Here is a 144,179-nt window from a genome sequence, read left to right on the forward strand (position 1 = left end):
GAAATGTATTAATGGGCAAATCTTTTCTGAAAGAAAACGAGTGACCCAGACAATATGTTTTTTGCACATTTTGGCTTGGCCATCTTGAGCAATACTTGCTGTCTTAACCAGCTGAGGGATTTTGCTTCGTGCGGCCAGAATTAAACCCTGTAAAAACGCTGATAGCAATTGGAAAGGAAACAAAGGTTCAAAAGTAGCTTTCATTTGGATATTTGGGGGAGGGTGGTGCAGTGTGTGGGTTTTTTTTACCTTTTTTCAAGCCCTGTTCGTATTTCTATTTTATTTTATTTTTACATTTTTTTTTTTGGGGGGGTGCAGTTAAATATTATCAGCTTACACCATTATATCATCAACCATTTGCGACAGTCTAGTTTTCAGCCTCTGTTGTTATAGCCTGAATTCTGTTTAGATATGACTAACTGGTACAAAAAGGTATGGTTATTACTTATTGCAATGCTGCAATGCAGTTTATATTGAGAACCAAAGTGACAGAGAGCTTAATTAACTGTGATTTGTATTGATCTATATGATCATAAAAGCACCAGAGTTTGGAATAACTTAATTTGTTTTTAATAAATGTTGCCTGCAAGATTAGCAATTACAGCCATAAACCAATTGCTGACTTGAAGCATAGTAAATTTAAACACAAAAGCAGTCAGATCACATTTCATAACAAAGTCTACTAAGCCAAAACAAAGGTTAATTTGTTTTTATAAAACACCGAAAGTGCAGTAGCACCTATAACAGGTGAGGTTTCTAATCTTTTCCAGCTCTAAACTCACATCTGCATTCCTAAGGTTTCCAAAAACATTTACGTTTGACTTAACAGATGTAAGCCAGAAAGCCATCTTGTTGACTTACATGGGCAAGGTTGATATTACCCTTGTACTTTGTTGGGGCGAGAAATCCTGAGCAGACCCAAAGTTTGAGAGCTTGTGATGAGTGTGCAGGTAAAGAAGAAGAACTCCAGAGAACTTGGAGGAGTTGTTTGTCAAAGCCAGCAGCTGTCAATAGACCTATGCTATGTGCTAGGTGGGTAAGTGACAAAATAAAACAACACTACCGACAAAAACAATAATAAAATGTCATTCTTTCCAGTTAATTCTCTCTATATTTCATGTGATGGCAAAAGGATGGTGAAGACACTGTATTAACAGCTGTGGTATGATAACACATGACACGTGTCTTTCTAAGAGTTCTTTATAACTTCTCCTAAAAGTTTGTGCTCTGAGCCATGACATTAGGGCTCCAGTTCTGAAGAAACTGAAAAGAAAAAGGAGAAAGTAACCATCCCACTTGCTGAAAGGAGACTGATGAGCACCATATCTTGATTTAAATGACCTCTGAATGCAGCACAGTCACCAAGGTTGGAAAAGACCTCTAAGGTCACCCAGTCCAAACATCCAGCTATCACCAATAGTTCCTACTAACCCATGTCCCTCAGTACAACATTTACAAGTTCCTTGAACACCTCCAGGGATGGTGACTCCACCACCTCCCTGGGCTGCCCATTCCAGTACCTGACCACTCTCTCAGAGAAGTATTTCCTAACGTCCATCCTGAATATCCCCTGGTACAACTTACACCTATTTTAAAGCCCTCAGTGAGCCCTGACAGCTCCTGGACTGGCAGCATCAAGGGTTACAGATCATGACACTTCCCACAGATGGAACACTGGGAACATCCAGAAGAACTTGACAAAGATTTATAAAAAAATTCCTTGAAGAAGAAAATTGTAAAAGACTATTAAAAATAGATGGTCAATCTTAAAAATGGTGATTGCCTAAAAACATCAAAGAATCATGCGGTGGTGGGCCCTTTGGTAGGTTTTTTGTTTTGTGTGATGCCTGGTGAAGTTTGTTGTCAACAAATCCAAAGGATACATCAGATATAAATACTGAGAGGAAAAATGGTGGCTAATGAGGCTTGTTGAGGGGAAACGTGTGCTTAATGCACAAGATTGTGAGGAGAAGCTTTGGCTGAGCTCAAACACTGACTGCAGCTGACCCAGTAAAACTGCTCACATCATCACTCCCTATCCCCGTTCTGTCACCATCATCTAGTTTAGCATTTAACACTCTGTACAACGTGTTGTTGTGGTGTTGGTTTTTTGATTGTTGCTTTGTGGGTTGGTTTTTTGACCTAGATTGTTGTGACTGACATAGGTTAGGGAGAGGATGTGGTGGTGTCAGACATGGTGACACTGCCCCATAAAAGGCAAGAAGGAGCAAGAAGCTGTGATTGGGATGCAAGGAGTAAGGTACTTCACATGGCCTGTAAAGCTTGACCACTGCTTAAGTACGAACAATAGCTGCATAAAGACAAAACCATTAGGACTGCGGCAGTGGCGTGTACATGGATTATAGACTTTCTCTTGAACAGTGCTACTCAGTTCTGCTAGAGCTCCCTGGAGCAGGCGAAATGAAAACCTGTTCATATGAGGTCTGTTCAGTCTGCCCAGGAAAAGGGCAGGCATTATCCTGGTCTGCACCTACATAGGGAACAAAACCCAGGTAATGGGCTCTTCAACCTAGAAAAACAAAGGTATAGCAGCGTCCTGGGGAGGCTTGTTGAATTCTGGACACAAAGGAGATAATAATTTTTCTAAGCAGGGTTTATTAACTACTGAAATGATTTAGTAAATGTCATCCTCCATCACTGCCTTTGTTTGAATCAAAATAGGCTCTCTCAGCTGAAATATAGCCTGTAATTCAAAGAGGAATTAATTCATGCCTGGTTATAATTGGTGTTACAGAGGAAGTCAGAAAAAAACAATTACGGTGATCTCACGTGGCCTGAAAATCAATGTGTCTATTTACACATAGAGAACAAAAAAGCATAACCAAACTCACTCAGTTGAAGCGAATTTCTGGAGTTCACATCTGACAACAGAGCATATAACTTTCCACCAATTGAAATTCATGCCTGGGATGATAATGTTGCATTTATCACAAACACTGTTTAAAGAGTCAAATTGCTTTTTAAAGCATGTTTTTATTATAATTCTTGGAAGAAAGCAGAGGCTCTGTGCCAGAAGGGGCAGGAGTCCCATTTCTGCAGTGGGTTGGAAGTTTATCTTCTTTCCCCTCCTTTCACAGCCGTAAGTGTGTCTCAATCTGTGGTACTTTACAGAAAGATACAAGGGATTTTCTGCTCTGCAAGTTGCGGTATTTCCTTTGGAAATGAAAATACCCAGTACGACGTGGCTGAGTGGTTGGCTTTGATCTGATGATATCTTGGAGTCAGGGATTAGATGAATGGAGAATTGTCGCTGATGATTTTCAGCTGCAGAGGGTTTTTCAGAAATAATTATTTGGCGGGTTTTTTTTTATAGCCTGTCACTGAGAAGGACTCGATATCAAAATGAACATAAAATGCACGTGGCAGAAATCACTGCCACAAGGCCAGAGGGTACTGATGTAAGGGAATAGGAGGAGATTTTAATACAATGAGAGAAAATAGATCAAGTGAAAGAGATGACAGATAAGCTTTCCAAAGCAAAGGAATGACATCATTTTTTTTTTGTAGCAAGGGTACAGCCTGTTCACTGTGCAGAAGTAGTCAGAAAAATACTGGGACCTCAGCAACCCAAAACCACACTGCTGCAGTTTGGCACTCTGAAAACACAATCTCAGTGCACGTACTGAATTGACAGAGACATTTCACCTGGTGTCTTGGTATCCCAAAAAGAGTCCCCGTTCAAATGCTGGCCAGGCTGACCACCACGTCGTAATGCAGCATTTTGATGCTCTCTGTCACGTTTCAAGGTGGCCTTTTGTTTGAGAAGGTAATGAAGCAATCCCAAACCTCAGGGCTGCTGACGTGCAGCTTCAGAAGTCACCTACCTTGCCATCCAAAAACTGATCTGTAGAAAAAAATTCACCAGCCTGCCGTTATTTAGAGCTTCAGTGGTTTTAATGTGACAAAAATGTACATATTTTACAATATCTGGTATGAACAGATACATATTCAGTAGTGTAAGCATTCCTGGAGAGTCAAAGAGGAGGAGAGGGCAAATAGCTACCTTTGCTCATTATTTTCCTACATTTTGCTACAGATAACATGTTTGTAGATTTTTCTTGGACAAAACTATATATATATATATGTATAAAAGAGGGGCTACAACTGCTGTAAATGTCTGTAAATGTCTGCTTAGGTTTACAGATGAGCCTGAAACAACAGCTGGTGTCTGTGCTGAATAAAGCAACCCTGTGCTCAGGGAGGTCCTCCTCAGAAAGACTGAGGTCTCAAAAGTTGGTTTTCAGGGTTTTGAAAGGTCTCTTGGAGTCAAAGATGCCTATATTGGGATGGGGGAGCTCTCTTGAGAGCTGCCACAGAGCTGTGGGCCTCAGGGGCCCAAATTGGAGTAGGCCTATGAACCCATGAGTGGCAGCTGAAGAGCACGGCCTTGTAGCATAGTCTACAAGGCAATCTGGTCATGGGGCAGGTTTGCTTTGAACCATGAATTTCCAGGCTCCAAAGATCCACCCAGTTTAGGCAAAATCCACTTCCTCCAAGATGGATGCAGGCTGGTCCCTCAAGGACTACCAGCTGTTTCATTGTCCACCATGTTGTGAGAAAACATGGCCTCTCTTTGCAAAGGGCCTGCTCCTACAGACCATGTTAGTGGTGGAACAGGAGCTGCTGAGACAGACTGAAAAGCATCCCTGAGGAGAATGGGACATAACCACACATGGATGCAGTTGTTGTGTATTGTTTTTAAAGGAGACCTGTCTTTGAGAAGTGGGGCAATTGTGAAGTGCATTTTCTCAATGTTCTTGTCAGTAAATTTCCTTGTTAGAAATAAAGCAGAAATATTGCAACCGAATCATTTGGTTTGTGTTGTTCTAACTTGAGGGTGGCTTTCTTCCCCCACTTCACTGAAATTTTTTCTCAATATTATGCATTTTCTAGAAAATAAACAGGGCTCAAAATGAGGTGTTTCTCATGGGAAAATGGTCTGTTAGGAGCACATTACACATTCCATTTGCTAATCAGAGTCTTCTGATAATTTTTACTGTGCATTGCAAATGTGGGCAGCCCGCGTCACATCTGCAGTGCTCAGATAGCATGGAACTGCTCCAAACTGCTTTTCAAACACTTAGTTCTAAATTTTCTCATATTCCTTCATTCTGGTCACTAATGAATATTTATCCAGCACACATACTATGTGCATGCAGTTTAGTAGTTGCATGTGCCATAACGCTAACAAATAATGGACTGTCCTTCAAAGTACGTAGAAACAGATGCCTAAAGAAATGAGTGATAAGGAAACTCAAAGACTTAATGTTTCAAGGAAGAAACACAAATGGCCTCAGCTTAAAGTAGCAGAAGCTACAAGAAAACTCAAATTTTAGTGATATGGTTCATGAAAGAGTTTCATGTAGCTGGTCATAAAGAAATTGGAGACCCAGGCTGCTGTAAGAAGGATTAGAAGTACAAGCCAAAACACCAAAAAGCTGCAGCTATAATTTCTGTTTTCAGCACTCATCATCACAATGACGAGGTCTGGGAGAGGGGATCTTTGACTCCTGCAGAGTGCACATGAAAACATGGATCTGGGAAAGATGTATTAAGGATGAAGCACAGAGCAAATATGGAGCAAGAAGCACTGCTCTGAGAAGCAGGAAGGGACACAGGAGGACACAGCTCCCAAGTGCGCCATTCCCCCACAAACTCCCCACACTGCCATAGAAATGCTGTTCACAGTTGGTGTTTGAGGTGCCACGTAGAGTAGACCTAAAAAAGAGTAGTGATTTGTTTTCACCAGGAGCTCTGCAGGAGCCTGGGATCAGTGCCTCTCTAACAGAGGCCAGTAAGTCCTGCCCAGAATGTTAAAGGATGCAGCCCCACCTCCACCTCTATAATGCAGAGCATAAATATGCAGTCTCAGTGTCTGCCACATGTCCCTCTTGAGCTATTTCACTGACTTAGAATAACATCAAAATACATCTTCAGGAAAACTGTTTCCATAGGCTTTCAACACACTCCACAATTTCATGGCATTACACATCAGTCCACACAGCATCCCCCTGCAAACCCAGCATCTCCCTGAGCATCAGATCTCTGTGGTACTTGTGTGGCAATGAGCCTGTCAGGAAATATCTAGTTCCTCACCACAAATGCTTATGTACATTAATTCCTACACACCCCCAAGACCCGTCAGCACAGAATTTTGTGTGAATGAGAGAATCTTGGAATTGTTTGAGTTGGAAGGGACCCTTAAAGGCCATCTGGTCCAACTACCCTGCAATGAACAGGGACACCTATAGATACACCAGGTTGCTCAGAGCCCTGTCTGGCCTGGCCATGAGTGTCTCTAGGGGCAGAGCATCTACTGCCCCTCTGGGCAACCTGTACCAGTGCTTCACATTCATAGATGAGCCTCAATAACCTCCCAGAAAGGCTTTTGATATCATAACTGACTCTTTGCAAATTATACTTAAATGTGTTTCCTAGTAAGTTGAGTTTGTTTGAAAATAGTACCGAGTCACGCACTGCACCTGAAATGCCACATTGGTGTTCAGAGATCCATGTCCCAGGGGTCTGCAGTGGCCTCTTTTGGTGACCAGTTCCACTGCACAACATTCCGGTAAGATCCACGCACTTGAATGGGTGAAGAAGCAGAAGGAAAACATTGCACAAGATTTGCAGTAAGGAAAAATAAAACATTCCCAAATGGGGTAAAATATTAAGCTCTGACAGCGGGTGAAAACCCGCCTGCATCACTTACCATCAGCAATAAAATCCCCATCGACATAAGTGAGACCAGAATTCTGTTTTCTCATGGTTTTCCCAGCACACAGCCACATTTTAATGTTTCCTCATGCTGCTGCAGGGAAAACCTGCAAGGGTTTTTAACTTCTTCACCTCTTTTTCACTCTAGAGCATTTGGGGAAAAGAAGTCAATCCTGCAGTATCATTAGGAAACAATAACAGCATTTTATATATACATATATATATATATATCGGTTTATGGTTCTTGCCTGCTCTCTGCCTCCAGAATTCAGTACTGAAGCATATACTGACATTATGTTTAAGCTGATATCCTCCAAGATATGCAAGACATGGCTTTTGCCAAAACTTAACACCATCATTTCCATGCATTCATACACCTCAGCTAAATCCAAGCCTTGTTTGCATGTCAACGCTAATAAATAAGATGATGTTAATTTTCTCTCCCCCCACCCTCCCAAAAAAACCCCAACAAGATCTATAAGGAACAAAAGCCACATCCTCCCAAACTTCTTCATAAAGTTAAGCCAAAGCACTCCTTTATCCCACTGCTAAAGCCACTCTGCCAGTGTATTTCGAAATGCTGAGCGCTGAGAGTAGCAAAGCTTTTACAGTTCAGAATGGCAAGGCTAATTTCATAAAAGCTTAATATAATTGAAAAGCAGGTCATTTATTAAAAGACCTTTTAAAAGCTTCACTTATTACAAAGCAAAATCATCCGCCCACCCCCGCATCTCTTCTTCAAGTATTTCATGTATTTTAACTCCGCTATTTCACAGTTTTCCCCTTCCTCCACATTTTGAAGATATCAGTAAGGAGCGTTTCTTGACACCACGTCACCAGCTGCCTCTGCTTCCATGCACTGACGTGACTGTGCCCACGAGGACGTGCCAATCCCCTTGTCCTGGATGTGGGGTTGAGGCAACCGAGCATCAGCCCAGCACTGCATTACACTGCATTACGCTGCAGCCCAAGGATTTTAGCTTGTAAGCCCTCTCTTACCATTGCAGGAATTGTCCTGGGTGAGGACAGTCTTCTCTTCTGCATCCTCCACCCTCTTCTCTCTTTACAGCAGTCTTTTGAGGCAGCACTCTTCAGATGCAGCCTAGGAAAAGAGTACAAGCGGTGTAGATGCCTCTGGTGTAACACAAAGATTCCATGTTACTAGATGGCAGGAGTAATGGCTTAAAACTTGAACACTGGAAGTTCTGTACTAACATGCAGTACACCTTCACAGTGAGGGTGATGGAACACTGGAGCAGGCTGCCCAGAGAGGTTGTGGAGTCTCCTTCTGTGGCGATATTCAAGACCCATGTGGACGCCGACCTGTGCAACCTGGTGTAGGGTATTTGCTGTAGTAGGGGGGTGGACTCCATGATCTCTGTAGGTCCCTTCCAGTCCCTGTGATCCTGTGGCTCAGCAAAAAGCCAGGCAAGGCAATGAAGGAAGGTGCAGAAAGGGAGAATGGGAGCTGGGAATTCTGAAAAGGCGAAATGCCATGAAGGTGGAGAAGACTTGCAGTGTCAAAAGCAGGAAACAATAATAGCACAGACACCAGCTCCCTCTTACTCTTCTCTTAAGACCATCATGAAAATTACTTTAAATTTAGAAGAATGACATTTTAGAGATTACGGTTTTTGTTATATAAATGATTGTTTTTCATGGAAAAGAGAAAAAATACCAGCTCCCCACAGAACATGACTAAATTTCGACGGGCAGCCATATGCAAATTCTTAAACGATGAATACAAAGCGTGCTTGGAGGCTGCTTGTATGCATCAGGGCAAGGCAGATGGGCCCAGTGTAGGTGGCTCCACTTTGGGGTGTGCTGCCCTACAGATGGACCAAACACTTCAACAGCCATCTACGACCATAACAAACACTGTGATGGAGCTATTGATTGCCACTTGGGCTCCCAGGGAATAAATAAAAGGTGCTCGAGGGTTAATACCAAAATTTGCTTCTTTAGAACTTCACTGAACAGATGCCATCATTGGGGGAGAAAAGTCCATGACAGGTTAGTTGCCTTTCCCCATTAAGCTATGGTATATATGGGTGATATATTTCCAAGGGGAGATTATTGGAGTCATTCTGCTGACAGCAATAAGTGTCAGATGAACACAGAATATCGCTGAACGTCTACGCCTTGGTAAAAACAAAATAGATTTTATCTTGGAGTAATATTACAATTCAGGGCAAGACGCCTTGTCCAGTTTATTCTCACAAAGGGTCCCTGCAATATATCTGCATTTATATTCATTGCCAAAATAGGCAATGGACCCTTACTATACAGGGGAACAAAGCTCCCAGGCGCTCTTGCATTCTCAGCCTGATGTGCTCAGCTACTGCTGTGGCACCATTAATCGTGGAAAATACGATCTATATAGCCTTGGAAAACTGTCACCTTCCACATTTATTCACATACTCTGTCTAAGAAAAAGTTCTGCATGAACAAGTGAGCTGCGAATATAACGTATTAAACGTTACCCCTCCCTGTCAGCAGGTATCGGATGGGGTGTGTTTGGGTTTAGCTCTTCTCCTGCAGAAGGAAACCATCCAGCTCTTTGCTGCAGAGCTCCATTAAGCACTTTGTTTTCACTGAATGACTCAAATCAAACGCGTATGGCCTCCACGGATGGATAAACTGCTGCAGAAAGAGAGAAGTCAGCAGCACTGATTGGCCCTGTTGTCTGAGCGTGTCTTTTGATTTTAGTCTTTCTGCCAAAGCATCATCCTCCTGTGTTTACCCTTCAGAAGCCCTCCCTCATGCAGATGCTGCATGTGTTTCCAGCTCGGCCTTCTCTCCCGCAGAAACCAAACTCATCAGAAGGAAGAACTCACAACTCAAGATTTATGGAAGGTAATTTTGCAGCACAGATCCTGCATCTCGGATCTTTCACAGCCTTGTTACAACACAAAGTAATTAAAAGAGCAATTTTACGATGCCGCCTTTCTCTCAGATAAAAGGTTTATCTCCATGCGAAACCATAAAGATTCCAAAGTATACATTGTCACATCGCTCTCCTCTTTCCCTCATTGTGAATCGAGATCACAGAACCACTCTAAGCCTTTGTGCTGTTGTGCTGTGCACACACATACGCATGGATTTACACTAAGCGCTGGAAACACACAGTGCTTTTTCCCCACTTATGGGGCCAGGGCTGCCAGCCCAGTACCTACTTTCACAGGACACCATGTACCTGCACCTCCTTATGAGCTGCTCTTGCTGCAGGAGCTGCTGCGTAACCACTTCTGCTCGCTGTGCATTTTGCACCTGAGTGAATACCCACTGAAGGCAATGGGAACATGACCAGAATGGGTCCCAGGTGAGGTGTCTGAGCTGGTTACAACCATCTGTAAACTCACTGTTTGGCACTCGGGAATCTCCCAAAGCGGACACAAAACAAGGGGCACTCTAGCAACATCTGAATTAGCAGCCTACGAAGTGGTTGTTCCCCTTTGAAACCAAGAACAGCTCAGACAGCACTGAGGAGGCTTTTATACAAGCAAGCAATATCGTAAGTAAACCCTCTCTGCATAAACTCTAACAAAGCGTCAAATGAAGGGAATTCTTATCAACTTCTTCAAAGCCTTGTGGACTTTTCACAGATGTCCTCTCGTGATTTCTAGCACTGCAGCCTCACCAGTTATAAGAACAGCTGACTCTGAAAGCCTTGGTCCCGTATAATCTTGCTCGTATTCTTAAGAGCAGGAACACTGGAGTTGGATCCCCACTGCGCTGTGTCAAAGGTTCTTCTTAAGCACCTGGGTGAGGAAATGCTCTTACTGACAGCTCGCAAGCCTAAACCCCTCATGGTATTGAAAGGAAATGAATTTGGTTTCTCAGAGCCTGTGGCTTCAGAACAAACCCTGGGAAACAAGTTTAGAATATCAGCACATGCTTCAATCCATTTTCTAGTTACAAAGGCTTCTTTATTAATGCTTTTGGCTGACAACAGTTGAGATAAGTGTTTTAGGAATGATGATAAACACGCTAAGAGAGAACAATGCGAGTGCACTTCTATTTCAGTTTTAACTTCTTTCATTGCTGTACAGCTGCATTACATTTGGCTTTAATCCCTTAAGCATTATTTTCCCTGGCAAAGTAGCCACTGATCTGAGTAGAACTTACTACTGGAAAAATACGCTTGAAAAACCAGCGTGATACCAACGCCAACCAAAATCCATGGAGCTTAAACTGTCACAAATGTGCCCGCAGCTGGAATATGCCATCTCCTCACTAGGAATGCTGCAGTCTTAGGTTGTGAAGCGAACTGCAGAAAGCACGGAGTAGCTTCCTGCAACTGAACGTGTGCCTTGTCCTCTCAGTGAACAATCAATAGGAAAACAACTGTATAAAATGATGCAGAGTAATTCCTAGAATGGCTTATGTTGGAAGGGACCATACAGCTCACCTAGTTCCAACTCCTTCCTGTGGGCAGGGCTGCCCCCCACCAGCTCAGGCTGCTCAGGGCCCCATCCAACCTGGCCCTGAGCATCTCCAGGGATGGGTCACCCACAGCTTCTCTGGGCAGCCGTGCCAGGGCCTCACCACTGTACCATAGGCATCAAATGACCACACTGCTCTACTTTCAGTTTTGCCTGCATTAACTACCTATGGCTATGGGTCAAGAAGCTGAGCTACAGGCTTCTTAAGGGAAATATAGATCCCAATTGCGTAAAACAACTTTAATACTGAAATATATAAATAATCACTACTGAAGAATAACACAGCAGACCGTGGTGATTCATTACGAATAGATGCTATAAATGGGACCAGGCACACTGCTAGGTAAGGAGGAAGGAAGCTATTTTAGGAGTCCTGAAAATTTCTTCCAGTTCTGCGTAGGGATCATGCTGCTACAGTTTACTTTCCAGGAAACTCTGCTCTGAAAAGCACTTTTGGGAAGAAACCTTTCATTGGAACCATCATTTAATGCAGACCTCCAATGGATCTAAAACACAGTTCCTGATAGCTTAAGAATGGGAGGAGTTTAAAAATGAACAAAACCCACCGTACCTGCACCAGGAGCTATTTATTAGCATAACACTCTTCCTTTTAAAGATTTCGTAACAACTGAAGTATATACAAAGTCTTACAGCATTTACACAATAAAAAAGGTTTCCTATTAGCTGATGAAGTATAAGGTAGTGCTGCGGCTTATTTCAAAGCATGTATACAGGAATAATGAAGCAGACCACTGTACTTTCAACTCCTCTGCTACCTCACCACAGCTGTCAGTTGAAATGACAGTTCATTACGCCACTGGGAGGATACAGATTGTTGTAGGATTTGTAACGGGTTCACCTGCAGCACTAACCATCAGAAGGAGGAAAGAAAATAAAGCTACATACTGTCATGTTTCTACGCTTTCTAGAGCTGTAACAAACTTTCACAGCCTTAGATATAACATATGCAAGACAACATAATCACAATTTTTCAGATATAGTTCAGCTACTGAGTGTATTTACTTCTGAATAGGAGGCGTTATATTGATATGGCTGTGTGTTTCCATTTTTGTTCATTAACTGTTCAAATAGGTCTACAAAAAAATAAAATAAAATTAAAAGACAGCACGGACTTTGTAGTCATGATGTGTTTGACTAATAAAGGCATTCAATATCAGCTATAGGATCTAATCATTCCTGTCAAAAGTTTAAGACCAGGAATCTTAAGAGTAAAAAAACGAATCCCACAAAATCCCGCACCTGCGATGCTTTTGTGTGTCGACTCCAACCTTCTTTAACGTTTTTCCAACGGGGTAATACAAAATTATTAGAATGCTTACACCAAACCAAATGCAGTACTCATTTAGTTTAGAAGCGGTCAAGCAGACTCATTAGACCGCCTCAGTTGTGAGACTGAGGGTGCTTATCTAGAAACAGAAACCTAAACAGTCCCTTACTGCAGGTAGGGATACATTATTTTAGCAAAGAACAGCGTATTCCTTGCCTTTCAGAAACAGCTTTAAAGGTGCCAATAATCCACCTTCTACAAGAGTTAAGGTTGCTTTGACTACTGTTGTATGTCTAAACCTCTTATAGTGGCCAATTTTCCTCCACACCCCTCCCCTCCCGCTCTCCCCCCCAAACGGGATTCCATTTCAACTTGGAACCTAGAAACGTCAATTGACGATATCCGTATTAAGACAAAAAGTGACATATAAAACCCACAAGGAACCACATAAATACCAAAGAAGTCATATAACCTTTCCATGTAAACACTTTGATTATACTAAAGCCCTAATTAGATTCTTGTCTTAAACTTTTGGCAGATAATGTGTATGCTCAGCCAGGCTTTGCAGTTGGTTATTGTTCAAGTGGAAGCCAGGTCAGTTCACATGTTGACAGGCATGCAACTTGGAAACATTGCACAACAAGCAACACAAAGAGATTTGAGAAGTGTACAAGACTTCAAGTAGACTTCACAACCCTTCACAACTGAATATTCACAGACAAAGATACAGTCCTTGCTTTTTCTACTGTGGATTTTCTCACACGTGGGACACTTTCTGTGACTCTCTAGCTTGCTTGATGCTATATAACCACTTGATGATTCTGGCATTCCTTTCAATAGCAGAAATGCCGTATGGCACACGGTCATTGGCACTGTCATCATTTCTAAGGTCACTGTTGCTGTCCTGAGACTGTTCACAGTCTGAGCTAATCATGCTTGCACTGCGAAAGTTGAGGGATATAATATCAGAGTTAGCCCTTGCAAAATTTTCCATCCCAAGGTTTTCAAGCTCTTCAGGATCCAGTCCACAGTAGTTAAAGAATCGTTCAACATCTGCGTCGACACGAAAGTATCTGTCGCTTAAGTCTGATTTCGATCGCTGTAGGGAGGGTCTTCTACTAACTCCGCATCCAGACTCAACTGCCTCAATCTCTGGGGACTTCAGGGTGGCAATGGCAGCAATTTTGGGTTTTGGAGGCAGAGGTGGGGCTGAACTACTGCAAGGTATTGCTTTTAAGGGCTTTGCGCTAGTTACTTTCCTAATGTCTGAGGAGCTGTGAGAGACATGTAAGAAAGTCTCTGCCGACTGGTCTAGGAGCCTTCTACTGACATTGGAGCTGCTCTCCTGGGGGCTGCTACGGCCCTGTGTGGGGTAAACCTTCAAGGACTCAGCAAACGAATGGCGGTTCAGTTCCGTCGAATCAGCTCTATGGGGTGGCCAGTTTCGGGGACCGTGCTTGTGCCCCGAACCCGAGCTGGAGCCTTCAGAGCTATTGATGATGTTCTTCAGAATCTCTAGCTTCAGATTTTCTCTCTGGACACCGCTCTCGGTCTTTGCATTGTTGCTGAAGACCTTCAAGGTGGGGCTGCCCAGTGCCCGCTTGGCCGCAGGACAGACCGGCGGCTTCGCCAGCACTGCTGGCTTCACGGGCTCCTGCTTGGCATTGATGACCTCCTGGCTTTTGACATATTTCGCCTTGTCGGCTTCCAGCCTCTCTACCGCGCTCAGTCTTTTTGGATTAGGCTCCGCCTGCCTGCGAAAATAGTCAGGTCCTTTGTTCAGGATGCGGAGAGGGACGGCAGATGTGAAAGTCACGGCAGGGCTGACCGGCTTCACCATGCTACCTGTCGGTAGTGTTTCTGTAGGCATGTTTGGTGGTCTTTCCCCCGCAGCCGTTTTGGATTCTTCTCTGGGATCTCCTAAACGCACGGTGTAGAAACATGTACATTAAGCACAATGAATAGCCAATGAATCCAGGGATCTGAGCGTTAGCAGCAGCGCCTCATCTCACAGCTCATTAAATAACGCTGCGCTTCTCTTTTAAAGGCAGCCTTTGTACTGCAAGGCCACCAGACACAAGTCCGTATTAGTCTGCTCCACTGCCTCCTTTCTTCTCGCTGAAAGATGTGGGAGTCTCGTCGCTTCCTTTGTGCGATCTGAAAGGCAGAAGAGCCAACCACATGTTAGCGGCAGCGCCTGACATCAGAGCGATAGCAACAGCAGCCCAACCCTCCTCTCCTCTCCTGTGGCGGCACTGGGTGCCCCTCAGCAGTGCCCGGCCCCAGCACCACCCAGCAGGATTATGCCAAAAGGAAAGGGGAAGGACACAGGCTCCCCGCTGGGATGCAGCCACACGTGTCTGGGGGCAGGTAGGGGACAGGGATACCGAATGGGATGGGTCATCGGGTTAGACCCACATCCTTCCAGACAATGAATAAAAGCGCACTTTCAAACACTGCCTGTGGCTTTGTCTGGTTGATTTCTCAACATACTTTATCTCTCAACCCCCAAAGTTTTTCTCCTTACTGGCAACGTATAATTCTAACAAACTCAAGAGTATTTTCCTATTTTACCAAATGCTCTGGAAAATGAGCCAGTCTAAAAATCAGGAAGAAAACAGAGATAATGTAGTGTTTTTAACTGCAAGGCATACGCTTCATCATTAAGCTAATAGAAAAACAAGCGACCAAATAGAGATACTGCTGAAACCCCATACTGCAGCTTCAAGGCTGTTTGAACACGAGTCCCCACAGCATGGGTGCTCCAGCAGCAAAAACAAGGATTTCCAAGTTCATAAGGGAGGGCAAATTAACTGTAACAAGAAAAACCTAAACCTAATGAGAATAAACAAACATTCTTTTAATGGTGGATTCTGGAAGCACGTAAAACATTCTGACTTGGCTTGAAATAACAGAACTTGTCTTTGCATTTAGATACAACTCTTCAAGCTTTCTAGGCAGCACAATGTCCAAAACAACATTTACCTTTATCTGAATTGCTTTACGACTCCTTCAGTTTACGCTGCCACAACACTACACACAACCTAAAATGCAACACTGCAGATAACACGGCAAGTGCTGTAGACATTTCTCCCACATGAGGCACTGAAGAGCGCGTACCAAATAATCTAGTTTTAAAGCAGTGATTTTAGCTAATGGGTCTCATTTGTTTTATTACCGCCCCCATTAATCTACACTGTCCTTTTTAATATCCCATTTCTGCTACCACCGTGTTCTTCAGGGAGAGCAGGAATAGCTGCTGCTGCTTCTTCACTCATCCCAATGTGCCCAAAGCAGCATCTTTCCCAGCGATGACCTGTTTTTGCCTGTACTGCCATGTCCGTCTATCCAAACTACTAACCATTGGGTATTTAACCATCAGTATGTTGTTTGGATCCACAAAAAAAAACTCCTCTAAATCCCACAGAAAAACCTGTAATTCCAGCTAAATATACCTTAAGTGACAAAGAAAGCAGCCTCAACACACGATACATACATTGAATATTTTCTCTAAACCACTCAAGGTCAAAGCAAGGAAACCAAATGTATAAATGCTATAATGAGATTATAGGAAAAAGCTGAGCTTTCTCCTGAAGGCTCACTGTCACAAGCATTCTTCAAATACAAACTAACATATTTAGGTGGGTGATAAACCAGACATGCATTCAGTGCAATTGAAAGGGTAGTGAAATGTTAATTAAGCTTTCCTTTCAGTGTTGTTTTATAAATCCTGGCGACTTCCTGAATTTTAACTAAGTCTTCCTGAAAGAGAAAAAGCTCTTTTTCCTCATTTGAATCAACATATTTATTGGGACTATTTTAAAATTAAGCACATTCAGAAAGTCAAGTTTAGCAGGCATCTGCACATACACATTTCTGTTCCATCTACACAAATCAAACCCTTCCACACTGCCAGCACAGAGCTTGTAGGAATACCTGATTGCTGCGTGCATTTAGCGTTTACATGCAGAAACTGAATATAGGCAAGGACAGGGGACTTGTCAGGAGAAAACAAAAATAAAGAAGAAAAAGAAAAAAAAATCACATTCCAAAAACCAACCCTTCAATTCTATGTACTAAACCAACACTGTCACCCAACCAAGTTAATACCACTTGAATAAGCAAGAGTACAGCTCTGCGCTTCTCCTCAGCCATTGTCAATGAAGGCCGTGGTTCTGCCCAGAGGAACTCCTGCCAGCTCTGCTCTGCTCCCAGAGAGCTGCTCTGAGCACACTGCAGATTACTGGGGCTGTGGGAACCAAGGCTTTTGGAAGTCCTTCCCCAGCATTTAGTAACTTCCTTACTCAGGACAGCCCTGCTTGCTGCCAGCAAGCACTGCTTTTAGGTTTGCTTCAAAGGAAGAAAGAAGAAAAAATTCCAACTGTGCATGCGTGTTCACCCAGAGGAACAAAAGCTCTTGTTTGCAAGCACACATGGGGCCAAATGCCCTGAAGTCAATGGAAATACACTGTGACTGGCAATGAGCTCCAGGCATGCCTTCAAAGAAAAGCAAAGGGCTGGGGGGAGCCACAGCAGAGATGCTGTCTGGAGATATGCTGTCATGGGCCAGGTGGTTATGTGGCCAGATAGGGAGCTCTGCCCTTGCATTGCTGTTAAAAACTGAGGTAGACGATAGAACTTTCTACAACAGAAAGTATGCTGTGTTCCTGAGGTACTGTATTAAAATACCATGGGGAATTTTATTCAGTACTCTCACCTCAGAGAGATAGAAACTGTTAATCAGACTGCACTAGAACAGTAAGTGGGGTGGAAGACAGGTGGATGTAGGTACTACTGAAACAACCTCTCCTGCCTGTGCTCTGATGGCTGCAGCCTAATTCTGCTGCTAGCTGGGACACCTAGTGCAATTCCTATCAGTGCCTCTGCTGTCCACAGGCACCTGAAACATGACTGTGATGCTATAGAGTCACTAATTTCAGCACTAATGAAAAAGGCTGAGCAGCAGCAGCAGCACAGCGTAGTCACAGGAAGACAAAACGGTGCCCCTTTGTTTCCAGTTGTGCAAACCATAATTGCAGCAACAAGGGTGGAAATGGCTTCCTGGTGGCCTAAGTGATGAAAAAAGTCATAGCTTAGCCACTGGAAATGCCTGCTGTGGATGGCTCCAGTACTGGCTTTGTACTGTAGAACAACATTTCCACTCCTAGGAAATGAATGGAATATACTCAGAGACCTGGAATATACTCAGGGACCTAAGAAACATTTGACTCTTGTTCACATCCAGATGTGTATTCTGTAAATGTAATTCTTCCCAGGGACTGGATTATGTTTTTCAGACTCCTGTTATTTCACTCTGTTAGAAAAAGATCACTAGGCTTAAGAGATCATTTAAAGAGAAACAAAACTGTAAACTTATGCACACATTCAAGCACAATTCATTTTAATAACACACATACACTGATAAAAGCTTTCTTGAAGTTTGTACCACTGAGCTCTTCTAACATCAGTGACTGTTGCAGAACTGTCTAAACATCTGAACTGCTGCAGAATGCAAAACGTACAAAGGAGTAGAGGGGCTTAAGGTTTTTAAAGCTCTATTTTCAACCAGGGACTTTGATTCAAGATTCCTTTGTGGCAGAGGGAGAGATCCAAAGCACTTACTCATTCTAGGCATCTCTCATCGCCCCGAGACCTGCAATACATTTGTTAAGATATTCACATTTAGGTAACAGGTTCAGCAGCTGTATGATCTGGGACAGCATGGCGCAGCCGACTGCAGCAATAGCTATACAACTAACAGTAACTAGAAACAAATTCTCTATGAAATATTATTGTGTGTTTCCTTGTGGATCCTATACCTTGACCAAGTTTCAATCAGCCTTTGCCTGAATGTCTACTCTGAAACCACTACATATTTTAGCAATAATCAAGTTGCAGCACAGCAGCAAAAGCCAACAATGAAAATATGGCTTAAATGATAACACAGAAATTTTTACTCTTGATTTCAGTGAGGATGCAGCTTTATCCAGCAACACTGTGCTGAAGCTGATGCTCTTACTTCATCCCTCTGGAACAGAGGACGAGTGATGGACAGGAGGTACAGAGGGCTGGAGAAGGAAGCACAGTGGGTACATATAACAAGGGCTGACAGCCTTTCCTCTGCTTTCCTTGTTATTTAAAGGTCTGTGTCAATTTTATTTTCCTGATGGTAAAGTATAACTGCACAGCCTCAAGATGCACCACAAACATCATAAATTTAAGTACAAATGATCTCAACATGGCTCAGAGAAATCTCAAAACAAATTTTGCACAGGACCATAGCACACAGATGAAAAATCATAGGCTCAGCTAATGGCTAGGTGCATGTTAGAGCTGATGGCCCCACTGTGAAGCTGCTGCTTTGTTAAGAGACCCTTTAAAGCCAATGAATGAGGACTTCAGCGAGAATAACTTGCTACAAAGCTATGCGCTAGGATACAGTATCGTGTATGTCTAAGATCCTTACAAGTTCTTAGGACAACCATCAGCATAAACCTTATATGTACTTTATGTTAGTAAGTTTAAAAATACAAACAAAAAACCAAATTAGGATTACACTGGCACTGAATAGTTCACATACAGAACGGGAGCAGGATGACATTTTGGAAATCAACTTTAGATAAACAAATACATGGGTGCAGACTTGGCTTCATGTTATATCAACTGTGGAGATAGAAAGCATGAGGAGATGGAAACACCTTTCAGATCTGCCATGAACCAAAATCAAAGTGCTGCCCTTTGGGGATATGAAACAGTGACCAATAAATGAAGGGCAGCATCTGCTCAGGGAGGAGGCTGAGCCTCCAGAAGGTCACAGAACATGATGTAACATAGTGACCTAAAACCAGGAGTGGCACTGGGATGTCGAGGTGGGAAATTTCCACCAACTGGGAAAGTTGGTGATCAAGGCAGCTGCTTTGAACTGCTTGTGTATTATGTATTTAGGCCGATTCTGATTTGCTCTGGCATTACACTCAACAACATCCACCAATGTTAAAATATCAGTCTGAGGTGCTGTAAGGTGACAAGTTTGTGCAACAAAACCTTCTAAGATAAAACTCTATCAAGTGTCACTGTCACTTGACAGTTCCTGTTTCATTTTGCAGTTAAAACTGAGGTTTAAACCAGGATGCTGATGTAACTAGAAACACTCACACTGTTATGGGGAAATAGCTTTTGGAGAATCCATGGTGGTACAAATGATGCACATCCATGGCTGCACTTGTATGCTGCCTTTACATTGCAAACTCAGTTGCTTATAACACACCACACTGTCTGGGACAACTTCAGCCTCTCATTTAAAAATACTTCAAGAAGGGACCTAAAAACTATAAAGGAATGTGATGGAACTTCTTGTTACATTTGCAGTTCTGGCTTTTTGTGAATACTTCTATTTTAATGTGTATTTTGCCTGAATATTTCTTCAAAACACTTTGCAAAACTTTAGTCAATACCTTTTAGGCAGACCTTGGGTTGCAATCCAGCCACTTGCTCTTCAACAAGTCACAAAGCTCAGCCAGTCCCAAGTTCAAAGCACCTTCGTTCTTCTTATTCTGTCTCTATAGGCACTGCACTTAAATGTATGCTCCACAAGCTCCCCACAACCCTTCATCCTGGTTAACTATTTTCCAAGAGGCCACATTTTCAGTGTGTAGCAAAATTAATTAATTGGCCAGCCTTGCCTGTCATCACTACTTACTGGGAGGAAATAGAGGGAGGCTGAACAATAAAACATTTTTAATTAAGATGCTGAAAAGAAAACATTGTAAATAGAACACTTCAGATTAATTTGCACCTCAGATCCATGGAAATTCCTAATAAGTTCACTTTAAGAGCAAGCTATATTTGAAGCTACCCAAACCATAGTAGTTTCCATACATAACTGGTTCAGTACAAGCACATGTGTTAGTAAAGAAGAAAATCAACATCATATATCTGCAAAAATACTTAAGATACACCCAGAGCGCCCTCAGTCAATGTTCACACAGGGACACGTCTCACAGGCAGGCTCCATGCAACAGTCACACAACCAGCAATCAGGCAGCTCAGAAACAGCTCAGGAACTTCTTAAGTATCCCTTCCTCCAGAACCAATCCTCATTAATGGAGCACTTGCTCCTTTGACAGCAATTTCTGCTTAAACCAAAACTGAGAATCACTTTGGAACTCTCCTGGCTCCAGATACACCCTAAACACAAAACACATTAAGACCTAGACATCGTCCCCTCCTCCCACAGCTAACTCCCATAGAAAGGAGCTGGGAGAAGCAACAAGAAACACGCAGGAGCATAGGGATGCTCAAGGCATGCCCCGCACAGAGCTGCTGCTCAGCATGGGAGCAGCCCTGTTACTGACATTAATGGGCACGCACATGGCTAACTAAGCCTGATGGCTAATTCCCAAGCTCTAGATGAATCATGGATTTTCCTGGCTGTCCTTGCCCATTAACACTACTTAACCCAGCATGTGCCTTCTGAGCATGCTGCAGGCCCTCAAAATGCAGCTGGGGCTAACAAGGATATCACAGAAAACACTTCTGCCTTTGCTTCATTTGGAATGCCAACTGCAAGACGACCTCCACAGCAAATGCTGAAACTCCTATACAGTGCATATAAGGACTGACTCTTCCCCAGCACTTTTAAAAGTCTCCCACAAAAACCAAATATTTGCAAGCTTTCTTTAAGTTACAGGAAGAGTAAGTGATCCCATGTAGAGTTCCTGGAGTGAAAAGTAGCGCATGATTAATTGCTAGGAGGTAGGACGGCTTCCAGATGAAACAGGAAGAGCCACCCCAGAATACCACCCAATATTCTTCCCTGGGAGCTGGGGAACTTGCCCCATTCTGGAGGCTGGGTAATTGGTGCAGCCTCCCATTTCTCAGTAGATGAAGAACCTCTGATCTCATGTACTCAAATGGACAGCAGCCGCCACTGCCAACTCATTTTTGTGGGGCGGAAAAAGTTCACCCGACTGACTCTGTCATATGAGGTCAAACCCTCTGAAATCTCAAGTTGCCGTGTATAGACTTTGTTTATTGAGAATGTTTTCTGAAACTGTTTGCAATGGAAAATATATCGACGGAACATCATATCAGAGCTATAAACGGCTTTTATTTAAAAAGCCATAAACCCACAATGAAAATAGCTGCAGTTAGACATTCCTTGTACTCTGTAAGCCTGCAGAGCTCCAGCACATGAAGATCCAGAGTCAACAAAATACAGCCCGGAAGAGAAACAAAACCCCAACAAATTATGCTGTGAAAAAACAAGATACTATGAAAAGCTACTATAAATGGGGAAGATATTTCAGGTTTAAAACCTCCTTTCCTTTAATAATCAGAGCTTTAATTGGTAAGGAAAACTTTTAAATCACTTACTCAAGAGCTTCAGAACTGACATCTTTCTGATGTTTCTCACACTTTATGAAGATACATTTGAAAGGAATGGTGCATAAGTATGGAGTAGTTCTTGTAATACACATTGTTACAAATAAGGACACAAAGTTACATTGAATATACTGATTTTTAGCCTTTAACAGCTTGTTATTATATCTTATAATACAGAAAATTCTCTTTGTTTCTGAATAAACTACGTTCACAAACAAAAAACTGCTTCACTCTAATATTAAAACACAACAATACTGATGTTGTATGTACCGATGTACATACAACATACGTACCATGTACAATATGTACCGATACTACAAATACATGGAAAGGCAATAAGGCAGGCACAATTACCAACTGGTTATGGCTGAAAGCAATAAGATGAGACAAATGGCAACGTTCACCTTGTGGAATACAACAGAGTGGCCCCATTCTGACAACAGGGGACTTTCAGTCACTCTTCTGATTAGCTGTGGGGTGTTGTTTGTCAAGTCTCTGCACTTAATATCCTTTTCTATAACGTGACATAATGCTGCAGTAAGGTCAGCATGGCTACTTAATTTCTGCACCAGAATTGTTCTGGGCTAACCATTTATAAACTGTACAACTTCAACTACATGAAACAGTGAACATTAGTGTTTTTTTTTTCTAAAATAAGCTAGAGAATTAAAATGTTTTGATGATGTATAAACAAATCAAGTGGTTCCCCTTCCCCCTCTCCTCTCTTTTTAATCATATCTTTTATTTTAGACTGGTACAGCTATGTTTTTCTCTAGATAAGAGAACATTTTCCCATATCACAGAATATTCCATTCCTCTTTCCTCCAGCCTCAGTTCTAAAGATACACACTGCTGGAAGTCAAGAAAGAAAGTCAGAGGAATGCATACCACTGCATCTGTATATTTAAGACTTCTTTAAGTACATAGTCAGAAATACCAGCCTTGTTGCAATCAGAGTACAATAAAGCTGAATAACCCAAATTCTATGTTGTACATTCACGGTGTGATTGCATATTTGTGTGGATGTATTTACTACGGTTGTTGAAATGTTAGCTGTTAGAATACATTAAGTCTGTTTCCTATTAGTGACATTTAACGTAATGACACTTCACTAGAAGTGTCTTTAAAAAGCAGCACTTGCAAAGTCAGAATTGCCCAGGCTCTTCGTACTAAATGGTTTTCTGTGTATCCGAGGACCCTAATGAAGTTATGACAGAAATTCTTCATGGCCACATCTTTTGCAACACCATAAAAGTCTCACTGTCTTAAAGAAAATAAAAGCTGTGTTGAGTCGTGACCACTGCACTGGTGTGTTTAATCAAGTGGAGATGGAAGCAGCAGATGGAGGGCTGAGGAATCAGAGCTTCAACAAAAACCAACCAACAAACAACCCCCAGTAACTGGGACTATGGGGACAGGCACAAGAAGTAGAAAACTGTAAGACATAGAAGGTTAGAGGATCTTCCTCTCATATATAATACACAGCAACGTCAGTAGCTCACCTCTCTCTGGTAAATAAAATAAATTTGATTCCAGCCTAGAAATTGGATACAAGTCTCCTGAACTCAAAGCCATGGCTTGACCCTCATGAATTCCTATGTATTTAGAAACGAGTATCAGAGCAAGCAGGTGGATATGAAGAAATTCATAATCACAAAACCGAGCTCTCTAAGACAAAAAAATCATTAAATGCTACTAACAAGGAAATGAGCCTCAGGCGCGGAGATGTGGTGTCAGTTCTTTCACGTTCCCATTCTTCGCACACAAAGGTAACCTCTTCTGGTCAGCCTACCACCCCCATCACTGTCAGGGAGCCAAGCCTCTATGTTTGACAAGCGACACCCCTTACTTGCTAGTGCCAGCCTGTCACTGATCTGGGGAACCAGAAGGCCTCCAGAGGTCCATTCCACCTCAGTCATTCTGTGATTCTGATCTGCTCTGGTCTCCACGCATCCTCTAAAAAGACAACATTCAGGAGGGCTGGCTGTATCACCACATCTAGGGCCAAATGCTGTCATTATCATAAATCATGGGCTCCATCTTTTATACTTGTGGAACATATGGTATGTCTCCCAGACAACTACAGACCTCCTGGAGCATCCTGATGAACATCAAACATCAAGTTCCTTTTCTAAGATGGAAACATATCCCATACGAAGTGTCACTAGCAAGGTAAAACACATGAAATGTGGTTGTGGTATTAGAGTAGATCAACTTCTGACTACAGAAACTGAACGATTACAAAGCTTTGAATGTTCCTAGCGTAAGTCCTTGCAGCACAGCTTTGATGTCCTTCAATTTTGGACCACAACATACCTGGAACTTTTCATTCTGAATCTCCTCAACTGACAAATTGGTTTTGAGATTATTTCAACATTTCACCCCTAAATTTGCCACACGTACTCTTAAGACTTAAGATTTTTGTTTCAAATAAACACAGCTGTGATAATCATTAAATTAAGACCCCACGCGATGCATATTTACATTCTGGAGCTGAATCTGTTGGTAAGAAGCAGATGAATACAACATGCCTTCCACAGAGTGGAATTAAAACCAGGTATTAGTGAAGTGTGATGTTCATTTGACAGACGATGCATCAGATATTGCTTATTGATTTTTACTTTGCCTCAAATAAATGCTGCAAGTGCTCTAGTAACTTTTTGAGAATTTTATGGTCATTGGTACAAATTGCCATACTCATACAACTCCTGACTCCCTGGGTTTCAAATGATTTCCTTGTACAAACTGAGAACAAAGCTACTGAACATAAGACATGCTCTCCTTTTTTTCCTGGATACTGGATTTCCCCCCTTTTGCTTAGAAGCTTTAAAGACAAGTAAAAGATTCTAAGCTTTAATGTTCACCTCCTCCTCCAACTTTGAAATCAGGCTTAGAGCACTGTGAATGGAATCATAGATGTTTAAACTTTCCTCTGCTTTTCAGCACGTCAGTAACAGTAACCATTAATAGCAGAAAGCTCTTGAGCACAAGGGTTAGAATTGTGCACTTGTGCTGCAAGTCAGAAAATATTGGAATCTACTGAATTGAAAGACTGCAACCAAAGTGTACACTGGGGATAAAGAAGGAAAGAGCACCAGGAACTACTTGAATTATTTTGCCATGTTGACATGACCACTGCAGTGTGACTCAGGGCAGCAAAAGGAAGCTTCGATCTTTCTTAAACTGTACAAATGAATCCCCAAACCCAATCAATTGGTAAAGACCAAGAAAGAAGATTCACTATGAGAACAAACCATGAGGACAGGTGAAGAAAACAAGGAAAAGATCCTCTGGAGATGCCCTCATTCTATTAACCCCTGGATAAGAAAGTGTATTTAAATCAGGATACCTGAAAAAGCGCAGTGCTGAACTCTTGTCTAGGCTCTGAATGGTGGACTGCAAAGCTCCAGTGGAGGCTGAAAGGAAAAAATATATATATGTGAAAAAGCAATTCAAAAAAAGAGGGGGAAAAAAAGGCAGAAATATGACAGCCCTGTATATACTATTTGTGGGATGTGGAAACCAAACACCAAGGCTTGGTCCACAGCACTAGAAGGGAAGACAGCTACACATTACCAGAGCAACCACGAAAGACCAAAGACGTGATGAAATCAACACTGTTACACACTAGAAAAGCTACGAGCTGTGTAATAAAAACTAATTAAAAAGACATTTGGGATGTCTCAGATCATAAGCTCTCATTTGCCACAGTGTTCTGAGGTTCAAGACTGAGACTCAGCCATGCTGTGAATAAAGTACAAAATAGTCCAAATTTCAAAATGACATTTGTAATGCACAGATTAAGGCTAACATAAAATGTTGCATTTTAGGTTCCTATTACAGATAAACAAAGACTTCTGGTTTGCTTCCCTCATTTCCAGATGAAGAAGAGAGAATATAATGTTATAAAGAGCAGAAAACTGAAAATAGCACTTCCGTGCAATAGCTTTAGCAGGGTGTAGAATCAGTGTCAGCTACCCCAGGGATATTTGTTTGAGGGAAAATATCAGTATGTAAATGCTAATGCTACTTCGTGGAATCTGCTTGTTGATTTAGACTTAAAAACGTGAAATTTTGGAAATACGAAATCCACGGTAATGACTTATTTTTAGGTGACCTCCTATATTCACAGTTAAGCTCAAAGGATAAAACTTAGTATGCTTCGGAACACCCACGCGTCTCCCTGCTGGGAAGCAGAGATAGCTGACAGGATATTTTCCAAATCACCAACTCCAATTAAAAACCACTAAGTTTTTACACAGCTATTAGAAACTGGTCATTTCTTTCCAACACCTACATGAAGTGATTATTCATGGGACAACCATGACTTTCAACTGGCAATACAAGATCATGGAAAAGCAGAAATTTCTGCTAATGCAAGAGAGGACTATTTTATTTAATTAAAACAAATTCATATATTACCCTTTTTGTTATTTTGTGAGGATTTGGGGCAGTAGTGTTTTTGCAAAACATTTAAGTTACTGACACGAATATATGAACATAAGCATTCACAAATACATGCCTTACTCTAACAGTACAAACTGACTTGAGAACTATTTGAGAGATAATAGCTACATACAAGAATAAAGCCCTTCGAAATATTGGCAAGGCTAGAACACGCTTTATCATTTCCTCAGAAAATATAACGCTTATTTGAGACTGTTATTTCAAACAGCAACAAGGATCAACACATTTATGATGGGACTGACAGTGTGAGCTATGCAGTGGGATATATTTAGTGAACGCTAGTATATACAGTATATACAATTTCAAAAACGTGTGGCTTATTGAGTTTCCTAAGCGCTAGAAAGAGGTCATGACAATAAAAAGTGTCACTATTAATACTGGAGAAGCTCTTGTACAGAGGATTGTCACAATTCCCCGCTTCCACAATAAACATCCTCCTCCACGTCTCAAGGGTTTTCTTGAAAGGACACACATTAAACTGTGAAATTACCCGGAAGGGACACACCACACAAGCTTCACTGAACTTGGATTTGGACCCAGGATAACAATGAAAGAGATAGATGTACAAACAAAAACAAACATATTCACATTCTGTGGAGTTTTTAGGCACGTCACTGGTATCAATGTGTATCAACTGATATCAGCTGATATGGAGCAAAACGCCAACAAATAACTCAGTTTAGCAGTCACAAAAATAACCTAAAAAACCAACAACCACCAAAAACAGTGGAAAAAAAAATTAATAGGTAGAAAATAACATCAGACTAGCTTACAAAGCAGACAAAAGGCACAAAAATCAAGTAAGTGGTTTATACAAAGCACATTTCTAGTGGCTTATACACACACATTATGTACATTATCAGTATTAAACCATGCAAAAAAATTGCACTGCATTGCCACAAAGGCTCATTTTGCCATTCCCAGTCAGAAAGTGTATTTCCACATACAAACCTAAATATTATGCAAGTTCTTTAAACACCAGGACAGCAAAATATTCCTACATGTGCCACCCACAAATGGGACCAACCACGAAGCTCTATAATGCACAAACATCTGGTGAAGCCTGGGGGCATCTACCTCTGTCTGCTTCCTTACCTGGTAGGAGAACAAATCACAGGCAGGAAAGTGCCAGGGGATTTTGTAGGTGTGAGAATGAACAGCCCACGGCGAAACTATACCTTGAATTTGCTGCTTTAAGCGGATGATAACTGATATCCTCCAGCACTCTCTCAATCCAACACAGTGCAGTGTAATTCTGATGTCTTTAGAAAATCTCATCCCTTCCTGTACGCGCTGTTAGATTCTTCTTGCAAACTTTTTGTCCCCCTGCCTAGTTGCACAGCCCAGCCGCAGTGCAGAACAACTCAGAAAGATCACTGAATAACCAATGCTTGCATTCTCTGCGATGTGGAAGGAAGGCCAAAAAGATGTTCCACACCTGCTGGAAAACCAGCAGTACAATATGCAGCTGGCCTTGGCTCAGAAGAAATCACGTTCTTGTGACTAAAGCATTACCAAATGACTGGCCTCTAAGAAGGAACAGAGCTTATTACTGCTGACAACTAACATCACTGATTCTTTCGTTCCCTTTAGTTCTTGCTTGGATTTATTCTTGGACCTGGAGGTGCAGGATTTCATTTCCCTTACAGATAAACGATTCAGATAAAGATATAGCCAGGCAAGCTGAAATACAGTTTTTACACTGGACAGACAATACAGTGTTAAAATATTTGCTAGCATGTACAAACACTGAGAGTTCAGTGCTTCTTTTTGGTGGTGCACAAGTCTGCTCCTTGCAGACTGGGTGCATCAGGGCACCTGCCTCAGCAAGTCTGCAATAGCACACACTGCCAGTTTTGCAAGTTTACTTCTCCATATATTGCTCATTTTGATTTTTTCCCCCCGTTTAGTAATCTAACACGATCAATGATAGCAGATTCATATAATCTCTGCAGAAATGACTGGTGTCCACAATACTTACTTTCAGAAACAGGCAGTGGCCCTACATCACTCTTCTTCAAAATCAGTAACTAATATGCTGTTACTGCGCTAGATGTGGTAGCTGAGGGCTGTGCAAAGAACCAATTGATCAAGAGCTACTAGATGTGTGCAAGGAATATAGTTTAACTCTGGCTTCAAGGTAAATCACTAAAGCATCAATCCTCATCTTTCCAAATCTCAAGTTTTAAAGAATGAAAAAGAGAAACAATGAAAAAAACAAAAATAAAGACATGTCAGATCAAAATCACACAGGGAAAGTGACATCAAGACTTATGAAAACACAAAAATTAACTGGAAGGTTTGACATCATTTGTAAGGGCAGAAAACACACCTAGGCAGGAAGTACAAAAAACTGGACTGGAATCACACTAGGAAATGTTAATCTCTATTGTTTTTTTCAAGTCAACAACTTATACAGGTTTGAACTATCATTCCCCTCTGAACTTATGTTTATCTATTGCTCTGCATTCTGTAGAATCCCACGGCCTCATTCATATTTCTCTCAAAAAAAAATCCTTCTGGAATGCCTATAAAAACACTCCACAACAGCCAGGCAGCTGGCATAATGCAATTGCTTGTTTTCCTAATTTTAAAAGCTCCTCACATCTACTGGTAAAATCAAGGTCAAATGAAAAACATTAAAAACAACTATCTGGAGATTTTGGAAGTTTATTTATAGCTAAATAAATTCTGGACGTTTCTACTGTTTTCACATTTCTATTTAAGTCGTTTAACAAATGAAATAATACACTAATTGTTAAGGAAGGAACATGAAGAAACAAAAAGAATTCCTTCGATTTCCAGCTTGCATCCCTGATGTCCACACAACCACCCAAAAACCAAACCGCATGTCTAAGAGTATTGTCTAGACATTCCCTGAACTCCAGCTGCTTGGGGCCATGCCCACTTCTTGCCATGGGCAGCCCGTTCCATGCCCACTGTCCTCTGGTTCAGACCCTGTCCCTAACCCCCAGATGCCCTTATGCTGTTCCCTCGGGCCCTGTTACTGTCTCCAGAGAGCAGAGCTCAGTGCAGCCCCTCTGCTCCCTGTGAGGAGCTGCAGCCACCATCAGGCCTCCCCTCAGCTCCTCTGCTCTGGGCTGAGCAAACCCAGGGACCTCAGCTGCCCCTCACGCACTTCTGCCTCTCAACCCATCATCACCTCCATAGCTGTGCTTTGCACAACCTCTTAATAGTTTCATGTCCTTATACTGTGGCACTCAAACAGCATCTGGTACTGGAAGTGAAGCTGCACAGCACAGAGCACAGCAGACCTCCCCTCTCCCAGTGGCAGTGCTGGGGCACCCCAGGGTACGGTTGGCCCTTTGGGCTGCCAGGGCGCACTGCTGGCTCATGTTCAACTTGCCATCCACCAGAAACCCCAGGCTCCTTTCTGTGGGGCTGCTCTGCAGCCTCTCACCCCCAAAACCCCACTTGTGCTCATTAAAACTTCATGTGGATGGTGATTGCCCCACCTTCCAGTTTATCAAGACCTCTCAGGAAGGCTTTAGTATCCTCAAGGGATTCAACAGCTCCCCCTAGTCTAGTATCGTCACAAACTTAGTATACCTTTAAGTACAGAAAAACTCTACACTACATGCAAAAAAATACAGAGGGTCCCAGATTAGTGATCATTGTGATGGATATTGTATACTTGAAATGTCAAGATCTGAAAGAATGGTCAGCTGTCTGCCATAAATGCAAGATCCCAGTGTGGATTTTAAAAAGAGTAAAGAAGTGAGCCTAACATCTGGATTTCCTATTTGACACACAACTGAAGAATGAAAAAACATCTGGCCATGCATATCACAAGCAGAGGGACACAGGTCATAACCAGTTCTCAAAGACACTGGCAAGGATACATTTTCTTCAGTAGTTCTTAACTGAAGAGCACGGTTAGCCCCACACCTGGAGTAAATACACAAATCATCACTAATAAGATTCAGGTAACCTACCAAACTCTTCCTATTTATACTTGCTGAAATCAGAATGTACACTGAATGAGAACCTGGCTTTTTCTTCAGACATCTACACTCTTTTTTGTTTCCCGTTAAGAAAGAAAAGACAAACTTGCTATGAAACAAATTTCAAGTATTTTCTTAGGCAACATAACGACAAGTAAAGTCAACTTACCGTTTATAGTCTCCTATCTTCATGCAATGCTAAAATATTTATACCTAAATATACTTGCCCTAGCTGCTCTGCTCCTTGCCTTCCAGGTTTAGCATCCCTGAACAGTAAAGCCACTGAACTGATACAATAGGAGAAGTTAAAACCATAAATGCATCTTTATTTCAATGACCTGGAGAGCAACAAATCTTAATTGGAACACCAATGAGCAATAGAGAGCACTGAGTGCCCAAGTTGGGCATGACGTAAATGAACACAGAAGATACTCAAATTTGCAGCCCATGCTCTACAAAGGATTGCACCGCACTTTTCATTTGGCAGGTGGTTGGAAAGCGCTGGCACAAGTTAGATAACATGTAACAACTTATAACTTTCCTATGATTGAAAGCAAACATTGGAAATTGTGCAGAAGAATGCTGTAACAGGAAAATAAACAGGCAAACAAACGGAGCCACAAAAGCTAAATGAAAAATGTTAAAAAAATGAACATTAACTTTTTGCCTGCACAAATCATGGCGTAATTTTGGCTGACTTGGCCACTACTGGCAAAAGGAGACTTAAAATACATGATGGTTTATGTGAAATATTCACATCTGGATGCGTCACATTCCTATCTCACTCAAAAGGTATGCTTGCTGTGCTCCCATGATCGAATCCCCCATTTAATCATCATTAAAAAATAAAAGTCTTGCAATAACTACGATCAACAAACAACAGTAGGTAGCCTTTCATTCTGAGTGTTAACAGTGAACAGGTGTTCCAGCATATCTAATTCTAATTGTACTCTGCTTTGCTTAATGCACCACAGAAGAAAATGAATTTTTGAAATGAATAAGCATAGCTGGAACAGTGCATTTGGAGCCCATTTGAAGTATATATTACCTTTCCCAATAGTTACTTCATATAATAGATACAAAATATTTTAGAAACAGACACACTTTTGCATATTTTTTTGGTTTTTGCTTACAAAATGTAAACTCAGTTACTGTAAAGCCGGACCCGTATTTTTCATGTAAATGGTTAATTAAGCCTTAAATCAGAGAATTCTTTCATGAGGTACTTAACACCTGCAAGTTGAGGTGTGATTGCAGAGAATTTGGAGCTTGGTGTCTCAGTCGGGTGCAGCAGTTCAAACTAATTTAAAGGCTACCTTAAGAAAATGAGACCTCATGTACCGCTGCTACACAAAGAAAGTATCTTGCAAAACGTTAAGAAATACCTTCCTTCCAGTCCCTGCTCCAACATCATTCCTGACTGCAGATCATACACATCTGTTACTAACACCTCATAATGAAAAGGTGGAGATTAAAACAACACTCAGCTGCATGTGTGCTGTACTACCAAAAGGGGATTCTTCCTTCCTCTCTGACACACACAAAAAAATGAAAGCCAAGAACAAATCTCTTGATTTTTATGCAGTTACCTACTTAAATTTCCCCATGTGTTTTTAAACTTTCCAATGTCTTGTTTAGTCCAAAATCCTAACAGCACACACCCCTTTCATTAAAGGACACCAGACCAAATATTAAGACAAGGTTTGCCATATGTAAAAACATACATATCTCCCCTTTAGTTATTTCTGCTGCTCAACAAGAGAGAAAAGATCACACACAAAACTCCTGACTAGGTCACAAACACCACCTTTCTAATGGTTTATTCATAATACAGAGCTCTGAGCTCATGATATGAGCCACAACTCTTCAGGAATCGATCAATACTGTATATTATTGTGTTTCAGAGTGGGAGAGACTCATCCACTGATTTCAGTTGTCGCTCTCTTGATGTATTACTTGTTTTAGCCCACAGTAGACAGTTTCTTGATGAGTCTGTGAATTATTCCAGATGAATTCTCAAGAATACCTATAAGAAGAAAACGTATTGTCCACAGTCCAAAATTCTTCCTATAGAATTCACACATGCATTAGGCAACAACACAGTCCGAATACCAAAAAAAAAAAACCAAAACTTGCAAGCTACTGCTTCACATGATGTACTTTGAAAACAATAACACTTCAGAATTACATACACAGAATAACCACATGTGAATTTCTGGCTGGAAGACGATGGATATCTTACAGAATCAAATTTGAATTAATCAGGTATCCCAGCTCTTGGGTCATCTAGCTGGATGTTTACAATATGCCTGATCCTGTTTCTTAGGGTCTTTTCTAACTCATAACTTCAGATCGGTACTCATGTACAGATTTCACTGACATTCAAGAAGACCCTATCTTAAATTTCTTGCTTTTTTCCCCCTCTCTCTCAAATTGAAAATGTTGGCTATTCCCCCACCTACACCACACTCAAAACTGCTGAGAAAGAGAAGGACCTTTGCAGAGGTTAAAAGCAGACTCTGGGCACTAAGCCAGTCTCCAACTGTGCTGTGCCCTGTTAAACCGTGTTTGGATTTGCTGCAAGAGCATACAAAATCTGCATAAAAGCTCTTGAAATGCCAGAGGCAATCTAATCTGAACAAAATCTGGAAGCAGCAGACACTGTTTAAGACCTTTTTTTCCTCTTAAGTCATTAAGGGCATAAGATTTACACCCAAACCGTGGATCTGCAGTAGCATGCACTTGTCTTTTTCTCCTGGCTGTTTGCTTTGGCAGATGTAGTGTTTTTGATTTCATATTAGCCAGCACGTGTTGAGCTCTTCAAGAAAAGAAATCGGGATCAAGGCTCGCTGAATAAGGATAGTTGTAAGAACGGACTCTGTCGGAGAAACAATGAACTGAGCTTAGAAATAATGACTGTTTTTTTCTATTATTGTATGTAATATTTGGTGCCTCAGCATTTTACATGTAATTGTCTGACAAAATCTTTCAGTTCTCTTTATGCCTTTTACTTTAATCGGAGATGCTGCACAAAAAGTTAGAAAAAAGGAAGAGATTAGGACCAAATGAAAAAGGGGACTATTCTCTGGAATACATCGTGCACACAACAAAAGGAAAAGATCCTGTCCTTTGGACATGCTGCTTGGAATGATGCTGGCTGCCCAGTGCCAGCCCAGCACCTGGAGTTAAGGGGTTGGAGCACATACTATCGGAGGGGAGGCATAGAGCATTGTTGTTCTTCAGTCCTGTTAAGAAAGGTCTACTGGGGACCTAACTGTGGTCTGTGAGTACCTAACAAGACAGGGCCAAGATGTGAGGGAAATTCTGGCTTTGAACAAAGAAAAAGATCTCTTTATCCCAAAGGAAGTCAGACACTGGAATGAGAGATCAGAGAGGCTGTGGGACCTCCATCCTTGGAGATCTTTAGAACTGTCCTTGGTACCTCCCTGAGCAACGTGATCCTGAGCAACCTGCCTTGGCCAGCAGGTGCCCCACAGAAGCACCTTCCAACCTGTGCAGTCCCTCTCACCTTATTATCCCTTTCAGTCATGACGATCAGTGACACCATGTCTCATCTGATCCTCAACAGCAAGTGACCCAAACGTGAGTGACATGGTAAGAAATATTACACTGTACACGATGAAATTCATCACCATAAATAATCATTTCAATCCACAGCTCCTCTTTCCTTTTTCAAAAAATTCTGCTTCTCATTATGCATGGAGTGTTTCCTCTGCACTTCTGCTTTTTGCATCTCTCAACGACTCAGTTGTCAACTGCACACAAAACAGGATGACTTGAGGAAATCAAGGAAACACAAAGAGACAAAACAAGGCCTACCTAGACAAAAACATACAATCTCCCCTTTTCAATAGAAGGCATTCATAACACTCACTGAGGCAGTCAGCTAACAGGCACCTTCATTCAGGAGTGAGCTCAGGAGAGGGCTGAGAGGGACATGAAGCTGCTGAGGTTGGTGTTACAGCGGAGTCTGAATAAATGGCTAACGTGTTGTGTCATTCTGCACAAGCTGTGGTCACAGTGTAATATTCAATATGGCACAATTACCCCAAATACTGGTGATACAGACATGCAGGATATGTTGGGAAAAACCTAAGTGGTGGGCATAAAAATCTTGCTATTTAGAAATGGTCTGATCAAAGGAGATTTTTCTGATACCAGGAAACTAGCGCCAGGTAGGGAAATTGCTGAGGATCCCATGAAAAGTTCTACAGTATGTGTCACATCTACTGAACTAGCCAATCTAACGGGAGCAATGTGATCTGCTCCTCTGCTCATGGCAGATCATATTTAGGCAGAAACGTGCAACAATTCTGCCAGAAGAAGACAGCAGATACACAGACAACCTTTATTAATCTGACTGTTCAGTTCTCCCTCAGCGTTTCTGCCCACAGCACAGTTAGGAACATACAAATATTTACAGCAATACAATTCTGAGGCAGTACCCCTAGCAGACTTTGAGCAACAGAAATCACCAAACTCATTTTTTTCTATGTAGTGGAAATAAATAACAGAACTATAAGAAACTGACAGAGAACAAACAAAAGCAACTAAGCAAACCCACACAGAAATCTGCTAATTAAATAAAGTCCATTTTTCACAGCATGGATGTCTGGAATCTCAAGACTGCAAAACATGCAACTCTCTTCCCTCATTCTGTTTGCCTTAAGTCAGCTCTTTTTCTTTAGCATTCCAATCAAAAGCAAGCTACATTTTAAAAACATCCATCTTAAGACACGAGCACTGCTTAATAATGAAGCTGCTGAAATCAAAGCAGGAGCCTCGTTACTCTGTTAGGCAGCTCCTACTGAACGCTGCAGGAAAGAGGCAGTCATTACAGAAACAGGACCCGCTGAACAGCAAGGTGTCTTGACGATGTTCAGTGCAAAATTCCAGAGTCTGGATTCACAGTTATATTCCCTGCTAATTACTAATGGATATGAAACGAAGTTTGCGATGCTCATTAATGACCCTCCAAATAGCTTTATGCTAGGATTACTTTCTGCACTGCGTGCTACTACAGGGACGGTTTAAGGTTGGTGAGGTTTCTAAACGGTGTCTCTGCGCTAACAATTTTTATTCAGTTTTATCTTCCCTATACCAGAATAACCCAACGTGGTTATTAAAACAGCATGTGAGGAATCCACTGGAAAGGAATATTTTTGAGTGTGAAACTGTTCTACATTAGTACTTCCTAAGAAAGAATAAATGTATGCGGTTCATATCACTGCACCTTTGTTGGCAGGTTCCAAGTCTTTTGATAAGGAAGTTATTATTTATGTTTGCAAAACAAGAGCTGATGCTAAGAATTAATAACATCTGTGCAATGTTTATTAATTTTGTACTGACAACTTATTTGCATTTGTAAGTTACACTTCAGCTGCAAAGACAGCACAGCTACCCTCTATTAGTCACTGCTGTAGGCAATCCCCCACCAAATCTTACTGCACAAAGCCATGCAAAACCCTTTGTTTCTGGATCTCTGCTTTGAAAGTCACAGGAACAGTACAGCATCCACAACACGTGAATAGCAAACCACTAACTACTGAGGTCTCTTCCAGCAACTTGCCCCTTTGGTGTGCCCAAACAGCACCACAGCAATGGTAAGGGTTGACCAGAAGCAGTGTGTACGCTCCCAGAGGCTTTGCTCCCCCCCAGACAGGGCAGCAGGCACACAGTGCTGACTCTGGACTCACATGTTAAATGAGAGCAGCTTCAGACAGGATCATACCCAGGACAGCAAATGTGATCACCCCACACTGAAAGCTGGTTGAGCTGCAGGAGCAGAGGCAGGCCAAGGGGCCAGCTCATGTTCCCAGTCCTGACAATGGCACATTTCTTAGTCACTTCCCAGATCTGGGCGCTGAGAATTGCTATGTGAAATTATAATGCTGTTTTAATGCTACCATTATCAGCATTGTCTTCAGACAATAAAATGTTCCGCCGTAGTCACTGCAGGATGACAGCAGTGAATACACACTGAGTCACTCCACATTAATTTAAATAGCACAACTGTGTGAACACATGTTCTTCAGTTAAGTCCACACACACAAGTAAAAGTAATCAAATCTCCAAGGAAGAACTCACTTTCTACACAATGCAACACCAATCCTCCTCGTTGTACTGCTACTCCCTGAATAAATACGAGCCAGAACGCTTACTGAACCACTACTGTTCTCTGATCCAGTAGAAGGCACACAAAGCCACCCTCAGAAAGTTACGTCACTAAAAACGTATGTGCTTAAACCTGCCTTTATTTGGTGACCTCCACAACAGATGCAGAAACAGTGCCTGCAAGGCTGAGCATCGCGACAGTGACACAGTATATTTTCGGGTTGCCCTCCTCCCCCTCAAATGTGAATCTTGTTCCTCAAGGAAAAAACAAAACGGCACTCAAATGTTTTCTCACCCTACATAGCGGCATACCCCAGTCAGTGCATCACATTCAGAGTGGGAGATGATTTGCAGCTGAGGCACAGGGGATGCCTACTGCCCCAATGCTTGTTCTTATCACAGGACTTGCTGTGCAGGCAGCTCATCATGCAGTGCTGACACCAAAGAAGCCAACAACTGCTTTGCATTCAGACTTCTTTGTGTTTGTGCTCCAATAACGAAACCACCACCAGGAACAGAAATCAGCCGAAGCACTCCATATATGAAAATACAGAACAATTGAAGTGAGCACATGCTTCTTATTACTAACGCCCATCAACAGCTGTCGTCACACCAGAGCTTCACAGCTGCCTGAAGGGATGTTATTTCATGCTTCCTAAAACAAAACTTCCTTCACATGCAACTGCATTTACTCAGACCAGGTGCTGTCATTATAGAAGGTTCTTGGCATACTCTCCACACTGGGCATTTGAAGAACTGCCTTGTCTGATAAAGGATGACAGCAGTTCAAAGAGGGCTCATAACATGTAACTGAGGCCAAGAGAGCACTCATACCACCAGATATTCTTCTAGAAGGAGCTCGGATATGTTCACCTTGAGCCCAGGTACCTGTCAGGCTTCCTGTTGAAACTTCTGTTTCTCTTCAGTACCTCTTCAGACTCATAAGCTGGGGAAACAAGTTCCCTAGCTGCTCAGTAGTTTTAAGCTCACATTATACAACACAGGTGAACAACACAGCATGAAAAAGAGGCAGCAGTTATCCACCTTACCAGGTGGCAAGAGGAAATGTCTTTGTTACTGCTTAGGAGCAACCTATGTACCACTGTGCTGCTGCCCAACATGCTGCATGCCCTTCAGGCTTTGGAAGTGCTGGTGCTCCCTGTGGCATAGCATGGGCAGTGGAAAGAGGTAACAGCTTGACTTCCACTCTCCTCTGCCCCACATTAACCCTGCAGTGCACCCTCCCAAGCTGCACATCAAAATACCCAGGATCAGAAAGAGAGATGCTCAGGAATCAAGTCTGGTAACAAAGGCCTGCATGCAACATCATAAAAACCAGTCAATTTCATATTATCCATGACTAGGGAAAGCGACACTATCTACAAAGCCTGCATGGGAAGGAATACTGTGAACAGAAAGTTGTAGGTTCTCAGCTTTGAGGTTCATCCTAACCCTATGTTTACCATTCTTAAGCTTCTTTCTTCCCTCATTCAGGCCCTTACTCCAAGTCACGGGCAGGTTGGCTGGCAGCTTGATGCGGCATCCTGGGACTCTCAGATTAGACAACTGAGCCAGAAAGTGCTCTTCTAACAAGGAACAAAACCAGTGTAAATTACAAAGGAAAGCAATATGGGAACGGAGATGATTGTAATATTGTGTTTTGGAGCTCAAGTTTTTAATTGGTCCTGCATCACTACCACAAATTGCAGGGTACAGAGTTTCAGAGAAACCTAGTTATGACAGCCCTTCATATTCTTGCATCAAAATCAATTAAATGACACAGCACCACACACTAATGGTTATCACACAGAGTTACTCACAGCCATTTACACGTAATCAAAATGTGTCTAATCATACTCTGTAGCTGTTAGCATTTGCAGTTCATGCTCTCAAGAGGATGAACGCCTCAAATGATACCTAAGGAATATAGAAACAATGTAAAAACTTGAAATTTCAGGTCAGACAATGAAGCTTTTCCTGTCCTGCTCCTCAGAAGACTGTTTAAGTGAAGACTGGCAGCCTTCAGGAAAGTTAACTTTTGGTGACTTTACAGTGTATCCTTTGTAGCTTATGGGGAGGCTTGTGCTTCAACTTGGCAACAAGAAAAGTTATTCAGCACCTGAGATTTACATCCTTTTTTCCAGCGCCGTAACTCTTGTTGAAGCATTATATTTTACTGCACAGACACAAGCCTTGCATTTCTGGCTTGTCCCCAGCAAACAACAAGGTAAGCTTTGAGATGTATTCCAAAAGAGAAGAACAATCAAATGTTGGTAAAACAAAACAAAACCCAAGAAACTAAAACCAACCACAATCTAAGATGACAAAATGCCTGGAGCATTACAATATAATAAATATACCACTTCTGTATTTCACACATTCAGTCCTGGAATGATTTGCAGTAGCTTTCAGAACATTCAAGCCTTGTAAAGTCAGATTGACATCAGAAAATGAAACAGCCCCAGCTATAGCCTGTGAAATACTGTTATAACACAAACTTTAAGTGTCAAACTTCAGCGAATTATGAAATTTAGTACGTCCTCTATTTTCTACCTGTAATCCCTTATATGGAAAACAGTTATCACAAGAACTATCTGCCCTTGTGCTGTAAAGACCGACTCAGTTATTTACAGCGATTACTATGAAAGCAGAAGTGAAAACCAACCACTAAATCACTGACTTTGGGAAACTTTCAAGGAGCTGGACTATCATTCCAATACTTGTAGAGTGCGTATAAACAGGAGGGGGAGCAACTGTTTATGAGGGTGGATAGTGATAGGACAAGGGTGAATGGCTTTAAACTGAGACAGGGGAGGTTTAGGTTAGATATTAGGAGGAAGCTTTTCACTCAGAGGGTGGTGATGCACTGGAACAGGTTGCCCAAGGAGGCTGTGGATGCCCCATTCCTGGAGGCATTCAAGGCCAGGCTGGATGTGGCTCTGGGCAGCCTGGTCTAGTGGTTAATGACTCTGCACATAGCAGGGGGTTCAATCCAGATGATCATTGTGGTCCTTTTCAACCCAGGCCATTCTATGATTCTGTATGATTATTACGAATTCTGGACTACAATTTGTAGTTAAAAGCAGGAAGGATGAGATAAAACAAATACATTTAAAAATATATGTTATATATATATGCAGAATATTGTATGAAGAATATGCACAATTCACCAGATGGGCACGGGAAGATGAGAAAAAGTGAGAAATACTGCAAGGGATGGAGACTGAATCCACGTCATTAATGAATACAGTTATTTAGTTCCTTGGTTAAGATACCAAAGAATGAAACTAATAAAGGATTGACATCCCCACTGGTGGCTAAGGCTTGGGGAATTCAGAACCAAACAATTCTAGACTGCCTCAAATTTGAGGATACTGAATTTAACCAAATTTGATAAAACTCTGCAATGTTTTTTTCCAAGAAGTCAATTTTTCCTCTCCAACTACCTTCTCTTCTCTTCTTTTAAGGGCATTTCTGGACACACTCCAGTGGAATGCAGAAGCAGAGACGAGCTAAACCAAGAAACTGAACTTAATAAATCCACTGCAAGACTGGATGCCTATGGAAATGACATCTCCTATTCCTAAGCAGACAGACTGGATTCATCAGAATGTTTTCCACCTCTGCTACAAAAACAAAACCCTGTGTAAGTTCTTGTAAGCCCTTGTGAGAATGTTTTTTATTTCCTCATTGTTCAACCAGCGCAATCACCAAGAAACTTCTGATACCTAAAGACTAAAATAAGTACCCACTTCAAATCCTCATTTCTTTAGTGCTAAACTTAACCAGAATGACCAAAACGTTTTTTCTTATTGGTAAAACAGAACTTGCAAAAAACATTCCTGAACCATCACCACCAACCCCAGGTCTGTCTCTTGTTCAACAGATGATTGCAGCATCCATTTTGTGGGATGTCAGTGATATCAATGGGGCAGAAAAAGAGGAAGTAAGGAGCATTTCATGGCCTGGAAGTAAAGCAAAACAAATCTGCTTTTATCAGCAAAAGTAAAATAACACACTCTTCTATGAGCCGCATCTTACTGTGCCTTAAGAAAACCTGCTTGGCACTTTCTGCTGCGTTTTTCTGCTAGCAGGCAGCACGACCGGCATGCGCGGGGGCTGCTGTCAAGTGCTCCCAAACCTCACCCTCCTACACCTTGCACGTGTTTGCCCGTGTTCATGCATGCATAAAAAATCAGTGGCAAACTGTGGCAGTCGCAACGCAGAGAAGGGCTTAGCACCACCAATCTCGGGCTGAATTGATAGAATGCAGATGGCTGAAGTGCCCTCAGGCAGCAGTGTGCAACAGCAAAATACAACAAAAAAGCAGCTCTTTCTAACAACAGAAAAAATTAGTTTTCCTTTTAGACAGGTTCTTGTTGCTCCTCCCATCTGGAAAAGCTTACGTGTTGTTTCTGTAACCTATCATCCGTATACATAAGTATAGCCAATTTCATGCTTGTTCTAGTAGTGAACAATGTGAACTGCTGAAACAGACTCTGTTGTACGATCAAAATGCAAGCTATTGTGTTTTGTTCAGGCTTCTCAAGTATTACTTTCTTCTACATTTCTTTCCCTGGCTTTCTTCATCTCCCTCCATTTTGTTCCCGATTTACAAACATCAGTTAAATTAATCTGACACAGAACTGCTCCTGCATAGACACATTTCGCACTCTGCAGCTGCAGAGCCAGGCAGCAGCCCAGGGAAGCCAGGTCAACCACAATGTACAGAACGTGGCAAATTTAGGTCACCTCTTTCAGTGTCACTCCAGTCACCGGCAACCACACTCGGCTGTTTTCCTGCCAACCTGCCTATCAAATGAGATCACCGAAGAGCAAAATCAGCACAGAAAATGCTTATTGCTGAAGATTTTGGGAGAGAGCCAAAACAACCATAAAGAATTAACTCCCCCCCAACTTTTCTACTGCTGATGGAACTGAGAGCTGCATTTGCCAGAGGCCAAGCAAACATTAAAATTACAGTAATGTGCATCCTTTGACTAAGGTGTTGCCTGTATGGTTGGGACAAAGACTGATCTGAAGATAAGCAGACATCATCACCACTTGAGGAAGAGAAGAGCTGTGCCAGCAACACACATTAAAGAGACTCCTTGGTGGCCTGAAAGGGACCAGAGTTCAGCCTGACAAATGCACAGGCTGCCAAGCAGATGCCAGGTCCAACTAGAAATATACAGTGGTGCTCAAATGGGCTCAAACAGCAGCCAGCTGCATTTGGAAGCAGGGAGACCAACACTCAGAGCGGGTTGGCACTGCCCAAGGCCTGGTCCAGTCTGAGCAATCCTCAGCACCCAGCCTCACCAGGCTGGTGAAGCCAATCCAGAGCAATACAGCAGCATGAGCTCTGGCAGCAACTCCGTGTAGGTGATGATAATACATCCTCAATATCTTTATCTTCAATAAAAAGTGAAGGAAAACAGCTTTATATAAGTGAAGATAGGTTACATGAGATCAGAATGAAGTTGAGAACGGAAGAAAACTCAGTATCATCTCTGTATCAGGACAACAGAAAACAGATTCATCATAATAGTAACTGAACAGTTTTTGAGAGAAACAAAGTTCATTTATGGGATGGCTTTCTTTTCACTCTGATGAGAGACTTGCAGGATCAGTGAGACAGGGAGTTCACTTCCAGGCATACAAAAGGCTAAGCAATTCGGAATTACAGATGTGAACAGTTGATCCCCTTTCCGGCTCATTACCTCACCAACTGAAGATTATTTTTTACTGTCTCTTAGCTAATGACTTAGACAAGTACTAAAGCCTTTTTCCTATTTCTCTTAGAGGTCATTTCCTGGGTTCATACACCTGCAAGGTGAGTATTAAGGAATATGTGCTTTTCTCTGTTAATGCTTGACTCTTGTTTTATCACCTGTGCTGATAGCTCCTTTTGTCTTTCTACTTTGCCCTCAATTCTGTTTCTTGTATTTGTGCTTCTCTATCCTGACATCCATTCACTGCTGTCAATCTCTTCCCAGGAACAGGGCGTCTGCAACTGACCTCACTTTCAAAGTATCAAGACAAGCTGGCTGCAAAGCCAACTAACAGCAGTACGGATCCATCAACACCTTCAGTGGGGTCAAGACCAAACCTCAAGATCCACTCCCACCCCCTTGTACTACGCTCTGCTGGGCATCTTTATACAGACAATAGCTGCAGTGCTCCCCTACATTATGTATTTCAGACCCTTACTAGTATTATTTCCCCTTTTCCTCCCAGCATTACCCTTTTTATAGTCTCTCTGCTGCACGCAACAGTTTCTAGGGGGACTATCTTTTGTAAAGGTAAGCTGTAAAGTTTAAATGATAGTTAGTTTTGCATTTCCTTTTTATGTGTTTACCTGTTTAGATTCTTTTGAATTTTAAGTATTTGTCTAGATTCGTATTTTCAGTTTTTTCCTTATTTGAAACTGGGTAGTACAGCAATTAAATCCTCTTTATATCACTAGATAAGGATAGAGAGCACAGAGTTAAAATCTTTCAGAGGCGAAGCAGAACAAAACTCTGGAAGGGATGCAAGAATGAAATCTTGTTTTATATCATTCCCCATTAGACTACTTATGTTGAAGCAATTTTGTCTTCAAATGCTAAAATATTGCCACAAATGAAATAAAACATTTTGTAGAACAAAAAGAAAGAAATCATGTAAGTTTAGACTGATCTCTTCACTAAAGCAATGGGAGATGGCAAACTGAGGAGAAACAAGAGAAAACATAAGAAACGTATCCATGGATCATGCACAATTTTCTGTATATTCAAGAAAAACAATCTATTGGTAACACTCAATTACATTGCTACTTTAAAATGTGAGAAGTAGCAAAAAACAATCAATCTTCAGAAAGAAGTGCTTTGAATTAGCTTTGGAACCTGAAGGATTAGGGCTTTTTTTACTTGGCATTTTAAGAACAAGACTGCTCCTGTATATACACAGGAGGAACCTGAAGAAGCAAACAAAAACTACTTGCGCTTAAGATCTGAGTTTGAAAATAAAGGACTGTTTCTGATGATTTTTCCCAAGTAAACAATTCTATGAGACAAAGGTGATGTAGACAGCATATGGTATGTTAATTCTAGCCCTGACAACAGCTCTGCTTTCCGTCTATTCCTTTGCTAGACTGTGAGAAAACAAGCAACTTGTGTCACCACCACGAAAGCAAAACTCACAGGACTCAAGTCTTCTGCTCTGTCTCACCAGCCATAATGGGTATTAACACGTTGGTATATAGAAGCACATGACACAAGGAACAAAATGTCTGACTGAGAATCTCTCCTAATGAGAATGGCTGGTAGATAAGGTATCACAATAGCTTACATGGTGGAGGAGAAATCAGATAGAAAAATACTCCAGCACAGAGGATGCACACTGCCTTTGCTGAACAAAACACAACTAAAAAATTAGCCAAATAACTTGATCTTCAAAGAAGCCTGGGCCATTTTGATTAAAAGCCCAACCACTCTGGCCAGTATCAGTGCTCAGTATTAAACCTTCAACGCTCATCTGGACAGCACCATAGGGCCTTGGGTAAAGGCCTGTCTGCTCTGTGGGAAGGAATGGTCCCAGCACCTCAGTGTTGCTGATGCAGGAAGGGAACTCTGTGCTGCAGCAATAAATGACTTGACTCTTCATTCTGAATTGCTTGCAGTACAGACATGAAATGGCCTGGCTAGGTACCAACAACTAGTAGGGTAAAAATCAGCATCAGCTTGCTGGAAAAAAAGGAAGACTTGCTTGGAGGGAGGGAGGAAGGAAGCTGTTTGAGTTAGAGGGGCTGTTTGTTCAGTCAGATGTGATGCTTCATATACCCCAGTGTACCTTTAATAAAGGGACGGAGAGGGTGGTGGGGAACAATCACAAAAGAAGATTACTAAACTAAGCAGCAAAGTCTTTCTGTAAGGCAATGGGATGGGAATAGGTGAGGGCAGACCTGTTCCTGCCTGCACTACACAGCTTGTCCAGAAGCAGATAGAGGCAGAAGATGGCTGCAATTGGCCACAGCCTGGCTTATGGTTGGAAAGAACAAAACCAGCCTCTGTATTTGTATGTTCCACAACAAATCAGAGGCAGGCTTTGATGTTTTCTTTATGCCTTTATATCACAATGCATTTTATGCTGGTAAAAGCAGATTGTTACATTTTATTTTTTTAAAATCCCCCTGTGGCGCAAGTGGTAGAAGTGCCGCTCTGCTACACAGAGGCTCGAATCCCGGGGGCTGGACTCGATGATCTCTAAGGTCCCTTCCAACCCGCACAAAACTATGAAACTATGAAACTATGAATAACATTAGAACACCTATCTTGCTGTTACTGTGAGGATCACGGTATGTGGAAAGACAGAATTGTCCTTGCTAAATAAGGTAATTAAAGTTCTAAATATTCCTTACTTTTCAGGGGGAAGGAAGTGGTAGGTGGCAGGTGGCTGAACTGAAGCTCAGCTGGGATAACTCAGCAGCGTGTCATGATGAATGCAGTTCCCCTGCACCATTTGTAGCCTGCTCAATCCTGGGTGCGTTTTACTGTGCGAAACTTGGATTTCTTTTCTTGTAGGTTTGGTCAACTTAGCAAAGATTTATTTGTTTGAACTGTTTTATTCAACACAGCTATCTGCCTCCCTGCACATGTTGCTGTAAGTGCTGCTTATACCTAACAACCTTCAGACATGGGCCGCAGCCATCCTGCTTCAACGGGTATCCTCCCTGCAATACCAACATCCTTTAGCTCTGTGGCTGCTCCAGCAGGTTTCACAGTCATTCTTACAAACAGAAGAACCAGAAGTGCCTTTTTTTCCGTCATTAAAAGCTCAGAATCTAGAATCTCAGTTTTGTTCAAGCTGCTGTTGACAAAGTTACACTCTAACCCCAGTTCCACAAGCAGCTTCACAATGTAGGCCCAAAGGTCTGACTCCAAGAAGGAAACAAATTAATAACAAAAACGTGGCAGCCACTATAGTAAACGAATAATAACTTTTCTGGTCACAGATTTATTTATTTTTTTTAAATAATGAAATGTTTCCTTGGCATACTGATAGAAAATGAGAGGGAAAAAATCCACATTTATCTGCGGGGTTCATCTTAAACATTTAGCAGCTACCTCAACAGTAAGTCCTTTCATGTTTTGGTACACAAGTGCAATGTTAGTGTTCTCCAAACTAGCCCGAAGGGTTTCTAAATTAGTAAGTCTACGTTACTATGGTAACATAATGCACTACTAAAATGGACTGCTTTTTACATCCACTATAATCAAGTTAGTGACCAAGAAAGTTATAAAAATTCTTGCCTTTCCTGTTGAGTTTGTTCTTTCTTTCTAAAACAACTCTTACAGCTTTTAAAAAATATATATTTTTAAAACCACAGAGAAATTGCTTTGTTTTTCAGGCAAGAAGAGATCCAGGAAAAAAAAAGAAATCACCACCACCTGCAACAAAATACAAGACTTGCTCTTAAGTTTGCTGAGTTCCACTTAGCAGACACGGAATGCTTAAACACCCCACGTCTGGTTTAATTTTTTTGTCACAAGCAGATGACTCCCTTTCTTCACAAAACACACTGAGGCCTCAGTCGAGGAGCTTCTTACACTCCTTCCTGTCATGCTGCCTCATGTACCCTGAGGCATGTTAAATGGCACTAATGCCCTAAAAGTCAACCTGCCATCCTTGATCAGACGATATTCAAGCTGAGAATATTCAAGTTAAAAACAGTCTCATATAAAGTTCAGTGTTCAAAAGACATCATCTTCACAGCCACACAGACCAGAAAATCTGTCCTACATTCACACAGATTAGATAAAAATGTGAATTTCTTTCTTTCACAGAAAAAAAGAATAATAAAAAAATCATTGCCCTGATGAGAAACATCCTTGCTACACCCAACCCTCCCCAGCCAATCTCACCACACAGCACCTTCACACAAGGGGCTGCTGCAAGATCCTATGAGGACAAGGAGCCTTGTCTAACCCAGGAAGTTTGTTATTTTTTTTCCACAATTGGCTTTATTCAAATAGCATCAAGTATTTGCAGTCAAAATCTTGAAGACTTATATTTGGATGTTTTCTTTTAAGAGATAGCATCTCATTGTATATAAATATTTTTTTGTCATAAGCCTGCTGTAACCTCCTCAGGGTATTGCTGTGGACTCACTGTTCATAAAAATCTCTTAATATTATTGAGACTATAAACATGAACTTTTTCTGACTCATGCTGCATTGAAATTTAAGGGGAAAATGTCACCAGTTTACAGTTGTGTCAACAAGAGGTAGATGTATTGGCTTGTAATATTGCTTGCCAGTTGTGCTAGCAAACTAAGCCCAGTGCTGAATTCAATGGATTGTGAAATTAGAGATATTTATTTAAAAGGAAGTTACTATGATATTTTATTCATTTTTATTACTGGGAGAATATATCAAATAACCCAGCTTCTCCAATTTTGACCTAACTGGATTTTATCATTTTTTGATGACTATTATTTTAGATGACTTACAGTTGGGAGTTAATGCCAAAGCATTTTTGATTAATCTGTTGAAATAATTCACTATAATTTATATTCATTTCAGAAAGCTGGAGGGAAAAGAAGAAACAGAGGCCAAAAACACTATGCAAACCCCTCCCAAATGACTTACATAAGCACAAGATTGTTTGTTGCCTTCCTTTACCACATCAAGTTGTAGCAATTGAGCCAAAACTGGGACTCTTGCTTCCCTCCACCCCCTGCTTTCAGAACAGAACACATCCAGAGAATATAAAGGAATAGTTATGCAACTATAGCTTCCAATCTGAATGCACTTATTCAGATATTAGTGACCTTTTGCTGCACTGTTTTTGTCATCACGTTGAGGGTGAGAGAAAAGTTCTTCATAATCTCAAACAAACATACGCATGAATGGGATACCATAGTGAAATTACACGTAAAACTCAAGTCTAGTGTAGACCATCTACAGAGTGAATGACCTCCTGCCTTTAAGTGGCTGTTTTAGCAATGATTTTCATCTGTGGCTATTACTCCAGCTTCTTGCTGTTTCTAGGTTATAACAAAAGAAAAATTGGTGGCTCAGGGATTTTCACACGCAGCAGTGATCATCTAACTGAGCAGAGTTTAAAACTAGGCAAACTTACCCTTCCAATAACAAGAAAGAAGTCCTGCACTTGTAGACACTCAACAAGTTACAGAGAAACTAAGTTCAAAGGCATTATCCAACATGTATCCTCTTAAGTACATTACAAAATACGCGCTGTGGAGAAGTCCTTTATCAAAACCTTCCCTGAATTGTTAGATTTATGCAATTTACAAAACAAAACCACCAGATTGTTTTATGTATAGTGTGAGAAAAAACACATTCTGATGCAACTCCAACTAAACCTTGAGCTATCAGCCTGCCTGTTTTGAAGGACAGATCCTTATTTCTAGACTATCCTACTCATACCATAAGGTAAAAAAGAGACCCAATCTTCTGGAAATCTGAACATCCATGTATTAACTAGCAGGAAAAACATAAGAGAACCAACAGTTGTTGATGAAAATTAATGGCTCTGGATCACACAGCCCCACATAGCTGCATTTCTGTACACAAGTTGCAAAACAAAAGTGCTGGAGAATAAATCAAATACCAAATTACTGCCAACAAGAGCACTGCAATTCAATGAGAAAAAATCATGTGACACCAACCTATTTTAAGCTGCAACCATTTGAACATAACTCTTACATGTAAATTGTTATTTATGGGAAATAATTTGAAATGCTGACAGTAGAATTTATATCCTAATAGCCAGCATACTGACAGCTAAAATGGTTCACACATCTGGCTGGTTTTATACTATGCAAACTGCTGGGATGGTACAGAAATGGTTATGCCTGTTTGATGATCCTCAGGAGCACAGTCTTCCTCCAACAAGGGAGGGGAATTGGGCAGTGGTAGCAAAGTTCTCATTTTTAGTACCTTTGCTACATGTTGGATTGCTTGTCCTAGAATAGAAAAGTTTTTACTGGAGAAATTCACTATACATCAGAGGAGAGCTTAAAACAGTGTCCTCTCTTTCAAGGATAACACTTATGCCCATTAAAAAAATAAAATAAAAATGGAACTGCTGTGACAGCGTGAGTGAGTTTTGGATTTATGAGGGTAGCTCACTGACAAAGTCAAGGCACCACTCCATCGCCTTGCAAATGATACTTGGAAAAATGGCTGATGCGTGGCTGACAGGCAGCCCCAGCTCCTCCTGCTCCAAGGACGGACCCAGGGTAAGACAGAGAATATAATTTTGAAGTGTTTTTACTGTGAATCTTACACATACATCTCTAAAACCATAGACACAACAGGTGTAATCACCCTTTTCTATGTCTCAGCCTGGATCCCCCAGACACCAATGCCTGTGTACATCTCCTCACCCTCCCAACTTGCCACTTGATCTCCTACCCTGAAACTCCAAGATCCAAAGAGAGGCAGAACAATGCACCTGCTGCTAATGAAATTAATCTTAATTGTAACCTAGCTGGCTCCACCCTTCCCTCGATTACCAAAGCACCACTGCCTGATGTAGTGTTTGAAGAAGCAATCAAGACTGAGAAGCTGCCCCCAGCCCTTCTGTGGTAGATACTGGTTTCTAAAGGCATGCAAAGCTGCCTGCTTTTCTCAGCCACGCAGTGCACAGCAGTGACCACCACATGCAATTCTCATGCCTGTTATCAGTATCAGTGGGAAGCGATGGCAAAATTGCACAATGACCACACACCATCTTGGCTGCTGTTCCCAGACTTTCAAAACCTGGTACCCACATGTACGTGTAAAAAATTTGCATTTAAAAGGAACAAACACTTTTCTACAGATCTTCTGTAAACTTCTGGTATCCGTAATTTATTTAAACTTCAAGAGATGATACAAGGAAGCTATGCTTTAAAATGAGTATTCTCTACTATAGATGTTTCACCCCACAGAAGAGTCCATATAGAAAGCACACCCAGGCTATGATAGCACAACAGGCTCTGAACCACATACTCCTACTGAAGCAGAAGGACACAGCCAGAGTGAATCAGCCCAACCCTTATGGACTTTCTGAGGCTGTTCCATTTGTGTTTCTCCCACATGCTACTTTTACACTACATTTGTTTCCTATGTTTAATTCCACCTTTAAAACAGCAAGCCCCTTAATCTTATTCTTCCTCCCTCACCATGAGTTAGAAATTGCTAACAGCTATGCAATCTAACACGTTTTTGTGTGAACACTGAAAATACAGGTAGAAGTTTCAGTAAGGAAGATGATTATTTTGCTGATTACTTTTAAATGCTGTGACCACACAGTAGCATTGACAACTGCCTTCTCTGGGAGCTCGTGAATGTTAGCACAGTTTTGAATAATCTGGCAAACAAAACCAGGCTTGAGACTTTCAGGCATCTATTAAAACCAACACAAAACACCAAGGACAACAACAAAAAAACCTTGGCTTTCCAGAACAGCACTGAAGAGAGTTAATTAATGCTTGGAGCCACTCTGTGGGTTGGACCACTCATTCCCATTTTGTACATGAAGAAAAGCACTTGGTCAGTAGAACAGAAGTGCCATTATTATTGCAATTTCTGGTCCCTGAAGCAAGGCATCTTCGTCTCTTATTAGGCCACAAAGCAGTGCTTCAAGTCTGCCAAAATGACACTGTTACCTCTGCTCTCACAGTCTAAATATAGGTACCTGCACAAAGTATTTTAGAAAGCACTAGCAAATACATACTGGGTTTCAGACCTTTGTTGCCAAATAGAACCATTAAAAGTTGTATGTTATTTCATCGTTCTTCAAGCTTTCCTCTTATCTATGGACTTTACTCTTCATTATCCCTCACAGGACAATTTGCTTTTCTAACTGATGATAATTCTCATGGCATGCAAATGCACTCATCTAGAAATACCACTAGACCAGACTTGTTCTCTCTAATCAGTGAAGACACTTCAAGTTTCTGTTGTGTTATGAGCTTTTGCCTAACATCTGCACAGTTGCTACAAGTGCAAGAAAACCTTTTTCTACTTCTTAATTGAAAAGTTGATACTCATTTTGTGAGACTGTTTGGTGATATAAGGTAAATTAAAAGACCACCATCCTGGAGCACATTGACTTGATTTAACAACATTAGCTATTCCCAGGTTGAAAGGATGCAAAACAAAGCAAAAACACAACCTGGAAAGCATAATGGCAAGGCAACTAAAGATGGGACTATGGAAACAGAAAACCAGCATTCAGATAACAGATGAGAGATGATAGATAATGCAAGGTATCATATTGAGAGTTTTAGTACTGGCTACAACAAAGAATGAACCAGCAAGAAGATGTAAAGAGAAATGATATGATCAAAGTGCACAGGCTTCAGAAATGCTCCCTTCATGCAATATTCAGAATTGATGTAAATGGGACAAGACTGCTTTCATCCAGGCTAGAAGAGCGATGGTGAGCTACTTCTGTAGTAAGATGAGACATATGGATGGGCAAACAGGGGAAGGCTGCATCTGGGGCATGCAGTACCAGGAGAACTTCAAGATACAGACTGCACCTGGCTGTAAGATCCTCCAGAGAAATAAAGCAGGGGTAAGACACACCAACCAGGTTTTGCTCCACTAATAACAACTGCTTTTTTTAATAGTCATTTTTCATTACTGTGCTAAAAGATTAACAGGTATAAGGCAGAAAGAGAAATATTCTTTCTGATTCATGCGGACTGCAGGACTTTTACCTCAGTGAGAAATTTAGGAAGCCAATTTAAGAGCTCACTTCGTCTGAAAAGTTCATCACGAGGGCTCCTTAAGACATATGGCCCTCAATAGATTAACTTAATAGCAATTGCATTTGCTACCTAAGGAAGTGACCTTTATTGATAAGAAATACTAGGACACTTCAGGGGTTTAAAAGAACCTACAAGGAACTTAGAGATATCAGCTGAGCAGAGGATAACTTAGAAGAGATTATTTTATGTTAACTCTGCTTATATATACTTACAATATGTACAGAAAAAAATTACAACTACACAGTAATAAAGATTGCAATCAAACCATATTAAAAGTAATTCAACCATTCAGAACTAATGCAAATTATTTATGGACTCTGTGCTTTCAAAGAAATGCAAACCACTTCAGATGGCAGCTCATGTGAAATAGGGATGTTAAGGAAATCTCTCTGGACTTGAAAACTATGCTGAAATCATGCTAGATACAACAGGGACTGAAAGAGAATTAAACCTAGCATGGTTTTGCTCTTTGCAAGGAAAAAAAATCAGTTATTTTTTTAAAGGATGTATCAGTTCTGCATTTGTAACCGGGCCATCTGATTTCTCCCACAAGTAAGAAAAACTGAATCAAACAATAGTAAAAATAAACCCCAGCTTGTTTTTCAGCATTAACAGCTGTTTTGAAGCAAAATGCAAATGAGGATTCCCTAAGACTCACTGTCCCTGGATTTCTGCCCTCTGAAAAATACCCTGCACTTCAGAAGTTGTCCACGGCAGAATAAAAGCCATGGTGATATAAAAAAATAAAAGAACAAGGTGAGAAGAAGCTGTGCTTTCACTGGTAATTCTGACCAAAAGAATCCACACACTGCAATAATCTCAAGCTATGGTAATAATCTCTATAAGTCAGTTCTCTATCCAAGATATTCTTTATCTCTGTCCTTCCCAAGAGCATCTGAGGAGGACCTGCTTTTGTACAACTTGTGATTATCTTTACTGTTTTAAACACACTTGTGCTTGGCATTTTGAGGTCTGTAACAGGCAGGTATGAGGAAAAAAACATTCATTAAAAAAAAAAAAAAGTCTGATACAGCATCCTTGTGCTTAATGGTAACTCCTTTCCAGCTGTGAGGAAAAGAAAGCAGTTCTCACCCTGTTGCACATCACTCCCAGACGTAGCAAACTGCTACAATCACAGTGAAGAGCTGAGAGTCAACCCCCAGCTCTAACAAATACTTCTTTGCCTTATTTACACAGAACTCCCCAAGTAACCGAACCGTTTCTGCCATGGCTGTCACCTCTGCCCTGCAGAGCTGGGAAGGGCAGAACCAGGCTCGAATGTAACGTCACAGTGGAAATAACCCTGTTCTTGCTGCCAACACCAGGCGGGCCATTACTGACTTGCACAACAGCCTTATTTAAGGGCAGATCACAATTTATTGAGGGATTTCACATCAAATATTTGTGACTTCTTTAGTTGCATCATATACAGGGAATGAGAAGCAAGTTTTATAGTTTACAAAATCTCATCGTGTGTATAAGGCCTAAAAACTAAACTGAAATGAAACAAATGGAAAAAAAAAAAAAGACAAAAACAAGCAAACTGTACAGTTCATAAAGATTAAGAGGATTCATCTGATTAGGTTTTCAAAATTCAACAAAAAATAAAATTTAAAATTCCCTACTGGCTGTGATTGAAGCTGATGCATTAAGCAAGGAGCTAAGGAAGCTCTCATAAATAGACATTGGTTTCTTTCATCTTCAAAACAGAATGTTGTTTTTTCCAAGTGCTTCCACTGCAAGAAATGTCTAAGTACAACTTCTAAGATGTTATGTCAGAACCTGTAAATAAGCAGGAAATAAATAAATCCCACAACGTATTTTAACACAGAACATCAGAACAGGAAATGTGGCATTGTGATGTACTGAAACAGTAAAAATCCAAATGTGTGTCAGAACAAAGATAATGTTTCTGCTACTTCAAATATAAAACCTCAGATCTGCACTCATTGCCACTTGTCTTGGCCAAGATGTAAACAACCTCTCAACCCCAATGAAATACTAACAATGGTGACCAACTAAACAAGGAGAAAATTGCTGTAGTGGGGGCTGAAAAAGAGATAGGAATATTATTAATATTATAAGGCAAATGTCCTGGCTTTGAAGGATGAAGAGCTTTGCCAGTATCTCTTTTCCTCCTCCAGTTACCCAAACTTACGCTAGAAAGGATGCCCTGAAAGCTTCCTCCAGCACCGCCTCGAGGGTCATCTGCTACTTTACTTATACCCTCCCAAGAAGTGAATACAATTTTAGTAGTCAGTTTTTGTCCAACCTTCTAGTTCTCAGCAGTGATGTCAGGCCCACAGACTGACTACAGAAACCAGGCTGAGTACAAGCAGAGCCCTAATTACCTGCCCTTAGGACTCCAGAAAGCATTTGCATGACAACAAAGTGTCTGTGGTGTGTTCTCAAAGCAGGCCAGTTTCTCCACGTTTGCTGCTTAATTCAGAGCTGTGTTATGCTGGAGGGGTGACCAGCTGAGGGGCCACCTCCTTCTGGCCCACAGCCTTTTATTCTCCTTTCTCTCATGCAGATTTCCTTCTGTGCACTTTCTGCCCACTTAAGTTTAATGTGGTCCTTAACAAAGGCGTAATTCTGTATAAGTGGTGCCCAACAGAAACCATCTAAGAAAGTTAAGGCCTTCTCTGAAGCAATTTTATATAATGTTTTTGAGTACAGCAACAACATATCACTGTGGAAGGGAACTTATTTAAGATTTACAATGCCTGCATAAAGCACAGAAAATAAAGCGTGGCATGTAATTTCCCTAGAACTGACTGGCCTTGCTCAGTCAGTTGTGTGGGGATATCCAAAGCCAGAACTGAGAAACAGATGAGCCTGAAAGCACCTCTGGGTCCACCAGGCCCAACCACTGCCCAAACAGGGAAAACCGGGCCCACATCCAGGCAGTTGCTGAAGGTCTCCAGGACTGGAGATTCCATGACATCTCAGGGAAACTTATGTCAACATTTGGTCATTTTCACAGTTAAAAATAAATAAATATGCTTGCACCAGATGTGTTTCAGCTTGTGCCCACTGCATCTTGTGCTGCCATGAGATATCAAATGAAAAGAGCCTGGCTCCATCTTCCTTCATTCCTCACCAAGACTTATTTATATACATTAATTATTTCCTGCATGAATTTTGGCAAGCAGAATTAAAAAAAGCTCTGTTTACAATCCTACTGCCTCAACAGGTTGTTGCACAAAGCTAGAAGAGCTGCAGATATATCTATTTCTTGGACATGAGGGAAGTATCAATCAAGTTTCAGCAAGTCTGCAGGAAAAAAAGCAATAATAATCAATACTAACTCAACACCAAATGGATTCAGTATTTGTACAACTCTTCTAAGAACGGATTTAAGACTTAGTTGCAGACGTGCTTTTGATGCATGTCTTCAGAGTAATGCTAAATTTAAATAAAAAAGCATAAATTGCTTTGTAGAAGGTGGAAAGAGAAAATACTTGCAGAAACCGCTGTTTATGAGCTGATAGTAACATTCCAGCTTTTCAAAACGTACTGCAGGATGAATTCCTTACGAAGACAAAGAACCAAAACCCTATGTACTTCAGCATGAGTGACTGGTGACCCTGCACATAGAAGGGGGGGTTGAAACCAGATGATGACTATGGTCCTTTTCAGCCCAGGCCATTCTGTGATTCTATGAGATGGTTGCACCATCTGCTTGGCTGTCACTCTGTGAAGATTTAACTAAGGTAACCATGAAAGTGCCAGACCCTTTAGGCAGCCAGTGCAGTAAATTCACCAAGCAGTCAGCACAAAAGAGCAAAATCAACACAACTCTAAGCCAGCAAGCACCCACACAGTTCGCAGTCCTGTAGGCAGCAGCAAAGCTGTCATGATTTGGGTCAGCATCATGCCACTGCTGCCTGACACCTGCAAAGAGCAGAGGGTTTGTAAGGGCAGCCCCTCAGGTTGCCACCCTACAGCACAGCTGATGTGGGGCACTTGTGCGCAGACACAATTGAGAGGGGCCTTGTTTTCAAAATGCAGCTAGCAAAGCTCATGAATCACTTTGGAAAGCCCTGAGGTAGAGATGACAGGAGGATGACAGGAAGATGAAGAGGGACGCTCGCTTTCAGTAAAGAGGTAAGAGAAGAAAAGCAGATATGTCAGACTTGGAAAGGTCAGGGGTAAGATTTGTGTTTATCAAAACGAGCTTTCTGTGCACAAAACCAAGGACACTTTCCGTCAGTAAAAAAAGAAAACATAAGAACAAAAAAAACCCACCTCTTTGGTAAGAGAATTCTTCACCTGCAAGCCCAACCTGGCCACCTCTACTTGCAAGTTATTTTTGGACAATCCTCACTGAAAATGGAGTGGTGGCTGCAAAGATGCCAGAGCATAGAGGGCTGAATGGCAGGTAGAATCTGAAAGGAACAGAAAGCTTGACTGGAGAAAGGGAGTAACTGAAAGGAGATAGGTCTGAATGGGAAAATGGGACAGACAAATTTAGAACTGAGGTGGCAGCAAGAGAAGAACAACTGTGAGGAAAAGAGAAATGATACACCAAAACACTGACAGACAAGGAGGCCATCTATTACTTCAAGGCCCTGTTCTGTTCCAGCCGCCACGCTCTGCCTTCCACTACAACTAATAGCAAGCACTCTGCATGTGCTGGGCTTCACCCAGCCCTGGGGCACAGGGGCCAAAGCAGCAAACTGCATTCCACAGGACATCAAAGAGACGAGGTGGGGAAAGCCTGGGTTGCAATAGGTTTGACAGAGCAGTGATGGAAGAGAATGGGATACCAATTTTCAATATCTCATACATCTGTCTTCTGGTCAGACTGTTGTTGGAATGTCACAGCGAGATACAAAGCTGCACGCTCAGTTCTGGATGACTGCAATGCCCAGAATACCCAGGGCCAATTATGTCACTGAAGAAAACTGTCCCTACCCTGGGAGGTTTGTACTGTCAGTGCTCACATAGGCAGGAGCAGTTACACTGATTCTTTTTTGCCCTCTTTAAGGACATTTGCAATGATGGTTTATGACCATAAAATATGGACTGTTCAGCTTACCTTAAAAGCTCACAGCCTGTGGTCACATAAAAGATGTTTCAATCTTTGATTTTTTTTTCCTCCCCCTTTCCCTCTAGCCTTTTTCTGCCCAGATAATACAGGCAGGCAATGCTTTAGGACAGAGGCTGATTCATACTGTTGTCTGATAATGCAAACACATGCCTCCCCATATCAATAACTCTCCTTTGTTATCACTATTTCATTATCGCTACCTACAAAAACAGGACCCAGAGCTCGTTATAACCATGGATCCTAAATAGAAGCAAGCATCAAATATTCCCACACTTCTAAAAAGGTCTGTACCCACACAGACCTGCATGTTCAAATTTCTCTCAGTTTAAGTGGCCCTATAAACCCGTACAAGTTGTACCACAAGCTGCATGATGTGAATGTGTTTGTACAGACTTCCTAACCGGAGAGCAGATCAGCCTGATCTTTGGGCTAGTCTAGCAACTTCCAAAATGTTAAGCACATTAAATTATTACCTTTCCTTTAGATATCATTCTTTTTTAGTAATAGAGATTTTGTAGTATACACATCAATACTAGGAACAGATACAGTAAAACCATTCTATAGAGCCCAACAGATAAACTCAATAAAATAGATGGCCATATAAGCAGCAGCAGCAGCACAAATAACGTTTAGTTAATAAACCCATATACCTCAGAAATATCAGGCACAACAAGAAATGTCTGTTATGGATAGGAATGGATGATTCATGTTTAACAAAACACAACACATTTATTACAAAGTGAGGATCTGGGTTGGAAACTTCCACTGCCCTGTGGATAGACTGCAGCAAGCACTGGTACCCACAGGTGGCTGAAGCACATTCATGACAGACAATGAGAAACAGAGATGGGAATCCTGTTACTAGGATTACCCAGACAACAGCATCCAGGATAATGATTTGTCAGTTGCATCCTGCACTAAATCCATCAATCCACCAGGCTTAATACCTCAGGTAATAAATTTAAGAATGATTAAAATTAATTGTAACAAAGGATTAAATGTGAAAAAATAAAAACTATCTCCATTTTTACTCTCAACCCCCATTCCCCAAGTACACAACTAAACCAAAAGGGGAAGCTATTGCTGCTTCTGTCACCCTGCTCAATAAAACATGCTCTTCCTCAGTGTACTGCAAGCATCTGACAGACAGGTGCCTAGAGCTATGCGTCCTTCATCCTCTTTTCAGGTCTCCCACTCCACACTGTTACCCCACTGAACAAATCGTGGCAGATGAGTGAAAGTCATGGGACAGGAAGAGCAGCCCCACAGAAGACACTGCCCTGGCCTATCAGCCACTTAACAATGAAGGGAGCCATCTTCCCAGTGCCCATCCTGTCCAGCCATCTCCACATGGGGAAGGACATCATGGTTCCAATCTCACTTTGCTACTGCTACTAAGGCAATGAGATCTTCCTTATTTTCAGAGTGTCCCTCACCTCCTCAGACAGGCTCATCTCACTCATCCCAATTCCAAAGTTTGGAGATTTGAAGGATGTAAAAGACTTTCACTCCCAAAGAAAACCAAAGGGAACAGGGTAGTGATCTCCCATGAACAACGTGCAATGAGCAGCAACTACAGATACCCTACTGAACTTCTTGTCCATCTTGACTGATGTTCCATCATGGTAATAACTGGAGTTGGTTCCAAAAACAAATGAAAAGGCAAAAGGTACTTTAGAGCACAAAGTCACTTTCCTCGTTTTAATGTAAACCTTTACATATATATCACTTACTTCTACTCAACTTCAGAAACAGCAAGGCCTGTAAGTACAAATGCTGCAAAATAAACTCTTTGGTGATACCTTATATCCCTGTGACTTTTTCTGGAGTCTCTCATTACTAACAGACTAACTTCAAGCATCATCTTTCTCTTTCAGATTTGGTATGGTTTTACCTAATGCGAAATGCACTAACACACTGAATGATAAAAAAGACCCAATACCTTAATATAGAAGAGCTGGTCTAACACTGTTTATTACTGGCACTCAGGTTAAGGCATATATCCATCTCCAGCTAGCAGTCAAAGCCTGTGCTTCTGAAAGCGCTACTCTTCAAGGAATATAAATATTTCCATTGGGCTATAATGAGATTATGGGTACCACACTGAAAGCATTAACAACATATTCATTTCAACACAAACATACCTTAGGCATACATGATCGAAATCACTCTTTGCTACTTATATACATATGAAACATTCCAGCAGATGAGACACTGATTTTTCTAACATATTCTGCTCTTACCATACCATACACCCACTGCACTCTAGAATCACAAAACTGCTTTGATTAGAAGGGACCTTAAAAGCCACCCAGTTCCAACCCTCTGCCGAGAGCAGCACTGTCTCCTACCAGCTCAGGCTGCCCAGGGCCACATCCAATCTGGCCTTGAAGACCTCCATGGATGAGGCACCCACAGCTTTTCTGGGCAGCCATCCTTTTAGCATCTAACCTGGATCCCCTCTGGGCAGCCATCCTTTTAACATCTAACCTGGATCCCCCCTTTCTTAGTTTTGAACCATTTTCCCTTGCCCTGTTGCTATCAGAACACAATTCTTGGTTGGAAAGGAAAAGTTTCTCTTTCACTTAATGAATGATGTAGAGATTTAACTACAGAGCAACAGAGCAGAGATGAAGACATCTCAGAGGCACAGCGCAAATGCACTATGCAGGCATCTCCTCTCAAACGGCAACTACAAACTTAGAAGTCAAGTAACTTTCTTTCAAATGTGAATGTAAAACCTCAAGAAGAACAATCTGAAGTGTGCTGGATTTCCTGCTGCATTCGGCCTGTTAAAGTTAAAATGTTTATAGCAGGAAAGATGACAATTTTTTTTAGACAGCACCCCATAACTGTTGCTTCAATTTGTTGTCTTTGTTTACCAAGAAGAAAAAGGAGATGGTTTGGAAAGAAAGAAAAGGAAAAAAGACAAGCAATAACAAAGTAGCTTATTCCTTTTTGTTAAAGGATTTTAAGTTTAAATTATTACCAGTTCTAGCTTCATAACTGTCTTTTTTTCCTGGAGATGCTTGTATAGACCATCACAGCTCTTTTAGAAGGTAAGGAGATGCAAACCTTATACGCACTATGGGGTGCAGTATTTCAGTTTCTCTGGGAGCAGGTGGTATATTCACCACCAAAGATATGCTGTCACAACATTCTTTCTTGTTATGTCTTACATTGTTTACAAATAATGATAACTGAACACCTGAAACAGAAAGTAAGTATATCAATCCCTTGAAGATGAGCTGCCTGCATATAGCAAACACGTTATTCGGCTAGGGAATTTCTACATTCTTTAGCTATAACTAACCATTACATCCCTCATGTCACAGAGGTCACGGAGATAGAGATAATTACTTCACGAAAGCCTCTTTAAGAAGGCAGAAGGCATAAATTAACTGAACACCTCTTTAAGAGGCTTCTGGTTGGTCTTCTGAAGCAAAGAGAAACACAGCAACCTGAGCAACCAGCCTTCACAGCCAGGTCCAAACTGAACTGCTGGGAAACAGCTTTTTTGCATCACAGCTCTACATCAGCAAAAGCAGCTTCAGAAACAAAATCCTGGTGAATGTTTACAAGGTATTATTCTAGTCAGTAGCAAACACTGAAAGAAACCGGTGCCTGCCAGCTGTGATTTAAACATCCCAAATACTTTTCCTTTTGAATACGCTGTTACGAATAACAAAGCATGCATACCTGCTGTGCCATACAAAGTTTGTTAACACATAAATATGCAGGTTTTAAGGGTATCTACTCCGAAAGTTAATGTATTTTCCTACCAGACAGTTAGAGAACAAACAACTTGATTCTGCATTGGTCTGGGCAGTCGGGAAAGCATCCTCATAGGGAGATGCAGAGAAAAGAGTGAAAAGCTGACACCAAAATAGCTCCTGTTCTCAACACCTTCCTGACACTGCTGAGACAACCTCATCCCTCCGACGCATGGTGGCAGCCAGCCAGAGGGCTGGTGACTTCATGCACAAGTTTATCTGGGCTCCGGAGTCCGACATAGACAAGGGCATCAACTTCCAACTCTCAACAGTCAGCTTCAATATTCCAATGTCATCACATGAAGAGCTACATAAAGAGATTCTTTTTGTTTTTAAATACTTTATGCTTGCTTCCCCATCTTCTGAACAGCTTTAGCTGTAAAATGTGCTCATCTAATATGCGTGCCTTTTATAGGAAAAGTTGTCATCAATTGATGCACAGGTCAAGAATGATGAGAACTTAAACGAGCGTGGTAGTAAATACAGTGAAAGTCTCAGAACCACAGGGGAAAAACTGGCATGCCCATCTTGTTTCATTCTATTGCTGAAGGCAGTTCTGACGATAAACAAGGCTCTGGGCCAAAATTCAGCCTTTGAGAACAATACAAACGTATATATCTATATGCGTGTGTGTGTGTGTGTGTAAGGAAAGGATATACTGCAGTCTAGCAGGCAGGGTGGCTTCAGTTTCATTTTGAAAGCCACTGAAAATAAAACCCGTGATTGAAACAAAGAATCCACCCAGACATGAAGGCTACAGCATCTCTGTGGTAAGAACAATAGCATATACTCCTCATCTCTTTACCTTTCCATGAGAGAAGCAGCAGGATAGTCATTACTCTGATCAAATTAAAGAACGCTTGGCAAAATTATCCTTTAAACTAATCACCGTTAGGAGATTTCCCTTCGTGTACCAATAGGCATAAATGCTCTAATTCAATTGCTAGCAGAACGCATTCCAATAAGAGAAATATTTCTACCAGCATTACAAAAGGCTACAGGAAAATTACTCGCATGCACAGGCTCGAGATTTCAAAGGAAAGAAATATTCCTGCATAAACACACCCTATCTTTCTACTAAATCCACTCTAACGACATGTTTGATACTCTGACGGCTCTCCCACCACAGGACACACGACATTATTAATGAAAGTAAGATCAAATTAAACAGATGACATGATTAACAGTATTCATTTCATGCACGACTGTGTTTTACTGAAGAGATAAAGACCTGAAAGTAATTACCACGAAGTCAAACTCCTCCACCGACCTCTCTGCTGGCGGCTAGCAGTCCTCGAGTTCTGATGTTTGGTAACAAAGAGCAATGCCTTTCATCTGCGGGCTCTCACGCTACGAGCTGAGCACCTCCAGCGCTCCGTGAGCGCAGTACCTCTGTATCTATGTCTGTAATGCAGCACGCAGATTACTGGGGAAACCTATCAAACCAGCAGGCAGCAGCCCAGCCTGCCAATAAGAGCCAGGCACATGCAGGATCCAGCACATGCTCGCTGCGGCTCCCACCCTGTCACCGCTGCTTAGTGGCTGCTCAGCTAATTATAGCTGCCTGCCACCGCGGGCACGTCACACCTCCCAGCCAAAGGATCGGCACCTGGGGCTGGGAAGGAAAAATGCCTGGTTTGTTGCTTTGGCTCCATGAAAATGATCGGAATATGAGGAGTGGGGGGGTCTCAGCATCTGAAAAAAGGATGCTTTCAGGAGAGCGCTGACCACTTGCCGGCTGCTGGATCCATCAAGGTGAGACAACATAACCTAGCAGTTTACTTTGTCAGTGAGAATTCCTGTTTTGAATGTACATGCTAGCAGTGCAATCACTGTAGATCTCCGATGGATTTATTTACAGCAGTTCATAACTCACAATGCAGACCTCTGAGGCACTCAGCGCACGCGTTCAGCACACAGCAGCCCCATAGACATCAACAGGACCACCTCTCTCCTGCACATCTTCATTCATGCAAACACTCAGCTACCCTGAGGGCTCCTGTGTGCACTGGCACATGACATCCTAAGCTTTCACAAGGTGGTGGTGGAAATGCCAATGACATTTTTGCCATTAGACAAAACAACTGGACTCATTTGGAAAAATACTTTCCACGAGCAAACACTCCTTAGAAGTATGTCCCTCATGAGATAAAGCAGTTCTTTTCAGGATTGACATTGCCACAGTGTCATCACAGTCCAGAATTAGGTGTATGTAACCTTACAATACATTGTTAAGATGTTCCACTATGTTACACGTACCCATAAACACAGTTTCTATGTGTTCCTGCTAGCATTTCTTCCACTTCTTTACTCTTATCAACAGAACCACACAGCATCGGGCACTGTCTAAATACATGATATTAAATGTTGTACATAAACATTTATCTATCATATTTACTTCAGTACTAAAATTATGTTTGCTACTACATAAAACGTTACCAACAGAATAAGGCTCCCATGTGTTAACAGCACAAGGCCACATTTATTGATAATATGCAAATACCTTACTTAATCTGCCACTGGAAATTGCTCATAAAAAGTCACTCTGTGCTAGAAGCAGACTTCATTTCTAAAAGAAAAGCATTCTCGAAGCTCTGTATGGATAGAAATAAAAATGAAATGCAGGAAGAGTGACATTTCGCCCCTTGAGTCAACTTTCAGTCAGCATTAAGTTTCGTATTGCAGTAAACTAAGGGGGTTATTTTATTAAGTCTTCCTTTTCAGATTACATTATCTGAGGAGCTCATCAATTTTTACACACCATGTCTTTAAAACTCAGTAGAATATTCAATGTTTCTCAGCAGCGTGATTGGAATCTAGGCAGGTGTGTATTTCATAAATAAGAGCGGGGATGCTTACAGACAGGTTGAAAACTTAACAGAAAGAGAACTGAAGAGAGAGTATCATGGTGAAGAAGATTCTCATTTCTTTGATGACCAGATACTTTTTACCAACATTTTGCCAAAGGCTGGAGCAGGAATTAAGGCGATAGTCTTGACCCTGGTGCTCTGATCCAGGTGTTGGAAATGTTTGGTAAGCACAGAGGGACAGACACAAAGACTAAGACATTCTTTTCATCTAATCCACATTCACAGACTCCCAAGACACCAACAGCAAGTGACAAAGCGATCTCCTTATCTTTAGATAGTCTGCAGGGAAAAGAAGCTGTGAAGAATAGCACCCTGGGTCTGACGTTTGGAAGCTGGTGGCAGCTTGCAAGGCAACCCGCTAAAACCCCAGCTGGGCACAAGGCAGAGCTTTGCCAGCCTCCTCTCTGCCTGTGATGACCACACACAAGAGCCTGGATCAGGCACAGGACCTGGGAAAGGGTTTGGCCGCATCTACACATGCCAACAACAGAGGCTGGGAAAGGTTTCCTGAGGATAGAGGAGCTTTTCAGCCCAAGCACATCTCTGCTGGAAGTGAACAAGTTGTGAAAGGTAGGCGAGTTGGCCAATATTCGGCAGACTTTCATAGAAAGCATAAGCCTGTCCCTGGCACAGGGGATCCATCTGGGCTGAACTTCGAGTTCCTGTTCCTTCACATGAAAGCAGAAGGGCTCTACAACGTTTTTAGAAATGAAATGTAAGGTAGGCTTTTCTTCTAGCCATGATCTTGACAGAACTGTTTCAATCAACATTTTCCACAACCATATGGTTCGAGGCAGATGCCCATCACAGAGGGGAGGAAAAACAAAAAACCTATGGGTATGATGACTTCATGTGAAACCAAAAACAAATCCTACACTGAAAATTGCCTCGCTATCATATCAATACATTTTACACCTCATTTAAGCACATCTAAGTGAGTTAACAGACAGATGGCTATTTGAGGAACAAATAACTTTTTCCTATATAACTTTTATAAGTACTTACATATCCTATGGTTTTAATTCAAAAATATTTCAAATCAATAGACTTCTGGTATGTCTTACAATTAAAAAGGTTTCAGTTGATGTTTGACTTGAAAAAACATCAAATATTGTTTAGAAACTGCTACAGTGTTTACTTAAATAGGTTTTGCAAAAATATAGAAAACATATGGAAAGAAAAATGAGTTGAATAAAAGGGTTGTTGAAGCAGCACGCTGCATTTCTAAAGGCAATAGCACATATTTCCAAGCTGTAGTCTTAAGAGCTTGAACTGAACCAATTACTCTAATGAATATTTTACTTGGCTCAATGCATTCATTTGACTTGCAGAAGAAAGCAAGATAAACTATCCCATGGTTTTGTATACAAAACAGGAAAAGAAGAAAAAAAAACAAACCCTTGAGATTGATGTAGGCATGGTACTTTTTCCATTTACACAGATTAAATATGAAGGGGCAATTTTTCACAATTTTTTCTATATTTCAATTTTGCTTCTCCTGAAGATTTATCTAGTGCTGTTTTCATTTCCTTGTGAAAACTGCCTTTGACTTCCCAGTAGTTATTGGGTGTGCTCTCTCCCTGCCCAGCAAGTGCTTGGTGAAGTCTTGGAAGTCTGCAAATTGATGGTAAATGTAACACAAGCCCATCATCATTCATGGAGGGAAATAAAACACACTCCCTAGCGTTTGCCAAGCAAACCTTCTCAGGAAGTCACAAATCCCCAGCTTCAAGGTTGGCACTCAGCATAGTAAAAAACAAACAAACAAACAATAAAACTATTCCATTTTATAGAGTATGGACATTTCTCAAAGTGATACTAGCTCAAGTCTGCTAAGAAAACAGTTACCTGTACATGCAGACATACACATCGGCAGACTCCTCACTGAGAAGCCAAGTGACCAAACGAAAGACACCAATCTGCCATTACCACCTTTGCAAACCAGGAGAGGAGCAGTCAAGCTGCCAGTAAGGTGTGTTTCATCCCACTCACAATGGATCCATCAAGTAAACACAGTAAAGAAGGATCCGAAGCCTGTTAGAGATTTACTACTTAGTCTTAGTACTTATACTTTGCTCACAAAAAAAAAAGATATTGCACAGGTGTTAGCATTATTCTGGTTGCATCCTTAAGAACACAGCCATGTCAAATTTAAATGACAGGTTACTTTGAAGACTTCATATCACCCCAAAATACTTTCTCTGTCACACACACTATTCTGACATCTCCATCCCAATAGAAAACTTTCACTTCTACCCAAGTTCCTTTCACTCTTCCTTCACTGTAATGTTTTCTTCTTCCTCCATAACCTATTTCAGCATCAATAGCAAACTACACAAATATTCTTAATGTTCCTGTATTTCCATCCCTCTTATTTCACCCCTCCAACTACCTTTTCTCACACCTGGGTCCATTAACTGCCCTTACTCTGACACCAGCAACAGTTCCTGCACTAGCAGCTCAGTTTGAAATACAGAATTCACCGAACCATAGGGGTTGGAAAGGATCTCCAGAGATCATTGAGTCCAACCCCCCTGCTAAAGCAGGTTCCCTACACCAGGTCACACAAGTAGGTGTCCAGGCGGGTCTTGAATATCTCCAGAGAAGGAGACTCCACCACCTCTCTAGGCAGCCTGTTCCAGTGCTTCATCACCCTCACCATAAAGAAGCTCTTGCGCACATTTGCGTGGAACTTTCTATGCTCCAGATATAAACAAACACATTTGTGAGCACACACAAAAAAGACCAACATGTGTGCCTCCTTGACACCACTTCATGACTTCTTGATAGCCAACTAAATGGCCATGAGGATGATGAAACACAGAAAAGTACCAAACTGCTCAGCAGTAACATGGTAAACAAGGAAATAGCTCTAAGCATTGGATCCAGGTTCTGGGCAACCTACAATATATGCATGACTTACATAAACCAATGACTGTGACCCCAGTGATCAAGAGCTCAGTGAGTCAAAGCTGGTAAAAACACAGTGAAAGCAGAGGTTGCTTCTCTTGATAGTCAGGTGAGGGAGATACATTTGCATACCATAACAAACAGGTTTAAAAAATAGATAAATTTGATGGACGGAAGATTCTCAGGCCATAACATGAGGAATAAGGGTAGCAAAAGTCAACTGCTCACAAGGACATGGGAAGTTAAATATACATTGGAACAGGCCACAAGGGGGCTTTGTAAGTGGAGATGCATTTTTTGTACTTAATGTAGTGGAAAATAGGGATCCCAAGAGCATCGCTAAAGTCAGAAAGCTGACAGACAAGCACAGGCCTGTTCCTGAATTTTCCTCAGTGGAAGAGCAGATAAAGAAAAAGAGAGAGGAAAAAAAAAGCTTGCACTATGGTAAGTACACTTCCAGTACCTCCACATCATTAATCTTCATCACCACTGCTGGCACTTCCTTCTCCTTTTCTATTTACCGTCCTTTTCCCTATGACCACCTTACTGCAATCTGTGATAAAAGCTTATGCTGCTCATATCTAACCAAGACATCTATATTGGCCCAGGACAACTCTAAATGCAAACTTCCCATTAGAGGACAGGTGTAATTTTTCAAAAATGCTCTGCTGCAAACAGTGCAATAGCTGAAGAACGAGACATAGCATTCCTTGCTTTGAAGGAAAAACTGTCAGACTTCTGTAATTAAGAATGTTGTTTCCAATTCTGGTTAGAAAGTGCAGCTCTGTGGCTTTCTTTGATCTTCTCTGATGACAATGAAGACCTGGTAGGCTCTCCAAAGCCCTTTTCATTACATTTGTTTCATTCTTCAAAGAATGTTTTCCACTCTCTCACATCTCTTTACACGAGAAGGTGTTTATGTCGAGCTGCAAGACACAACTAGAAAGCAAGTCAAGGTGCAACTGTCAGAACACGAAATGGTTCTTTGCAGATGCTAACGCATGCAGGCACTCACTTGAAAACCGCCCAGAAATGGCAAAGCTTGGAGACTTCAAGTCTCCAGCCCACACCCATAATCGTGAGCCTCAGAGCAACTCTCTGATCTCATTACTGTACGCAAGGGCTGAAGACATTCAGCACAATTAATCCCAGAAGAAAACTTGCTTTGCATGCAATGACTTCGGTTATCATTTCAAAGGTAACAAGTTTGAAGACGGATTACTAAACTTCAAGACTTTTTACCTAAGTGTAAAATAAATTTAGATTTTAATCTTAGAAATAGTGTTAAATTAATGACTAGAAATTGTATGCACATACAGCCAGCAACTATGACTCGCTGTACCAGAACCCAGTCTCACAATCCTCTTACAAGAAACCAGAAGCATTTTGCTGGCATGGATGAAATGCTTCTCCAGGAAGAGAGGCTTAATTATTTAATGGAGCAAGCCAAAAGCCCTTGAATGAATAACTCTTCAGGACTTATTCCTTAACAAGAGCGTACTTAACACCTTGGGCAGCTTGTAGACCTGGCAGTTGACATTTGTGGGGCAGATAAGATACCAGACCCTGCTTCCAGGACTGCTTGTGTGGCTTTTAGCCAATGCTCCAAAGTAAAATGAGCAATGAACTCACACGGCCAGGCTCATGTAAAATCAGTATAAATGCAGATTAGTTCCCTACCCTTAAGTCCAGAGACTTACACCCCTTGTTCTCTCCCTGACCACTTGAACTAATGTTCTCCTTCCTTCATGGTGTTTCTCCTAAAACAAGAGGGAAGTGAAGACCCTACTACAACTAAGAGAGGAGCCAGGAAGTAGCAAATGCACATCAGAGGACCACTGCTACATCCCAAGGACAAATCACTTACTGGCCTTTTTTCTCCTGGCCAAAACAGAAGGCTTTTTCTTTATCTTCCGCTCCTAGGCCTTAGGGGCAAAAAACTGTTGCTCAGTTTCCCCTCAGTATATGTCAATATGGAATAAAGTGACCAGCTGTAATACTACTGCTGTCAATAACCAGGAAAACGAAACAAAAACACCATGACAGTACATAATCTTTGTGCCAATGGTACTGTAACTTATCAGGGATGACTCCACATTGTTATAGTGGGCACTGAATTTCTGTCAACATATGACTGGGAATAATGTAGTTTAACACTCACAGGTCTGAACCTAGTTTTCATGAAGCAAGTAGGTTGTATCTTTTATAATACTATATATTGTGAAGGATTACATTGGTTTAGCTTGATGTTTTTTTTCCCCTGCATCCTCAAGCAGATGATATCTCAGGGTTGAATTTAAAGGTCTCAAAGAGGAGTGGTGGAAAGGGAAGTCCCACAACAATAGGAAATACTGGTGATAGGTGGATGGTTAGACTGGATGATTTAAGAGGTATTTTCCAACTTTGGTGATTTTAAGATTCCATGTTACTAAATTGACAACTTTTAAAATTTATTTTTTGTAACTACACGTAAGCCCTGTAGAAATTTGGTACAAAACCATCAGAAAAGTAAGGCCAAAAGGTAAGCAGTTAAAATTAAGTGAAGTGAGAACCAGAGCTTTCAGTTGCTCTCAAACATGCATCTCCTGCTACAGCCAGTCTTCTGCTATACAAACAAGAAAGTCTCTCCTTGCTCTCCAAACATCCCTTTTAATCAGGATCTAAGAAAGAAACTGCTTCAAAGCTAATCAGCAAATTAAACAGACATTGATATTTTCAAAACAAATTCCAGCTGTATGTAGTCAAAACATAAGCAACATAACCACAGTAAAAGGGCTGCCAGAGAAGGAAAACATTAGGAAATTTCAAAGTTGCATAAGTGTTTAACATTTACTTCACTGTACACGATGTTCATACTTTATAACAGAAACTGATGTATGACACAAAAAGAAACCCATAATTTCTACCGCTCAGCTGCACTGCCACATGTACTCCCCCCATATACCATACACCAGCATAAATATTCATGGTCGGCAGGACCAAAAGGAAGCAATGTAAATAACCCTGTGCACAGGACTGAGTTTTCACACTGATCAGCCTAGCACATGTCATAGTGCAAAATCTTAACCATTTGTCTCATTTAAAGTGTTCAAGTTACTGTGAGTACTTACAACCACACCATTTATATAATTTGTTTTTAATGAAGCAGATACGGAATTGAAATAGCTCTGAAATACTGATGCAGAGAAGAATTCAGACGGCTCATTTTCTCTTTGGGTACTTAGAATATAGTCATCTCGAGGTAAATTAGTGTAGTACTCCAGCAAACAGTAGCTTCCACTACTATTGCTTTGTATTTCATCAGTACAGTGTGATGAAACAACCACATCAGATCTATGAATATATATATTTCTAAATCTATTTTGCAATTTAGGGTTGAAAACCACCTGGATTCAGATGTGTTTCTTCTCCTTGAGACTGTGTGATTTAAATTAACTTTTACAGATCTGAGCATGCATGAAGGGGAGACCTTAAGATTATCTTTCACTTCTAGCAGTAATGAGATTTTTTTGGCTCTGTGTACACACTTCAGCACCTAAAACTAGCAGAAGAGAACACTTGGAATAAGATCAGAGACACCTTCAAGTCTTCCCAATGATATCATATATTAGGGTATCTCTCGTCAAATAAATAAAATACAAGAGCAGAAAGTATCAAACCATACTATGTGGGGATAAGATGAACTGGTGTTTAAATAAATAAAAAAGCCTAAGATCTGTAGAAGCTGCTGGTGGTGAAAGAGATGCATGGATGCACTTGAGAAGTTTGTTGTGTCTGAAAAGCCCAGAACAACAAAACAAAAGGAAAATGATAAAAGCATATGCCTAGAAGAAGAGAGCAACTAAATCCACACCTAAAAGGTATCAGGAGACAGAACTATAGAAAACAAAGCATGCCTTCTAGCTTGCAGTGCCTCTTTACTCACCTCATCAGCTTGTAAAGCCTGTGGAAGCAGATCTGCAGAGCTTGTGAGGAAAAACAAAATACATTATTTGCACGTTGCTACTACAGCTCTCGGGAGAACTTACCTATGACTACTTTACCAACACAATTATCCATACAAGATCCTTCCCAGAAGCAGCAAAAGCACCAGCTCATATTTAATCTGCAAGCCAGAACTTCCATTTGGTAAGTTAAAAAGGCAAGCACCCCAACCCATAGTTAAGGACTGCTGTCTGTGGCACACAACACTTCCAAAGCAAAGGAAAGTAATTTGGATATTTCTGATCTCTGCTTTACAGACTAAAACCATGATAATAAATTAACTGGTTCCCATCTTCTCTGGGAGCTTCACATCACTGTGCATTTCTTAGGGTTATCAGATTGCAATTCAAACACGAGACCAACATCTCAGGCCTCAGCAATGGCCTACCAGCAGAATGAAGGTACTGCTGGAGCTGGTCCATACCAGGGACACGGCTAGCAGGACTTGGCAGAGGGAAGATACCACTCTCTAATAAAGACATTACATCCAGCTTAACCTCATCCTTCATCAGGTAACACTTTTTAAGTATCTTATGTTTGAAGTTACTGTGAAAGAAGTTTAAGGACCCATTCTCTTCACCCCTTGACTATCAGCAGAAATGGGAAGAGCCTTTGAAGAGCTTACAGAGGCTACACTTGTGAGAACAACTTAGAAATGCTTCCCAAGTTGTTTGGAGTTTTTGTTTTTCTAAACATTAATGAAACTCACTGTAGCTTCCAACTGAGAAAATGAAGATAGAAACAAGGATAAGAAGCTAGAACAAAGCTAAATATAGGTATAGTTACCTGATGCTTTAGATAACTGGTGAGTCATTCGATTACTTGCACTGGAATTAAAGCTTTTGAAAATTAAAAGGTGCACAATCTATCTATGAATGGAAGACTACATCACATGCCTTCACCTTAAGGACCATAATACTTCCCAAGATTACCCATATTTTATTTTAGAAGATTAATTCATTTTGTACTTTATACAAAGTTCCTTAACACAACAAATACATCAAAACATTAAGTTAAAGAGATGTGAAGCAATCATCATTCAGGCTACTCCATAAACACTTTTTTCTGCTTCCCTTAACACTGAAATTTAAAACCCAGCCTGTGACTACAATAGGTGAGTAAGAGCACTAACTTGGCAAGGATCACAAGCAATCATTCAAGAAAAATGTGACCTAATACTTGTAATTTTAAACTATCCTGTAATCTGTCTTACAAAATAAAGAGAAAATTTATTTGTATGAGTTGATATTCTCATTACAGGCTGCCTATCACAGCAAAAACTCAAGTGAATGAGTATTGCAGAAGAACGTGTTGTTATAGAAGTGCTATCAAGATGTAACTGAAAGAGTCACAAAGAGTGGTATATATACACTTATTTGGACTTATCTATTCTTACTAATATAGCACACAAAGAAGAAAGAGACAATTCAAATATCAAAAAGCACTACAGAGGACAAAATCCTACCAGAATACTCCAGAGGTAACGAAGCTTCATCTAGAATTGATGCAAAGACACGGAGCTTAGCTATCAGAATAACATAGTTTCAGTGCCAAACAATTCTGGGTAGAGATAACTTAAATCACACTGATGTGACTGAATAGTTTTTGGCTGAGGTCACATACCTAAGGCTTGCTGTCTGCTTCAACAGTTCACCACAGAGCCTTTCTTATCACATACTGTTTGTGTGACACATGAGAAAATACTTTCACTCCTCTGAAAGCTTACAGCTCCTAATCTAACTTAGAAATTGTGTCTGCAGCGGGCAGCAGCATTAAGAGCCATTTTGTATTTTTAAACACTATAAAAGAGATCTACGTATAAATATGTCTCTTCTGTGGAAATACTTTATAGATCAGCAAATTATTTTCAAGATGTTGGCATGTACAAATCAGGGAAGGCTGATTTAGGCAGTAGATTATGAATTTATTTAGCATAAGCATTTATGCTTATTAAATCCATTAAGAACCCTGTTATTAAGGAGTTTATTAACTGCTGCGATAACAAGCTCTTTTAACTCAGGGACGACGGTGTAAAATGAAGTCAACTACCAATAAGTTCAATAAAAAATGATTTTTTATTCTTTGTACACCTCAGAATTCATATGAATCGGAGAGCCCAGCACTACTATCTTAGGAAAATAATTAATTCTTTTCATTCAGTGCTCTGCATGCAACTCAGAAAACTTCCAAATAAACAAACTGAGATGAAGCAAACTATTTCAACAGGCATGAGTGGAAATATTTTTATCACACAGCAGGTAATTATGGATGACTTACCATAATAACCACCGTGACATCAGCAACCCTAGGGAAGGATAAAGTCTTTCTCAAGAAGCCTGTTTGGTAGAACAATAATAGTACTTCTGGCAAATTGGGTGTTCAAGCTCACAGGACACATAAAAGGAACCCACTTCCATCACAAGGAGCTCTTTTCAGGCCAGAGAGCAAGGAACCACAGTTCTCTGAATGGCTTAACGCCCCACACTGATACAAGTCAGCACTGACCAGGGCTAAGTGTAAAATCCACAGCAGGCATTTAACGCTTGAGATTAGCAGTCAATTGATTAACGTGATCTACTGGCCCCATTGTTACTTCATTATTTATTTTTACATCATGTCCTTGATTCAACTGAATCTTCGTTCACAATTTTAAGTTGGTCTTCCCTTTTAAAAATTTTACAGAGTTCAGAATTTCATTTCCTTTATGTTTTTTTAGGGAAGTAATAAAATTATATTCCTAGTAATTTAATAGTGTATTTCTGCAATTAGTGTAACTGACAAGTTCAGCATCTCTGAAAACATATCCTCTAAAGAAGGAACTTCTTGTTTGTTCATTTATTAGGGAAATGCAGAAAATCAGTGCCTCTCCTGGAACAACCAATTTTACAACACTAAAGCTGAGGAGGGGGAATAGCAATAAAAAAGCAGTTGTAGTTCATCCTGAGTCTGCCCTGTTGCTGGAGGTGTTCAAAGCCACGGTGGATTGGGCCCATGGCAACCTGGCCTAGTATAAGATATGGAGTTTGGTGGCCCTGCCTGTAGCAGGGGGTTTGGAGCTTGATGATCCTTGAGGTCCCCTCCAACCCAAGCAATTCTATGATTCTATGATCACACTGAGCTTTATACTCTTTCCATTGTAAGTCTTGGGCCATCTTAGAGTTGACCCATATCACCATAATATGTCTGGGTCTGAAATCCTCCAAGGGTAAATAGGCAGACAACAAACAAACAAAAAGCTGAACAACATCATTCAAGCTGTAAAAGAAGGATTAATCTCATAACATTCCCCCCTTCTCTCTGCTTCTTGTGTCCTTCCATGTCTTTGTATGCTGGCCCACATACTGCCAGAAAGGTCACCCAATTTTGCCTCATTCTTTATCTACCAGGAATGCCCAGCCAGGCTCAGATTTCTCTCACAAGCCCTCCATGGCCTTATTTCCCTCCTTTTTGCAATACTAACCATACAGCAGAGCCTCAGCACAACTCAGTAAATCCTCTCTTTCAAATGCTCAGCTTCTACATGTTGTCCAAGCTGGACCTTCTCTAGTTATGTCTCCCCACCATTCTCATGTTGCCCTCTGCTCACTCCTCCTCCTGCCCATGCCCCTTTCTCCTCTACCAACACTCCCTTTGCCCTGAGGCACCAACTGACTGACATGCCCCAGACTCCCACTCACTTGAATGCCTTTATACCAAGACAGCTTTCAAACATGGTTCAGCAATCTCAATCTCAGAACAAAGATAAAAAAAAAGGATACATTAAAAATTGCAAAGATTAACTGCAACATATGCTTGCAAAAAGTGTATTGTGCTTGACTTGTTTACAGTCTTTCCTTAGCACTGATTTTTGTGGGCAATGGCAGTGCAGTATGTTTACCTCTATACTAGTACGACATTTCATTGGACACCACATGGGAAATTATCACTTCAGCTAGAGATGATGCCCACAGAAGTAGGAGAAAGAGCAGCAGAAGCAATTCAGAAATGCAACCAAAAACACTGCTAGACAAGAGAGGTCAAGAAATTATTTTAAAAGTCTTGCATCAAGAGAATTATCCTGCTTTGAGTCCTTTTTCATATTTCTATAGGAGGCCTTGCTGTAAGTTAGGAGAGTGAACGGATGAGACTTTCTGATAGCACCAATCTCCAAGAAATCAAGAAGGTGGAGGAGAACTGAAGTGTCACACAAGAAGAATCAGGTGAATTTCTGAGTTACAGAAGCAGAATGCAAGCAATTGCAGCAGCATGAAGTGCAATGTCAGGCACTCACTTTCACAACAGTCATCAAAAACTCTGCTAAAAATGGTATTCACCAGCTGGAAACATGAAAGGAATAAAAAGCACGCACATGTCAGTCTCAGATGACTGTAAAGCCACAGTTACAATACCATCTGTGATGGAGGTCTTGGGCAAAGGCTATTCCAGGAGAAAAAGAATATAAGCCATCAACTTTTGTTAAGCTAGAGATATGCAACCTTCCCCCTCCCCTCCCACTCAGAAACAGAGTTAAAAGAATAGCAAAGGCACTTAAACTGGGAACAGCTGAAAACAGAAAACATCACAATTTTTTAAGCTAACTACTCCAATATCACCCACAGAGATATTTCAGCAGAGAAACAATATGACAGCTTGCACCTTTTAGAGGTGCAGCCTGAATGAACATCGTCAAAGAAAACGTGGTTTAATCACCAGCAGCTCCCCTTTCAATCATCAGAGATACAACCATTCAAAACACGGACTGCAGCAAGCAACCGTCCATTCTATAGAACAAGATATTTTCTGCTCACAGAAAACAGACATCCAGCCAGACTCAATCACGCAGGTAATACAACATTACTGGTTATACTGCAGGAAGCAGGTTAAGGTGAGTGCACAGCAATAAAGCGATGCCTCAGTATTCTTCTGCATAGGAGAACTCCCATTATTAGTATCGTGTAGTACAGCTCCAGCACAGTGCAAGAAAAGCTTGTGCCAGCAGAGGGAGGCAGCTGTTCTCCAGGACAGGCGTCCTCACATTCCCCAGAGCACAGTAGGAAGCCAACGAGTTTGTCTTTATGGAAGTGAACTCACCCCTCAGCCATTGTTTAAACGTGGCTTTAAATCAGGCTGTAATTAGATTTTGCTGTATTTAACAAAACCTCTCTTTTGTTGCTCCCCTTTTCCAACATTAGACAGGAAATAAATGCATTCGTGAAGGAAAAAAAGGGAAAGAGTTTATGGCTCGTCCCTGACTACATTCTGGCACACATGAAAAACTAAGAGAACACACAACAGTAAACTTAACAGGACACTCAGTCTTCACATTACACACAGACACACAAAGACCCCTCACAGTGGTCCACTCTTAAACATTAAGCTTCCTTTTATCATTGTTCTCCTTCATCACATTAACCTCCTGAAAAAAAAAAAAAAAAAATACTAGCAGTCCAATACTTGGAGTCTAGCTTTTCTTCGTGAATTTAATTTACTTGGCAGAAAACATAAGTGCTAAAACTCAAGTACAATAAGACTGCCACGTATTCATTTTCGGATGGAACTTTGCTTCCCTTTTTATTTTTTAACTATTTTGGTCACAGTACTCCTGTTCTTAACCAGTTTTATTTCCAGCAGTCTTTCTAGAGACCGACACCTCTAAAATTTAACTACTTTAAATCAAATCCACATTATTGCAATGCACATTGCACAAGCTGATTTTATTCCATTGGTTGGAGTTCTTTATAGTCTCAACTGTGTATTTCCACTGCAGTTTAAGTAACTGCACAGCAAATGAAATAGAGTTTGCTCTGAATAATGAACGGTTTTGACAATCATCTCCAAAGCTCGCAAAGGAGTTTATGGTGGTGGTGGCAGTGGATACAATGGGGAACTGGTGCAAGGAAGCCAAGAGGACGTGCACAAGGCCACAAAGCAAGTTAGTTGCTGATCTAAGAACAAAATGTTTCTCCTCTTAATCTAGACTCCAAGTACCCGGGAAGCAAGTTAGTTGCTGATCTAAGAACAAAACGTTTCTCCTCTTAATCTAGACTCCAAGTACCCAGGAATACTTATTTTCCAACTGAGTCAAAACCTTCTGATAACTATATGGTCTTACCAAGGTTTCAGATTCCTTAGTAGAGAAGAGACCAAATATTAGTCACTTCAATTCAATGCGTACAACCGTTGCTTAAGATTTACTTAGAGAAGTTAATCAATTTTAGGAGAGATACAAAAGTGTGTTTGTAATACCCTAATTCTCTACAAATCTTCTACTACGCTGCACATTTTATGAAAGCTAAGGTTTGCTCAGAGAAATCAAATAACTTCATTCTTAAGTCAGAAATTCTCCTCTTGCATCTTACTTTGAAAAACACTGTGGGCAGAGCATCACGATAGTTTTCCTGTCTAAAACGAGGCTTGGAGAAAGCACTTAAAATGATTAAGGGTATGGAGATAACATGACAAGAGTCTAAAAATAGAAGGGACAAGGAAAAAAAGCTGTATTTGATTATTAAATGTACACATTTACATTTAAATCTGCACAAATGTGTTTTAAAGCAACCTACAAACTAACCGTGGAAACCTGTGTTGGTAAAGCCAAGATCTTGGCACGACTCAAAAAAAGTAGGTTTTCATACAGCAATTACAATATTGAATGCAAATGATTATAGAACAAATTAAACTGAAGTTTAATCTCAAAGTGGAAAAGATCGAGGTAAATATTAGAAGTAGATTATCTTCCCACACCTGAAGGAGAACTCTTACATTTGTTTCTGAAATACTTGACAATAGCTCTTTTAGAAGGCAAGATTATAAAGTTTGATTCAGTCTCCATCCAAACTTACAATTCAAACAAAGTCTATTCAATGCACAGTAATTCTTCTGAAACTTCAAATGAGCTGAGCAAAATACCACAAGTACTTAAGATACTAATCCTTGATTTATTTCTACTTATATAAAGCATTTCAAAGTGAAACATGCCACATCAATGAAACTAAGTTTGCCATTACCAAAAGACTAGGTAGACACATTTTCCACCTTTTCTGACCCATAAAAACCAAAGAGTCTTTTTTTCCCTTAGAAGTCTGGAAATTGGCACAATAGGGCAATAATCCACAACTGCATGAAACATTACTAATATTAATGTCTACCAAGCCAACAGTTCAGAAAAAAAAAAAAAACAAAACTCAGGAGAAATCCAGTAAGGCACCTTGCCAGTAGTATGGGGCCATAATAAGGAAAGGCAAGTTTCCATACTAACTCCTAAAGTGGAAGCATTCAATAGGATTAGTCTTATCTTATTTAAGTTTCCTAACAAGTCTGCATCCTCCAGACAGTGCTCTGTTTCCAGTAGGACTCCAAACTCCACTCTTTAAGTGAAGCGGTAATAGCTATGCTTGGCAGAGTTAGAAGCATGAGAACATCAACAGGCAGAATGGTTGAATCAGGTTTGACTTAAAGAAAAATAAAATTCCAGGCTAGATAAAAATAAGACAATATACTCAAAGCAGCTTAAAGACTACCATTTTTTGGTCATGCCTTGTATGTTTGCCTGCTTTTCAATTCATATGTAGGAAGGTAAGATTATAATGTGACTTCCAACGTGGCGTTTCAATTCAGATTATTCTCCACATAATAATTACTGTCTTACTTCTCAATGCTTACATACTGTTTTACTAGTCTGAGAACGTTTTTTGTGTTGATCCACTTCTGAGAAGGTTTTTTAATCCCTTCCAAGTACAAAAGTCCTAAATAGAGCTAATCTCATGCTCCATGAACTTTAGTGCAAATGCTGCAAGCATTTCTGTTTTTCTTAACAACTTCATTTTAGTGTTTATATGGGAATCCAGCACTACTACTGTAACCAAGCAAAGCAAATCTGCTGCAGTAAATGTAAACTTTATTCAAAGTGTAGCTTTAAAAGCACTGTGGCATATTTCAGCCCAGACTGCCAGTGACGGACCTTTCATGCGAACAAGAATTTTAGAACAGTCAGACCAGAACCCACTGACAGTACGTTCTGTCCATAAAGTGTCAACCTGTTTGCTGAAGCCAACTGCATTTCAGTTCCAGATAGAAACCATCTGAGTAGAAATGGCTGAATATTGGGAAAATCTAACCTCACCCAAACTAAGAGGCAAGATGGCTTGTTGGAATTAATCCTCACCCTTCTAAAGACTCATGTATTGCACCTTATAGCTCTAACTATTAGAGAGGAGCAGTGGGTCGCACCTCTGATGATTCTGTATTCTTTATCATGAGATAAAACATGCAAAAAGATGTCAAGGAGAACTTTATGACTGTACAAACACCAAAGACCGAACTTCATCACTGAGCACAAATAAAGTTCATATTGAAACACTTTGTTTACCTAATGAAAGCATTTCAGAAAACAACTTAGGCTGTTCAAAATTTTTTTGTAATACTTGATATCCCAAAATCTCTTTGTTATGTCTATATTAGCAGATAGTAGATGTAAACTGTTCTTACGTTTATTCAAAACATAATAGTCACTGTGTCTCAGAGCACTCACCCACACTACTACCAAAAGGCACTGTCATAGCAAAAGATACATTTTACATGTCTTAAAAATTCAGTATTTACATCAGAATTACTTTTACCTCCCCCAAAAAAGGTAGATTTTTAAAATTACTTCAAATTGTACTCAAATTCAGGACTGTAGATCTGATACATTCATCTAGATAAGTAGTGGTGTAAGTAGATAAGTTGTGGTGCTCAGGGATATGATTTAGCAGAGGGTCTTTATAATTAGAGTACTATGGTTAGGCTGCAGTTGGACTTGATGATCTTCAAGGTCTTTTCCAACCTGCGTAATTCTATGATTCTATGATTCTACAAGTAAAATCATCAGAAATTATTTGGATTCACGTCAAATTTCAAATGGTCACCTTCACAAAGGAAAAAACCAATCAGCAACATCACTGCCCATCTTAATTGCATTCATCATCATCATCTCATTTATCACAATTAAAAAGAAAAGTCCAAACAACTCCAACCTAAGACTCTCGAAGAACTTACAACTCCATCTTCCTCTTTGCTAGCGTACACGCAGCAAGAAGGACCTCGAGCCTACCTGTCATCTTTGGCTGCTCTAGAGAAGGTCTACATAACAACCAGGTTTGAGTCCTTTGCAGCATCAACTCATGCCATTTACTCATCATGAAATTGTTAGATATATGGGAGCAAAAAATGGTTAGAGATGAAAAACCCAGATCAGTTATTACAGAAATGTGATTAGAACTAAGAAAAAAAAAAAGGGGGGGGTTAGAAAGCAAGTATTTAGTTCTGATTTTCCTTCTGGCAATCAACATGACTACATGGACCACCACCAAGGGACTCCATAGGTTATACAGACACCACTTGGAGAAAGCAGCCTCAGAAACCCTATTGTAAGTGCTATTTTAGAAGAGAACTGCTTAAGGAAGACTGAAACTCCATTATGAAGGAAAAAAAGATGCTGCTGATGTTTCTTCCCTCTTTACAGTACAGGGTTTCAATAGCAAAAGCAGACTTACTGGGGGTAGAGAGGAACAGGAAAGGAAATAAACGCATGAAAGTTAACTACTATGAAACTGCACTGTTTGTTTCACTTCTTTAGGAAAAAAAACCAATTCTATTGTAAGACCATTTTTAGACTGAGCAAAAGCAACACTCTCATTTTGTCTCTTCTAGCAGTAAGAAGTAAATACAAACAAAACAAGGAAGGGCATTCAATGATCAAAGCTTCATATGTACAAAGTAGAAAATTATGCTAGCCCTTAACCCTCCGTTTGAATGGATGGCTGTTCTGTGTTTTTGGGGAGAAAGATCCCACTAAAAGTCATGCATAGCAAGTACACAGAGCTGGACTTTAACTCAGGAAATGCAAAAAAACCCCAAACCGACCCTAAACAATTTGGAAAAAAAAAAATCATAAGCAGATTGCTATTCTAAAACTCCAATCTAGTATTAATGGCAGTAGAGAAAAAGCTATGAATAAAACCCAATGCCATAATATCTCAGATATAGCTATGCCTGGATAAATCAAAATCATCAGCTTGGGTTTGTGGTGCAGAAGTTTATAGTTGAACACAGCTGGATCACAGTCAGCTTGCCAGCTCCCAGAACAGCACCTCCAAGCTGTATTGATTTCTGCAGGAGAAAAGGCCCCATAAATCTGCTTGAACAGCATTGCGTCATCCTTCTGGTTGGCTTCAAGAAGCAAATTAAATGTTTTCCATTAGTACAGTAAAGAAGCTATACAATTTTGTTTTTATTTCGAATACAGGCTCAAGTTACGGAACACTTGAGCTAACTCTGTGGCCAGGACTACATGTTTTGCGTTTGTAAAGCCAACAATTCATGCTTATGGGAAACCAGATGTGTACACTGCACAGTTCCCAGGACCACGGATTACACTGAAATATGTTGTTGTTGATTAAAAAGGAGAGCCCACTTCTCACTAAGCCACGGAATACACTGAAGGAAAAACAACATGCTCCTAAAGGAGAGGTGGAGAACAAAGGGGTGGGAACAAAAAGAAAAAGGAAAAACCAGCAGTGCTGTAGTGTAACAAACAGTAACGGTTCTGAGAAGCAATAAGCAGAGTATTACTTGAGGCAACAAGAACTCCTTGATCAATTATTCATATCATTGACACCAATTGTTACAGCTGCATCAACAAAAAAAATGTAGGGCAAATAGAAAACCTTCACAGCTATAAAATACCCTTGATTTTCACCAAAGCATTTGGCTGCCTCCTGTCATATGTTTCTGGTTAGCAACACAGCCCTCCAACAAAGGGAAAATAGAGGCAGAAAGATGCAGAACAAACTGATTTGCTAAAGCAGTAACAGCGTTCAAGGCTACATTTCAATCCATGAACCATGCACCACCAAAAGCTTATGGCACCTTGCACTTCTGTACATGAATCACCACCACCACCACCCCATTTAAAGGCATCAGATTATGCCGATACCTCCTGTGAAGTCCTTACACTCTCGCTGTGTACAAGTGCACTTCTTATGCAGCATTCAAAAGAAATACTGTTGTTTTTTTTTCATGGCTGTCTCAGCTTGAATTGTTTTATGCAGTCCTAAGGTAAATGTAACAAAGGGAAACATTAAGAGATAAGTACTACAGGATTTTCACTCTCCCATTCCATTCAAAATCACTGTACAGTTGTCAGTTTTCTCTGCTCTGACAAGGTTTCAATACAATATCCTCAGTTGTTCAAGATGACCCTGCTGGCTCACAGAAGGAACTCAGTGAAATTGAATTTAACGATGTGAGAAGCAGAGAGAAAGGGAATGGCATACAGAGGAGGCTGTATAGGCCTCCCATGCTCAGTGGTCTTACTGCCAAGCACATACAGCAGATCTTGGGAGCGAAGGTTATGGGGTGAAATGCTGACTGTACAGATGGGAAAACTTAAACTGATTTCGATTTTACTCCACTAATGTTAGGACGATGAACTTTGGTCTAGTTCAGAGCCCTGCTTTCAGAGGAAGATCAATGAAGGACTAACAAGAAAAATCTTCTATTCTTCTTGGACAAATTAAGGAATATTTATTTACAGAACCTTCACTCTTTAAAGTTAACACCTTGCAAAAGCTGCTTTAAAATTGCCTAACTTAGAAGACCTTTAGAAAGACCTAAGTGTAATCTGAAACTGTGGAAAATACTGGTTCCATTACTATTTCTCCCCTCCCCCCCCAAACCAGCCATCTACACAAAGTTCAATTAATCTTGTTGGTATAAAGGACAGAGGGCATACACCATCACCACATTCCACACCCAGTCTTTCTAATAAAATCATCATACACCAAAATTCCAAACTAACACTGTCAAGTTTAGCGAAGTTCTCAGGGTCAAACTTTGTCTTCGTTCACCAGTACACTGATGAACACAGTGAACACTTTAGTGCTGGTAAACAGAAATTCAGCATACACAAACCTCACTCTCCTCTTGTTGCTGCAGACATCCAAAAGTGCTTCCATAACTTGGGGCCAGTCTAAGTGCTAAAGGCAGAAATTAAAAGGGAGCTTATTTCTAAAAACACAGCACACTGTTGAGCTCTCAAAGTGCGTTTCCTTGTCAACACAGAACCACAGATACATCTTCCTACCAATACTATAAGGAATTACTTCTGGCTCTAACCTACAATGCACTATGTTGTTGTTTCTGCAATTCACATACGAATGAAAACGCTCAGAGAATCATTGGGTGGCAGGGGAAGAGCATGGTAATTCTTATCTTGTAAATCACATCAGCCACTTCAGTTTGCTAGAAAAATAATCTCTTTACCTTGATGTAAAACTTCTGAGCTCCTGCTTTGTCTGCTTGACTTGTTTGAAGGTCTTCACCAGTAGCAAAGATCTCCAAAAGGGGACAGGTCTCTTCTCCCTGGAACTCCCAGGGGCTCCTTGCAGCACTGCCTGGCCACAAAACAACAGGGAAGGCATTTAGCTTTGCAATCACGTGTCATGCGATATGTCATCAAAGTCAGTTTGCAGGGCCTGAAAAGAGGTGACTAGTGATAGTGGATGAGCATTCAATCAGCTGTATTTGTCCTGTATCATTTATGAGTCCCAAGAGCAATGTTTTGAAGCTCTGCAATTTAACAGGAAACCTACGGTTATAAATCCTTGGTTTCTCAAGCCATCATTTTTCTGCACTAAAACTGCTCAGCAACATGCTTTAGGAATGCTTCACAGCAACAGGCCCAAGCAGAGAAACATCTTCAAGGCAGTCACTGAGTGCTGTGTCACAGCAGACAAAGAATCCAGCCCAGCTCCCACCTTATCTCCTTGACCAGGGTCTCCTCCCAGCTGACAGAACAGCTCTTATTAAATATATGCTCCACAGCACTCTGTGTCCACCAACTTCACCATTAGAAGGTATGAGTAACAAAGAGACTGGCTTCTTTAAATGAAGATCTATGAAAAGCTGTTTCTTATGTGCAAAACAGCCATACACAATTTACAGAGATACGATCTAAATCTCTGTTAAAGTTGATGTATTTTTTCCCTCAACATGTCACTTATGGTTAGAGTTGATCTCAACTCAATTTAGTAAAAGAGGAGTCATAAAACATCTGAGTTTCCTGGGGTTCGGTTGTACTTCAGTTATGTGCACAAGGCCTTCTTTTAATCAAGCATTTCAGAACAACATGAAATGATATTAATTTAACAATCATTGTTACTAATTCAAGAACAGGCTACAGACACAGTGAAACAGAACTCCCTCCCTAAAAATCTCAATACCACTGAAGCACAAGTGAAGGAAACAGCTGCCAAGCACAGTTAATACACAGAAGAAGCAACAATACTTGAGAGGTATCAAAGGTTTCCAAAGGCCAACATTTAGAGAAAGATGCCTGAGTGAATCACAATGTTATTAAACCTAAGATGAGAAGTTACAAGTCTGCAAGAAACACAGGTTTTAGCTCACAAATGTACATCTAATGCTATCAATGCTACAGCCTCCTACAGGACATACATATCTGAGCTTAATACATTCATTCTTAAAGAAGAAAGCACGGTATGAGTGCACACATGCATAAACAAATACATATAAAGTATCTACGCAGTTATCAGTCAACAGCTTCTGAGATGCTCAGAATTTCACTTAGGGATATTTTTATGAATATTTATGTGTTTTATATATAGACTACATCTCAAGTTTCAGCCTTTAGCCAACAAGCTGGAGCCTTTCATGACACATGCTGTTTCCTGCTTCACTGTCCAATGTAAACAAGTCATTGGACTTCCTTTTCAAAAAGAGTTTTTGTCCTCATTTGCTGTGTTCTTCTCTTCTTTCATTCTCTCCTAAGCGTGTGGAAATCAAAGTTTCAGTACTTACAAAAATACACGTCTCAAGGAAGGGAAGCCAAACCTAAATCAGAAGGATTCGTGAACGAATGAATGGACCTCTTATTTTAACAATCCCAAAGGCATCTACTTAAACCTTCAAACCTCACTTGAGTCTACCCTGAGGTTTCTATAATCCAAAGTAAAGTCTTTAAAAATGTAGGTTTTCTTGACAAAAAAACACAAGCTGATCTGGGAACTCATCAGCAGGTGATTAAGCATCTGATAACTAAATGCTTCGATTAGGTGTTACCTTAATCGCTGTCACTAGGGAGAAACTGAAGTCAGAAAACCAAATCTAGATGGCTGGAAGGATCTTGCTGCTCACATGAATAAGATTCACTTTATAGGGCAGAAGTGATAAGAGTGTTTTCTGCTCCCAAACAGAACACAGATCCTTGAGTGAATAACATTTCTTAACAATGTAGACAAGGTAAAGGAAACCTCATCTGCACATGTAGCGAGAAAGAAGGAAATATTTGCCAGTAGGCATTATGCCAAAAAGATTTAGTCTGTTTAAAATATACCCTGAATTTTCGCAGGCAGGAGAGCTGAGTCACTATTCTTCTTATCTCTAGAGATTTAGGGAAAAAAAGTTCAGTTCAGACATAATTTAGGAGTTGTAGCCAATTTAGAGAACATAATTTTCAGAAGCATTAGTTAGCGGAGTCTAGTTAGGAAATGGCCATATCCGCTAATTCTAGTTTTTTCTACAAACGTGCGTGTGGTTTTTTTTAAATGAAAATGCAATAAAGCTAATTGAATTCACTCACCTACTTGGCACTAAACCACTGAGAAGATGGAGGAATCAAACTAAAGAAACCCCAAACAATCAGAAGCCATCTTTCCCACAAGCGATGTTAACATGTTCTTCTTTCACATAGCACTATAGTATTACTTTAGACTAACTATGATAGAAGATTTTACTTCTGAGCTGGGGACCTTGACTTTTATATTTTCTGATGTCGTACACAGCTGGAAACAATTCACCTCAATTGACACCCATTGAACTTCACCCCAAAGAAAGACAGCAGCAAGAAGTTAAGAGCCTTACTGTCCATATGAAGTCTGATGAAAATACTCCTAATGCTCTGAAGCAAGAGCTGCATCAACTGGAAGGCAGCAACTTCTTCACTAGCCTAAAGAGCTTCACCATTAATATGCTGATAGCTGCAAGCACTTCATTACAAGGCTCCAGATGAGTGCAGCTATACAGCCACACCATACTGTCAGGGAAAGTCACAAAAGCAGAAGGTACATTCATCTCCCAAATGTTAATTACAATGTCATGAAACTTAAGTGAGAAGCAGATTACCAAGTCCAGCACACTAATTTTTTGTTTGATGATTTGTCTTATATATATATGCATATATATATATATATACATATATATACATATATACACACACACATATATATAAAATTATCGTATATAAGCACAGAAGAGGCAAAAAACAGAGTTTAGTTTAAACCGTGTTAATTTCCTACCCACGTTCTCAGACACTATTTTCTAGTCTCCAAGAGGGTTTCATTTAGGACCTGAAGTTACAGATTAAGCATTCTTTGTCCATAGAAATACATCAGGTGCAGACAAGCTGTCATTTTATGAGATGCACCATTTATCACGAAAGGGATCAGAACAGAGTCTTTAATACAATCACACGACTGCTTATAAAATTACAGCTTTTGACCTTCCAGACTTCCTCTCTGGACTTCTTTTAAAGTTAACTTCTTATAAAGGATAAAAAGACACATTTATTCTAAGAACCTTTTAATGAAAGTCTAGCATTTTCCTGGAATGAACAACAAACAGTCATGAAAATCTAATAGAAGAAAAAAGCATACAGAAAAACAGGTTTGCTGACCAATGCATTACACAGCTCCACAGGGTGGGGGTTTTTCCCCCACCTGGAATTTAAAAAATGAATGAAAATAAGTACACAATTTATAAAAGAAGTAATTAGGGTTCTTAATTATCTGTGGGCAGCCCAGTAAAACAGCCCTACCCCCCAAGAAGTGTGTAAAAAGAGACATGGTATCCTTTGTGGAAGAAATTGCTTTGGACAGAAATGGAAGAAGATGGCAGAGAACATTACTCACAGGGAGGACACAACACAGAGGACTGGGCTGCAGGGCACTTTTCAATTTGAATATTCACCTCTAGTCAAGAGGCTCACAAGAAGGAAGTGTGTGTATTTGTAAATGCACCTGGGTTTGATGACAGTAGGTGAGCTGGAAGCACAACAGAAGAGTGTGAAGTAGTAAGGAAACATGAAACATAAGCACATATTAAGTGCACTTTTAATATGTATATATTTATATATATATATAAAATTAAATGAGGAACAAGTATATTGACAATTTAAGTCACAACAGAAGACAGGTTTAAGTAGTGGACTTGTATACCAAATGCCAGGAAATTCATTCAAAACAATTGACTTCTTACATCTTCCTTGTAAAAGGAAACAAGAACGTCACACTGCCTTATTACTATAAATATTACTGAGAACCATAAAACACAAAAAAAACCAGAAGTTGAAATTAAGGCAAAAGAAGACTCTCTCTTGAGTTTCTACTGATTACTCCATAGTTTTAGTAATAGTCTCCCAAAAAGGGTAAGACAGATGCAACAAAGTAATTAACAGTGCCTCATTCACGGATCCTAACATACATGCCAATGAGGCATTTGAGGAGTCTTGCAAATAGCTTGAGACTTGGACACGGCCACCACAATTTCTGTTTTTAAGAAACTCACTCTCTGAGTCTACTGAGGGCTCTGGGAATCACGTATCACCTTAAAAGAGTTAGGTCCCATATACAGAAGTTTCTGAATTACAGTTTGTGTATAATATCTGAAATAAACCCGATTTTGAATGATTTTAACTTTTATCCAAGTAGAAAAACGGGAAGGGTGAGCTGTATTTCACTGAGTTTGTTGGATGCTTAGCAGTGCATGGCATACATTTTTTTTTTTTTGTGAAGTATTTTTTTTTTTTTGTGAAGTATTTTTTTTTTCTCCTTTTCTTTTTTAGGCTTGCAATTTAGCTTAATTCATTTTTGATAGTCCCTATGAAAGCAAAACCAATGTACACCTCATGAGATGCAAGCAAAGTAATTGGTTTGACTTGAGGACAAACATTAGAGGCAGCCATATGCCATTACCATCTTTGCCTCTTACTTGGGAGAAATCTTAAGACAAGACATTCACGAAAATATACATGAGAGTAATTACATGCAGCGGAAGAGGGAATCGGGCTCATTACACTACTCTGTCTGCATTCTCACAAGAAACTTTTCAACAATTTGTAGCACTTACAAGTAAAGCTGGAACTCTACTATGTAAAAAGAATCATACAACTACAATCATGATCTAAGCACAAGAAGGATTTTTAGACCTTACACCATAACACTTCTTTCAAGCTTTCAGTAGTGTCACCACAATGATGTTAAAGCAAATACTCTGGAATGGATGGACACTTTCAGAATCTTTGCTACAACTAAGTCCATTAAATGTCACCAAGCACCTTCAACACATTTGGACTCATGACATTGCTTATTGCAAACCCAACCATACTTGGGGTAGTGGGAATTTTAAGCAAATCCAGAACAAATCAGCTCTGCCCCGCTCTGCTATACCCACATAAAATAAACTGTGCGCCAAGGGAACAGAAACAACAACCCAAAACAGTTGTGTATTTCAGAAGAAATAAGAAAAACTGACAAGGGAGTTGGTCATTGATTCATTTTTTCATTAAGCATGACTGAAATTTAGATAGGTGTCATAGCCAATAAAGGCAAATTTTCTTCCAGCCTGACAGACACTCACGCTTCTAGTTAAAGAATTTTCATCAGCATGCTATTAAAACCCAAGGGGAGACAAGAACATAGTTTGATACATACGCCCTTGAGGACAGCCACTTACTTATCTTGCATTACACCAAAACTACCCATCTTCCTTGCAGTACATCACAACCCAGTAAAGTCCACATAAGCTTTAAAACTGGTTTATCAACTCTAGTTTTTCTTGGTTGGATGTTTTACAGTTGTAGAAGAAGAGGATATAGACAGATGAATTCTGCTTTGGACATCATGTAAACTAACTGACAAAATGTTAGTAGATTAGAAGACACAAAACAGTTATACTGACCATGATAGAAAACACTAACCCTACAGCTGGGCTTCAAAAAAATCCACATTCCACCTTGTCAGAAACAAGAACATGCAAAGTTTTGACTTAGGGTCAGGCCACAGGGCCAAGCAATCCCCGTACCATGCCCAGCAACCCATTTGCTTGGGACATCTTACCAAAAGCCTTTCTCACTGGGCCTCAGGGGCAGAGACCAGGCCCAGGCTACGTGCTCCACCCTTACGAAGATCTAATAGATGTTCACGTGGGCAGGACTTAAGTGTAAGCTGTCAGCTCTACAGTCAAACCTCATCAGAGGCATTTAATAGCAATCTTTTCATAATGCACATCAGTTTTCAAAAGCAGAGTAGGAAACAACTTGATATACGGATATAATTCTAGCATCAAAATGAGCCATTCAAGTCAATGCTGTTTCTACATGTAAAAAAACATGTTGGATCTCATGATTGCTTTCTTAAAAATTAGTTATCAAAACCTGATTGCTGGTTAAAAGGTATTTTAATTAATACAAGTTGTTGCTACCCCAAAATTTAGTTCAGTAGTACAGTACTTCCACACGTGAGAGGAAATGGATCCAAGCAACTGCTCTGCTCTAAGCAACGGGAAGTTGGCAAATACAGGCCAGAGGCAAGCAGCCAAACCAACCACTAACGCTTAGAGCAGTATAAATCAACATTCTGAATCAGGTTTTACACTTCCTTTCTAAAGTCTTAAGCTCTAACTGCTTCTTTTATAAAGATTTATCAGCCTTCCATCAGATCACTAGAGAAAGACACGGAGGAGGCAATAATAGCACAATACTTCCACTTGACCTTGGCTTTGGGCCACTTTTTTTGTCAAGTGTCAAATCAAGAATGAAGCTTAAGAGACCTCTATTGTCACATAAGTTGTTAACTCATTAGCATAAGCTTACGACATTTTATGCCTTATATATGAAAGTATCAACCATTATTTTCCTCCACTGTCCTGTCATACCACCAGATGCAGTGTGAAAAAGCCACAGATGGCCAATAGGGCTTTCCTATGGGGTGCCACATGCATCGTTTCCCACTGACAACTCTTAACAACATTTAACAGCACCGGGATTATGGACAAATGAAGGAACATGCACAAGACCTCTGCTTAGAGATTTCACAGCAGTGGCCACAAAGGAGGAAGAAGGACGTATGGGAAGATGCTGCGCAACAGCCCATAAGGTGAGGCCTCTCTTGCCATGAAGAGAAAGGGCAACTGAGAGCCCATTCCACACTGTCACATACTCAACAATTATCCAGTTACTCCTTTCTAAATAATAAAGATGGACTACGAGGGTTCACTCCACTGACAGCTGCACTGGTTAATCTTATTTCAAATGATTATATGGCTGAGAAAATAATGCTGATCATTTGGGCTATAAAAAAGAATCTCCAAAAATACAAAACAATGTTTTTGTACAGTAAAATATCTATTTTTTGACAAAGACAACAACAGTTCCTAACAATGGGAACAGCTGGAGACTGATGACTTTAAGCTGACTCCACCAGACTAACAAAACGTCAGTATGGCACTCGCCCCATAAAGCTCAATTACATTTCTAAAATAGTAGTATGCTGAAAGTAACCAGTCGGTCACTAAACTATAAAAGTTACAGTACATATACAACATGTGAGCAGAATTTGATAAATACTTAAAATACATTTGAGATTTTTCTCTCCTGTGTTTCTAGTTTTTAACAGCCTTGAAGTTTGCTCATTCTACATCAAGGAAAAACTATGCAAAATTAACATTTTAAAGCAAGGAGTTTCAAGCAATGTTCAACATACGAAGAATTGTTGGGAACAAGCTTTCCTTGCACTGACACTACTTAAACTGCAAAGCAATATTTGGGATGTCATAATTTAGCCCTGCATGGGTGTCAACCAACTTGCTTCAAAATTTGCTTCACATCTACAGCAGTTAATCAAAACGAGGCAATTTTATTAGTTATATGGGCTGTCTAGTACATCTAAGGCTTTTACACATCTCATGTTGGGAAGTATGGACCTGCATTTGAAGATTTTAAAATCCCCTGAAAGTGATGGATATGCTTCTTGTCTTCTGTCTGTACAAAACCAATTACTATGGGGCACAAACGTATCACTGACATCTCCTGCGGAAGCAGATGGACAGACTCCCTGACCTCCTCCCACATCCACACCGTCTTGGGAAAAAATAAAAAGGAGAGCAGTACAGTGCAACAAGAATTTTGTGCACCAACTTTCTAACTTAAAATGGCATTTCCTCTCTTAAAATTGTGCTCCTTGATACCACACCACATATAGACACACTGGTGGTCTCCAGCCCTGCCATCTTTACTGACGGGTGCCAAAACAGGCCAATAATAGAGGAAACCCATCTACCATCAGCTCTGGAGCAGAAGGGAAAAAACATACACCTGGTGAGCTCTCACAGTGATTATCAAAAATGCATCACAGGGAGGTAAACATTTTAGAACAGTGACGGATATGAAAGGCTCCCCGCTGGTCTTTTTGGGCAGCAGTTCCTCCCCCACTATTGCTTCTCAAGTCAGGAAGCTTCCTAGCCACAGAGGATGATTTTTGTTGAACAGAGCCTTAACTTATTAATAAGAATGAAATCTCTTGACCTAGATTTTCTCCTAGCTTAAATAAATAAATAAACAAAAATCTGTGTATATACACACAGCCTTCCCCTACAAACACCAACATATTATATTCATCTTACACCAAAGCACTTCAAAACAGATATTTCACAATGAAAACAAAAAAGGCTTCTCTCTCTCTCTCTCTCACATACACACACCCTTAACTCAGCTTTGCATACAAACATGAATACAGATATGATATTTGATTAAAACAGAAACTTGAACCCCAGGTTGAATGTATTTACTCTTCAAAAGCGTTTTACAATTTGATTTCTTCTTGCCTGCTGTGATAATTGATGAAAACTACACAGGGATTAAAATGAGCACAGGTGCGTGTCTCTGCGGTTCAAAGAGATCCGATCTCAAATGAAAATAATAAAAACAGAAAAGCTCCACTATTTTTAATAATGGCTTTAACGTGCCTAACCAAATAAGCCTAGATTCAAAGTAAGATTTTACAGTCCAGGCTTTATATAACCAAAATTCAAAACTCGTTTCATATAGTGTATCAGCAACTTCTGTGAGTATTATCTGATTGAAGTATTAACAACCCTCAGTATTGTGAGGGACTGAAGCTGGAGTGGGAGGGAGGAGGGGGGGGGAGGAAAGAACTAAACAACAAAAAAAACCCTCTAAAAGCAATAAAGAGCACTAAAACACATAAAACACAACCCAGCAGGTACAACAACAGATACTTGGTGCTAAATCAACATTGTTTTTAAATTTGAGAAGTGAAAGGAAAGCCGGGGAGCTTAAGATATTTTACTGCCAATATTAAAGATCTGCACAAAACCCATGATTATTTACTCTGCCAAATTGATACTGCTACAGCTGGATCACAACTTCCTCATAACCATGAGGCCAGGAACTGCTTAAAAATTAATATATGATACAGCTAAATCTTCGTGCCAGCCAATCATACCTAATGCAAAAAAAAAAAAGGTGAATTCCCCCAATGTTCTGTACCAGTTTCCTTCAGCAAAGCTAACTAGCATGTCGCTAATCCCAAATTTGCTGCACTACTTTGTTAAACAGATTTAAAAGCCAAATACACACAAATCGCACAGGATAAAGCATTGATTCTGTGTTCAAGGCTTATCACTGAGCTTCTGTGAGAATTGGAAGAGGAAAAAAAAAAAAAAAGCAGTATTCACTTGTGTGGAAAACAAATTAATTTGTCTTCAGTGCATGCCAATGAACAACTCATCACTCATGTAGGGACTTTTATACAACAACTACTTTCTTGAATAAGCTGGCTCTGACACAGCTCATGCGATAACATACATTCAATCTCCTTTTAGAAGCAGAACCCAGTATACTTTCAGGCCTTCAAATAATAACAGTAGGAGATGACACACCGATGGATCAGAGACGCTCTTCCCTCCTCCAAGCAGGGGCAGCTCACGGCTCCCTCAATGTGAGACACAGAAGCTAATTAGCACTGCTTCCAAACCAGCTCCATTTCAACTCGAGCATCTCTTTCAGTGGTGAGAATGAGGGAAACAGTGGCCGTGGTTTTGAGAAGTACATCAGCGAAGCTGGCAACATCCAAACTTTTCCAAGAATTGCAGAATGACCCGGGTTGGAAGGGACCTCAAGGATCATGTAGTCCCAACCCCCCTGCCTGGCAGGGCCACCAAACATACACCTTTACTAGATCAGGTTGCCCAGGGCCCTGTCCAACCTGGTCTTGAACACCTCCAAGGACGGGGCATCCACAACCTCCCTGGGAACCTTTTAAGCAACCTTTTAAGTTACAATAGACATGTATTACTGTCCGCCATTGTATTTTTAAACACCTGTGTCATTATTTTAACAAAGGAAACACATATTTACCCAGGAGTTAAAATGCACCAAGAAGTAATCAAGTATTTATTGAAGAAAACAAGAGATTTCAGATAGTTAGAAACAACCTAAATCCAAAACTGCTATCATTTTGTTTAAATTAAAATATATGAATGTTCATAGCACATGTCTATTAGTCAGTGGGGAATGTGTGTGCATATGTGTGGGGAAGGAGGCATAAGACTTAAAATAGCTCATCAATACAACAAACATCAAGCTACCATTTAAACTTCACACAGTCCCATTCAAATTTACCAAGTTTGTTTTTTTTGAGAGGAAGTATACATAAAAGCATGTTCTTTCACACACAGGCAGCTGAACTGGAGTAAGACTAAACCAAATCTGCACAGGAAACCCAGGATTAGAGCTGAAACTCTGCTCTAATCCTCCTGTCCACAGAGGGAGCGATCAGCAGCCAGCACGTGGTACGAGCTCTGCACCTGCAATACCCAGGCAGGATTCAAAACGCTTACAAAAAGATCAAGCTTCATCTGACAAGTTTCCTTTAGGCTTAAGAAGTGCAGTATCTGCCTTCCTCAAAAACAAACCAAAACCACATGCTCCGAGCCTTGTCAGCAATTTTGCTAGAAGGATACCTGCAATGGGCAGATGTATGCTCAACCCCAGGACTTCTGGGAATGGTTCTGATGGTGAGAAAACAAGGCATGATAAACCAGAAACACTGCGGTTGGGTACCCACGAAACAACACAAGTTGGCACTGTCATATCACATCAGTACATCATCTTTACATCACTTTTCTGCAGATTCCTTACTTAACTGATGAAGTCTTAGCAGCTGTTAAACCACTTCGCAATGGAACAACAGAATTCCCATAACAATAAAATAACGTTGAAATATAGTACTATTTATCCGACGTTGCAAAATGCCTAGCAATAGAGGAAGAAAGAAAAATGTTTATCTTTAAATACCGCCTCCTACTGCTACATGCAATCATTTCTGCTATTTTTATACCATAACAAGAAGTGAAGGTCAGGAAATAGGAAATAAGCTGGTGTAGGGAACCTACTTTGGCAGGAGGGTTGGACTCCATGATCTCTGGAGGTCCCTTCCAACCCCTACGATTCAAAGATTCTGCGAAGCGCACTGAGTAAATTAGGGGTAAATCTATGCCCTGTGACTACTGCTTGAATATAGACTGCAATTAAAAGCAAACAGAAAACCACAGAAAACAAAATCTTTTGCAGCACAGCAGCTTCAAGAAGCCACCATTTTCTATTGGGACAAAACAGTACTTCGGTTCTATGCCATGCTGCCGTGAAAGTTTCCAATACTGAAGCACCAAAAGGTCTTCTGCTTAGTTTTGGTATTGCTTCTTTAAACGGACTGTAGAACTTCAGTTTGCATGACTTATCCACACACTGGGTTCAAATGCAGCCAACACTGACAATAAAACCACAGTCCAGCATCAGGAATTGGAAAAATGTGCCAGTTATTTTCTCACCCATCTTTTCAAATGGGCAATGCAAGCTGATTGTCATTTGGGCTGCTTTAATACCTCTTCATGTTTTACCAGCAAGCATGTTAGTTGCCTGGAGGGTCAACTGCAGCCCACAAGCAGGTACTGCAAATCAAGGAATTACTTTCTTATTTGTGAATATATACCATGTGTATGTTTATTATGAAGCTATAACAGCATCTGTATGGCCAAGTTACCAAGTACATAAACAACTTTATGGCGTTCATTACTATTTTAAAGCAGACATCAGCTGCCATATATGAGCAATGAACAAGGTAAGTTAACAAGTCCCTAAACCTGGTCCCCACTACATGGATGCTAAAAGATTGGAGAAATACAATAGCACATCAGCTTCCACACATACTCATATTCTTGAGAGATGCTTTTCAGTTTCCTCTTAATTGCAAAACCTTGTTATGGAATAACTAGAAACCCTGAACAGTGCAGGTACAAACTTCATCTGCAACTGTTTTCCTATTTATAAAGCCACATTTTCAGCTCAGTAGGAGGAAAGGCTCAGGCTTATTTGTATCAGCTAACTTTTCAATATTATAGCATGTTGTTGCTGACAACCAGGTATTAATACTAATGCTTATCTGAAAGTTCCTAATTATATAACTTATCCTTTTAAAACAGTTTACTGCATTAAACGCTTAACAGTTTTATCCTGAATAAAAATCCTGCCAAAAACGCAATGAGCATCTTCAGTGCAATTCTCAGCCTTTTCTTTGAAAAGCAAACAAACTCATTATGTTCCATAAGGAGAATAAAACCTCTAAAAGAAGACTAAAATCTTCTCAAAGGCAGGATTACATTAAAAAAGATTTTATTCTTGGCTCAAATGTGAACATTTGGGAGTCACCACTTTCAAGCAAGCACTCACCCACTTAAAGGCTGAAGCATTTATTTTGAAAAGCAGTGTGAAATTTCATAGGGGAAAAAAAAAACTCACTATTTTGCACTTCCCTGCTTTTGGTAATTCTCCAGATATGACAAAAAATAATCTCGAAATAGCCTCTTCCCTATATAACCATTTTCTCATAGACACTGCCAAGTTATCTTACACCACCAGTGAGAATTTCTACAAGATGTAACGACTTCCAGACAAAGCAACACTGAGTACAGAAATCAAGTGAAAATTAAAAGCATTTGAGGTATTTCGGGAGACACCTGAGAAAAAGGCCTGGGGAATTCATCCCACTGGATGTCTACCATGTACTGCCCTGCCACCAGCCTGCTCAATACCACTAGAAGGGGTAGAAGGCAAGTGGTAGAAGTGCCGCTCTGCTACACAGGAGGCTCGAATCCCGGGGGTTGGACTCGATGATCTCTAAGGTCCCTTCAACCCGCACGAGACTGTGATACTGTGAAGGCAACAGAGGGCTAAGTGCCATATCCTCAGTGCCCAGGGCAGATGAGTTTCAGCCAGCCCCACCACGAAGGACTACATTCCTACTGCAGCTAACAGTCCTCAGAAGAGCAACACTTCACTGTTGGATGCAAACCAGGTACTGTAAATGTTTTCCCAGATCCAGCCCAAATCAGCTGCAGAAAGGAAAAGCTCATCTAGGAAACTGGATCAAGTCCCTACAGGGCTTTTGAATGAAGAGTATTACTTGTCTGTATATACGTATGGACAACATTGTGTTATGGCATAAATACCAAAGGATAGAAAGGAGGATTCAGTCTCTCTTCTCCAGGATGACATAAGCCTACCTGGAGACATCCACACACGTAATGTGCACTGGGACTTTGAACAATGTGATCTAGAGGGAGGTGTCCATGCCTATAACAGGGGGTTGGAATGAGATGGTCTTATGGGTCCCTTCCAGCCCAAACCAATCTGTGATTCTGTGGACACTGACGTGTGCTGATGGTCCCAATGCCAGAAGCGGGAGCCACCAGTTTTCTGGTTGACTCTTTTTCCCTACCTCATGCATGCACATATTTGTGGGAATGCTGTTTTGGCCGCTCTCCTTGCGTTTTACATGTAAGCATTGCTACTTTCTCTTATCTGCAAAGCCAGATCTTGACTGTGACCTAAAAAAGCTCTGTAAGCTGTATTTACTTCAGTAATGGAAAACTAGGCCCAAGAAGCTGAATATTTTGTGACTATATTCATTTCATGCATGTCAGTCTCCAACTAAAATTACAGCATCAAGCAGCAGCTCACCTTTCTTTCTTTTCATTTAAATACCTACACCCAGGAATGTACATAGGGGTAAATTAAGGCATTTTACTATATAGGCCAAGTCCTGACCTGTACATCTACATAAGTTAGCATAAAGGTAGAAGTACCACAGACATCAAAAACGAAACATTAACGACTCATTTAAATACTCATTGTAGAGATTACTAGGAGAAATATATATGTGTGTGTGTGTGTGTGTCTAAGAATAAAAACACCAAAAAAACTGAAAAGCAATAACCAAAACCAGAGACTGTATATAATTGGAATATTTTCCCAAGAAGACTTTTCCTTGTGAGAAATTTCTTGTCTTCTTGTAAAATACAACACACTAAACTAGGAATCTTCATTTTCCGTCACTTTGCATTTTGTATGTATTTAGGTTGAAGACTAACTACATAACTCAAGATAATTCAAATCTGTTCTGAAACATGCTTTTAATTACCTGGAAAAAAAAGCTGTAGAGTTTTCTGTGCAGAACACATCCTTTTTTTCCAGGAAAAATACATCTGTCTTCTTCCCAAGTAAGAACAGAATTAGTTAAAACAAAAACTATCACGCAATGGAAAACAATTAGATATTTGCGTTCTGTAATTTCTCAACAGGGGAAAGCAGTTCTTCTACAATTCAAGCTGCCAAAGGCTGCGAAGCTGTGATCAAAGACATTATAATGTCAAAAAGAAAAGAGACAGACACTGGACAGCAACCCAAGGGCACACTCCCTGCTTTCTCAGGAGCTTTCAGAGCTACAAAGCCCAGCAGCCAGAAGGAAGCCAGTCATACTCCAGCACCATAACTGCCTCCTCCATGTTCTTACCAACCCACTCCTGCAGAATGCTCACTGTAAGACCCAGTGAATTTTGTGAGGTTGTGACCACAGAGTTCCTTACGTTCTCATTTATACTTTCAATTTTACTTTACTCACCCAAAATTAAGTGTTCTGTATACTGCCTAATAAAAGGGTGTTATGAAAACGGTGATGAACCTACCATTATAACACCAAAATTGTAATGTAAAAACAACTATTTACAACAAAGCGTAAAACTATTTTATTACTTCTTCCAGCTCAGTATACTATGGTACCAAGTTGTATTTAATTGAAGGAAGACTTCACTGGGCATCGCTCTGGTTCAACACTGAAAACAGCAGGCTTTATTTTCAAATAGTAGGCAGCTTTCACAATTTGCACCAAGCTGAATGAAGCACTCCACAAAAGCAAGTCACACCAATTAAGGAACAGGTTTTGTTTCCCATTAGAAATTCAGCTTTAAATTAGTAGAAGTTTGAAGCATGGGAAAGAGGCAGCAGAAAGTCTGGAACCTCACAGCAGCTACTGTTGCATTAGATAGGATCTCTATCACTACTGCCATAACACTAGTGTTCCTCACTTAAGAACGCCCTTCTGTAATTACTACACTTGCTAAATAGCTCTGAAATTAATAGAATGGTGTATTTATACACTTCAACCATGTGACTAGCAATAGAAAACACCAGACAGACAATTCAAAACAGACAAAATTCACGTCAACATGCAGTATTGTCTCCCTGCCTTCCTGTTCCACCTGGACATTGGCTCCTTGAGTTCAGAGCACAGCAGCGAGCACCACATAGCTGTCTCACGGCCCTGCAATGCCACTGCAGAATGACACTGTGATATCTGGCTGCAAAGTAAGCTTACTTCCATTAGTAGCACTTGTTTAGTAAGGACCACAGTGATAGAGGATGCAATGAAATGTACACTGGAGGTGGAGCACATGCATCTGATTTCAAGCAGAGGCTGGGCACCTTATATCAAGCCCTTTCAGTAACAGCGATGCAGAAGTAATATGGAAAACGTTGGAGTTGATTCCAATGGTTGGAAAAGCATCATTTAACACCTTCATAGCATTTACAGATAATGAAAGCTCAGAGAAAAAACATCATCTTAAACCCAGAGTTGATGGGAGACAAGGCTTCTCCAGGTGCATCTGGCCTCTTGCATTTTAGGCCAAGCACTGATACTGCTGTTTAGCCAGCTAAGCAGGAGTTCATTCAGTTTTTACATCCCTAGAGCCTCTAATTCTCTAGTCTAATCTTTAGGAAGAACACTTAGAAATGGATCAAATACTAGGTGAGCATTTTCGGTGTATGCTTCTTCACAAGTGGCATGGATACTACTCCAAAACACACCAGGGCCTCACAGTTCCCTTACTGGGAACCAGAAAGATGAGCAGGGGTACCTGCAGTGTCAGGACACAAAAATAAGCCTGGGAAGCAGCACGTGCCTTCACCATCATGCTACAGACAAGCCAACTGTCAACTGCCTGAGATGCAAGGAGATGCGAGGTGAGGTACATCTCAGAAGCCACCACACTCCACATTCTCCATACACTTACAAAGGTGCCCTTTAGGCCAGTATTATATCATGGTTTCAGTCCAGCGTCTAATTTCCTACTTTATAGAACACAGGCCATTACCTCCTCGCCTCAAGTGAGAGCTCCTTCATTTTTCATTCACATTCAGAACCTAATCACACTACTTCCCCTTATCTTGGATCCCTTCAGATCCCAGCAACAAGACAGGTGGTTGAGAAGAGTAAGCCACTGGCAGAATTTTGCATTTTTAGTACATTTGGGGGAAGGCATGCTGCAATAATCTTGTTCCATCTCATCAGCATTCCTGTTTTTTAGCATATTTTCTGAATAAAGCCTATGCAGGCAAATTAGCACGGTGATATTTCACATAGTTCTTGGTCTTTATGGTTCATTCTCTCACTTGCTAATGCTTCCTGTCAGTTGCCAGGCTCCTAGATCAGTAAAGGGTAATTTGCACATCTGCCTACTGTAGCAGCTGTCTTTTGAAAATTAGGATGGATGGCTTCACAACCCCAGCCGCAGCATCAGAACAGCCTGAAGATGTCAAACCAAGAGGATTTTAGGATAAAGTGGCTTCCAAACATTCAGAAGTCCAAAAGAGCACTTTTATCTCGTGGAGCTTTAAAATATCACTTTTAAAGTCGTCATCCCTCAGCTATCCCCTCCTCCCCCCCATCCCCCACTAGTGACAGACCAAAGAAGCTCCAAGAAAGGCCTGCAGCATATTTTCACCCCAAGTCCTAATTTTACAATTGCTGAGTGAAAGATGCGTGCCTATTTGTGTGTATCTCTGCAACTGCACTTATTCAATCATTTTAAGATGAAAAATAGATTATTGTATGCAATCTGTTACTCCTCAGATAGCAAAACACTTATGTCTGGTAGCACGCTTGCTGTTTTTGGCTTTAGGAGGTTCCCCCTCCACCCCCCTCTTCCTGTGAGAGGAAAGATTTTCCCAAAGGATTTAAGTGATTTCATAGAACAAATGTAAAAACAAAGACACTTTTGTCTAAAGACCGCAAGTTTTGTTTTAAAGGGAAGGGACAGAGAGGGCAGGAAGAGAGAAATGACACTGATCATCTTCCAATTGAAGAGAAAAAAAAAAAAAAAAAAGCAGACCTCATTCCAAAAATAGAAACTTTTTGATAGCACAAGCTTTCTATAGTAAGGAGGTTATTAAAATAAATAAATAAATCAAATTAAGATTTGTTTCTAAATATACGCATCTTGCTTAACACAATCACCAGTGAACACCTCCAACCATTATAGCAAAGATCAGAGGAAAACATTTTCTCTTCAAATTCAACTGCTTACACTGTGCATTCCTATTTGCTCTGCTTCATTAGTCAGTTTCTTTCCCTTACGGTCTACCAAACAGAAGGAAGAAGAAAAAAATAATTAAAAAAGGTAGAAATGTGTGGTTTTAAACATACAAAGATTTGTGGGATTCACTTCAACTACAACTGCTGAAGCTTAACCTAATATGCATAATTTCATTTGCACAATTAGGACTCAATACTATAGTGGAAGTAACCCCCTGAACTTGAGCAGCAAACATGTCAAGACCAGGACAATAGTAGCAATAAATAAAGGAAGAACTAATGAAAGCATCAGTGAAGCCTTCAGCAAAGCTTGTGTTGCGGTCTTGCAAGAAAAACCTAAGTGAGCAGACCTTCACATCTACAGATGTTCCCCATGCGTTTACACAAACACACTGCAGAAATATCATGTGTTAAAGAACTGGGACTCCAGTTTCTCACTAGTGGATATTAGTTAAAAATAACACGTGTCCATACTGAATGAAAACATTCCATAAATTCCCATTCACACTGCCCGCCACTTAAACTAATTCAGTATTGTCACTCACTGCAGTTGTCACTCAACACATAGAGGTAACTCACTGGAAGAGCACAGCAGCAATACACTTCAGCAATATCACAGCTCAGAAAGGCAAAACAACATAGATAATAGGGATCTTGCAATAAAATTGAACATAGAATTGAAATCCATTGCATTTTAACTACTCACATCTACGTGACTGACTTACAAACGTCAATATTAAACTTGACTTTTTCTAAACATAGTTTCACAGAGGTATATAGGTACATAAAAAGTAGCAAGGTGCTCCTCTTTAAGAGAGGAAAACAGGCCCAAACTACTGAGGGTAGACAGAAAAAATAACAGTGGCAAACGGATAATAAAATGGATCACAAAAGGATTATACATGTATGCATATGCATGTATATGTAGATATACATTTAGAAAGTGCATGTTATCGTCCCAAGGTCTGCTCACCCAACCATGACTCAAAACAATTCCACAACATAGTTGAAGCTGCACATACATACATGCGCCAGCACGCACAAGAGAAACAGCTTCACTTCCAACAGCCCACTGACCTCCCTGGGTAGCACACACTGATTAAGCTGTCAAGTAGAAAAGGACAACAACATACAAAGGTCATTCTGAATCCAAAGGTCTGAGTCCATTCATGAATTTGATAGTTATTTAAGACAGACTTGCCTAACGCTGTGTAGAGGTACTGGAGAAAGAGCAATGCTGCTACCAGGGGCCCTTTCACAATGAAGGGATGCTTCTTCAGCTCCTGTTTGCACAAGGAAAAGAGAAAGATAAACACCAGGTCAAAATCAGAAAGAAAGGTGCCAGTGAGAACTGGAAGGCTGTGGAACAGCCTTTCTTTCCCCTTTCTTCCTCCCACAATTCTCCTTTCCTTTGCTTGTTTGTGAACTACACAAAATGCCGTGTCAACGGCAGATGCTCACACCTAAAAGGTTCTCCCGCAGTTTGCTGCAAGGCTCTGCTTTGTTCCTTCCCCAATGCAACCTCTCTTCATTCAGAGGAGCTCTTCTAAATAGCGCAACCCCAACCAGCTAATAGCTATCCCACAGTTACATCACAGTGATGAATAAAACATGAGCTTTCCAATTTAATTCGAACACGCATTAATACGCATACTGAGTTCAAGTGCATCACAAGCAATTCTGTCATTTCCCTTTTCACCGGTTTGCTCATTCAGTCTTTCCCTAACTTTCGTATTGTCAATCACATCTCTCTTGTATTCTTCCACTTGTGCTCCAGGTTTCAACTCCATCTCCTTAAACCGCTCCCCTCTTGCTCCAATCCACTTCCCTGTGTCCCAGTCTGACCATGCTTGCCATGAACACAGTAGTAACAACAAGGATGTTCCTTTCCACTTGCTCGAGCTGCAAACAATACTGGATGTGGCTGTTATCTTCCATGACCAATAAAGTCTTCAAACATTTCCTCCCATTTCTTAATGCAGACTTTTCCAGGAGCTCAAATTTGTAACAGGAAATTATTGGAGCGATTGTGTTTTAAAGAACTCAACAAAGCATCAGGAGATGTGTGCTCAGCTCTCTTATTTGCTGGAGGCCGTTCAAACTTAGCCTGAATCTCTCCTTTATGAACCTGGAATAATAACTTATCCACCTCATCCATTAGCATTTGTGACTTCAAAGCTGTCAAACAAAAGATGCTTCACAAACAAGAAGCATAGCTCGGGTCTCATCTTTTTTAATCGCTCGTATAGAAGAGCAACAGGAGCAAGTGGAAAAAAAACGAATTCACAATAAGTGAATAGCATAATACATGCTAAAAGCTACCAAGACAATAAATTCAATTTTCCCTGGGATTGTTAAATTATTCTTTTGATGGCTCAACACAATCTTTTCACGTTTATTTCCTATGGGGGATGCTAACACACTGAGCTCATTACACAGCTCCACTTGAGAAGAGGGAATGGCAAGAAAAAAAAATAAGGAAAAAACACATGTATTTAAAGCAAACACTAAAAACTTGAACTATTAAATCTTAAGTCAACTACAGTGGAAAGGAGTTTGCAGCTGGATTATTTCTAAGGAAGTCAGACACCTGCCTTATAAATTCAAAACAAGCAGACATAAAACAGTATCAAGACACTGATCTTGCTTTGATGTACAAACATTCTCAAAGCATCTTACTTTTTCAAAATGATTCTTCTAAAGATGCATCCGCACCAATGACATACATTCTTCCTCCTTTTGAAAGAGTGCTCTTGAAGCTTCCAGAAGACAGATTGTGTCTACAAAGCCCAGCTTACAAATGGGCAGGCCCCAATGCTCTAGAGGAGATCAAAGTCAACACGGTGGGGGCCCTCAAATCACACACACCATCATTAAGCTTTCTGTGAGGCACACGCCTTCTGTTCATACCAGACAAGCCTTCAGCTGAAGGGAAACCTGGAACAAAGTGTCTGAGCTGCCATGCCTCGTGCTTCAGGGTGTACTGGATGACCGGGCCTACCTGGCCTTCGCGTGGCTCAGCACAGTAAATGGATGTAAGCACCCACTCAACAGGAGAGCATGGTCCTTACTTACGTGTTCATCAGCCACCCTGTCTTCCAGCCTGCTTTTCCACTTTCTGTCCCATGCATAATAATGTGTGGTTATCTTTAATATTTTATGACTTATACACTAAAACAAAACAAAAATAGAAAAAGCAGCAGCTACTAATGGCATTGACAGGAATTTTACTTCTAAAAATTCCATTCATCATCATGCGTCTTGACTACACTTACTTTCATCTCCAAAAACTTTAAAAACAAGAACAGCCTATCTGCTTCTGATACTTCCATCATGGAAGCATTTTCTATTTCCATTTACTTGCACCAAGGATCGAAGCATCACACTGAAGGTAGCCTGAGTTACCTGAACAGGTTCCTCAGCAGTCACACAAAAACACAAACTGTGACTTAACAGACAAGCAGGTGGGAGGGTACCCAAAATCTGATAGCTGGGAAACTCATTTCAATTTTCAACATACATGTTTTCTAACATTTATTCAACAAGTCATCCAGTCGTCCTCCTGTACGACAAGCTTTTAATCAACAATTACAGATGAACTTCAGTTTATGACCTCTCCTCTTCTTTAAGAATCTGCCCCAGGGCATTTCTTAGTAGTTGCTACCCTCCTGTCTGCTCTAACTAAGAGATAGAAGCCAACATAACTTCAGTTTTAGTCTCCATCTAAATCCAGACTGTTTGTTCACATCAGTTTTGTAGTTTGGATGACCCTCTAGATGTTCTACTGGAGTTTTATCTTCTCTGTAAACAAGTAACCAGAACTGCATACAACATTTGATATGAAATCTCCCCAGTGTCTTGTATAATAACTTGCCTGTCTCCACTGAAGAGATCTTGACGACCACATCTGCCTTCGTTTTGTGTCCAGCATCAGTCATCCCTGTTTGAATACAGCATGTAGGCCTTTCCCTGCAGACCTGTTTTAAGGGATGACCTCCCAGCTGATAGCAGATGCGCTGCTAATAATCACTCAGCAGATAATCTCACTTTCAGAGCTATTTAACTTCCTCTCATTCCTATTGCTTCAGTCATCCTGGACATTCAAGTCTCTCTGCGCAACAATCCAACCTTCCTCAATGCTGACTGTGCTCCCTGACTTCGCCTCATCAGCAATCACCCTTCAAACAGATTAATCTCAATTGGTATGAAGAAAAGAAGACCAGCTCCACAGCAGCACCTACCCCAAGCAGCAACTCTATCCACACAACCAGAGTCACGATTTGTTTTTTGTGTCTCCTTAAGTTACCCCACTATTTTTTAGCCAATCCTCCTATTTCCAATTTAGTTATTTTCAGCGTGGCACTGCTGAACTGCAGTCTTCTACTCCTTTTGTCTACAACACTCAGTACTTATCCAGTAATAATACATCTTTAGTCTTCCATGACCTAATTGTGGCAAATCCGTGATGCATTTTATCCTGTTTTCCACTTATCTTTGTGTATTTAATTACTTTTTCCATTCCAAATTTGTTCTAAATCCCTGAATATTATTAAGACCGGAGCAAGAAGTGTGAATAGATTTCATTCTTCTCTCCTTAGAAAATAAACACAAGTGTAATTATTTTGCTTTACTGCTATCACAGACACTACACCCAATTTGACAGACAACAAACAACTCTTTTTTTTTTTTTTTACCTGGCTCCAACATTCTGTGCCAGCCCTTTTGGAGTCCTACAGCAGAGACTTTTTGCTTACTTTGCTTGACAGCATTAAAACTCAAAACAAGCTTAAGACTTGTTATTTGTCACACTGTCTTTCTCCCATATTCAAGTCCTCATTTCTATAGGAAGGTGGCCATGAATGGCTATACTTTGGAGTTGTTAAAGTCATATATTCTTCAACTACAGCCTGGTCCTCATAGTATCAAACCCAACTTCTCTTCCAGATGTCATACCATTCATTTAAGGCAATCCAACTTATTTTTCCCCCCCTCCAAATTCATAGGTCTTTAGCTTAGCAGACTTCACAAACCAGTTCCTTCAACTTCTCACAACTTGTCCTTCTGAAATAAAAGCACTTTGCAGCTGATACATTTCAATTCACAATGATTAACTTGTGGCTATAATCAACACAGGCATCCTGTGGAACAGAGCTGTAATCCAGAGATGGAAAGTAAGATCCATTGTCAGCCACAGAGAGACCAGAAACATTCCAGAACCAGAGTTTAAAGGTATGAAATCCAGCTCTGGGAAGGGTGTATATACAAGTTCACTGCCCATTCCATTACAGTTAATGGGCAAAAGATACCCCAGGATAATTAGATTGGATATCAATCAGTAGACTGAAATATGTGACCACTTTTAGTAGCATACTTATAAAAGGAAGACTCTTGTGTGCAATGCTTTTTCACATTAGCACCATATCTCAAATAGGTTCCGTAGCTCTGAGCAACCAAAACATGATTATAGAGCCATGTTTCATAACTTCACACACTTCTGCCTCATTAAATGAAAGTCACTCCTCCTGGTTTTGGAGTATAATATAGACTTTAAGTAGAAACCAACATCACACCCACTGTAAAACCACATCTGTACAGAGCCCTTCCAGGAACAACCTCAAGTGCCACCATCCCCAAGATGCTGGGAAGAGAGGGCTCAGATGGCCATGTGCTGCAGCAGGACATAGCAAGACCCTCTCCAGCAAAGCAACAGCAGATGGGCTCTACATTTGCCTAGAAAACACCATTCCCCTCTTAGCTTTGACTCATGATGTGATTTCTCTCATTATCTGCAGAGATGTCCCAGCACAAGGGCTATCAGCTCCATCAAGGCAATACATCACCCAAAAAGTACATTTGTGGTATACCTACACTGCAGAGCTGAGGAGAGCACAGGCATCTGCTTGTTACCTCCTGCCCACTGAGGCTGTGCCCACAGATTCAATACTACATCATGAAATACAGAATCACAGATCACAGAATCACAGAATGACCCAGGTTGGAAGGGACCTCAAGGATCATGTAGTTCCAACCCCCCTGCCTGGCAGGGCCACCAAACATACATTTACTAGATCAGGTTGCCCAGGGCCCTATACAACCTGGTCTTGAACACCTCCAAGGATGGAGCATCCACAACCTCCCTGGGCAGCCTGTTCCAGGGCCTAACCACTCTCCTAGTGAAGAAATACCAAACACCATAGTTAACTATGGACCTCTATAAAATGGGATACCTGTCAGAGCCAGCATACAGCTCTAACAGCACCAAAGCACACCATGGCAAACAACAGCCCCATCCCCAGAGACTACCAGTGATCCTTCATCTCTCTCTCTCTCAGCCCCCATCACGGTCCCTCCAGCTCATAGGGATGCTTCACAAAAGCAGGGCACTTGCCCACTCTCACAACAGAGAAGCAGTTTTCAAGAACGGTAATCTCTTCATCCCACCCCAATGAATAAATAGGGTGCCGTATTTTTTCCCCACCCCCCTCCAGAAGTGCTCAGAAGGGTTTTGTTAATTCTAAGCCAGTTGTGTGCCGGGGTGGTATGGATTACACTGACCTTTTTAGAGCTCGAAACTTTGTTAAATAAGTAGGACACAACGTGAGACACAAGGCACACTGTACGCCCACAGAGTGCCATGCACTAAGAACCAGCATGCTCTACGGGCAGGACCAACAACAAGCTGTCCTGTAAGGCACAGCTCCTATGGTACTTAAATATGGATGTGAAATGAAAGCACTAGCTCTAACCCAGTACCATATTTAATCAAGAGACACATTTCAAAGAGGAGTGAAGCCGAATTGTAAAGTGACCTCCACAAAGCCACTGGGCAAATCAGTAGCAGATTTAAAAGCAGGGCATTTACAGCCATGTGATAAAAGGTCTACGCTAAAGATAAAAAACCCGTGCTGCAGATAAAAGTCGTCTTCCTGCTTAAAAACACAATAGCAGTGTCATTTTAAACACAAAGGATGTTCCACCCCTCAGTATCTGAACACAATAACCGCAGATTTTAAACACAAGAACGGATCGGCATGCAAATCACCTTAACTAAGGTCTGAGTGAATTAACATCGTGATGGTACAGGAGACGTCGACCTGCCCACTCCAAAATCTTTAGAATCACAGAAATGTAGGGGTTGGAAGGGACCTCTAGAGATCATCGAGTCCAACCCCCCTGCCAAAGCAGGCTCCCTACACCACGTCACACAGGTAGGCGTCCAGGCGGGTCTTGAATAAAAGAAGTTTTAACCTCCTCCATTGTATACGGTGGAGGACCGTATACACGCTGGACCATAGCAAACAGCTCCACTTCTCGCCCTAGCTGAGAGAGATGCATCACTGGAGGAGTACGGGCCGTGCAAGCCTGTTACCTCCGGACAAGCCTCCTCGCCGGCCCAAGTTTTCCACTGCTCAGCTCAGCTCCAGGAGCCGCCGGCCGACCCGCTCGGGCAGCACGGTGACAGAGAGGAGCAGCAACACCATGTGCTCGGCCCCATCCCCGCGCAGGGGAGTCCAAGGGAGGAAGTTCACGCTCCTCACCGACCCCAGCTGCTTTCACCGGGGCCATATGTTGTCCCCTGATATTAGCAAGGAATTTCAAAACGCTTCGCCCGCCCCTCCACACACCCGCCCTGCCGCCGGATCCCGAGCGAACGGGCACGGAACCGGCTCCGCTTCCCCGCGGCACCCACCCGGCGGGTCCGCCCGCCTTCTCCCCACCGAGCCGGGCAGAGCAGAGCAGAGCAGGGCAGAGCAGGGCAGGGCTCCCAGCACACAGCAGCACCCGGTGGGATGAGCCCCCCGCCCGCTTCCCTCCCGCCCGCCCTCCGCCGCGGGGGGTCCGCAGCAAGAGGGGGAGCGGCTGCGGGGCGGCGGCGCGGCGCTCAGCCCAGGGCCCCAGCGCGCCCGTCGAACCCAGAGCCGCGTTCCGGTCCGGCGCCGCACCCTGCCGCCCTTACCGTCTTCGCCGGCACGACGCGGAGCCTCCCGCTGAGGAGCGAGGCGAAGCCGCGGGGAAGAGCGGGGGAGCCGGGGCCGAGAAAGCCGCCGCCGCCGCCAGCGGGAGGAGGAGGAGGGGGCGGAGGATCGACTGCGAAGGGGAGGAGACGGGGGGCGGGCGAGCCGAGGGGCCGGCGGCCGGCGCTTCCTCCCGACACGCCGCGGAGTGGGGCCGGGCCGAACGTGGGGCCGGGGTGCGGGGCGCTCCCAGCGCTGCCGGGCTCGGCTCTGTGTGGGTTGGACCCTCGTCGTGCTCGCACCGCACGGAGCGGCCCCGCCGCCACCGCCGCCTTTGTTCGGCCGAGGCGCGGCCGGGGGTGGGGGCGGCGGCCCGGCCTCTGAGCCCCGCCCGGGGTTGTTCCTTCGGCCGCAATTCGGACGGCAAGGAATTACCGGTGTTAATTTGGGTCTGCGATGAAAGTCCCGCTTACCTGTGCCAAGCGCTGCTCGGCATCCAGCGTTGAAGTCAGCCCACGCGCAGCGCCTCGGCTGCCTGTTTATGCCTGGGGAGCTGACTGGCGACTGCTCTGTTAAATTAACTTGTGGGGGTTTTTCCCTTCTCTCGCACTCTTTTTTTTTCCCCCCCCTTAATTGCAGAGGGTAAAAGAAACAGTGAAGACTGTTTTCTTAGCGTTCTTTTCTTGGCAGCTACCAAGAACTACAAAACTGGTTTCAGATACACCTCTATCCCGTTGTCAGTGTGCATGGGTTTTCTTTCAAACATCACTGACAGTCACCAGAGAAGGGATTATCCTGCTCTGTTCTGCGCTGGTGTGGCCTCACTTCGAGCACGGGGTGCAGGTTTGGACTGCAGAGAGAAGGACGAGGAAAGCATCCAAAGGAGGACTGCAAAGATGGGGAATGATCTGCAAGGCAAAGATGTGTGAGGAGCGGCTGATGTCCCAGCCTAGAGCAGAGGAGCTGAGGGGAGTCATGGCAGCTGCAGCTCCTCATAGGGAGCCAAAGGGCACCACTGAGCTCTGCCCTGTGTGACAGCGACAGGGCCTGAGGGAACAGCATGGAGCTGGGTCAGAGGAGGGGCGGGTTGGATATCAGAAGAGGTTTTTCACTAGAGGGTGGTGGACATGGAACAGGCTGCCCAGGGTGGTGGTCCTGGCCCCAAGCTGCTGGAGGTCAAGGTGTGTTTGGACAACACTCAGACATAGGATTTGAATGTTTGGTGATTCTGTGTGGAGGCAGGATTTGGAATCGGTGATCCTTCCAAGTTGGGATGTTCCATGGCTCTATGATTTGCCCATTGATGCACATGCCCAGTTGCTTACTGCACTCCAAGCACCATGTGAATGCAGACCTTTCACACCTCTCCGTTGCTTGTTCTTTAACACCACTCCAACATTTCTGCTCCTGATTTCCGCTCATCAGTTTGAGTTACAGAGCTACAGGGCTCTTTCTTACAGTACTGACCTGTAACATTTTCACACCCGTTCATCACATGATGGATAGCTTTATTAAATTATCCCACACTGCAGCTGCTGCCTCTGGGAAGAAGTATGGAATAATACAATTAATATCTCACCCTTTAATTTTAATATAGCTATTAAAATATTCATTCTCACCATCAAGATCAGTGACAACCTCTGTCTCAGACAGATGACCATCCCATAAAAGCACTGCCTGAAGTTCCCCACCTGCAAGGCAAGCTGTAGACCCAACTTAATCATGAGTGCCCAGGGACTTCATCACGTTCCAAGTCATTTTAATGAAACCAGCACTCTGAACCCAGGATGACATTTGAGGGCACCATAAATGATTATCCTTGCACACAGAGATTAGTATTTCAGGACGCCATAGCCTCTACATACAAGTGGTGTCCAAGGCAAAGACTAATTCTATAAACATGCATGTATCTGATTAAGCTCATTTAATTCCATAAGGAGTAAAATAAAACATGCCTAAGAAATTGAGTTGTCTGTAACTAAGTTAGGAACCTTTGGAGGTGGACAGAAGATTATCCAGTTCCAGGCATATTTCTTCACACATACCTAAGAACAGATGATTACAAAGTGAATTTATCTTGTTGGTCCATTAAAGTGCTTCACAAATCTACAAACAGGTTTTGAGATACAGGGTTTTAAAAATCCAGCTACTTATCATAACCATCTTCCTAGGCCCAAATTCTTATCAGACCAAGAATAAAGCATTTGTCAGTCTGATCAGCAGGTTTACTTGGAAACAGCTGACGCTGCTTAAAATAAAATTGCATTAATTAACACAGGTTCTCAAGGTCATGTTTTAACAGTGCAACCCACAGGGCAGACAAGCTCTGTCCAATGGGTTGTTTTTATTCCTGCTCCTTCAACCTGCCATCAGCAGCAAGTCTGCATCTCACTGCTGCTTCTGAACCTTCAGCCTGCTTGTGTTCAAAGGGAATTTTGGATGCACTTTGGTTTACTTGTGCCACTTGCAAAGCAGCGAGCAGAGGGAGGAAGCAGTCGCCTGCTGTAAGGATAGCCAGGGTTAAATGAGCTCATTTCCCTCTGGTTAGCTCTCTGGGCCTGACTGTGGGATGTTTGGGTTTTGAACCTGGTCTGCTTGTGTAAACACAAGCATAGTGATCAAAATACATTTCAACATGCAGACTGCTGCCTGGATTACTGCCTCAATTAGCCCTGGCAGTTTCAGTTCTGCACAGTGCAGCTCTCCTCTGTGCACCCTGTGCCTATAGGATGCATTCACTCTGTATCCCTTCAGACCACAGATGAGGAGGGGTGATCTGAAATCAGCGGCATCCTGCAGCAGCTGCACCAGCATGTTTTTTAGTGTACTTGTCCTGGGTTAAATCCATGAATGAAGCATGTACGTGTTGTCTGATCCCAGCCTGCTCCACCTCCTCTGCTCATGCAGTTCCCTCAGCTACACCTGCTGAGGTGGAGTGAGGATGGCAGAAAAAATCACAGCTTCTGCTATCACAGCTTGCACATCACTGAGCTGTACATGCACATTGAACAACCATGTTGTGGCTGCATCCAAACATGGCCAGCAGGACAATGGAAGTGATCCTTCCCCTCTACTCTGCCCTGATGAGACCTTACTTGGAGTACTAGCTCCAGATCCAGAATCCTCAGTACAGGAGAGGCATAGACCTGTTGGAGCACATCCAGAGGAGAGTCACAAAAATGATCCAAGGGATGAAACACTTCCCCTATGAGGACAGGCTGAGAGAGCTGGGGATGGAGAAGAGAAGGCTCTGGAGACATGAAACCAGCCTTTCTGTAGCTAACAGGGGTGCTGTAAGAAGGTGTTCAAAAGCTATTGTGTCAAGCAAGAAGCAAGAAGCCCTTCCCAGCTCCCTGAAGCTCAGCACTACACAGGACGACTCACTGTTGTCTTGTCTCAGTCACTGCATTCTCCCCATCAACATGAGCATGGCTATATTTAGGATCCAGCACAAGGCATTCATTTTGTTCTCAGTTTTCTCTGCACTCACCTTGGGCTTTACCTACAATGCTGTTACAGCTGTGTTTACTCTTCAGTTTCAGGAGGTGTGTGGAGGCAACACCAGCCAAAACGGAGGAGCCAGAAAGTGTGAGGACATGACTACATCACTTTACACATTGCCTCAACCCATGCAAGCAAGGAAATAAAGATGTGGCTGCTCCTTTTCCCTGCGTATACAGGGCCATTAAAGCTGAGCCAGACAGATATCAGTTCTTTAATTAGGCTTGTCCTTTGCAGTGCCCCAGGAAAAAATGTTACAAGAAATACCATACGATTGCCCAAGAACAAATGAGATATGATTTTAAACACCCTTTATTACTAACATTGCATAAGCATTCTAACAATCAAATCTAACAGTTTGTTATCGTAGACGCAATCCTTTTGGCTAGATGAATAGCATGTCATATCTGTTCTCAGCAAATAGCTGCTTGCCTTTGTAAATAAAACTGTCAGGACCCATTCTCCACACACATTTGCAAATTGCATCCATTGGCTATGTATCCTGCAGCTTGTTTAATATGCTGGCAGAGGAATGTTACCCACGTATCCTTGTCACTGCCAAGGAGCAGGCACCTTGGGAGCTATGGCTTGTATCCACCCATGCTTCATATCCCTGCTGAGAAGCCTGCTCATTGTCTAGTTTTCAGACATTCCAACCTAGCACTCCAGGAGTGTTTGCTTTGATTACATTAAACAAGGATCATGTAACCTCAGAGGAACATACATACTTAGGTTAGTCCTAAACCTGTTATGAAACTCTAATCAACATCTCTGAACATCCTTCTTGCTTTCTATATGTGTACCTGTCATTGCTTTGCATTGTTGAAGGGTATTTTGCTACTCTGTAGTAGGGGGAAGATATGTGCAGAGCAAAGCCATGCCTCCTCATCCCCAATGTCAGCATCCCACAGGAGTTCACTTTAACTCTTTGTCTCATTTTAACTGTGTGATATGGTAACAATATTGCTTACTTCCCAGAGAAAGAGAGTAAACTATTTCAGGTGTGCCCTATTGCACTAGGAATGCAGAGTATGATGAGCCTTATATTGTTTCAGGGGGCTTCCTTTGGCATTTCCTGCTTTTTGAAGTTTGTTTATTCTGCATAATACCTGAAGAGGACAACATTTATCATCAATGGCATTTCTAAAAGTAAGAATTACCTTTTTATAACTTTTATATTGCAGGAGTGTCTGCATCTCTTTTATAGTCTTTAATAATCTGAAGAAGAGAATTTCTTCTGGAGAAGAGAAGGTTCAGGGGAAATCTTATCACTCTCAGCTTCTTGAAAGGAGGTTGTAACAAGGTGGGAATTGTCCTCTTCTCCCAAGTAACAGCAACAGGACAAGAAGTAATGGTCTCAGGTTGCACCAGGGGAGGCTTAGTTTGGATAATAGAAAAAGTTCTTCTCAAAAAATGCTGAAGTATTGGAACAGGCTGCCCAGGGAGGTGGTAGAGTCACCATCTCTGGAGGTGTTCAAGAAATATGGAGATGTGACACTGAGGAACGTGGCTAGTGGGCATGGTGGGGATGGGTTGAAGGTTGGACTGGATGATCTTAGTGCTCTTTTCCAACCTTTATCATTCTATGATCTTAAAATACTAATATGTGAGGTACTGCAATTTTGTTTATATCTCTTGCAAAGTAGACCCATTTTTTTCATATGAAATCATATATCATGCTAATTTTGACATTTTTCATTAGTGATATGTAATAAACTAATGTCATTTCAACAGAGAGTTCTAATTAGTTGCCAGTAACACAGCATAGTCCTTTGTAATTAAAAATTCTGTGTGTGATGAGAACTGCCTTGTTCTCATTACAGGGCCTAAAGCCACAGAGCATCACATTTCTTGTTATTCTACCAGAGGAATGTATGAGCACAGTAATGACTGCATTAGGGAATGGCACATAACAACAGAATCAATAACAGATATAAAATGTGATGACGCTAAACTGCAAAGAAAAATTTGTCCATAGAAAAGCCTCTCTCCTACTTGTATTATTAACTCCACAGTGCAACTCTCTGGCAAGGACACAGCTTTTGAGCACTCAGGAAAGCATCTTATCTAATGACCGTGATCGGGAGTGGTGGCATCAAGGGAGGGCTGGATCAGAACAGGAGATGAGAAAGATCCAGCAGTTCCTACAGCAGGCCATAAACACCTTGGGAGAGGCTCTACGGGAGTCATTTATCACCTGCTGTGTGGCTTTCTCCTTTAATTACCAGAAGCTTTAACATCCAAGATGAGCAGAGGTTGGACAGTATTTTGAAGTATGGCTGGGTTGCAGTGCAGATGCCAAAGAATGAATAAAACCAGAAACTGCAAGTTCTGATTTCAGGTTCTCATCAATGCTAAAGCAGATCTGGATTTATTTTACATCTTGAGGTGAAGCTCTGAAGCAACATGGGAAATAGCACAGAGCACACCTCAGGGATCAAACATGTTTTGGATTGATAAAGCATTGATACAGGCAGCACTGTTTGCTTTTCTGGGAAATATATGTATATATATATTCTTGCTCTAGCCCTTTCTAGAGACATCATTTTTTATTTCAGAAAAGATCACAAATGGTTAAGGAAAATGAAGAGCTATTAAAGCATGAGTGTGAAATAAGTTATATGTAGAAATGAATAATTTACTATTTAAAAAATATGTTATACCAGAATAAAGAAAAAAAATATTTATAATGTTTATTTCATGGTATCTTTTGTATTTGTGCAATTTTATGAGAACAGGATAATTGTATTGAAGTGCTTACAGTCAAAGCAGCACTCCAATGGGATGAGCAAAAATCTCATTCACAGGCTGACGGGTAGGATCAGACACATGAAACCTTGTAGTGCTTTCGTAGCTATCTATATACAAGCTTTTTCTCTTTAAAACACTGTCAGGAAAGATTCTCAGGAACTTCACCTGTGAGAATTCTTGCCCTGAGTGGGCTTTTTCCAAATCATTTTCCCAGTCTATGGGAAGAGGAGGGCAGAAAACTGATGGATTTTAGTTGTGCACGACGTCTGATTTTCCTGCACCCCAGCTGGTGCCTAGTCTTAACAGGATGCTAAGTGAACTGCGCTGTCTCTCTGAAATGAGAATATCACAGAGAGTATTTAAACACAAATATGAAACTATCCCACCTCCAATAGTTTGCATTTTCCTTCTCACTTGGGTTCTCTGCTGGGAGCAGCTCAGTTTAAGATACCCTTATTAACTCTAACACACATGTGCTGTGCCTCTGCCCAAGCACTCACCCTCAGTGTTCCTCCAGCGCAGCTCCCAGGCTCCACTTCCACCCCCAGCCCATTCTCAGTAGTGTAGCAATCACCTTGACAGGGGCAAATATAAAAAATATCCACCCATGTTGCTGCATTGGAGCTGCTCAGAGGGGCTCACCACCTCCTGCTGCGTGGCCCATGCTTATATAGTGCATGTGGGTGGTGACTGTATCCCTGTTTGTGCTGGCTTATCTGGGAGCTTCTTTTGACAGCTCACACATGAAAAGGTTTTGTTATTTTTTGAAATGTAGTGCTAGAGATGTTACACTTTGGGCCAGAATGTCAGCAGAGGCTCTGCAGGGATGCGAGCATTGAAAGTGACAAGCAGTGAATAACTGATATCAGGCATAACTAATAGTTGTGCTCTGACTTTGGCATGTTATTCTTAAAAAATATCCAGTCTGGAAATACAGTCTACATTTGTTAGAGTGAAAGGAGGGAAAGGGGATACAGAAGAGAGAAATGAACAACCAAAAGGTAGAAAAAGCAAGCAGGAGAAAGTGAATAGCAAATGGGAGATGGTGGATTAGGAGAGATATAAACATACAAATGGATAAAAACTGGTACAGAATTGTAAGAAGAGAACTGAGGATGAAAATAATCACATTGTTACAGAGGAGGAAATAACTAAAAGGAAAATATTTGCAAATTTTGGATTATTGTATGAAGCCAGTAACTCCAGAAGCCCAGGCTATAAGGACACAGTGCTGTAAAACAAGTGTGTACTGAAGTCCTATGGGCTGTGAGACATTCTATTTTGAAAGTTAACAAGAAATCTATGCAGGGACTTAAAATACAGAGCAGGCGTGGGTGGGGCGGTGGGTACTTGCAGCTTAGACGCAATTTGGATGGTGATGAAGTCGCGCTGTAAGACAAATATTATCTTTAACCACCATGGGAACAATGCAGTTATTTCAGCAATAGAAGAGTTATGCAAGGGAAGACATATGAATGAACTTGTGGGCCTCTTTTAGTGGTTGCAGTGAAGCTGATGACTGTATTTTCATTCAGACTTGTTGCTTTTCTTTGTTAGTATTGGTAGAACAGAAATGGTGATGAGAGCAATAAACTGTACGGTGGTGTGTTACATCAGAAAACCAGAAGAGAGACGAGGGGCTCCCAGGACAGGTCAATGGATGAAGTAGAGCATCAGTTTTCAAGGTGTGGTCTCATCCCCTTTATACGGCACTTTGACGTACAATAGTCGTTGCATAAATCACCACATCAGCCTGCACACTTGACTCACTGAACACTGTAGCAGGAGAGGTATCAACATGTTTAAGCATCACAAAACTTCTAAAAAAATAGAAGAACCATATTGTCCATCTACCAGAAAAGAAAAAAATATATACATACAGGATTTTAATGTTGTATTATGGAACTGGAACTTAAACCATTGTGCCTGCTGTACGAGTCTTACTCAGTTATACCAGCAAAAGCCATATGTTAGGTTTTTGGAAGGTACCGAGCCAAGGCTGGGAGCTATGGGATAGTGGCTGCCTTCTGCTCCAGTTCCCAAGCAGACACAGGTGCTAGGCAGCTTCCAAAAAACAGATGCTGGTGTTTTCACAGCTGTGAGTGAAGACACTACCTCTGAAGGAAAAGGATCTGAAGGAAAAGCTGCTCTTCCTGGTGTTTAATAAATACTTGCTATTTCCTCTATTCACGGGACCTCTGCAAAAATGTGATCAAGTTTAGAAACAGAAGGGAGATCTTGGGTAGAAGGCACCATACATTGCTAGGTACTTAGCACAATTATTATATGGTAGATTAACCAAGGGGGTAATATGGAGCTTATCTGGATGTTCATGAAGCAATGAAAGTCTTCATTTCACACCAAATAGGTTAGTTGTAGATACTTGGAAGAAATGGCAATGTTTTGTAGAATTACCTTTTAAAATATGTGCAGAAGGGAGGTTTTCACAAAGAAAAGAATACTTCTAAAGGCATGGTGTTCAGTTATAGTAATATGATAGAAACTGAAAGTGTAACTTGCAAGCAAAGTATAACTTGCAAGAAACTCTTGGCCAAAACAAAATTATTTCTTCTTTCTTTTCTGAAATTTCTGGAAATACTCCTAAAGTAATTCCCAGCTTTCCACATGGGAGTATTTTATTAAATTTACCATATTCTAGGATATATTCTATCTAACTTGTCATACATTTTCCATTAGCAATGAGGAGATTTTGTTTGAATAAAATGATGGGAACTACTGGTGCATGTGAAGATAGTGTTTTTTTTTTCTTTTTTTTTTCTGTTGTACACCCTGTTGCAAAAGCCTTAATACAATTCACAGCTGCACCAAAACCACTGTGCAATATTTAATGGCATATTGCTATTAAGCATGCATGGAACTTTACTGACAATCGGAATTCCTCATTTTACAGTGTTTATTACAGATACCAAGCACAGCCTCAGTGCAGAACAGCTTCCCTTTTCAGAAATGCCTCAGACTTAATTAATTTTTAGTTCATGCTTTCAGTGATAGGCTTCCACCACCGCCCAAGCATTTTCCCAAGTTCTAACCAGGTGCATGTAATATTCGTAATTAAAAATACAGACAGAGCACTTTCAGCCTTTTGGGAATGATTTGTTTGTCTTTAAAGCTGCAGATTTAAATGTAAGCATATGTTCAAGAGCCACACACACGTCTTTAAATAGGTTCAGTGCTTCAGCAAGGAAAGTTTTTTTCAGACATGTGGAAAATTGTTAAGAAGGCTGCGTATTGCTGATTCTGAGGAGAGAAATAAACAAGTATCTGTTAAAGCTGCTGACTTTTATTTAGTATATGACTTTGTGTATTAAATTCTACCTTATTTAATTTACAAAGCTGTTATTAATACGTTTTGTTCATGAAAGGAAGTGGCAAAATTATGTTTCTAGATTCTCCTGACTCAATTACAAATCACTGCTTGCTTGCTGTTTTGCAATACATATTTTCGATAACACAGAATCTTTGTGGATACTTAGGTAATAAAAACCTCCGCATTAAGAAAAGATGGTCAAAAGGTATCTCAAATCTTTCCAACATCCCTGTCACTTTGATAATTTGGGGGGATTTCCCATGTGGATGCCAGCTGTCCTTTGCACCATGAATTGCAGGACAGGGTCCCCTTGCCAGAACAGGACAACTCAGGTTTGTGCAGGCTGGGGGAAGGACGTTGGGAACAACATGCTCTGTTCTTTGCCTTTCCATTACACTGGAAGTTGATGTGTAGCAGCATTGACTTTGTTCTGCTAGAATAAATTTAAATATACTGGATAGGAAACATTGGTACAGCTGTTGAGGGTATTGCATTTAGTCCCTAGCGGGGTTTGGAGAAACACAAAGCATATAGTATGAGATTGGATGATATACAGGCGCCAAACAGTTGTTGGTGCTTTACCAAGTCCCATTCTTGAGTGAAAATGAATTAACATTCCACTGTTTTGTGCCTTCATGTGCCTGGCTTGATACCCTGATAAAAGAAAGTGAAACAAAACAGTTCTGTCAGGATATGGATCTGATTTATAAAGAGCAGGTTCCAAACTCATTATGAATAAGAGCGGCCTCTGGCCAATCAGAAAAGGGAGCAAAAGCTTTTTTTTGACAAATTCTGAAAAAAAATAAAAAAGGATTATTCGTCAATATCTTTTTGCTTCTGTAACATTATCATAAAGCTGAATTGGATTCTTTTAAAGAAATGTTACAACAATGTTACTGATATTTTAACCTATCTGCATATTGATAGATCTCTCTTTTGATTATAAGTAATGATATCTATATGTCTTCAGTATTTCCCTGCGACCTCGCAGCCCAGAGCAAGGTGCTGCAAGCAGAACAGGGTCTCACAGCCAGCCACAGAACTGGCCAGAGAAAAATTCACAATGGTCTTATAGAATAATAGAGCTTCTGTTGTCTTCACCCTTTGCTTTGTGTCTTCTGCACTTTTGCTCTGGAGATACTGGATATGGGTTTCTTCAAGTAAATCCCTGGCAGTTATGCCAAGAAAGAAGGGATTTACAAGTGCCAAACATATTTCTACTTCCCTGCTAAGGGGGACTCCCATCCTTGAGAGATTTCTTGCCACTACATGACTCCGCCAGTGTTGCCATCCAGGACAATGGCATGTCACAGGTAGAGATTTGTCCTGTTATTGTAGCACTGCTTAAGAATAAAAACATTAAAATCAGCCATTGACTTCAGTACAGTGGATGACACTTTTCTCTCTTTTCTATGAAGCCTTGTCCCATTTTTTGAGTAGGCTGTTTGGGAGAAAACAGTCTTAGGATTTATAACAATCTGTCACTGAATCCTGCCCTATTTTATGTTACAGTTTACTACCCTTCATAAGAAATCCTGTATTATAAGCAACTATTCTCCTAGGCCTAATGTGGCCTTATAAGAAAGCATCTATTCCCTCCTTGTATTCACTCAACCTTCTTGCCAGCTGGCAAACCTGACATTTTGAAGGGACCCCTTCTTTCAAACTTCAAAGTATTTTGCACCACTGGCTATACATAGCATTTGTATGATAGCATGTTACATAGCATGGTTTGCTAACTTTAAATAGTCCATATTTCTAATGTTAAGTCTTTACCATTATGTGTACCACTCACTGGAAGAGTGCTGTAACTCTACCTAAACTCAATATATAATTAAAGACATTAAATACAAAACTGTTTGAAACACAACATATTCAATGAAAATGAAATGCCATTTAATTTTGACAGAAATCTGTACTACTTTTGTGTTAGTTTTTCCTACCCAGTCTCGTTTGACCAAAATGGAGCATGGAGTATATTTGACTGCTTGAGGAATGCAGGGCTGCCTTGGGGTATCATCCAAGTTTTAAGTTTTTCAAAGGAAAGAATAGAAATCAGTCTCTGAGGACACAGACATATAAACTGACTCTGGCATCAAGGGAGTCACATTCAGTAACTCCCAGTAAGATTTCTAGTGATGCTATAACTTTTCAGTCCAGACTGTTGGCCTATATTTCACCCAGGGCAGAACTTGAATGTTGAAATCTGAATATAACAGTACTAACTTCTTCAGCCCTACTCTCTCAAAATCCTGTTGATACTTATTTCCGACACAAGTTATAATATATCTGCTTTGTAAGTAAACAAAAACGAGGCATATACATACAATGAGTCACACCTGCAGATAGCTTAAAAGATAATACTTTGAATGTGCTAATAATGTGCAAAAATATTCACCAACAGGAATTATTTTTTTCTCATTTGTAGAGCAAGCGTATAGTGTATTGATCATCATTAAGCGTCCATTGCTCGATAGTGTGTAGAAAGAAAAATCAGCAGATCGAAATGAAACCATTCTTGCATGCTTCATTGAAAGCTCCCACTTCAATAGTCTAGCTCTGGGAGTTAATGAATATACTTTCTTCTTATCTGAAACATTAATCTGATACTTGTTTTAGAAGTATGTGGAGGGAAATAACTCCATAATAATAAAGCTGTTGCTAGGAGGCCTGAAGAAACCTAAACCAATTTGGTTTGGAGAAATGGATAATCAGTATCCTTAGCGCTTTCTTTCTAATATGCCCCTCGTGGTTTTCAGTGAGAGCAGGAAATCACTGAGATGAGAATAAATCTACATTCTGATTGTTTACAGAGCATAATGAGGGCCTTAAGAAAAGAACTGCATCAATTGCTTTATACCTGTGGCTGAACCGCAACACATCCCCTTAAATACACGCTATATAATACCATTCAAGAGGTGTAGCAAAAAGCCTTAATTTTTTATGAATATCGCCTTCTTCTATTATTATTTGCAGGGAAGTTTAAAACTGTCTATTCTGGGGAGTGTTTCTGGTTTTTTGGTTTTTTTTATGTTGTATCATGGGAGCCTCAGATTTCAGTTTGCTCGTTTTCTTCCTCAATCTCCTGTGTGACTCATTCTGATCCAGATGTAACTTGCTGCATTTATTTCTCTTGGCTCCCACCTCCTCCAAGTCTTTACCTTTTTCTCCTTGTTTTGGAGAGGGAGATCTGCAACTTCGATAGCACTCCCCACCAGGAATGTGATCACTTCGGTCACTCAAGCTGTATGTTCTTAGAAGCAGCCTCTCTGGGTCTCTGACAGCTCCATATTCCCATTCCATGTTGCTGTCCGCTCTTTTCCTATGGTTAATTCCCCTTCTCTTTCTCAGCTCAGTGAGAAAATCCCAAGCCTATTTTGCCTCTGAACATCCTCTCTCTACATCTTCTACACTCCTTTTTCTTGGATGTCCTATTACATCTCAAAAAAGAGAAGGTCTGTAGTGGAGCTTCTTGCATTTCCGCCTGAACTGTCTTCCCTCCCCCATTTGTCTATCACCAGTTTTCTCTGCTACACTGAACCTCAGTGTTAACTTTGATCTTTTCCACTTTATACTCCTTTCTATATTACAACTTTCATTATTTTTTTTCCACTTATCCTGGAACATTCAAAATAACAACTCTTTTTTTCTGTAGGTATGCAATGGAAAAAAGATGCTGAATACCGATCATCTCATGTCTGGCATTAAATACTTCCTTTTGATCTCCTTAACCGTTCTGTTCTCTTTCTTTGGCCTATATAATGTCTCAAATGATACCTGACACTTGGGTTCACACACCAGAGTTCATATATAATTTCCCTTATAAATTTCAATCTTCCTTATCCTCACTTTTAAGACTCTTGGAAACTTTTATCTGACAATATCTTAACAGTAGTTTCTCTCTGTTCCACTCATCCCTCTCCAGATATTGCTAAGATTTAACTTCATCTCTCTCTTTCCTGGCAATCTCCATCCTGCTTCAAAAAAGTTTATTTTTCCTTCCCCTTTTTTTGTTTTTAATCAACTTTCTCTTTTCACCTTGACCATTAAAACACAAGCATTTACTTTCTATTGGACTCAACTATTAAGAAAAACAAAACAAAACAAAACATAAACAAACAAAAAAAAAACAGAAAAAAGATTGGTCAAATTTATGTCTTTGGCTTCTGGCTGGTACGTACAGTGCAAGAGGAGAAGGAGAGAGCAGCTGATTAGATTTCAAGATGAGAAGAAAGCACATTACTGTTTGTCTGTTTTTGTACAAGGTGCCACAAAGCATTTCTGCCAGTGGCATTACCCATGCTAAATCCGCTACAATAGAGATCTATCAACGAGACTTTAATTTCTCCTATACTACACTAATTTTCTTTAAATCTTGATCTGGCAGCAAAGTATTTAAACATATGCTTTTGCACAGACTTTGAGTGACCTTGCAGAAGATACCCAAATTATACACCCCATAGACTTACAATTAAGCGCAAGACTAATTATTTTACCAAATCAGTGCTTTAAGCTAGCTGAGTGGTTTATTACATCCATTTTGCATTCAGGTCATAAAGTAAATCATTTCAAGAAACACAGTTTGCTATTTAATCAGATTTTCAGCTTTCAAAACACTGTTAGCAGAGACATTAGTTAGCTGTCTTTTGCAGAAGGTCTCAGGTAAAACAGAGTATGTAGGGGGGGAAAAAAGAAAGAATCCCTGTGATATCTCCTTGTACTAACACCAAAAGATTAAAGTGATTTCAGTTTCTACCCTACCTCACAGAAAGAATGCTTTATCATAATGACACATTTTAAAATGCATTTCTGTTAAAGTATACTGACTTCCACAGAAGTAATGGTAATGATAAATGAGTATGTAAATGTAAAAACATATGCCACAATGTACTTATTGCAGGAAAAATTGGCTCTGTGTTCTTTCTCAGATGCTACTCCCAAGTTATTATAGCATTAATAACAGTGGAAATACTGCAGACTGTAATTGTTTTGTGTCTGGAGCTTAACCAAAGATGGCCAAATACATACAGAAAATGAAATAAAAAGACATAATATTTATCCGATACTAAAAATTGATATCTCCTTAAAATATCATGCAGCATAGGAGCAGTACTTGGAAAATGGAGTAGAACTCATATACACATAACAAATATTCAACCTGCAAAGGAGAGAAACTTTTCAGTATAGATTAAAGCAACCCTTTTCCACTCTTTCAAACATTTACAAATAGGGATTTCCAATATTAATGAATAAAGCCTCACAGCTTTGGTGTGATGTGAAATACTTACCGCTTCCTCAGGGAAGGGAAGTTTCATAAGTTGATCAGACAGTAACTGTTCAGCAGGCTCACAGAGCAGCCATGAATACAGCTTAAACAACTTGGCTCAGACTTTTGGATTTTTACCAGTTTTTTTCTTCCCAGAAATTCACGGTTTTGGATAAGTGCCTCCGACAAATGCCACCTTTACATATCTTCACTACTCCTTCCAGATACCATTTTCCAGAAACTACTGCATTAAAATCTCACAATCTCCATCTCTTTATATGCCACTGCGAACAATAGCTCTGAAGGTCGCTTCCACTTCTCTGAATCTTTTCTATTGATTAGCATTAAAAATAGGTTCCTGTGAGACGTCTGTCTGGTGAATACCATTTAGACTATTTGTAGCAGTCCCCGAGGATTTAATTCATTTTATACAACAGCACATGTATAAATGTAGATCTTTTTCCACCAGGTAGACCATTTAAATATTAGATAACAAATGGGCTAGGGGGAAAGCTGGGGATTTTCTCACACAGCATGTTGTTTAATGGGAGCACAAGAAGCTGAGCTCTGCAATGCTCTGCATGCTGTCCAGAATTCAGCACAGCTCCATGCAACTGAGATGGTCTTTTTGACCTAAGAGATCAGAGGTTCAGCCTAATTGCCTATCACACTACTGGTAGGTTTACAGAAGGAAATGTTGGGTCTCAATATGTGCTTGCTGCCAGGTCAGGAGCAATTTTGGGTACTGGCAAGGCCCAGAGTAAACATATTGATTCCTCTCCCACATGGGGAGAGGTGCTGGTGTGTGAATTTGCCCTGTGCGGGTGGAGATGCTGTGGGGTTATACTGTGAGATCAGTCTTCCATGAGTGGACTCCCTGGCCAAATCCCACCTACCTAGAGATGCTCACATCCCCAAACTGTTGTGAAACAGTGTGCCTCCTTGCTGTGGAGGTGGAAGCATTGTTAAGCTTGACATTTCTGTAGTTTAGTTGGGAGCAGGCATTTCTGTGGCATCACTTTGCTCAGTCTGTGGAGGGTGTGATATTTCCAGGGAGAAGCCATATGGAATTCCAAAGATCTACTCTTTTTTCTATTAAACAAAAAAAGAATCTGCCTTGAGTTTGCTTTGCAGTGCAGGGGTTAAAAACTGTGAACTGCATTTTCTGAGCTGGGGCCGCATTTCCATTCAGTACAAATGCAAGTGACAATCGTGCCTGCACATCTCACTTAATTGAGGACTGAGTCATTCCTCCTACATTCAAACCCGTGTTCCCAACAGCTGCCTCACAGTGTCCTCCACAGCTCTTCTTTTATTTATTTATTTATTTTTAAACTGGTATTTTCTTGCATATACTACATATACTGTATTTTCCTGCTAAATCACTAACACAATCCTCCATAATTCTGATATTCCCAATTCGTTCTGATGGGTCACCCATGGCTGTTCTTCCATTTGTCAGTTCTGCTGCTATTACTCTCATAAAGATGTTTCTTAGAGTTTGGACAGGTTTGATTCCTTCATGAAAAGATACCAGCTTTAGCCTTGTTCCCATGACTACCAATTCCTCAGTCACTCCTCAGCAGAGTTTTCAGCTGCTCTCATTCAAAAAGGAAAAAGCAAAAACTACCATATCTAGGGACACCTCAACTTGAATTTCAGCTTCCTTCTGTTATTCTCATTGAGAAGCCCTAAACTAATGCCTTCAAGAAACACAGGAGTGTGAAGACTCACTTGGACGGCTCTTTACAAGGCCACTGCTGTCACAAGCACATCATACAATCCCAGGTGTAAATCTGTCAAGCTCCATCATAAATTGATTCTTGCTAGTTTGATTTTTGACCTCTCATTTTTGCAGTTACAGGACTGAGTGAATAATTCATGGTTTGGTTTATTTCCTTAAGTTTGGTTAAATTTTTGACTCCATTAAGTCAAATTAGTACTAGGAGCACTTTGAGCGTTTTTGTTTCCTTCTTTCACAATAAAGAACAAGACACAGCAAAATTATAACTTCTCATTTTCAATCAGGGCATCTTTAACAAGTGCATGTAGTAGAATATATAGGTATCTGTGAGTGTAACTCACAGAATAAAGCGAACAGTTTCATCTCTGTTTCTTCTTCCTTAGGCAAGAGAAAGCCTACTGTTTTTGCCTGATCAAGAGGTTCTTGACTTACTCCAACACGTCTTAAAGGATCACACAAAACCTTATTTTGTTGGTTTTACTGTTTTTATTCACATACCCCATTGTTAAAGCACTCTCCTGAAGTGTTCTTATAGCAGGAAAGAACAGCCAGTTCAAGCATTTCAGATCTGGAAAGTGTGTCCCAAACTAAGTCTGGTCAACAAGAATTCCTTGAACTCTTATTTCTAAATCTAGCCATATAGACATATTTCAACTAGACACACTGGCAAAAATCGTGTAAGTGTATGGTCAGTTTTATGATAAAGAATCTTGCATATCTTTAATTGAACAACCTGGTTTTAAGTTCTACTCTTCTGGTGGTTAACCAAATGAGCATGTAGAATTTCATAGACCCTATTAATATCATGGAATTATACACTGGTATGTCATACAACACTTAATGGTGCAAAATAGCTTATGTATGCTTGGATATAATGTAAACAGGAACAGTTACGGAGTATCAAGGAGTCTCATGCTGACTTGCTGCTGTATATATCTTCCAAACTGCACAGAACTGCAGAAAACAGAAGATTTTTGGTGACATAATGTCAGCACCAGCTGGCTGAAAGATGGGGAGAAATTATCGTCTTGAAAAATAAAAGCAGTGCTTCTTTTGAGCTATAAAGTTAGAATAGTAGCACTGTATATAATATTTAGTGCTTTTGATTGTTTTTTCTCGGAACTGATGCAAAATATTAGCTTAACCGAAGAAAAGCAGCCAGATTTAGAGTGCTAAAAATTGATTAGCTGACAGAGAATAAATGTAAATTCAATAATAATGGCAAATCTTTTAAAATACAAGATTATTTTTGGACAAATATGAGATGAAATTTCCCTCTCATACAGGATTCCAGCATGACTTTCTAGCCTGCCCTTCATTAGGATTATTAAACTCTCAAAGCATTTTTCCTGCAATGACACAGCCATCTGCAACTCTGCTACACCAAGTGTCTGCCGTCATGGTAGTTTAGCTCACTGATCCCTCTGAAGAATTGCTGTTCTCATAACAGTAATGTTAGGGCTATCTAATGTCTGGATTTCCCCACATATGTCCTGTTGCCTCTCCGGAAGAACTGTATGATGGAATTTGAGGAATGTGTATTTTTGCCTGGGATTTAAGGATAACAAAAAACCAGTCTGGAATAGTTTGTTCATCACAAGCTTCATGTTATGTGCAGATCAACTTTTCAGCAAGAGTGTGATGATTCTGATGTTTCTTGAAGGCATCAGAACTCCTGCATTCATTCTGTACAAGTGGTCTCTGTGCACAGTGAATGTGACCCAGTGGGTGTTGCTATGGACCATCTGTGCAGCACATGAGGTGAAGCTGATGCTTTCTGTCATCATCAAACGAAATACTCATACACTGCTCAGCAGAGGCTTAAATGATGGTCAAGGCAACTAAAACAAATAAAACCAACCCACAGCCAACCACTATTCTTCCACACTGAGCTTCTCTTTAGGAATCTGTTCTCAAAGCTGAGAGAAAAGGTGGCTTTCATTCCATCAAAGCACAAATTCTTCTGACTAGAAATGTGCACTTCTGGGCAAGAAAGGCAGTGTGAACTGTCATCTATTGGTGTCTATTTCTCTCTCTTCACAACAAAGACAGCACAAAATGAAAACCTCAGTTTGCCTGATAAAGGCCATTACAATTGGATGATGTTCTGCATAAAGATGTCAGCTAACTTTAGGTCCTTCTAAAACGCTCTCTCCCTGTTTAGGGCTCCATGCCATTTGTCCCCCCTTCAATTGCTCACCTTTTGTGAGAGAGCCTTTAGGAGAGCTCCTGCAAAAAAAAATGTGAACATATGGATAAAGCATATCCATTTGTAATGCTACTCTGTGCTCCAAATTAAAAATGAATGTATTTGATGGGGCCATCATGGCCTACTAAGAAACAGATCTGAACATTAGTCTGAATGTGAAAATTTTTCCAGTTGTTCTTACACTGACATTTGAACAGGAAGAATTGGAGGTGGAGTTGAAAGTCTACATAAACACTCAGCAAGTGTCAATGAATGTCAGTGGGTGCTATTTTTTCTTCTTGGAGGAATTCAATGACGCACCTTTGCTTTATCTGCACTTCCATGTCAGATGCCATTTTGTCAGACTGCCCCTCTGCTGCCATCTGTCACACAGCAACAACATGTAATGGAATACTGGTGGGAAGGCTCAACCTCTACTGCCATACTGCCAGCATCTGCTTCTGTGATCCTTGTGGGTTTCTTCCAAGTTGGGATATTCTATGCTTCTGTTATTATGTGAAATTTCTCATAAGCCAAGCATGCATTAATATTTAACTGAAAACTTAATAGGTCTATCAAAATTAACATTTACATGTTTCCAGTCATTAACATCAGCTTTGAAGCCAGCTGCAGCAAACATTTTTCTTAGAACTCTCATTACTCTAACATGAAACTCAAAGGAAAACTGCTTATAACTTGGGGTAGATTAATGAACTCCATTTTATGCTGGTCTGTCTAAGTAACTTTGTTGAGTGCATGTGGAATAAGAAAGATCCTTAATTCTCCAGATCAGACCTTTCAAAATCTTGTGTGTTCTGCAAGTTAGTGAATATCAGCAGTGGAGTGACAGAAACCTTCTCCCTGCTATGTCTTTGGAATGATATCTAATCACTTTTATGTTGCAAGCATGTTAACTGAAGTTTACTAGGGATATTACATGCAGTCTAATCCTTGTTCAAGGCATACAGAAATTTTCATTGATCTCTGGGGTACAAGAAGTGCTAAGAAATAACTCAGCAGAAGAAATATCTTGTACATTTTTCAAGCATATTTTGCTATCAAATGTATGCATAGCGTAGTCTGTTAAATCTGGTAAGAACTTACCTCTATAATTGTCCCCTCAAGAATCATTGTTTTCTCACTCAATCTGTTAATAAAAATGATATACCAATAAAAGAAATGAATATGTAAGATATAATGTTTATTTATAAGATGCTCTCTCTTTAGTAAGCAGTTCTGACACACTCCCTTCTCTAAAAACCTCATGATTTAGTGATTAATGAGGCCTTATTTTAGCAATTCCTTCTGCACTGATAATTTCTTCATGAACTTCACTGTGAGGAAACTGTGCTCAGAAACAGGCAGAAATAAACAAACTCAAAAAGATTTTTCACTCCAAGAGAAAAAATCTGTCCATTCAATGTGTTTGGGGTCACTGCCAGCAATGTGTCAAGGCTGTCCTCTGTTGTGATCAGCCAAGCTAAATGTCTGTGCATGAAAAAAAAAGAGCCTAAAGGCTCTCTCCTAAAGGGGAGATGGCTTTCCATGATCTTCAGTGTCTCCAGATTCCCTAAGAGGCACTTTACTTCTTCTAGCAACTTTTCCCAGATGATGAGCTCATTCACAAAATCCTACTCACTTTCCTTGTCTGAAGGCCTTGGCTAGCGTTGTATGGTTATAAACACTTATTTGTTGCTCCAATATATTTCTAGTCCTGGTCTATTCCTCTATAATAACATAAGAATACACACAAATATTCAGAAACCAGTTAGCGAGTCTGAAGTTTTAGTTTCTGAGGCCAATTGAACTATATAGCTGAGTGTAATGCTACTTTGGGGAAGCCAATTATTATTATTAATATTATTTCCCTAAATTTTTCTTTGTAAAGCTGGCTATGTAAGCTTTATATCACATGTTAATCTGAGAACAGCATTGTACCTTAGTATTTTGCTGTATAAGAGAGTTGATACAAAGTCATGGAACATCCCCAGTGCCTGGGTTGGAAATATCAGAATTCTTGGGGCTTCTTTGATTTAATGTCCTCCTGTCTCTGTTCCACTGGATGCACTGTGAATGCTAAACATGGCTTAGATTGGAAGGGATCTTAGAGATCAATGAGCTTCAACCCCCTGCCTTGGGTAGGGTTGCCTCCCACAGGATCAGGCTGCCCAGGGCCCCATCTAACCTGGCCATGAATGCCGAGAGAGGCTGAGGCTGAAATATCCACAGCTTCTCTGGGGAACCTGTTACAGTACCTCATCAGATGCCTTGACTAATCACCAAATCATGAGTGTGAGTCTGGGAGGGAGTGAGATAGGTCTAGAGATTAGCAGATGGCATGTATGACTTTCAGAATCAAGCTCATGCTGCTTGTTACCACCTCCATACAATCATAGCATTGCTCTGCAGGCATTCACAATTTTTATGCCTTTCTTTTTTTGTCCACCATGCCTCCATTCTTGTGGTCATTTGTTTATTGGCTTATTTATTCATGAAAAACATCATATATTTCAAAAGTGAAAACTTCTGAGTGAAATACACTTGTTTTGCTCAAAGTCTCTCTGGCTCCAGACAAGAGGTGATGGATGCCATTAAGGTCATGGTGAGGAAGGCATTTGCATCTCTAATGTTTTGAAACTTGGGATGCTTTTTACTTTTAATTAGGATGCAAGTATTGTAAACATGTGTTGAAGAAGCTATTTTCTACTTTCTAGCTTTTTGCTCTGATCCTACCTTTTGCTGCATAAAAACCTATTAGTAGACACTGAAAAGCATAAATGGGACATGAACTAATATAACATTAACTAAGCAGTCACAATTGCCCGAGAGATCCCATCGTATATGCCCTTCTTGGCTCACTGACACAGATTCAGAATGGTATGATGCTGATGTTTGGCCTCCATTTCATTGGAGAGAGGGAACTGCTGACAGATGTTGACCTTACAGGCTTGTGAGTCTGCAGTGCTTCCCCGTCCTTATCTCAGAATAGCTTTGATTAGCTCATTTCCAGAACACGCTTCAGTACCCATTCGTTTTTCCTGGTTCTTCACAAAACACAGTACTGGGCAATGTGTTGGGAAAATAAAAAGCATTTGGTTTTCTGCTAATTGGCAAATGATTGTTTACTGCACACTTATGTAGTATATCAGAACAAGCAAAGCAAGCACATGACATTTTATCAAAATATGTTCCTCTTAATAAAGTTACTTTAAGAATATTCTGCATGTTTAATCATCTTTGAAACTGAGGGTCTTTTGTTCAGTGATAGCACTAATTTGGATTTATTTTGGACATAGTAATGAATGAAAATGGTGTGTAAATTCTATTCCCAGACCGTCCAGATTAACAACTGTAAAACCCTCCAACCCTCTAGTTGGCAAGTGATTTATTGACATGACATTCAAATGTGTTTTGCTTCAGCATTAATGACAGGAGCTCCAGAGTTTCTGTCACTGAGGTGATAAATGGATCCTTACACATACCGCAGTGAAAAGCTGGGAACGGTGCCATTTCCCCCCTCATTTCATTGAAAAGCACATCCCTTTACACTTACAGGAAGTAGCAACTTCTTTTTCTTTCTGTGATTATAATACATCACCATTTTGTTTATGAATGGTTAATCTCTTTATTTGACCTGTTGATATAAAAAGGGTGTAGGTTAGCATCCAGGAAAAATACACTGAAAACTGCTGGTTTTTGACCTTTAAAAGGTTAACTGGAAGGAATAAACTGGCCTGATCAAATGCAATAGTAGCATAACTAGTATGGTCATGAAACACATTGGCTACACATTTCCTACTGTGTCTGGTTTAAACATATCTATAGAAGCTTATAAAAAAATGATTCTCAAGGACACATTCCTAAAGTGACTTGAAAACACTGAAACTACAGCAGATGTGAAGACATTTATGCAAATGAAAAATAACAAATTTAATCCTGATGAAAATCTCTCTAATATTTGCCGAAGAAAATTCCAGATTGGACAAACTGAGAAAGAGAAAATTGATTTATTTTTAATCAAAATTCTTAAAAGAGTCAAATGTGTCTGTGAAAAAGGACTGATTTTAATCAGTTTATTTTCAAGATTTAATTCTATAGAAGTGTTTAAACAAAAATGAAATATTTTAGCAAACCCCATTCTTTCCTATAATTAAAGATGCCAAATTCAAGAAAATATTCTGTTTTGACTGCTTGATCTGGTTTGGGAGTGCATATTGAATTTGAAATTCTCACCAGTTTCCCAGAACAGGAAAACCATTCTCCATTCTTCTGTCTTAATGAAATATCATAGTCAGGTCAGTCTGTCAGTGTGGGTCATTTGGTATTTTGAAAAGATTCTGTGTTCAGATGTCCCTGATGAGCTCCTACCTAATTGCCACAAAATGCTGCATCAAGTCAGTGTTTCACAACTCAATCACGGCACTGCTATTAATGCACACTGAAAGGGCCCTGGGGTAAGCTTGCAAAGGCAGGATAAAGCAGGAGTGAGAATCAGCGCTGGCTGCCCCAAACTCTCCTTACAGCCACAACCATGCCAGCCCCCTTACTTCACTATTTTAGGGTGTTCAAGTGGAACAGTTGTTACTCAGATGAAGATTAAGATGGCTACGTTGAAGAAAGTGGGATTAAACTCATTGTGATTCAGTCAGTTGCTCTGACATGAAACTTGGTAGAAAACACTCCCCAGACCAGTAATAAGTCCTGCATCAGCAGTGCAGACGATTCATTACAAACCCAAACAGACCAGAAGTTAACAAGACAGCACCAATATTTTTTTAACGTATCTGGAGTTCTTCACAACACTACAGTGAAAAATTGGACTGAAACTCCTGGGAGAACAGCTTTCCTTCCTCCAGTTAATTTGCAGACATTCACACAGCCTTCCTCCAGCATATTCATGCATCTGGAAGAGGGATAGGAAGAATGCAGAATGTGCCTTTGTATGGATAAAGCTTGAAAGCAAGAGGAAGTGAATGGAACCTTGGTATAGCGCAGAAAGGTTTAATACATTTTTGTCTGTTTAAATGCATTTAAACATTTTTTCATTAAGCTTTCTTCCTATTCTTCAGAACAATAGCACAGCAACTGCTTTGTTAGTTACTTTCCTGTAAAGATTTATCCTCAACTTGGACAAACTCATCGCAATAATTTCTTCTATATTCCTGAATGTTTATTTGCTCAGGAAAATGAGGGCGGTTCCTCAGGTAATTAGACTTCCATGTAAAACTCTCTGCCATGAATCCTGGGAGCGTTGTTCCATGTGAAAGATTAGATGTAGTTTTCCCAAGTTTATGTAGGTTTCCCAAGTTTTATAGGAAACACTCCTACTGTTCAATAGTGCAGAATGCAATTTAAGTGTAAGGTCTGTATTAGTCAAAGGGAAATATGAGCTGTTTTACACATGAGCAGAAACCACGGGCCTTACAAAATGCTGGTAAAGTTTCAGTGCTGTGAGAAAAATGATGGTGCATTTTTATTGTTATGAAATGCCTGATAAAGACTGAAATACAGTCACAGATGTTTCAGTGAAGTTTCTATTGCACTGCCTCCTGGCATTTTATCAGGTCAGATGGATGTGGGCAACATATACTATTACCAGCCTCAATTTCCCATTCAAACCCTCCAGAGGATCTGAGTGGATCTGTGGGAGTACCTGGCTGTGAAGGGCTGGTAGCTCCACATGGTCCCCAGTAAAGCTGCTGGTACACAGCGTTTTGTAGCCTCTGGAGCAGGTGGAAAAGTTGTCACAAAGAGAGTGGTTAAGACTAAGACATGAAATATCAGCTGCTTTAGGTATACAGCGTTGATTTCATATCTATGTATACACGGCTTGGAAAGAGGAATGATCAGTAGGAAAAACATTAATTGTTTTAGGAAAAATCTGAAAGATGAGGAGGAATTCAGACCTCAAATATTCAAGTGAATGATGGGAAGTGGATTAGGGTGTTAAGCAATGTAAAATCATGCCAGTTAAAGAGAAAAGTATGAGCTACCTAGACGTTAGAGAATTCTCAATTAACCTTATCAGCCCAGCAAAGAGGCCAGATTCTTACTACAGAACCATTAAGGCTCTGCTGAATGCAGTCAGTAAAAGACAGGATGTGCCACAGAGATAAGAATGGGACGATAAAGGCTTCAGATGCTATAATGCTGTAAGCAAGTTTACAGCTCTCTATGTAACACAGTCAACAGTCCTAGGGAGAGAAAAAGAGCAAGTTCAGAAAAGAGAGGTGAAACAAGCAGCTTCAAGGTGGAACTCACAGCAAAACAAATATGAAGAAATTGGGAATTTAAAAGGATTTGGATGTGGTTATAAAGACTGACAAGAGTTTCATGAAATAGCTAGAACCATTTAATGCATAAACTAATCTTTATTGCATCAGGAGGAGACATGACAATGAGAGACACCTACCCCGCATGCACTTACTGGGAAGTTCTTAAATCTTCCATTAAAACTTCTGCTGCTGGATAGTAACTGAGAGTACTGTGCTGCTTTTCTAGTACAACAATACCAACATTCCCGTGTTTGTAAAAAATTGAGGGAGAATGGAACAGTTGCTAAAGCTCATAACTTTAAACCCTAAAACTCCTAAACATTATTTTGAAAAGCCCTTCCAGATTTGAATGGAAAGTTTCTGTGCACGTGCTTTCTTTGTGCCTGCTCAGCCATAAATCAAAAAAGAATCTTTCCTTCAAAAGACCAGCATGAGACTGACCTCTGAACACTAAACTTAGAGAAGTAGTCTTGTGCTGCTACAGAATTAGACACTTCTGTGTCTCTTTTCTCAGTAAGCTGTTAACCCTCACCATCTTCTCAGTGCTAATACAATCATTATTGCTATTTACCAGTTTCTCAGTTTTGTTCAAAATGTGTGCTTAGGTGGTGTCCTACCTTATGAAGGTTTTGAATGACTGCATATGCACAATTAAAACTAAGCAGGCACAAATACATGGTAATAAATAAGCCGTAAAGATCTATTTAAAATAGGCCTTTTAAGACGTGATGTTAACACAATGTCAGGAAGCATCTGATGTGTGAGAAGTTCTACATTCTACAGAAAACATGGTAAAATAATGATGGAGCACTAGGAAAGGAAGCTCTAATGCATTTACTCTCTGTGTGTACTTTAAAAGCTAAATTATCTGTCTAATTCTACTCCCACTGGAATCAAAATCCAAACTTTATCTGTTTCCAATTAATTACTTTTTCATGGTACAATGAGGTTTTTGGCACTGTATATCCCATGCAAAGTTTGAAAAGTGCTGATGTCTAGAACACCCTGGTTCTGAACTCGTGCTCAAGGGTCCAAAGAACACATGTATTTGACTGGCTTCCCTCTGAAAAGAAACTACCACAGATGAGCAGCACTTTCAACTCCTTTGTTTTAAAATCCCAGAGAGAGACTGACTTGGTTTTGAAAACAACATCTTGCTGTCTAATTGAAGAGCAGGTTTTGAGCTATGAGTCCCAAGTAGCATCGTTTGCATCAAAAAATTGGGCCAAACAGCAGCAGTTAAGGAAACATCTCTCTTGGTGTTTCCCCTGGGCTGAGTTCTCTCCCTGCAGTGTGTGCTTCCTGTCCTGAATCCTACTTGCAGCACCCAGCACTCCTTATACCAGTAGGGTGAGAAGTGAGGTCTCACCTGGAGCTGCAGGGTCTGCCGCAACACCCCTTTGAAGGTACAGATGTATTTCACCTTCCAGCAGAGCTGGTGAAAACCTGAGGAGAGCCTGGCAACCGAGAACCCTGTGTATGAGAAAGCTCTTAATGAATAAAAGAAGCAGAACAAAAAAAATCAACATAGCATCGTATGCATTTTTTACTAAACGGAGTTATAAGGATCATAAACAGACTGATAGACCAGAGCAAAATACAAAAATTATGTAGCCTGACATTCAGCACAATATACATCAGTAAAAAACCTGTGTGAGTTCTGCATAGATACCAAAACTACTGTTTGGATAGAGGAGAACAGATTCAGCCTTCATTTCAGGACTTGGCGACTCTACCACACTCGGAGGCAAACAGTTCCAATGAATAATTATCTAACCTTGCTACTAGGAACGTGCTATTTCTGTTTTTATTTTGTTTTGTTTCTGCTTCTGTTTCATTCTCTTTTTCACTTTTTTTCCCTTTCTTCTGTTTTCTTTTCTCTTTGTCAAAATAAAGAGCCAGCCACAGTCACTAATCATTTTCCTCATTTAGGCACTGAGATGATGAGTGAATTACTGCTTACCCAAGTTAAGGCTGAGAACCTTGTATTTCAGTATCTTAATCAGACTTTCCAGAGCACAGTTTATTCTTGTTCCTTGTTCTAAACCTCTTTTTATTTGCTTTTTTATCAGAGACACCATAATTAGACAGTTCCAACAGTGGACTTTGTTGCACCGTACATGAGGCAGTACTCCCACTCTGTCATAGCTGCCTATTAACTGAAAGACCCCTCTCATAGGAACAGTTTCTCTTTAGCCTATGCCGAGTTTCATGAAGTGCTGTCACCTCTTAAAGAGAGAGAAGGTTAAGAGTTTGTTTAGGGCTTACATAGCAAAACGTTGCTGGTCCATCTGAAATGGGGTTGGAGATAAGAGTCTTTTTACATGGCACAAGTCTTTTGCTCCATCTCTGGAAGTGTTCAAGGCCACATTGGATGGGGCTATATGCAACCAGGTCTCACGGAAGGTGCCCCTGGTCATAACAAAAGGGGTTGGAACTAGATGATCTTAAATGTCCCTTCCAAGCCATTCTGTGATTCTATGGGATTTCTTGCCTATGAAAGCCTGGGGAAGGAGAGTGGGACATCAGGGCAGCTTTTGGTAGTGTGAGCTCTAAGGATGGGGTGTATATAACACTGGACCCACCAGGCTCTCCTTGTGGTCAAGGATGTAACTGGAAAGGAGCCTCCTCCTCAGAAACATTTCATATTAATAATCCAATGTTATCTCTCACTTTCTTCCATCTTTTTACTCTCTCGTTTTCCTGGCTCCTTGTTGTCACAACACAGCCATGCAATGCACAGTTGTCATTCCTCTGGCTGTGGCAGCTCTCCTGTCCTAGGATGTGCAAGCTGAAGTTGTTATACTGATACTGGAGTAAGCCATCTTTTTGTCTGGACAAATATCTTTAAACTCCATCAGCTCTGTTGCACTGTGAATTTCAGTGTTGCAAAACTCCTTTCGGATGTGCAGTGATGGGATACATGAACCTTTCGTATTTGCTTTTTAATAGGAGATAGTGTTTAAAATACTTAGCAGTTACTTACCCTTAACTCTGTCAGAACTGGGAGATTTACAAACAGAATCCTTTCTTTTTCTGCATATTTCCTCTATTTTCTTAAACAAGATTATTCAAGATTGTTTCAAGAGCGTTTCCTTTACATGTATTTCAACCTACTGCTTACCTAGAAGAGAAATGAAATATGTGCTGTTGCTTATCTTCGGGTTACCTAAATCAACTACTATCACTCCTATTCCAGGATTGGATGAATCACATTTTTATAAACAGAAATATATCCAAAAGATTTCTACATAGCCTCTGAGGTCATTAGGACTAAGTAGCTGGTCTCATTAGTAATTTTGATGTGTGTTATCTGCATCGTTGGGCTTTGAATCATCTCACACTTTGGCTGTATGTGCCTAAGCCAATTTTGAAAAAGGAAATTAGGTTCCTAATTTTGAAAGTTGAATGACATCAGTGTGAATTAGGCTTTAAAATCTGGCTTGGCTCTGTTCTTTATTTATGCCACGACTGCAGGGCAATCAAAGGCAGCCGTGCCTCTTCAAGAAGTTGTAATTTCTTAACATTGGTGAAGTTCTAAATATGCAGTATATTCAGCCTTGAAATGTTCTGATGTATTCATATGCTGTTATGGCTAATATAGACACTCTTAATTAATAAGTCACAATGACCTTTTAGGTCCTACTCACTAAGTGGCATGCGACTCAGCTAAAAGGAAATCGCCAGGCAAAGCTCTAGTGTATGCTTTAGAAATACTGTAATGGCCACACTGCAATTAATGAAGTGTTAGAGATAATCCACCGCCATCTGTCTTTATTTTGCTAAGCCACTCAAGTAGAGACCATATTTGGGGGGAGAAAAGAAAATCCAGGACTGGCAGAATGCTGCAAATGAGTACTGGCAAACGTTTGTTCCCCTTCTGTCCAGCTGTTCAGCGTGATCGTGTTCATACCTCCCTTTATTCCCTATTCACGGTCTTTCTTACAAACGGGGTTATTCTTTGTACAAATGCCTCATTGCGAAGGAACATGTTTTTATTCTGCTACTCAGAATGCTTTTTTCTCTAAGCCAGGGACCCAGACCAGACCATACGCCTTCCCCTATGGACAGTCTGCGGCTCACAGCGACCTGTCAGCAAGTCTGAGGTGAGCCTTGCACAAAGGGCTTCTGCACAGAAAGGCCCAGGACTTGCTGCATCTGATCCCCAAGTAAAAGACAGAATACATGCTAAAAGGGCTGAGTCTGGCAGGCAAACAGCTCACAAAACCTCTCCACCGGCTACTTCCTCAGATCCCAGCTGGACTACAGCCCACAAGCATGTACAGGCTGGTCTGAAGGTGGGATGCTCTTTCCTTTGTCTTTCTTTTACCAGCAAGATGCAGTGAGGGCAGTGATCTTTACAAATGGCCACACGCATATACGTGTGTGTATATTTATGTGAACATTTATGAGGATGGAGCTGCCCTGTATTGAGCATCTCTGAATTCTAAAATTACCTCTCCCCCCCATTTTTTCTTCCCATTATGCTTTCTGCCCTTCACTGGGGAAGGTCAGAGGGGGATTACCTCTCTGTTCTATCTACCCATCCATGCTGTGTTCACCAAATGCAGGTAGAAATCAATCAAAATATGTTTGCAGCACTCTGACGTTACCCAGGACCTTTCCAAAAGAACATTCCTTAGTCTTCTTCTGGGAGAATGCGCTACCGAGTCCCATTAACCTAAACAGAAAATAAATGCCAATACACAGTAAGTTCACAACTGTTTCCAGACAGTGATTTTGATGACAAAGAAGACAAAAACAGTGGTAAAAACTGAAAATGGTCACTGAACATCTGAAAAACAGTGTGGAAAGTGTTGACCTTAATGAATGTTTGCTCCACTCAGTAAAATCGTCTAAATGAAATACTGACAGCTTTATTACCTAGTGTACTGTAATAAACTAAAATTCAATATTCCGGTTCTACTACAGCTATTATTTTGGAGCGTCTTGAAAGATGATGTTCTTTATGTCCGGAAACATAAAATACAGTGATTCAAGATACAGTGTGCAGTTTGCCAAATAGATTTTGACAAAGGTGCTTCATCAATATTTTACTGAGAATGAGAAATGAACGTCCCTATTTTATTTATCCTCTCGGGATCCTGGCAACCTTTCGCTCCGCTCCAAGGGAAATCTTAGTACTTTGAAATGATGAAGTCTTTCATGCAACCTTTGAAGAAAGCTTCAACAACACATGTCCATTATTATTTTTTACAGGAACTTTTCCACAAACTTATGTCAGGCATATTTCTGAGTAGCAATAGTTGCAAAGCAGCACCCCCTCTGCATAGGTATTCAGTCCTGTAGAGATTTACCTTTTCCTTATACCTGTATGAGTATGAATTTTGACAGCTCAGCCTGTCAGTAAAAATAAAGGCAATTTTTAAAGAGTAGGTCTGCTTATATACTACCCAGCTGAACAGGCTACAGAAGTCTATCAGTTTCACTGGGGAGATGGATGCTTTGAATCTGTTTTCCTCTGTTCCTAAACTTTGGTTTATTATAACATTTTCTAGGGTGAAGTAGTTTGAAGAGAGGAACAGTCTCTAAGTCCTCTTCTTACCTGTTGATAACAAAATGCTCCCATCTGTAAATGGGAGCATTCATAATATTTTCCTCCATGATTAGTTCCTTCAGGGGAAAATTCACAGAATCACATGGGTTGGAAGGGACATCCAGGGATCACTGAGTCCAACCCCCCTGCCAAAGCAGGCTCCCTACACCACGTCACACAGGTAGGCGTCCAGATGGGTCTTGAATATCTCCAGAGAAGGAGACTCCATCACCTCCCTGGGCAGCCTGTTCCAGTGTTTGGAGAGGGAGCCAATGGCGACAGATAACCACTCCCTCAGCTGTCACTTATCCCTCGGCTATCAAGTGTTCTGCGTCAGTGCCATGCTTGCCAGCTAATGCTTATTGTAACATCTGAAGATGTTACAACACCTGTGATGGCAGGAAGTTGCTGGACTGAAAATCTTCCTTTATGGAGACCAGAAAATGTCCTTTGATTGGCCTTTGATTGTGAGTAATATAAATTCTAATGTTACCTCTACTATATTGCATAAAAATATGCTGTGCCATAAACCTCTGGAAAGAGTGAACAAAATCATGGCTCATCACTGGTCAAAAGCAGGTTGTGGTGGAATGGAGCTCTGCCCACATCCACTTTTTTCATAGTATTTCTCTTTAAACCTTTTCTGAGAGTCAGCATGTTGGTCAGTGCAGCATTAAAAAGAATCCTCATTTATAAAATGTAAGTGATATAAAAGCTGCAAGTTCACTTGAAACATCTTGGATTATGGAGATTTTCTCAGAAGTTACAATCAGGGAGATGAGCTGACAGGGAGGTAGCTGATGTGGAAGTAAGCCACGATATAAATCTTTCAGAGGAAAGGGAATAGCTGGTTACCCAAAATGAAAGAGAATGTCAGATATTCAGCAAGGTGGATAAAAGCCTAGTTTGCAATGGACTTGCACATTCAGAATATCTACTTGTGGAAGACAGTACAAGTAAATCAGAGCATCTGTTTTCCCAGCTTTCATGTTTCAGTAACTGAAACATGCTCTGGTCTGCCTTGACTGATTTGAAGAGGTTAGCAGTTCATTGCATCCGAATGCATGTTCGACTCCAATGATCTTTCGGATCCTGTTTACTTGTTTACCTTAGATGTGGATATGTCCCTGTGTACTCAGTGAAAACCAGTTGCTATGCATTTCAGTTTTGCAAGATGAAGTATACTGCACATCCCTCTATCTGAGGGCATGGTTAAGCCCTTAGAACAGCTGAATTGTGTCTTTGTACAACGGGGAATTTGATAATTGGGCAGATGAAGCATGAAGGAATGAGACGAGAGAGCTGATGGCACAAATTCCAGTCTGAATCCAGCAAACTGCATCATGGGGTTTTTTGTGTTTTGTTTTGTTTTGTTTTTTTCCTTTAAAACTTCCTATAGCGGAGCTGTAATGGAGATAAAGTGCCGTTCACTGCTATAGTATCATTCAAGTGTCATTCTCTTAGCAGCACTCTGCATGACCTGTAAGCAGGCACAGGGAAATGGCAGAAGGAGACTTAGAGCTATGTGCATTTATAATTGTCCCTGCCAAGCAAAAACCTAAGGCTAAGTAGTGCTTGCATGACATGTAGCAGAGATATGCATGAAAAACACATCCTGTTATGCTTGGGGTGCAGTTAGAGGTAATCATTGGTTGGCTTATAGGTTTAATCAGAAATGATTAAAAGTGTCTCTGCCAGATACGTAGAAAAAACAGCTGTAACATTCATATCAATGCTGCATCCAGATTCCTTACCCAGTTATACATGAGAAAAGAGTAGGGAAGTATTTTGAGACAGGGCCAGTGCATGGTTATTAGGTTATTATTTTAATTGACTACATCAGCAAATGCACAGAAGTATCACTTACCAGACAAGTTTCTCTTGGTTAGTCTCTGATAGTGGACTTCAGTTCACATAAATGTAGTTTCTAGAGCTTCCTAAGGAAAGAAATATTAGGAACAGACAGCCCATTTATCATCCTTAGGCCAGCAGGGACATCGAATATTTTAACTAAGTTTTGACAAATTGTGTGCAAGTCAGTGATCTAGGAATGAAGTTCTGGAAACCATTGGCTATATATTTGTAAAAACAAGTAGGAAATTTAATATGTTAGGAGCCAGATGGAAGGAGTGTGCCAGCGTCATGCCGAGAGTAACTTACACTAGAGACAGAGAATAAACTGTAGTTGTAATTACGGAAAGAAATTTTGGCTGCACTGAAGGATATTTTGCCATTGGTTTCAGAGAGAGTAGGATTTCATCCAGACTACGTAGGAGTGAACCATGTTAACAGTATGTTAGGATCGTATCTCTAAGACAGATGCAGGTATAAACTAAAGGACAGATGCCCCAAAGTGAGGAGTAATAGGAACCGTAAATTTCCCTGAACAAGGCTTTTGCAAAGGCAGTTTTATGCTCCAAAGTGCAGTTTGTGAAAATGTGTTTCCAATAAGTGTTTTGTTTCATCACTGTTCAAAATTTGGTGTGTTCAAGCTGGTTTACATACATGGAAGGAAGAATTCAATGTCTAGGTAAATACGTGTTTGCCATAGGAGAAATGGTTTCAGTATTGGCAGTAGTTGCACCAAGTGCCAGTCTCTGGCAAAAAAGTATTATATCAGCGTAAAAACTGACAGGATGCTAACTTTATACAGGGCTGTCATATATCACTGACTGAAACTGGAAGAACAGACACAATGTCCTTCTTTCCCACATGCCAGCAAGTCTTGAGGACATGCTTGTGGAAGGTGGGTGTACTTACAGCAGACATCTATAAAGGCATTACATTCCTGGTCTGAAAACTCTAGTGCAATACAAAGATGTAGTACAAATCGATAGCAGCCTTTCAGTATCTAGAGGCGAGATATAAGAGAGAAAGGGACAGACTCTTTAGCGGGGTCTATTGTCATAGGCCAAGGGGAAATGATTTCAAACTAAAAGAGGTGAGATTCAGATTGGATGTAAGGGTTGTGAGGCATTGGAACAGGCTGCCCAGAGAAGTGGTGGATGCCCCATCACTGGAGACACTCAAGACCAGGCTGGATGGGGCTCTGAGCCCTGTTTATCACAATGGGGTTGGACTAGATGACCTTTAAGGGTCCCTTCCAACACAAATAATTCTACAATTCTGTGAAAATGCTTTTTGACAGTATCTCTGCTTTAAAACCTGTAGGGAACGTTCTCATTTTACTCTTTGTGTAAAGTTGTTTTGCAGAATGTAAAGCTGCAAGAGGAACTACGTAGATACAGACCATATTCTGCCAGTGGCAAAAATGACACTATGAAGTTGACTGGCAGATAGAACTAAGCTTGTTTTAAACTGTATGGTTAAGTAGTAAGACTATATCCTAAAAATTCCAGACCAAACTGGAGCCCCAGGGCTCCACAGAGGTGCATGGACAATGCTTCTATGACACCAGAGCTTTGCTGAGGGCGGCACCTCACGAAGAAGACATAATCTTAAATGGCCTTAATGCAATGCTGTTTTGTCGCCTGGTAGCACTGGAGTATGTTCTACTCACTTACCTGTGCAGTACTGTAGCGTACATTGCTTTGCGTGTGAAAGGATATTTACATGTCTTCGTTGATATGAGTATATATCATCCTGAGATAACAAATATTAGCACAGGCTTTACAATTAAAAGGGACAAGGGAACATAAGTTACTCAGTGAAGAAACATGGAAGAACTTCTTTCTGTAGTGAAGAATTCTTTTGCATTTGTTGATTCCGAGTAGATGAGATAAGTTATAACCAGACAGCCCACCTATGTTAGCTGCCTTCACTTTAAGCAGAATCAAGAGAGCAACCAGAACTGCTTGGGGCAGTCTCGGCAGGACTCCATTAAGTAAGAGAGGTGACAACAGGAGGCTCCTTAAATCAAAGGGCCCAGACCTTTGTCTCTGTTAACCGTCCCCATCAGCTCAGTGAATCCAATAGCAGCTCCAGTATAGACTCAGAACTTGAAAACTGTCTTCTTCTCAGTACATCATTGGAAATGAAGGAAATCTGGCATCTCTTGAGACATTTTTTGCTAGTTTGCAAAATTTTTAACTTCTTGCTTCCACTTCCATGCTGGGAAATCAAAAAGGGAGGCTGAGGAATGATATATCTTACTTGATATTATGGAGTTTTAAATGAAGAAATTCAAGGAACATGGAAAATAAATGTGTGATTAAAGAACAGATGTGACTCTGCCAGAACCTCAAGCAAGTTTTAGTGCAGTTATGGCCTGATGATGGGAGAAGGGTCAGGAAGTCTCAGTATATCAGCCGTATCAGTCTGGCTGGTCAGAATATTCTGTTCTCTACTGTTGAATTATACACTGAGGAGAAGAGGAAAATCTGCTTGCTCCCTGGAATGCAAGAAGACAAATAGTTCTGTTGCCCAGCCTCAGATTTTTGAACATGATTCTGCTGATACCAGCAGCAGAGTGCTGAATCATCTTCTCTTTTGCTGCTTCTTTGGTCCTCTGAAAGGAAAAAAATAAAGAATAAATATGAAAGCATAACAAAATGGGCTAAAATACAACTGAGCTTTAAAGAAAGTACCATTTTTGCACCAGGGGTTGTCTCCCTTAAAAGACACTATAAAGTGACACTCTCCTGTAATGTTCATATCACAGGGAAGAGTGATGACTTTAATCACTGACTGGGAGCAGTGATTCCATGCACTGAAGTAGGACCTGTTCACACAGGAAAGGCCAGAAAGGAGGGTTTTTCAGGCTTTGACTCCCACCCATGTTCTCAGACAATATGCGTCTGCATTATGACTGAGGATAATGGAGTCACACCTTGAGTTGCCCTAGTATTGCTTATGCCTTCATAGGACATACGCTTCCTCAAAACTCGATTCAGGAAGGTAAAGTCAGGCTTCTGCAGCAGATTTTTCTCTCTTAAAGCCTGTCCTTCTCAGTCGAGATTCCAAGCAAAATTCAGCTTTGCTTTTTACATGGAGATTATGAAACAGATATGCAAATGGAGCAGACACCTAATCTTCCTGTGTGTATTATGATGATCATCAGGCCTCGGTCAGCTTCTGATGTGCAATGAGGTGAAACAGAAAGGCCTCACCCCAAGAAGGTGTGAGTAGAAGGAGCTATTCTGGCCAGCTAGCATGGGACAGCACAGAATAGCAAACATGGCACAGTGGAGGTAGAAGCTAGACAGAGCCTTCCTGAGCTCTGCTTTATCTGCCAGCACAGCCCATGTTATCTATTGTGGAGCAAATTTAACTAATTGTTGCTGATGCTGGAAGGAAAATATCTACTTCCCCTCTCCCTCTGCCCTTCCTCCAACTTCTCTCCAGTCCCTGAGCTCCTGCCCTGCCAGCTGTGTTGCTTCTTGACTCACCTCAGGGTGATCCTGTGCAACTCACCAAGACAGCACAAACCTATTCTCTTGTGGCTTTTTTTTCCCTCTTTTTCCTCTGGTTTAAGGAGTTGAATCAGCTCCCTGGGAGGTCAAAACAAGGTGAGAATGGAGAGGAGGAAGTGCCGTCTCTTTCAGCAACACCAGACTGCAACTCAAATCAGTCCAGTTCAGTTTATCGCTTTTTAGAGTTGATTCACATAAAACTGAAATAAACATGAGATGAAACTGTTTGACACTCTCAAGACCTACATACTCACCACCTTCATATATCAAAGAACAGTTTACACATGCACATTTTCCCATCACTTCACATGGATTTCAATCCTAATGCTTGTGTCTGCATCTTGGTCTTAGTAGCATCCAAAGAGAAACAGATCCTCAGTCAGGTATGTGAGTTTTCTGTGTGGGTGCCCTACTCAGTGGTGTCCATTCAGCAGGAACTAGTTAATTTCTTTGGGAGTTAATCCAGAAAACCTCTGTGGCAGCATAAAACAAAGAAGGATTGATCAAAAAACAGACACAGCAGTCATCCATTTGGTGATGTGGTCTGAATAAGAGACGAACAGTAATGGGTTATTTAAACAAGCCTGCTTTATTGTCTTTGTGCTAACAAGATTCTCTGGCATTACAGAAAGAGATCA

General features: G+C 40.8%; 1 protein-coding gene across 15 annotated transcripts; it reads right to left on the reverse strand.

Annotated features, from left to right (window-relative positions):
• Positions 1-11,751: 11,751 nt before the first annotated feature.
• On the reverse strand, positions 11,752-114,420 carry FAM110B (family with sequence similarity 110 member B). Of its 15 annotated transcripts, none has more exons than XM_085537369.1 (5): positions 107,562-107,663; positions 82,065-82,195; positions 69,724-69,763; positions 25,205-25,271; positions 11,752-14,628 (listed from the first exon to the last, which is right to left on the reverse strand). In XM_085537369.1, the coding sequence occupies exon 5, from the start codon at positions 14,339-14,341 to the stop codon at positions 13,229-13,231; it is 1,113 nt and encodes a 370-aa protein (XP_085393495.1). In that variant the 5' UTR covers positions 14,342-14,628; positions 25,205-25,271; positions 69,724-69,763; positions 82,065-82,195; positions 107,562-107,663; the 3' UTR covers positions 11,752-13,228. The 15 variants fall into 15 exon arrangements, with proteins under 15 accessions (XP_085393495.1, XP_085393488.1, XP_085393489.1 ...); XM_085537362.1 differs by lacking the exon at positions 69,724-69,763 and adding an exon at positions 100,802-100,887 and having other exon boundaries at positions 82,065-82,191; XM_085537363.1 differs by lacking the exon at positions 69,724-69,763 and adding an exon at positions 100,802-100,887 and having other exon boundaries at positions 82,065-82,191; positions 107,295-107,660.
• Positions 114,421-144,179: the final 29,759 nt, after the last annotated feature.

This window comes from Coturnix japonica, chromosome 2, assembly GCF_054131305.1.
Source record: "Coturnix japonica strain WE chromosome 2, WE-NBRP24, whole genome shotgun sequence".
In the NCBI taxonomy this organism is placed as follows: Eukaryota; Metazoa; Chordata; class Aves; order Galliformes; family Phasianidae; genus Coturnix; species Coturnix japonica.

Excerpts from the sequence above, each read along its gene's own strand:
- FAM110B (XM_085537366.1), bottom strand. The coding sequence starts at position 14,341 with ATGCCTACAGAAACACTACCGACAGGTAGCATGGTGAAGCCGGTCAGC.